General features: G+C 41.6%; 2 protein-coding genes across 4 annotated transcripts; one reads left to right on the top strand and one right to left on the bottom strand.

Annotated features, from left to right (window-relative positions):
* Window positions 1-6,984: 6,984 nt before the first annotated feature.
* On the bottom strand, window positions 6,985-32,361 carry WRNIP1 (WRN helicase interacting protein 1). The gene is made up of 7 exons (XM_063326016.1): window positions 31,775-32,361; window positions 22,046-22,237; window positions 20,891-21,135; window positions 13,883-14,112; window positions 9,176-9,331; window positions 8,245-8,324; window positions 6,985-7,765 (listed from the first exon to the last, which is right to left on the bottom strand). Exons 1-7 carry the CDS (start codon window positions 32,312-32,314, stop codon window positions 7,490-7,492), a joined length of 1,719 nt encoding a protein of 572 aa, XP_063182086.1. The 5' UTR covers window positions 32,315-32,361; the 3' UTR covers window positions 6,985-7,489.
* Window positions 32,362-32,797: 436 nt separating this feature from the next.
* On the top strand, window positions 32,798-106,933 carry MYLK4 (myosin light chain kinase family member 4). Of its 3 annotated transcripts, none has more exons than XM_063326013.1 (15): window positions 32,798-32,913; window positions 36,181-36,439; window positions 85,439-85,502; window positions 85,998-86,460; window positions 87,298-87,317; window positions 90,129-90,234; window positions 90,882-90,975; window positions 92,115-92,224; window positions 93,343-93,484; window positions 95,896-95,966; window positions 96,711-96,839; window positions 97,336-97,488; window positions 97,838-97,910; window positions 99,477-99,547; window positions 101,841-106,933. In XM_063326013.1, exons 2-14 carry the CDS (start codon window positions 36,275-36,277, stop codon window positions 99,519-99,521), a joined length of 1,635 nt encoding a protein of 544 aa, XP_063182083.1. In that variant the 5' UTR covers window positions 32,798-32,913; window positions 36,181-36,274; the 3' UTR covers window positions 99,522-99,547; window positions 101,841-106,933. The 3 variants fall into 3 exon arrangements, with proteins under 3 accessions (XP_063182083.1, XP_063182082.1, XP_063182084.1); XM_063326012.1 differs by having other exon boundaries at window positions 99,474-99,547; XM_063326014.1 differs by lacking the exons at window positions 97,838-97,910; window positions 101,841-106,933 and having other exon boundaries at window positions 99,474-99,547.
* Window positions 106,934-124,648: the final 17,715 nt, after the last annotated feature.

The raw sequence follows: 124,648 nt of genomic DNA, 5'->3' as shown, positions 1-124,648 counted from the left end.
TGTATACTGTGTGTTAGCCACCCCACGAGCTCTTAGTGAAATCCCTTTAGCACTTTGTCTCTTGTCCTGTAACGTGGCAGAAAACCTACCTGGGCGAGACCAGGGAGAGACCAGGGCCTGCTGGGGAGTTCATCTGCATGATGAATAAAACTGACATAGGTTCCTAGCCAGATGATTTTTGCCACTGGAAAATTAGTAACGAAGTCTCCATAGTAAGGTCAGCAGGTTCTACTTATTATTTTTTTTATTTTTCTTTTGGTGGGGAAAAATGGGAAAGAGTACAAAGAACCATGGGAAATGCCATATACACGGGAAAAGCAATTGTGACCAATGCAAGAGCAGCTTGAACAAACCTCTTTCCCCTCTTATCAACGCTTATAAATACTTAAAGGGTGGGTGTCAGGAGGATGGGGCCAGGCTCTTTTCAGTGGTGCCCGGGGACAGGACAAGAGGCAATGGGCACAAACTGGAACATAGGAAGTTCCACCTAAACATGAGGAGGAACTTCTTTACCCTGAGGGTGGCAGAGCACTGGAACAGGCTGCCCAGAGAGGTGGTGGAGTCTCCAACTCTGGAGACATTCAAAACCCACCTGGACGTGTTCCTGTGTAACCTGCTCTAGGTGACCCTGCTCTGGCAGGGGGGTTGGACTAGATGATCTCCAGAGGTCCCTTCCAACCCTATGATTCTATGATTCTATGATTCTCTTCCACATCAAATACACAACACACAGTATATGGAAGCCCAGGACTCTGTCTCACACCGTGCTACACCTACTCAGCTCCCTTCCTGCAGGCTGAACTCGTCTCAGCAGCAGGCCTGGGGATCAGGGAGGGAGGACTCACCACTGCTGTTCTGCTCCAGTTCTGAAAGAGCTGCTCGGTGGGGACCCATCCCAAAGCTCCTGTCCCAATTCTGTGATTTCAGCCTCACGTCCGGTGCTGGTCACAGCAGTCCTGGCTGCTGGGATGATTCTGAACCAGTGTTTCAGGGGTGCCTCCTCACTCCATTATTCCTCTGTGTAGATTCAGCTACATTTGTGCAATTGGGAGTCCTCCACCCCTACTTCCACCTCAACCCACGTGTTCCTCCACACAGGGCTCAAAAGCTCCCAAGTGAACACCAGACAAGATCCCTGGCTCAGATCTACAGGTTATGAAAACTTTTCCTAACCTGGACCTGTACAGAATCAAAGTCCATTAACTTTTCAGTTTTCAGACCCTATCATGACCACATCTTGCCTTATTCCTCCATATGCCTTTCAGATGACTAGCAGGATAAAAATACTAACCTAAATAATTCAAGCAATGAGAAGGTTCCAATGAAACAACAAAACCAGGTGGATTACGGGTTAAAAAGAAAAACATGCAAATTTACGTAATTGAAGCTTGTCAAAAGACTTGCTTGTCTTTAGAAAGACACTTTGCTCGAAGCTTTCAAAAACTGTCGGTATTATCAGCTTCTGGGCCTCATCAGATGCCGTGGAGAGATACCAAGCCTACTGCTAGTTTATAACCCACTGTTTAGACAAGACAGGGCAGCTGTTGATCAAAACCTTTGGAGATGTGTGTCCAACCCCAGAAGAGAATAGTTGTGACATATTTTACAGCTGAATTGTCTTGGTAGTTTTGATTTCTTGCAATACATAAAAGCTAACATTACCAAGAATAAGAGTCTGAAATGTCTCGCTAGTAATTCTAAACCAGTCTTCATGCTTTGCTGGTATTCTTCATCACTAAATCCCCTGCCTAGCATACTCCATAAGCATGCACCAGGCATGTCCTCTAATATCTGACCCAAATAGCAACACTTTATGTCCTCCAAATACTAGCCCAGCAAAGCAAAACTCACGCTTTTGTTACAGTTTTCAGTGTTAGCAAGTAAATCTTGAGTTAAACTGGTCTTGAAAAAATAATTGTTGCCTACTAATGGGTTATAACTAACCAATATATCCTCGGTTCTAGGTGATGACTTCTCGTAAGCATGCCACAGAATGTAAATGATAATATCTAAGCCCTCATAGGTATGGAAAGCCTTACTTCTTGCATTAGTAAGTGTATGGCCCTGGTCAGTCACTTTGCATTTAATCTCAGAGCTCCATGAGTAACCATCTTCTGCCTATCATACACTATATCATTGTGGAAAAGTTTTACAAAGTGTGAGAAATTCTTCCCCTTCAAGTACAATTTTTGGTGTCCTGTATTTTATGATTCTAGTACCACCCTGAAGGTCCTCATCTGCTTTTTTTCAAAAGTCAGTTAATCTTTATTATAGGACTGACACTGTAATTATTAATTAAATAAAAAATAAAAAAATCAGTCATATTACGACTTCAGCCATCTCAGTTGTTTTTTACCAGATAAAACAGTTTATAGTTTACAGTTATAGTATTTTCTCTGTAATATGAGAAATAAGGAATGATCCTTTGTGGGTACTTAATATAACAACCTTCTACAACTTCCATTGTTGCATAACCAGCTTGTAAAATTACAGGAAAGACAATGCCTACATCTCCACGTACCCATTTAAGTCATACCTTATCTATTAGTATAGAATATTTAATTTATTAACTTCAGGATATATCTGACATACATAAACATTTTTTTCCTGCAGTTCTTAGAGAATTTGCAATATGGCCCATGAACAGGTATAGTCTCATCATCAGTAGTGTGGAGAATAGATCCCTTACCCTTTTTCCTTAACATCACAGTACATTCTAAAATAATAATTACGTATCATGTCACAGGTTGTAGACGGAGGTGTGAGTTGGTAGATGAGGAAAAGGCCCAGGCTCTGCACGAGGCTCTGGGTCTTTGTCTCCTTCCAAATTAACAGGAGGAGGACTGCCAAGTCGGAGAAAATTTGCAGTGTAGCGTTGTATGGATAATGCACAAGTACTTGGAGGCCTGTGGTGGGAGAACGGAGCACGGACTAAATATTTACAAAGGGGGAACCCACAGTCTATTCAGACAAGGGCAGAAAGATTTGTATTTGCTTGAACCAAAATTCATATCGATTACAGAGAACGCAGAAGTATCACCCCTACGCTGTCTTCCACTGGAAATCCATAGTATTTGTTGCACAGACTATACAGCAGCGTTGTTGCAGTTTCCTGTCACCTCCAGCTCTTGCTTCTACTGACGCAGAAATTTTTTGGCCACATTTAAGGGGACAAACAGCTACAGTCAATAACTATTTTTAAATTAATTTTTCTTACCTGCCGGCTTTCTTAGTGCCTCACTTTCACTCTCTCCATGCATCAGCGTGTGTTAATTTTCTTCATATCAGCCACAAGCTCAGCAATGCCAGTTTTCTTCCTCTGTGCTTTCCTTGCAGGACAGAGGCAGGACCATCACGGGAGCACTAAGAACACAGGAGAGACTGTCTCTGTTTGCAATTCTGCAGTGGCCTGCAAGCAACTCAGAGGAGAATCTGGAGAGAAAACAATAATCTCTGCGCAGCTGGACTGGCTGTAGCCTCTACAGCCACAGACTTTTTTGGCTGATAGAGACTCTATCAGCTAAACTCCACCAAGTCTTTGCTGAGTGCACCACAGATGATCTTCATCAAGTCCACGTTGAACACACCAAGTCGCTCCAGAACAGGGGGCACTTAGAGAGGCATGCGGGGCAAAACACATGATTACCCTCTCTGCAAAACTTCTGTGCAACTTCTGCTGTAACATCTGGGGCACAATTTGTTGTAACAAGCGAAGTTTGATCAAGTCCTATCTAACTAAAAGAAGAGCTGTAAATAGTTAATGCTTCAAGTAAAGGTTTCTGTCAACCGCAGGCAAGAAACTACAGTCTGGGATTTCCCTTGGGTAAAACTTTATAGTGAATTACAGAATCACAGAATCTTAGTGGTTGGAAGGGACCTTTGAGATCATCGAGTCCAACCACATAAAAAAAAAAAAAAAAAAAGCACCCACCAACTAAACTCCACACCCACAACCCCACACACAACACCCCACCACAAACCAATAATCTTGGGCACTAGAGCATGCCCTGAAGAGCCATGTCTACACATTTCTTAAATACCTCCAGGGATGGTGACTCCACCACCTCCCTGGGCAGGTTGTTCCAGTGCCTGACCACTCTTTCAGTAAAGTAATTCTTCCTAATATCTAATCTAAATCTCCCTTGCCACAGCTTCATACCATTTCCTCTGGTCCTTTCGTTATTCCCTTGGGAGAAGAGGCCAACACCCACCTCTCTACACCCTCCTTTCAGGTAGTTGTAGAGGGCAATGAGGTCTCCCCTCAGCCTCCTCTTCTCCAAACTAAACATGCCCAGTTCCCTCAGCCTCTCCTCATAGGACTTGTTCTCCAGACCCCTCACCAGCTTGGTGGCTCTCCTCTGGACACGCTCCAGCACTTCTACGTCCCTCTTGTACAGAGGGGCCCAAAACTGAACACAGTACTCGAGGTGAGGCCTCACCAGTGCCGAGTGCAGAGGCACGATGACTTCCCTGCTCCTGCTGGCCATGCTATTCCTGATACAAGCCAGGATGCTATTGGCCTTCTTGGCCACCTGGGTACACTGCTGGCTCATGTTAAGCCAGCTGTCCACTAACACTCCCAGGTCCTTTTCTGCCGGGCAGCTTTCCAGCCACTCAGCCACTCAAATTAGTTTTCAGCACTACTAGGTACTAGTAAAATTAAGAAAATCTGGTGAGGTTATCCCATTCTTTCTGCTAATAGAAGGAAATAATAGAAAAATACCTCTGACTGCATTAGCCCAACACTTCTAACTGCCAGTTGCGTCAAAGGGAAGCACATCAACCCTTCCTACACCTGTAAGAGAGAAAAACATCTTTAAATTTACCAATCTATTGATTTGATTTACTTTTCAAGCTGGGGTCAGCTTGCAAATCATGGTCCATTTAAAGAAATATTTACATCAACTCTAGCTGAAGAATTAAAACGAACATTGGTTCATTGGCACAAGTAATCCAAAATACTCCAGGCAAGATTAATATAATCCATGTTTTTGTCTCTGTTCCCATCTTTCTACGTATCTTGAAAGTGCAGACACAAACTCAGAGAAGCAGCTCCTACCCGGCTAAACCATCCTGCCGTGAAGAACAGGGCTACTTGTTTGAGGAAGGAGAACACATAGAAAGGTTTAAAGAATCTGACTCAAACCCTGTAGCAGTATGCAGTCATGCAGTCAGTTTAATTTCTGAAACATTTCAGTTACACCACGATCCTTGGCTTAAGTCCTACATTTTTGTCACGCAGAAGAACTTAATATGAAGACAACCAAGCCGGAAGCCTTCCAACAAAATTAATCTCTAATACAAATACCCTTTGGTCAAGGGAAGACAGTAATCAAAAACTTTCTGCAGGGACAGTTAGAACAGATTTTGCAGGTTGTATGCTGAAAACCTTCGATCAAGACCAAGGTCCAGCAGCGTATCTCGAAACATAAAGAGTAATCAGCTGAATTTCCTGCTGCAGGCAAGTCAAGTTGGCTTCCTGACTTGGAACCACATCCCCAGACCACAGACCTCCTGGCCTGCGGAACTTGCTCTGAACAAACTCTGGATGCGCAGTTGAAGCAGCCCCCCTGAACTAAGCTCCCGACAGTACCAAAAACCTCTGCCGTCAAGAAACACCTGCCTGCAATTAGTGCAAACCAGCCGGCTGACCAGCAGGTGGCTGGGTTGTACCACACGCACAGCTCCAGAGAGGTGCTAAGAGCTCGGTAGGGCTCCAACGCAGAAGAGTTTTCTTCCTTTGCCCGAAAATTAAATATTTATTCACAAATTGAATTAGGTAGCTGAATGCAAGTTTGTTTGTTTTGCTTTTCTTTTTGAAGTTAAATTCAATACTGTAACTGCAAAGCAAAGCACCAGTTATTTTTCAGCCAATGCAACACATCAGTAAAAAAAACAAATTATTCAGTATTATAAAAAATCCAACCCAAGAACACAATCTGTGGTACGCAGTCCTTTTGGAGGAGTTAGCAACCTTTTGACACCTCTCAGGGGAGTCAGCAGAGCCACCTCCTCCTTTTGGCAGGGATGTGGCATTCTTAGTCAAACAGCAAAAGATCAGAAGCCGTGCAGAAAGCATTGTAAGCTTTGATCTCATCACACGTCGTGAACTAAGCAGGATCAGGACAGGAATCCTTGAAGTCAGTCCATCGGGTAACCGGTAACAAAGGTATACGGGGTACGTAGCGAGCAAATCCTGAGTAGTTACCGAGCAAATCCAGCTATAACTGCACTGCGCTACCATGTAGGTGGTAATTTTCAGCTAAGACACACATCCTCATCACTGGTAGCCAGTTTACTCCACAGCACTTTGACGAGTGTGGACGGTTGCCCCAGTGCCTCCTCAGTATTTTGGTAATGGAAATCTTCTTCACGAATTGTCTGCTGTAATTCTAGCCAAACACGGCCCTCTTCTGCTACCCAACTGCTAGTTAGCACAGTCATCTGCTGTTTTAGCAGTTGCTGGCTTTTCAGCACACCGGACCACTGCACACTTAAGGAGGATTGAAGAGAAGAAAAATAATCAGCGCTTAAGTGAAGGAATGTTGTCAACATCACGGACACTGCCATGACCGTACGTTCCACTTACTGAAACGTTCAGTCAACAGCAACCTTGGACGTGGATATGTTTTCAGTAGGAAGAGGAAGCCAAACTCTCTATTATAACAGCAGGAAGTCAATTTGTGTCTCTCTGCTTTCCAATTCAAAGCTACTGGAATTCCTGAAGCACAACTGGAAATACATGAGCGTGTTTCACTACCAGGAATCTCCTTTCCAAAAGCACTTCCCAGAATGTCACCACACAATTAAAAAAAATTTAAGTGATACAACTTAAAAAACTAGCATAATTCAGCTATTTTCATGCCTATTCTACTTCCAAAATCTACTCTTGCTCTGGAAAGCAGGGCTGATAAAGTTAAAGGAACCTCAAACTTTCAAAACCACACTGCTGTCATAAGAATATTTAAACAAATGCATAGACACTATTTTTAACAACTTTATTGGTTTAATAAATGCTGTTGTACAAAATTAGTCTCTGGAACATCGAAAAAGCATGAATTACACTGTAATTATATTTTATTTACCATATTTTAGCAGAGGGTGTACGATTTACTATTTTTCCAGAAAATAAACATTCTCAAAATCTGAAATAAATACTGATTTTAAAAATCACCACAATAATATTCCTTGTCTCACAGCAAGAGCCAGAAATGTGTCTCTCGTTTTTCCTCCATTTCATTTGAACCAGAGGGTAACAGCACTGTACTGATAAAGCTTATTTTTGCATTTCTACACTGCCTAGCTGCAATTCCTGACAAAACACCTTCAGAATAACAGCAGCTAAACCAGAAGGATAAGAAAGTATCTGAAAGGCTCAGTGGCTTAATACTTTCAACCACAGTAACAGATGGCTGAAACAGTAAGGGGAATTTGCACCCCAGTACAATGTACGAGTCATAAAATCAAAACCCCATTCCGAGCAAGGCGGTCACGTTTCTCGTTCCTTGAAGAAGTCCGTTCCTTTCAACTCTTCTGGTAGATAGTCCTGCTCTACAGGCTCCTTGTACATGGGGTTATACTTATAGCCTTTACCGTAGCCCAGGTTCTTCATGAGCCTTGTTGGGGCATTTCTCAGGTGCAGCGGCACAGGCGGCAGAGGTCCCGTGTGCATTCTCAGACATTCTTTGACGTTGCTATACGCCCTGTACACCTCTATAGACTTTGGTGCTCTGGCAAAGTACACTACACATTGTGCTAGAATGACCTGGAAACAAGAAAAGGGAAAATGTTAAATGACTTCGTTTAAGCTTTTTGGGAAAAGGTCTGTTATTCAGGTTGTTTGTGTAGCGTGACAGGGATTATGTTTTTAAACTGACCTCTGCCTGCTACTATAGTACAAATATTATTAAACAAGCACACAGCTCTTTGCAATTTTCACTACTAATAAGGAATTGCTACTTTATAATATCAGAATATTTTAACAGAGAGAAAAAAAATGGACAGAGCAAAATGACGTTAGTTCACATACCACATCTTAACAATAAATATGCAGTGAATTTTATTTCAAACTACCACATCTATTTTAAGAGCTACGATGCTCTCTTACTTGTCAAAGAAAGGGCGTGCTGAATGAACAAGTAACTAAATTTTCCTTGTCCTTGCAATCTCTGTTTCTTTTTATAATTACAGATGGGTTTTACAGTTTGCGTTGCTTTCACATCAGTGAATTAATGAAGCCTTTACCTCACATTCCGGCATTCCAATAAAGTGACAGCCTTGATAAGCAGCAACTGCTTGTGTTAAAGCCAAAGGGTCTGCCAGCCCTACAAAAAGGGACCAGATAAAAGCAGGTTAGTCAGTTTACTTTAGTTACCATGTCTTCCCCCACTCCTGTAAGATAGAAGGTTATCCATGCGCATTTCAAAGTTGCTTTCTTAGATGTTGGAACCTCTGGTACAATACTTCGCAGTACATAAGAAATACTGCCTCCATCCACAGCCTTCCTTCTTCTGCCTCCCCCCAAAAAGAAAGGTCTAAATTGTGGGTATGATTTACAGACTAAATCTGTTGCCACATGGTGGCAGCCTGAGCAGCAGCCGCCCATGTATGATTCACTTACTTTTCGAACTGAGAAAGAAATGGGGAAATATTGCTATATAGACATAGCTTCCCCAGATCTCATAACTCTTCACCCATCACATACGTGCCTGAAGTGTTGCTGCAGCTGTTACTGTGGATAAGTCAATCAAGATGCCTTACAGCCAGGGAGTCAGCTATCAAATCTGAGGTTTGCAAGTCAGGCTAGGCATTCACCTTCCAGAGTCACTAAAAAAGCAGACATCCCTGAAATGCACATTCTCTGTTACACAAGTTTACTAGTGACCTACAGTCACCAGAGTTTAAAAGAATCCATATTAATACACTGCCAAAACCTGACCCAAAAATATATGTTTCTCCTGCAGTAGGTAATCATCACAATGCCACGGCACATAGGTCTCTGTCTGTGTATACAAAGTTTTTGTGGGATGTGGAGCATTTCAGTGTTTTGTACCTATTCTGCATACAGCTGTTTTGGGGTCGTTTTTTTTCCTCCAATGCCAGTTTTTGGAAACCTGAAGCCTGGCAGATCTTCACTCAACATAATATTCCAACAAGAAATACTGCAAATACTGACCTATATCTTCACTTGCAAACCTCACCAGCCTCCTTGCCACATAGAGTGGGTCTTCACCACCTTCAAGCATTCGAGCAAGCCAGTAAAGGGAAGCGTTTTCATCTGAGCCTCTCATAGACTTATGCAGGGCAGAGATGCAATTGTAATGTTCTTCTCCTATTTAGAATGGGGAAGAAGAGATACACAAAGCTGTTAGGAGGAAAAAAAGTGAAATGCATTTAAGGGAACAGAATATATTTTACTAGATCACAGCAGGTAAACATAACCTGCTTTTTCAAGTTCTTTTTATGTGTATGTTACTATGGTGTTCATTAAAATGTTTTCAACGTCGTCTTCATGCTTTTCCACATGGTTCATTCCACTAAGTACGTAAGCCAAACAGAGTAACTGCAGATGAAAAGGAGGGTGTTTTTTTAAACACTGCACAGCAAACAATTTGGTTTTGGTACCCTAATGAACTTCCCTTCAAAACAAAAAACATACAGATATTTTAAGCAGTTAGGAAGAACACCCTATATAAATATCTCCTAATTGACAATGAGTAAAGTATGACCACATACAATCCACTGACCATTGCTTTTGGACACACACAGAGCTCTGAGAAGACAAGAGAAGATTCAGAGAAATCCAGTACTATACACTAGTGATGATTTAGAAGAAGAAATTTCACATCAACTAAAACCAGAAAATAAAGCGTGCAGTAAAGGACACACAAGTTTGCTGTACTATGTAGGGAAAAAAAGGAAACATTGCTGCGGATATATAATGATGGCACATTATACAATCTGGAGGAAACTGTATCACAGCACACAACCCTGGCAAATTCCTAAGAAATGTCAAGTTCAGTTGTGAGCACCTGCACTACTGGAAGGGTCCTGAAAACTGTAAGCCGCTGAAACAAAAAACCCATAAACAAAACCTGAAATGCCAGACTGCTAAAGAAGGAGTGGGAAGATGGAATGAATTACCAGGTAATTTTTTTTAACATTAAAGTTTAACATAAGATTAGATATGGACTCCAAGGAGAAACAAAGCCATTCCACACATCTTTTCAGGGCTACAGATAAAACAGAGGGTCAACATTACACACACTGAATGAGACCCTTCCTGCTTGCAATTTTTCTCTGTGCAGCTGGTTTTGATTCTTATGCATTTCTTTTAATCAAACTCGTAAGAGTATTTTGCTGCAATATTGTTGTTAAACTTTCAACATAATCTGCCTTTTTTATTTTTTAAAGTGCCTGGCATTCCTTGGCTCACAGCGAAGTGTGTATTATAAAGACAACTGGCTGCATGCACAGCCATCTGTTAATACTTCTCTTCTTCCTACGGCTAAAAGGATTTACAGCTCAAGGGCCGTATCAGAAGACATCACCATCATTTGTAGCCCCTGCCAAATAAAAGGCCGCATGCATGAGTTAGAAAACCAAAGCTCCCATACAGCTGCAATTTATCCTTTCATAGCCAGCAAGATCTTTACCTCCCAGGTCAGAAACTAGGTCCATCCTCCTGCAACGCTGTACACGCTGCAGTATGGTTCTGTGGGGAATTCAACACACGCGCTGCTGGCGTACACAAGGCAGCAGACAGCTATTTTTGCGAGGACTCCACACAAAGAGCCCTGTGGTATGCAGGCATTACTCGTGCCAACACAAACAGCGTGTCCATGCTCTGTCATAACACTTGAGTGAGTGAGTTAGTAGCAATAAACCCAAGCAGCTGAACTTGCACTGTCCTCTTGGAAGAGGCGTCTCTTGGTCTCTTAAAAGTAAGGAAGACAGTCTTTAAATATCTGCAGAAGCTGGACTCATCCGGTTTTTTTTTTTCCTGGAGTGCTTTTATACACTGTTTGGGTTACTGTAAAGTGTCATACTTGGGGATAGCAGCTGGAGAGGCAGAAGGAATCCAGGAGATAGGTTGGGACTAGAGATACATACCTGTAGGGGACTTCAGAGTATGCAGGCTGAGAAAGGGGACAGTTTTCTCCCTTTATCTCCTTCCTCACAAAGTTAATGTTGGTGACTGAGTCATCAAAATGATGACAATACTTATACACCAGACTTGGACTTCTTCAGTTGTATTTTAAATGCAATTTCAATTAACGGCAAAATACATGGAGCAACGAAGTTTTATGTTTCTTTTTAAAAAATGCAGTTTCTATATATTCTATGTAAGTTACCAGAAGCACTTTAAAAAAAATGAAAAAATTTAAAAAAAAATAATTAAAGAACTTTTTACAGACCATTACAGACCTTTATTTATTAGCTCTGTCTCTCAGGCTGGTTAGCCAACACACAGATTTTGGCCATATCAATTCAGTGGAGACAGACACATGCCAACTTATCTATCGCTGCTGTTCTGCATCCTGGATGCCTCTTGAAATCAAAAGTCTAAAGAGTTTTTGGAATCAAAACACATTTGCTCTATGCAGTTCCCACAAAGGTAAGTACCTTTCCATTGAGAAACAAGATACTGCACAAGAAGCTTTGGGGAGGACGGAATTTTCTAGTGTCTAATGTATACAGATGCATAAATCTCTTTTGATTTATGCCACTAAATTGCTTTATGTGCTCATGAAGAGTCTTCCAGTTAATTTAATATGACGATTTATCTAAAGCCTTATTGGTAGAAGACAGGGAAAAGACCTCAGTTTCACTGACCATAATTAATATCTGGACTTCTTCAGCAATCCCTATTTATAAGGTAGTGGGCAGAAGTAAAATCACAGTTCCCATCTCACAATATTTTCTGTCTTAGCCAAAAGTAAATATCAACTGCCCATCCATAAAGGACAGAAGAAGACTTTTGAAAGCATAGATTATCTGCACAAAGATCAGAACAATAGCCTAATGACTGCATTATGAATCATTTCCTTCCTAGACTTCTTGGTGAAAGTACATAAAGGAATGTCCAACTACATATATTTGTCAAATTTTGCAAAAGGTGACCAAAAATAAATAACGATGTAAAATCAAAATTCCAAATTGACACAACTCTGACTGAACACTAATCAATTATTTAGTGCTTTCTACATGAACACACTACATGTCCCTCCACTTTATAAGGCTGAAGCACTTTATATTAGCAGATTGTAGATTCCACCACCACAACGGTGATTCAAAAAGTATTAGCCAAAACTTGCTACAAAAATTCTCTATTTATACAGCAGCCTCTATCCAGAAGCCCTTTGTATATAAAAAGACAAACAGCTATCTCCACTATGGACAAAAGTGGTCAACCGAGACACAGACTACTTCACAGAAGAGAGGAATTTTGTAAAGGCACGTACTCGAGCAACCTGCTATTGTGACAGTATCTGTTGTCAGGCTCCTTGGCATTCGTACAGTCAAGAAAACCAGAATTTTCACTGCTCTCACCACTCTCTGAAAATCTCTGACAGAAAGAAAAACCCTATACAGAGCTCGAAGGATTTCTGTCATGCAGAAGGGGCTGACACATGCTACCTAGACTTGATGCAAGCCTCAGGAAGGGACACTCTGTGCCATCTCTAAGAGCAAATAGGCTTAGGAAGGCTGGGAGCAATAGACACAGCCAAGAGTTCTGCATGACAGTGGCCACAAGGCGACAGCAAACACACAAGGGACCTACACAGCACAAGAAACTCACACCAGTAAACTGGTCAGATTTTCCGTTTCCTCCTAATCATGACTTCTTCCTGCCACAGACCCCATAAAATTTTTCTTCTCCCTCCCCCTGTCTACCCTCGACTTAGCTGCCATCATATCAATATCTGCCCAGCTGACTTTCTCTTGACAATGAGCCATCGTTTCCTCTGTGTAACAAGAAGGCTGCAAACAGACATATACATTATGGAATCACGGCATTTTTCAGAGTTGGAAGGGCTTACAACCAACCTCGAAAAATCCATTATCACAGGTTTTGAGTAGCAACAGTTAATTAAGCATATCAGATACAGCGGCAAAACAAAAACCAATCAATCCTCCAAATACTGCTTGGCATAATCATTTGATACTATACTGCACAGTAATTCAAGTATTGCCGAAGAACTAGCATATGAGTTCAAAGGGATTCATCTAATCTCTAACATTCACTCTCTGATTTTTAACCTTCTCACATAAAATGGTATAGTGGCCAACTACTGTGATGCCTAACATTGCCAAGTCACAAATTTAGCAAGAGTGGTTATCACATTAGGAAGCCTTAAATGCAATTAGATTTATGTGACCTGCCCTAAGCAAGCTACAAAATTCATTACCTTAAAAAGCAATTCTAAAAATAAATCCAACTGCTCAGGTTTTCACCTATATTGTTGTGAATGTGAGCACGTCCAAGACTTTCAAAGGAGTAGAAGCGCAATGGAAGATTTCCAACCCTCCAAGAACAAATCTCCTCATCAAATTACTTCTCCCTCTCTACATTGCAATCCCCTTAGAAGACAATATTCTAATAACCTTAAAGAACACATAATTTCACCGTGGAACTGTTGGCAGGGATGCAAATACGTCTTTCAACTACCCTACACTTCTTAAGTGGTCAGAGGAAACCCTGTTTGGAAGGAATTTCTGGGTGAGCCTGCTAGACTGTAAAGTAAAAGTAATTTTTAGGCCAAATTTCAGTACAACCACTGATTCACCATCTGGTACGAAAGGGGGAGAAGAAACAGAAATTATAGAGACTACCAGCTCTTGAGAAGACTGCTTCTCAGAGACTATGTCAGGAACTCACCTGCTCGGTCATACAGGATGTGAGATCGCTGTAGCCCTTCCTTTACATGCTCTTCTGTTATCACAATGCCATCTGCAGAACCACCTTTGCTAATATTTAAAGGGGTGGTCTTCCCCGCTGCTAATCTGGCCTGAACTGCTAACTGGAGTCCATTTAGTCCGGTCCTTGCATCACCATCGCAAAGGTAGGCTAGGGTATTTAGAGCTTTCTCCTCGATGTACACCGGGAATCTGCAACAGAATAACCATACAGTTAGCCCTGATCCATGCTCCTCTCCTTTCGTATTTAAGCTAGAGATGGCATTTCTTTACAAAGTTTGTTGAGAGGCAAAGGCAAGGTTTGTTGGGTTTAAGTTTTGTTATTAACTCATTCTGTCATGATTAAGCATTGCAGAGTGTGGGGGAACACTGTGGGACCCAACCCCTCTTCCTCCTGCCCCAATGCAAGTTAAATACAATTGCACATGAAAAAGGTAGGGCAGGAGCTCTCATCTATTTAACCCCCTTATTTTTCCTCATGTCATCAAGCTCAACAGAAAGTAGGGCTAGCGTTTTGCCAGAGCACAATTCTAGCACAAGCAACTGAACTTTACAAGGTTTTACTCCATCAGCATTTCATAGGTAGCACTTCGAATTCCTTGTTGGAAGGAGAATGAAAAGGTAGGAAGCTATCCACGTGTAGGTGAGAGAGTACACTGAAGTATAAAGTAATTAGCATAAGGTTTTGAACTAACTACCACCAGCAAGAGAGGCTATCAGGTGTTCTTTAAAAAGCAGCAACTGGAAGGATTGTTTACATTGTAAAGCATCTGGGTGCCCTGCATTCTTTTTTTTTTAAATGTTAAGAGCTATTACATCTTAGTCATTGGGGTACAAAAAATATCTTACTAGAAAGAAAAGGCATCCCAGTGCATGCACTGTTCTTGCCATCTACTACTCCAAGTGTGCCAGACTATACAAACACATAAAAAAGCAAATTCCAGTGAACACACAATCTAAATGAACAAGACAGGAAGAGTTGAGAAATGCAGCAGCAGGTAAAGATCTCCTGAGATCTCATAGCGGGTCAGTGAAAAATCTGGGAAAGTCCTCAGGCTCTTTCTCCAGGTTTTCATCTGCTGGGCTGCAATCACCACTGTCAGGGCACATGCAAACCAACTCGCCTCTGCACATCTCACATGCATACTGTTGAGGATTTGACCCTCAAACTTCAGTTATGTAGACAAGATAATGGCTAAGGTGTTTGCCGGGCAGAGGGTACAACTGATTTTATTTGGAAAGAGCAGCTAGTGGAATTAAAGCATGACATTAAGTAACGGTCCAAACTTAGCCATTTTTAGTAACTGGACTGAAAATCAAGAGTGACATGTATCAGCATAGATTAACGCACAGAGCTGGCACGAGAGGCAATTTCTTATGAAGTCCTTGTGTGCCAAATAATTAAGGATTCACAACAGCCCTGCACCTCATTCATCATAAAGATTTATTACTGTTACTAGAAGTGGTGAATGAAAAGGCAACGCCAGGGTTCCCAGACACATGTATCCACTAATTTTTATTACTTGCCTCCTCTTCCTCCTTGCAAATCCACTTTGCACTTGTCACACAAAAGAAAAAAACAGTAGATGCTGGAAAAACTCCAACAGACAGTATTTGTGCCCCCTCATGTCCACATATAAGAGAGAAAAACTTTTAGAGCTACAATCTTAATTCCACACCACTGCAAGTGAAGACTGACAAATGTCTTCTAGGGCCATAACCCATGTTGCAGAGATTAGGCAGCAGTAATCACATCCTGTGGGAAAAATAAATCTATCTATATACACATATGCATCTCATCATATTTTTATTTCCATCTTCTTCATTCTCATGTATTTGATAAAGCTAAAAAAACCCCAAAACACACACACACAGTGTGGCACTACAAAACAACTACACTTTCTCCTATGTGTTTCAAACACCATCTTCATGTTTGAACTGTAAAGAAGAACAATGTAACAGGGACTTATTCAGTCAAGTATCTCATGCATCAAACTCCTTGAAAATCAGGGAGCTCCATTCACCCCTTAGCACTACAGATAGGCACCAGATTTTTCTACGTGCAATGAAAGAAGCCAGGAAAGAAAGCAAAGACATTTTAAAAAACCCAGCAGGCACTACAAACAGGCATCCTGCTGCTAATACTTCCATCAACAGGGAACAAAACCAAATATGCCGCACACTGAGCAAACACTTGGTATACACCAACAGGGCAGACTGAAGAGAAGGTTTCACCTGCAAGGGCTAAGCTCTGCCTCCTGTTTGCAGAGAAGACCATGTGCTTGAGGCTTCCTCACATCGATACCCACAGCTGCGCTCAACGAGTGCAAGTGGAGGTGAAGCTTTCAGAGCCCTAAAAGGCAGATACTACACTTGCAAGAAGCTGAGACGTCTGTCCCAAACAAAGTTGAGGCCTCAGAGCACTTTTGCCATTTATTTGCTAATTAGAAGCTGGGCAAGAAAGCCGAGTTGTATTCCTCTCTCTTCAATTTCACTGTAGGTCTCTAAGTGCCCTGCTGACTCAACACAAGCAATTAGTATCACAGGAATTGAAAAAAACATGCACAAGGAAGTTAGGAAAATCTGGTTACAAGCAAAGGCCTTGTCCACTTCCATGGTGAAATCCAAGTTACAACATACTGGTAACAGAAATTCCACTCCAAATAATGTATTATATATTAGGCTGATCCAGTCCATGTCTACAACAATAGCATGACATACAGGGCATAAAAAGAACAAAACCAAATGGAGAAAATTGCCACATACAAGCTATTTGCACAGCATATTGCTGAGAATTACTGATTGGAAACAACATAATGCTTCCCTGTTCCATAATCTCAGCTCCATTCATGCTCAGTATTTGGAAACAGTAACATTTTATACTCAGAATAACTGAATTCAGTTATTTTTTCTGATGAATTGAAATCTTAAGTTCCATTTTTTTTGATGGTTTAACTTCACTAGGCAGGAGCCTTATTTCAAAACCAGGATGACAATTATTTCATTACCTTGGCTTTCAAGAGACCCTTGCTGTATTTTACATTTTTAAGCCCACCCTGTCTTCAGAAGCCCAAGTGCCCTACACCCTTACACTTTACCCGACTTCTGTACACCCTGGAACTGCAAGGCAGAATAACTCCCATGCTTTCTGACCTCTTCCCAAGCTCCGGATCCTCTTGCAGATGGGCAAGCTCATATTTTTTTCAATCTCCAAAATTAACACTGAACACCCACTGCATGCCAATGCTTAATGTTGGTACCTTGTAACTGATGATACTTGGAGACAAAAACATAAACAAGCCAAAAGGGATGCCCCAGGATCCATCACTCACTGAGCTGAAGGTGATATATTAGCTTAAGAAATGGAAAACTACCACTACAGGATAATAAATCCTTCTTCCCATTCCTCCTTATCTCCATACCCTCAAGACAGTTTGTGCCAAGAACCAACATGAAACATATGATGATCTACCCACAAAACCTGTACAACAGCGCAGCATTTGATACAATGAGAAGAGGGCGTAAGAAATATCAGAGAGTAAATACAAGGTAGTCCAGGCCAGGAGAACCTGTATGATGAAAGATTTAAAAATAATTGAGCAGAACATGAGATGAAAGTACCCACTGCTTCTTTCACATATAAGTCAGTACTTTCTTACTTTCTCAGTGCAATATTCTCACTACACTCGCTCCTTGACAAACTGCAACACTCTTACAGGCAAATACGGCTCTTCATCTGAAATACTGCAGTATGATAATGTATTGCTCACTGCCTTAACAGCATTGTCTTTGAATGTTGCCTCTCATGCTGGCAACTCTATTTCCTGCAAGGAAATTGGATGGATGTTCCAAAAAGGGAATGATTTTCAAAAAGGCATTGAACACTAAAGACCCAAAGGAAGACCATCTTCAATGCTGTGATTTACAAACCAGTGAATTCAAAACCTGTCAGTACTTGTAATACAGCCACTAACAAGCTGAACTGCATGATGTCTGGGCTTGCCAAAAGGAAACTGGGGATTCTTTCGTTTCCCTCAGCTGTGCACCTTCTGTGCTATCTAACTTCAAATACATTAATCCACCATCCAGATTACTGTCTGACTTCAATTAGAGATACCACTCTGAAGGCAGCACTTGAATGATAAAAATAAAAAGCCAAGAAAAGACGAATTTTATTTCCTCCATCACTGACACGTGTAAGTGTAGCATATCAGTGTACACCCGGAACAGTTTGCGCTACAACTGAGACAGAGTCAACTGCAGAAAGCACAGGCAAAGTTTCAGTAATATAAAGCATCTTTAACATTGACTTCTCCTTACTTTTCTTCTTCATTAGTATGTTTCTTCCTTTTATATTCCTCTGACTTTCAGCTTAATTTACCGCAGGCTTTAAGAGGCACACTTTGATGGCAGTAAAGTTCATGAAAATACAACGTAAAGCACATCTTATCCTAAAGAAATCCAGTAACTAATAAATATAAAAACTGTCAAAGAAGCTTTATGAGCGTGATGATATAGCAAAGAAAAAGATACCACAGTAGGTAACACCTCCTGCTAGCTCTATTTCAGCTTTACAGCAAGAAAAGGCCACAGTGGGGTGAAGCGAAGCCAGGTGACATAACCTCATCAGAAACCTGCAGCAATGGTGGAAGCAAGATAAGAAAAAGCCACCAGGAAAACTTAAGGAAACGGATTCATGTAGAACACACTTTCCTTTTGATAACTGCTGTACATGCATGGAGTGCAGAGACAGTGAAACATATTGAATCACTGAGCGATGGCTGTGTTCTTGCTGAGCACAGAAGATGCCTGTAAAGACTAAGGAAGATTCACTCTCATCTTATTCTTCAAGGGAATGGGAGAGACCACAAAGAATCATCCTCTTCTTCAAAATGTCATCTAGGTCAGACATCATGTTAGGCAAGTAATGTGATACCAAGACCGTCTGATAAACTGAGGCCAAGCAGCACATGCAGTACTTCATACTACACTTCTGTGGTTTGGTAAGGAAGACTCACATGGGAAATGAAATACAAAATTCAATATACACATCTCTTGTGCCTTCTGGACAGATCTCTGCAGCATTTTCAAAGTGGGCATGCCCCACATTTGGGGACATGCTGCCTTATAGCTCCTTTTCCAAGTCTGGAGCAAAGGTGAGCACAGTGAACAACCAATTCAACTAGAATTGGTGACTTTAATTTATTCCTCAGGACAGCATGAACACTGCTACCTGCCTGCATCTAACGACAGCCCTGCTTCATAGAGGCAGGGAGGTGAAGAGGTAAAAGGCGAGACACATCTGCTCCTGTAGACTAGTAGATGGAGAAGAAATGAAGAAGCAGAAATGGTATGGACAGTGAAGCAAGGAGGAGGAAATGGTATGGACAGTGAAGCAAGGAGGAGGAAATGGTATGGACAGTGAAGCAAGGAGGAGGACAAAAACCAGAACCACAGTGAGGGACAGAATGGCTTATAAAACACCAAACTCATCAGCAACAGTATGTATCAACTACAGACCTGAACCAGATAGCAGCAGGAGAGACAGGAAAGACTTAATGCACAACTACCAATGCTCCTAGATTCTGAACCCCATTTTAATTTTCAAATGCTTGACTCCTACGTTAGCCATTGGAGTAGGGCCCTCTCTCTTTTCATAGATTTCTGAAACTGTGCTAGTCTGACAATCTACCTGACAGACTTCGTTCAGTTTGATGAAGCACCACACCATGCTGTTTAAATCATCCATAGCTAACGGAAGGTTACAGATACGGAGAGTCTAGCGAAACCCAAACCCAAACAACTGCAGCTGAAACTATGCCTTGTACTTTAATCCCATACAGAAAGGAAAGTCTCTGAACCCCAGTCAGGGTGTAGTCACAACCACAGCTGTGCCATTACATTAAAGCTGACATGCAGTACTGCCCCCTCTTCTAAAATTCACATTACTACAATATGTTAAAGCTACAAATGAGTAAGCCATGGGGCAGGGTATCCTAAAAATAAAATGGGAATAGCTTTCCTTTTCCCTGCCCTGACCTCAGCATTCAGGTGAGTGATTCTTAGTGCTTACGTTCTGTGACAAACCTAAAGGACAAAGTGGACTCCCCCTCATTAATTTTATACAGAGTGCTGCCCAATTACCACCATGTCAATAGACTGTTAATTACTAGGAGTACAGACAAGAATTAACATGAAGGAACTGTAACAACTTGCATAAAAGTAGTACAATACCAAGCACTATTCTTATATGCCAGCTAGTCATTTCAGAAGGCAGATAACATCCCTTATGGACAAATCTGGACCTCGGTTTTTCCAAAACTCCTCCAAATGTTTAATGTGATTCTATCTGTCTTGGACAACAAGGAGCAGAGAAAAACAAAGTCTATCTTAAAACAATCTATTAACACCTCACAGCGACAGCCCCCCCTCCCCACAGCATACCATAAAATATACAACAGCACTTATCTTGCATAGTATCCTCCCTGATCTTATTAGAAAAAAATTATCAGAAAATAACAAGCTTTTGTTGGCCCCTTCCAAATTAGTTTAAGAGCGGATGCCCCATCCACCACTTAATGGTAACATGATGCTTTTACAACCAGTAGCAAGAAGTAACACACATTAGGACATGACAAAGACCCAGTTACAGGCTTCCATAGCAAATCCTCAGCAGCAGAACAGATTTAAATATCCTGGGAGGGTGAGTCAGGAGCTACAGATCCAAGTATAAAACCCTCTCTCCTAATCCAGACGGTGAGATTATGTTTTGGATGGAGAGAGACAGTGCTTTGAATTCTCTCTCTCCTATCACCCCCCACCCCTGCCATATGCTGCTACTTCTTTTCTTTACTATTAGAAGTGGCTAGGGTTTCTCTTCCCACCCCCCAACTGCTTCATTCTCTCCCTGGCAGGCAGTCAATTCCTCGGGCTGTATGCGTTAACACCCTGCAGCCCATAAAGTACTCACTCCAAGCTCTCACTGCTGCTGCCAGTCGCAGTGTTGCCGTGCTGGCTGCCCTGGCCCAAAACCTGGAGCCCTAAAGACCTGACGGCCCGCATCAGAATCGCCTCCATCGCTTCAACCGAGAGCTTCTCCAGTACAATCACCCGGCATCGGCTCAGAAGAGCAGCGTTGACTTGGAAGGAAGGATTTTCTGTGGTTGCCCCTATCAGGGTCACCGTTCCACACTCGACGTGAGGAAGGAAAGTGTCCTGAGGATGGGAGGGAAACAGAAAAAGCTGATCGCAATCAATGACAACCTGAAACATTCCATGTGAGTAGGCTATGTTTTTTGTGTCTTGTGAGTCTTTGGGTTCCCTGTTGATATGACAAATAACCTCACTGACAAGGCAGCTCATCTGCTCAGCTACCTAAATGATTTAATTTCACACACACAGCACGTTATGGGCTGTTCACCTTAGTAACTCCTGCTTGCACCAAGAATGACCCTACCAGCTGAAAAGAAACAGTGTCAAAAATCTGTGAATTTTTAGTTTATTTATGTGACCTCAGTTTATTACTTGGCAAATGTAAGATATCATGAAATTGCCGTATCAAGTATAACAAATAGTGAGGTTACTTCTAAATACTCTTGGAACCAATCTTTAGGGCTACAGTTCCCTGCATAATTCTGTAGGATGGCTCAGAAAATGATAGGAAGATCAGAGTACAGTTTGCTAGAGAAACTGCAACTGTATTGCAGAATTCAAGCTTTCCATGGTATGACTATGGTCTCTTTTCTCACAGAGAAGAGGGGACAACATTAAACCAAACACCCTAGGCACATCCGCATTCCAGACCTTTTTAAAGGTAATGCAGAATGCTACCCTTGTGGAGGAGGCTGAAATGAAGATATGTACAGCAAACATTACTAACATGACTTTGCAGAAACAAAAGTCAAGTATAGCTCAGACATTTATTTAAATCTTTGAATCACAATAATTAAACATTGATCAGAACTTAGCTATGAAATTTAATTTTTATGTTTTTCCCGAATTAATCTCCTAAAAACATTAACATTATAATCAAAAGCCTGAAGTAAGCTATCATCTTAAGGCAAAGTGGGAACTTTTACAGAAGTACTGACAAAGGCTTTTTCCAAAAAGTGGCGTAGTACAGTACCTGTTGAGATTTATTGAAACGATGGATCTCGTCAATAAAGAGGATGGTTTTTCTCTTGAAGAGTCTTTTTTCATTCTGGGCTTGACTGATGACATCTCGAACATCATTTGTCTTGGCACTTGTGGCCGACAGTGTCACAAACCTCGTGCCATTCTTTTTGCTGCTGTTGGCTATGATGTGTGCCAGTGTAGTCTGAAAGAGCAATAGGAGAAAGCTTTGTAAAAATCGTTTTGGACACAGACAGTACTCATTTGAAGGAAATATGTAAAGAACAAAGCTAAATGTTCTGGACAAAGGGACCGTGTTGACAGTTTACAGAGTAAGGTATTTTACTTTATGCTATTCTAGCACACAGAAGATTTAAAAACTTCCTGCAAGAGGCAGCTGCCAATTCCACTGCTGCATTTCTAATGCCTGCACTTTTACGTACCAGACCTACTCAGTCGCAATACTGAAAAGGACAGCAATGACAGCTGTCTCCTTTACCACAGAAGAACTCTTCACCAAATACATTTGTCACATAAGACGGGCTGACTGCAATTTGCCGTTCAATTATTTTGTAGAGTATATTAATGGATAAAGAGCTGGACTACCCTGAGACACCTGCAGGAGAGTTTACGGTGCAACCACGTTTAAGAAATAAAAAGCTACAGTACTAGAAACTGTAGGTATACTTAAGAAAATGTAACTCTTTAAATCTAAATAGTCAACAGCAATCAAATGCTGGCCTAGGGAAGTAAAAGACAGCTGACTGAAGAAACTGTTGTCTGGTTTGAGCAGCTACATTGTTTTTCTTTCCTTATAGACAATTCCTTCAAATCAGAATTTATTTATAGGGAATTTCACTTGAGCCTAACAAAGCACAAGCAACCTCTGGTACTACTAGGCAGATTTACTACACCCAAAAACATCACAGGCATTATTTTCAGACTTTTCTTCACAACCCCTAGTAAAGGCAGGTGTATCTGGATGTCCCAAGCAGAGTGGATCTCCACTTGAAAGTGCTGCTGCCGAAAAAACAGGTGATTCTTCCACCAAGCTCACTTTTCTATTAAAGGAGGAGCCCAAGGAGACTGAAGACAGGAAAGCCTCAGCAGATGAGGAGTGGGACAGGTGCTGACAAAACCGCGTCAGAAGATATTCCAAGTACTGAGGTTAAAGCAGCAGGTGCTGCCAACCTGATCCTCTTGCACGGAAGCTGCAGAAGCAACCACCTACCACACGGCTACCAGTGGTGTTGGCAGGACCTCATTCACTGCCCTAACAGCGCTGCTCTTTTTAATGGATCTCCTTGTCCCTGAAATGGCAACCAGCCCAAGATGGGAAAGGGGAGGCTAAGGGGGAGGATGTATCGCTATTTATTCTTGCTTTAGTTTTAGTAAGGGCTTCCTGAATGTCTTCAGCAGAGGTGTCATTTCATGTCCTAATACAAGACTCACATCCTGTGTCAGATCCTCTCTCAATCCTGCAGCTGAAGCACCAGCCTCTCCCCTCCTTGTATCACTGCAGAAGACAAGACTGGAAAGACGCTGGAGTGCTTGCAGCAAAGCCTACAGAAATCAGGAAGAACTGGGAAATCAAAAACCAAAAAGTGAAACTATCTTTGAAACTAAGCTGACAAGATAAAACCAAAGTTGGTGTTTCCTTACAAAAGGGCCTTGATTCAGAATGTACCTTCAGAGCATGTACTCATGCTTTAAAAATCACTGAAAGAATGGAAACCCCCAATACATCAAATTTGAGGATGAAAAAGGAAAAATGTACCTCTTCCTTCTCTAAAAGTGGCAGCAGGGAGGGAGGGGGGGATAAAAAGAAAAAATATCAAGTGGCTATTCTTCTTGTAGCTCCACTTGAACTGGTAGCTCGAACTGCATCCTGGCCTTCATTCATGAGGTCATAGATAGTTTTGTTGTTCAGAAAAAAAAACGCAATGAGGATTTGTTTTTAAGCACATGCACAGAGTCCATATTTCTACCCCTAATTTGGAAAAAAAATTACAAAGAGATTTGTTTGAAAGTTACTGTTAGATCAAGAATCTGCTTGAAAACTGCTGCACGGCTCTCAGCCAGCATGTACCTCTCCACTCTGCCAACCTCTGGGTCAACAAAGGTTGTAATAAGAATAACAAACATTGCCTTTCGAAAGCAGTGCTTGACATGGACAGGCATGCCCATGGCTTCTTCTTTCTGTTCTGCACAATCATTCATTTAGTAAGTTAAACTGCCCATCACAATGAAACTTTCCCTATTCCTCTGAAAGCCTATTATTCCCAGCGAGCTCAATTTTTTTATGCTACTTTTTCTCCTACCATCTGCAGTGAAACTCAGTAACATGCTACACTGTTTTCCCCCTCTTTGTTACTATCAGGTTACAACCTAGGGAACATATAACCCAGTGGAGACTTTACGTTAAGCAGGATGGTCTAAGTATGGAAGGCACTAGCACAGAACTGCAACTAATATGCCAAACCTCTAGTTTCTCTCACTAAATTCAGGGGCAATGTATTTGAGGGATAAGAAGAAAATGAAAAACCCAATACAGAATAAGGCAGAAGAAAACACACTGACTATCTTTCATTGTCTGAAATAAATTTTGTAGTAGGTTTGATTCTTACATTAGGAAAAAAGTCTTTTAAAATAGTGACGCTGATGTTGCAATTTAATATGAATGAGATTTCCATATCAGAATGAGCATAACAAGCAGGAAGTGGAAATCTAAACAAGTTGATATTCTGCTCTGTTTATTATATGGGTGTTTCTTCTTTAGATCATGTTTTTTTTCCTTTTGGGGAGGAGCAGAAGTATTGTTTCCCATAAGTAAAGTGGTATTTATATCAATGAGAACAGGACTGATCCTATGCCTTTTGCTAACTTCACTAAAAATTACACCTTACACCAAGCTCACAGTGTAATATCCTTGCCCCTTTCAGAAATCCCGTCCTCTTCCGTGACCCCACCAAACTGTCCAAACTCATCTCAAGTTTTATGCTGAAAACTGCAAGACTTTAGTGACTTACCTGTTTAGACAGCCTGAAGAAGTGCCATCATAAGGAGCCATTCTGAAACATGGAAACATATCCACCAGGAATTTCATGAACCATTACTCACCCATGAATAACATTTTCAACTTGAGCCTGTGGTCCCTTATTTCCAGATTCATTACAAACAGAACAAACATTTAACTACTGAAACTCTCCTCCACCATCCTGCAAATTTCTTCATGCCAGCCCAAAGGGGAATATCCTTTCCCAAAGGCTGCAATTACCCGAGATTTACAAAAACCCACCAACCAAACAAAAAAATTGCCAAACAGGCCCACTCCCAGCAACTATGCTACCAGTTCCTCCAGGATTAGATAAGAGTTACGGATGAAATAAAAGTAACCCACAAAGTGTGCTTGGCTATACGCATCTCTTGCTGTCAGAGCAGATAAGTCAATCAGATTTGCTGTTTTGGTTAGCTGTATGTCTGTACTAGCAGACAAGAAATTTCTGTATATCCACAAGTTTTCTTGACTGGGCAACTCTCTTTGGCGTAACCTATTTCCCTATTTTCTGCACTGCCCCTAGTCAATGCAGCCTCACACCCATGGCTGGAAGAAAACAAAAAAAAGCAAGTACAAATTAAGCATGTCCTATTAATGCTGATGTTCAATGCCTAACATTACCCGCTTAGAAGCAAGGTGGTCTTTTAATTTTTGCACCTCTTTACCAGGCCATTAAACTATGCCCGCTGCATTAGCTCATCAAAGCCAGGAATAAAGAGTGGTACTGCCTTGCTCTCTTCAGAAAGCAGAATTGAAAAAATTGGGAAGAGATTACTGTATATGGTCAGATCATAGTCAAGACGACTCCAGTCAAGAGCTGACTGAAATCTAAGGTCACTCTTGTGGAAGATCAGCTAGGCCTTGTTTAGGGATCTGCCTACAGTTGCCTGTTGATGGAGACTTTCCTTATTCATTCTTAAATTGCATAACTTTAGCAAAAAAGTCACTGTAGGTGTCAGTCACAGAAAACACATGGTCTCTCAGGTTATGTCTATACTGTGTTCAGCAGTCATGTCAGAGAGCTCCTGCAAGGTGTGCAGAACAGCTCACAGTTGTTCTGTTCTGTTCCAGCCTCACAGCCCTTTTCACCTCTCACATCCTTCTCATGAAGAGCTGCCACTCGTACTACACTTTATGGGACCACACTGGTGCAAGAGCTCTCCTTGTACATAGATGGGGTCTTCCAACATACATGCTTCTCCCATCAAGTCTGGAAGGTTGCACAGTCTGCTAGGCCATGTTTGGGTGACCAAAGCAGATCTGGCACAGATCTGCATTAGAGTATAGACTGCAGTGCAGCATGGATTTTTCCTGAGCAGGGATAATCTAGTTGGCATTTAGGCTTCCCCACCAAGTGACTTTGCTGGTTTGTTCCAGAGCAAACCACAGTGTGAATTATGTTTGCAGCAGGAATGACAAAAGACTGACAGCCTAGTGCAAAAGCCCAACAGGCTAGCTACACCTATAGACTTGTAGGGTCTAAACTATGTTATCAGAGTTCTGAACTGGCATCCTGCTTTTTTTATGCTGCTCTCTGACCGTGACTTTCCTCGTATTTTTGCCTCTTCCTTTATTCTGGCCAGGATTTCCATATCTTTGCTTACACGGCGTTGCCATCAACAGCCTATCCTCACCCTCAACCCTCCCTTTGAGGGCAGCAGGGCCATACTGTGGTTGACAAGCAGTCAGGAAAGGCCACAGTCTGTTTCACTGCCCTGAGCGTGACACCAACAGTGCCAGCATCCTTGGATGCCAGCCAGGGGAGCAGTTCCCTAGGATGCAGCTTAAAAAGCTGGGGTCTGTCCTACCCAACACTGCTGAGCTCACCCCAAGCCACCGCACTGTGTCACAGGAGATGAGCCGGACTGCGTCTAAAGGAAATTGGCAGGATAGCAGATGAACATGGCTCAGGGACACTGCCTATAGAGATAAACGCAATCAAAAGTGGCAGCAGTTGGCATTTATATAAGGGCAGATGCTATTCTTACCCATCTTGTTTGGTTCCTCACACCCCAAATAGCCCACTGTGAGACTACTGGAGGAGTAAGGTGTCACTGAACAACAGCCACAGCATGTGGTTTACAGCACTTCCAGAATCCAAGTCCGACCAAGCATAAACAGAGGCAAGGTCATTGCATAATGTTTACTGAAATGGAGCTGTGCCTCCATTTGGTGCATCCAGATTTGTCTCCTTGTATTCCATCTGCTTTACAAATACAATTGTATTTTCTCTTCCAGTTTTCTCTTCCTAGAGAGCTACCCTAAATTATTCCAGATTTAGACTAGCATAAGCAAAATCAAGCACACTGTATTCGAAGACTTCTCCCAAGCAATGGCAGAGACAAACTCATTTTTCAGAGGTGTTCTCGACTTTCACTCTATGCTACTGTAAAAGACAGTATTTTCAGTTAGAAATCTCATGGTAATCAATCAAAAGAACTCATTACTTCAAATGGTTCAAATCAGGCCCCAAACCGTACAAACAAGAGAAGATGAAATACACTCAAGTAATCAAATAGCCATTTAGATAATCACTTGAATTAGCAAAATAGAAAACGCTAGAGGAAAGGGACAATAAATATGCGGGGAGCAAAATACATAAGTTGGACTTGCTGCTTGTGTTTCAATGTGTCACATAGCAAAGTCTTGAATAAAAAACAAAGAAAAGAAATACAAGAAAATCCCAGAAACAAAATATATACTCAGTGGAGATTTGATACAAACTTCAAAGACCACTTTGGTGGTCTTTGAAAGGGGTTTTTAATGCTTTGCGCTCATATCAACACGGCATATTTCACCTTAGTACCAGATTGCAGATATGGACCCCAGAAAATCACGCATGAATGTTCGTCTTATCTTTTTTAGCAAGCAGGTTCCAGACACTTGCTGCCTACATTTTGTCTTGCTAAACAGCAAACATAGAGGGAATGTTTACCGTATTTAAATACAGAATGTTCAGGTTTACAAGGCTTAGCCGTATCTGTGGCAGGAAAATTATTCAGTGCTCAAGTTACGCTGTGTCCCCCAGCTAACTCTTTACTAAAATTGGTGCCCCATGGCAGACAAGCAAAAATCTAAATCCCTGCATTAAGGTGTCATAAATCACAGAACGGCTTACTCGGATTACACTAGGATTCATACAGGCTTTTAAAAATTTGCATAGTCAGGATGAACAAGCTAACTGTTCCTAAGTTAATAACCACGGCATCTCTTTGAGGCGGTGTTTCTTCTTCTGGCCTGCATCTGGCCAGCTTCTTAAAAGCAGAAAATACATTCTTGTGTTCAACACTTAATAGTGACAAAAGTAAAAAAAACCAAAGAGTCAAAGCCTTTTCACCTAGAGCACCTTGGCTTCCTAAGAAATCAGGATGACAAATTAAAAGCACAAAGATCACGGTCCCTTAAAATAAGAAAACTCAATAAATACAGGTGGAAACTCAAAAGAAGATAAACTCATAAGAGAAGTACCCTGATTTTGTCTTTTCCAATTTTGATTGTGATTCCTTGAATAGTCAAGTGCAGCTGAGGCTGAAGTCAACTTGGGCAGAGCAGTACAAAACACAGGTATTTCTCCTCAGGTATCTAGCTTTATTACAATCATGATAAAAATTCTCCAAGAGTACTCTTGACCTACAATATGAAATACTGCATTTATAGCGGTTTAATAGCCAAGATCATTCTCTTCTTGCGTAGAAGAGGACAGAAAAAGACCGATGAACTACTACTCCTCATAAAGGTCCAGATTGATAAATAATATGTAAATTAATTTGAAATTTGGCCCAAGGATTAATTCCATCTCCAGTTATTTTATTTTTTTTACATAGTTCTGCTCTACCCTTTTCAAAAGTATTGGTTAGCGCAGCATTTAGCTGTAGAAATGGAAGAAAGCATAGATGGGCGGCAATAATCAGATTCCACGGGTAGCAGAAGTGTGAAGAGGTTTAAGGGGTCTATGACCATCTTACACAGCACTTCTGAATTTAGACCAACATATCTAATTATACTCCTATTTTAGCAACTACTCTCCAGTGCAAGGCTATTTTCTTTGACGAGCAGAGCTCAGCACATGGGCTTGTTACATTTGAAGCTACATAACATGCCATTATTTCTTAATATTTTCCCACTGAAAAAGACTGTATTTAACAGAAGTTTTTGATTATCAGTCAACCAGGTCCAGAGGCAGCGAGAATACTTATTTCTCTTTCACAAGATCTTTCAAGTTTCAGGCACTAAGTTATGTGATTCTTCACATAAAAAGAGATATAGGTTTCCCTTTCATCTGTCCATCCTCCACTTGTTTCAGGTTACTTCCTCATGAAATGTGTTCTTACACATTATATACATACAACCCAAACAGTAACTGAATAAGGCAGGCAGGCAACCACAGACTTCTTTTTCCCTCTTTAGGGGGACTATTTTGCCTTGCATATTAAATCTGCAAGGACAGGAATTTAATATCCAAGTAAAGGATAGAACTTTAAGCCATTTACCTGAGACAGACAATATGATTCATGGGAAAGAAGGCCTGAGATAAAATTATATTCTAGCACTATCCTAGAGACATTGATACGCATGGGTGAAGGGAGAAGTTCAACTTTTTGCAGTAGGCATTTCTGATTCAGCCAGGAATGGATGGTCTGAGCATGCAGCCTCAAAACTTATTTGTTGAGGAATAACCTAGGAAGGAGATGAGCTACCCAACAGCTTAAATACTTGGAATGAGAAAATATAACGGGTAAATTGTGGAACCGCTCCTTGATGGGGCAAAAGGCACAGTCTTTGAAGCAGGTCAGATGACTCATGAGCAGTAGAATTTAAACTCTATGAGAAGCAAGCTTAGTAAATACAACTCTGCACAAGGCATATGGGTGAGGAAGACAGGTCATGGGAAAGAAGAGTGAAAGCTGCATTATTACATGCATGAAACAAGTCACCCCTATTCGAAACGAGCCTTAGTACCACAGAAGGCTCCTAAAAAAAAGACCTGAAACACAAGTGTAAGCTGTCACAAGCTCTTGAAAAAGCATTTCCATAGCCAAAAAAACAGTGGATTCATCCGACCACAACCCAAAGGCCAGTGGATTCAGTTCCAGTTTCCAGAGACTCTATGCAGCCTTTGCTTTGTTACCACTATATATGTAACAGCATTATCTTCTAAGGAAAAAAAGGGCTTCAAGAAAGAGCAAGCAGATGCTGTTGACACAGATAAGAAACCAAAGGCAGAAGAGTATGAATAAATACAGACGCAAGCCCCTGAAGACATTCCTCCTTCAATAAGGTGGACTCCTATTTATTAAAGAATTCGATTCTACTTCTGTCTCTGGCCATTTTGCTTGGCGAGCCACCTCACCCTTGACAAGTTTTTAGAAACAGCCCTTCTTTACCTCTTGTCCTCAGATCTCTCTCTTTCTGGTATTACCCAGTTATTTTAAAGAAAGGGGCAATAATTTAAGCTCATCAGCTAGTTCTTTTCAGTTGTGTGTTATCTAGCCTGAACAACTTGTTGCATCATTGCTAACAGTATTAATCTATCAATTGTTCTCACACCTGCTCCTTATTAACTTACATTATTATTCAAATACCATACATATCAAGCCTCTTTTTATCTTCAGGTAAGTGTGCTGAGCAGAGCAAGCTGCTGCTCTGTCCTTAACTTCTGTGCTAGCATTAATTCATCAGTTATCATTTTCCTTATCCAAAATTTCCCACAAATACTCTCAGGCAGAACCAAGATATCTAACCACATATAATATGCAAAACTTAGTGCTGTGCACACATTAGACTGACAGAAATAACCATATATTTTGCTTGCTTAGCTTCACCCCCAACCCCCAAAATCTACAATACAGAGAAAAAGGACAAAATGCGGGTGAGATCTTTTGAGATCTCCCTCCTGACCACACCTGAGGCATTCATTTGGTCCTTCCCTCACTACAGCTGTGGATCCCTTCACTGCTGCGCTGTAATTATAGTGCCTTTTGGGATTCACCATGGTCAGCCCCTGGTATCTTAAAAGAGGCAGAACAAGAGACTCCCTCAGCCAGATCCTGCAAAAACTTATCAGTTTCAGGTGGATTATTTTATAGGTTTATAGGTGGATGGGTGGCTGGCCATGATGTTAGCTCCCTTCCACACCTGTGCTGCCTTCTGTCAGGGGGCTGGAATTTGTGAGCTAAAGCAAACCCTACACTAGTAATCTTGCCAGTATTTCACTCAATTTCCTACACATCTTTACTGATTCCGTTTTGTTGCTGTTTTTAAGCTTCTCACCTTCTGCATTTTAGTTAACAGCTTTGGAGTTTACCAAATCTAGATTATGTGAAACTGACAAGGCCGTGCGTAACCAAAGTGCAAGCTGCAGGGAGTGGGGCTGGTGGGGTTGAGCCACTTCTGTCTTATTCAGGCGGCAGGTGGTGCTTTTGTAATCTAAGTGAAGACTTCTGGGCAGCAGCCCACATAAAGAGATCACAAAAGAAGCCAATAAGGCAAGAAAAAAGGGTGAGTTCAGAAAAATAAACCGCTCCCACTCTTTAAGTTCATTAGCCTCGAAAGCCACACGAGACAGAGAAGGGCCTGGGCACCTAACCCGAGCTGCGCGGGGTGAACCTGTGCCCGGGGCCTCACCGCTGGACCCGCGGCCAGGCCGTGGCAGGAGCGGCGGCGGGGCCCGGCGGCGCCACTCACCTTGCCGCAGCCCGGTGGCCCCCAGAGGATGAGGGAGGGGATTTCGTGGGTCTCCAGCAGGGACCGCAGCAGGGTCTGGGCTCCCAGCACCCGCTCCTGCCCCACGTAATCCCCTAACGTGTCCGGCCGCAGCCGCTCGGCCAGGGGCTGCCCTTCCAGCTTCTGCGCCAGGCTCGACCCGCTGCCCGCCGGCGCTGCGGAGCCTCCCTCCTCCGGCTTCACGGCGGCCTCCTCCCGCCCCGCTTCGCTCCTCCTGCCAGCGGCTCCCGGGCTCTGCCCACCGCCCCGGCCCTTGTGGAAGAGGGAGAAGACGCGGGGGGGTCCGGCGGCCGGGCGGGCCTCCTCCGGCTCCCCCTGCGCATGGCTCCCCGGCGGGGCGGCAGCGAGGCGCGGCCGCTTGGAGGGGGGCGAGGAGCCCGGCTCGGCCTCAGCCCCCCGGTCCTGCAAGCACCGGTCCAGGTGCGAGTTGATGTGCGCGCCCGGCAGCTCCCGCAGGCAGACGGGGCACTGCACCCGCACCTCCTCGTCGGTGCCCTCCATCGGCTCCCGCCACCGCCGGCCCTTGAGGTGAGGCCGGGGCAGGAAGCGAGGCCGCCGGCCCTCGGCGCCCGCAGCCCTTCGGGAGCTGTAGTCCGCCCGGCTCCGCTCCCCGCCCCTAGCAGCGAGGGAAGGCGGATGCCGTTTTCCCGCCCTGCAGGGAACCTCGCTGGCTTCGAGGGGAGGAAGGGGACAACGGTGCCTTCAGCGCCCACCGCGCCGTGGCGGCTTCCCGCAGGAGCGGAAAGGCCCCTGAGCTCAGAGACCACTATGGCGCCCTGAGGGGAGCCTGCCCTCAGCCCCTGTACTCCCAGTGCACCGTGAGGCCAATTCCTCAGAGGTAGGGGCCCGTCTGCCCCGAGTTATGCCTGTAACCCGTGCTACTGTTTTTCCACCTTGACAGAAAATGTTGAAAAATCTATCTGGGATGTGCAGTGATCCTTCAGGTTGTGATTCTTGGGGCAGCATAGAGTTGTCACTGCCAGCTTCGTGGTGCGCAGGTTTCCAGTCAGCGCGCTGCCTCAGAGGGGCTGTGCAAATGTGCAAATGGCCTGAAGGACTGTGGAGCTGCTTCTGGCTCATGCCGATCAATAATCGTCAAGGTCTGTGTATTTTGGGGGTCCACCTGGTTGGTTGTTGAAATGTGTGAAGGCTTTGTTCTCAGTTGCGGAGCTACCAATAATTTTTATTTTAATAATAAAGAAAATACAGCTCTTGTATTACATAGAATGCAGGGCAGGTTGTATTTGAAAGAAAGGCAGAGTAAGCAGTACCATTTGCACCCTAATTTACCACCTCAACTTGACCCGCTGGTAATTCTTTCCACGTTACATCTTGTTTTCTTTCTTAAATTATATATTTAGGTATAATTATATACTGTTACGTAATCGTTCCCAGCTTGTAAAATTCAGGTCAGTCTAATGTCAAGATGTACTGGGAGGTAAACAAGTCTGGCTATTGGCTAACAGTGCCTGTCCCTAGGCTTAAATTTTGAAAATGGCTGATTTGCAAGTGGCCAACGGGTCAGAAATAAAGTTTTTAGTTGAACTGAAGATGGGCGCCAAAGGACTGAGTTTCGAGTGAGGTGCTTTATGGCCCGTCTTGGAAACCTAGTTCTGGACAAAGGGGTTACAATCTAAAAACAGATGGTGAAAGAAAAAGGGGTCTTTTTGTGGGTTCTTCTTTTTGGCTAATACCTATTTGCCTGCCCATTTCTATTTCTAACCAGTTTTATAAACATCTACTGTATTGGTTATATTTTTGTTGTGCAAATTGATTTAATTTCTGCTATTGAGCAGAAAAAGCAGTAGGACTGTAGGTATATAACCCTTGTGCATACAGAAAGGCAAGTTTCGTTGTTTTTATGACGTGTGTGGTTTCTCAGCATGTAAGTGAAGATGTGTTCATGATGCAAGCTATTTTGCTTAAAGTGAGAGATTGGCTTGCTGAAGACAACCCAGAATAAAGAATCCTCCAGGCCTAAGATGGGGAATGTAAATGATGGGAGGAAGGTTTTCATCCTCCTTTGGAGGAAATGGAGCTGAACACCCATGTGAACATTTTTTTTTTCTTTTTGATTTTTATTAAAAAAGCACCTTTTTATTAAAAAAAGCACCTTATTAGGTGGAAGGCTGTAGCTTCCTATTGCTCAGTGGCACATGACCAGGGTGGGATTGCTTCTGTGGGACTGTGGAGAAGGCACTTGCAAACAAATTTTGCTGTGTGTACCTCAGAAACCTTCAATTGTTTAGCTTATTGTTTCAGGGATATATTAAGGTAATAACGGGGGAGAGGACAATCATGTTTGGACTCAATCGTAGTCTCTGCTTGGTAAGAGAGCCCAGTAATACCTTCGGGCTTACCATCCCATTAATATTTTCCCCAGATAACTGACCCATTGGTCAGCTTGAAGGAACAACGTGTCCTTTCAGTAGGACATGTCATTCTCATTAGATCAATGGCCACGTTTGGTGGTCATAACCTAGAAGATGATGTGCTCTTTGAAGAGCTATGGAGAGCCTGAATCAGCTTTCCTTGCTTGCAGTAATGTCAGGCCAGAAGTCATGTTCACAGCCAGGTGGCTTTAAGACACTGGGATTTGAGTAGCTGGAGGCATGGAAGCAGTGGGAGGGCATCTGGAAATATTACCTGTTTTTTCTGACAGCTTTGGAGTATGTTGCATCACGCCTTGGGGTGGAGTAGATGAGAGGATCTGTGGAATAATGGCTCAAAGGTTAGACTGAGCCCTTGTGGTATGTCACCTGCAATTTTAAGTGCGTTTAGGAAAACTCAAGAACCTGCTCTTGAGAAATGGGAAGAAAATCTTGTAAAGTGTCCTTTCACCTGAAGGGGATGGAAAGAGACATGACAGCTGGTGACAGAGGCTAGAAACAGCAGACCTGGCATTTTTACATACCAGGTGCATGACTTCTTCAGTTGATGAGTGTTTTACAGTCCTATGCTGGTGTCCCTGCATCTCTCACATTAGCGGCGCACTCTAGGGCTGCATTAATGTGGCAGTAGGAATCTCTTCTGGAAGGCACTGTCTTTTGCTGTCCATCATCTATAAATGTCGCCACTACCAAGCCACCTCCTGTGTCACACACGATAGCATGTGGCATCTCTCGCGTCTGGGAAGAATTTGGAGGGATAACTATGGGCGGTGCAGTTAGTTCATGTAGCAGTACGCATAATCTATTGCATGTGCACAGATGTGGAGTCAAAACACAGGAACATTTTCTGTTGGAAGGTGTTCAGGTAAAAATAACTGATTTAATTGGGTCTCTGGTTGTACACTGAAGGCTGTTTCTCTGTGCTGCTAATGACTGTAAGGTTGTATATACGTTCTTAATTAGGCCATATAGTTTATGGCATTTATGCAAGTTAAAATGGAAACCATCAGCCGTGTAATGAGACGGACCAGATTCAGCTTGCTAGAGCTAAAGCATTAGTGCTGTTGTTTGGTATCTGGGTTTCCAGTACAGTGAACGTACAGTCACAGTGTTTTTGTCCTTTATTTCCTGGGTCTACACAGAGTTGCTAAGTGAAATTTTGGAGTAGTTTCTCGTACTCATCTAAAATTAGTTGTGCAAAAGGACATATTTTCCAAGTGTAACCAAGTGATTACTTGCAGGGGGGAGGGACAGATGATGACACCCACCACCTTGCTGTGAAATAAAAGCCCTTCTACAGAGAATTCATCCAAACTAACAGCTTGACTTGCAATAACTTTCCATCCATTCTTACTATTAGACAAGCCTTGATGATCCTGTAAGTACTAGGCACAGAATGAGGGCCTACAGTGGGAAGGAACCCAGCTGAGGACTGTGCTCTTCTGCAGCCTTCAACAGAGGGCCCAAAATCACCACTATTTTGGCAGTTACCTATTTCCGTGGTATAGGGTAGTGGGAAGAGAGGCAAGGACTGTGTTCAGGCCTACACCACTTTGTTTAATATCTAAAATCGTAATGGACTTAATAAGAGAGTCCTTGCCTGTCGACTTGCTGGAACTGCAACAGAGAGAAGGAGAACACATTGAAAAACAGGGAACCACTGAAGTGGTTAAAAAGTGGGGAGTGATCCATAAACAAGGTCTGCAAGCAACAGCAATGTGTATTGATTTGATTGAGCTAAATAGTTTCTATGAATAAATTAAATTACATTGTAGCCTGCTTGAATTGTCTGGTGTTGAATGTAGATGAGTAGGTAGAACGGCATCTGTGAACAGCTAGTGCTGTTAACTCTGTTTTGGTTCAGAAAGTAAGAGTTTGGTTCAGAGTTGAAATATAAAATACTGCAACAATGGCAGTTTTCTAAGCTAAAATGCATGAGTAACACTGATCCTTCTTATTTGTCTTTCCTTTGTGCAGCCAAGAAGTAGGAGAAATCAGAAGTTACGAGTGTTCACTGGTTTACGAATCTAAGGTGGAAAAGAAAACAGACAGTAAATTAACTGGGCATAGTATGAAGCTACTAAAGATTAATAGGCTGGAAGAGTTCCATACACGATACAACAGCAACAGACTGGAAAAAACAGCCTTTTTTCAGAGGATGGAAAAAAGGGAGAGGACTAGAAGCTTTCAGGAAGAAAAATTCAGTGAATCAGATGCTGGAACAGAAGATGAAAAGGTAACTAACTAACTGCATAATTAATTTTGTCTTCTCAAAGCTCTATCCCTTTCTTTCAGGCAGTTAAAGAGTTTACTCTGTGTGTTCCCAGTAGAGTTGAATTTTTCATTATCAACTGTAAAAATGTATTGCAGCTGTGAAAGACTGGTCAGCATGTTTGAATCTTTCGGATTCATAGAAACAAGCATGTGTGGTTTTATTCTGGGGCTTATTTACAGCTGGACTTGTATACAGAAATTGTAAAGAAGTTGTGTGGTTCTGCAGCTCTTCAAAATCAGAAGGTAAACATGAATTTTGTTTGATTCATTTTATTTAAAGCATTTGTCCTATCTAACAGTTCTTGAGTTATTGGGGACTGAATGAACCCCGTAGAAAGCGCAGTTTCCCCAGAGGAAGTTAGGCAGCTTTGTCATTTGCTCCCCATTAATGCTGGGGGAGCAGAGCATGGTTCCATGCTGTGTGCCAGGCTTGCAGACCAGTGTTGTCTGGTGTATCTCTGTGCTGCACCTGTCTCCAGCAAGAACGGTGCTGGGCATCATAGTATGGGGTGTCTGGCAGGAAAATGACCCTGTGATCAACCAAAATGTGTTTAGAAATAGCAACACACTTACATTATGGTTTTTCTATGAGAGTCTAGAGGAACCAGTATTTTTATTGACATGTCCTTTAGACAAGAACTAAGAAAATGTGCTTGCAATAGGGCAATGAGAAATTAATTTTACACACCAGCTTGTGAAAAGACGTGAAAAATTGTACTGTGGCTGTTTGTGTGCTGGTTGAGCTGATGTGGTAGAGCAGTTTTTCAAGTATTCCGAATACTTTTTTTGTTCGTATCATCCTTTGGAGCATTGGTGTAAAGTAAATTTCATGATGTTTTCATTTGTATTCACAACTCAAGAAGTTTAATTTTTTGTATTTTTTAATCTGCTGGGTCACTTCTGTACAGAATTATTCCAGTCTTCACTAAGGTACTACAATTTTTACTTTGTAGAGACAGAAAATGATTTGTATGTTAAGACAAACAAAGCCTGTCTCATCTAAGCAGGATGTGTTTATTTTAGAGAGCCTCATTTAGTGTTACAGTGAAAATCAGAATTAAAAAAAAAATATCTGTGTGGTTGGGGTATGGAGGATGTTGTTAGCTCTTTTAAGAAGGGTTTCTTCCAGTATGAAAATCGCAACTTTTGCAGGTAAGAAAGTAAAAACGGCTGTTGCTGCCACGGAGTTCTTCCTTTGAGTTTTGTCCTGTTAGAGTTAAGAAAAAGGCTACACAATCTGCTTTGCTTATGTTAATGTATCTTAGTTTGATGACAAATTGCAGATAGTAGCTAAGGTAGGGGGATTTTCCATCACTCTCTGCTGCAAAAACTCTTAATGTTTTCTCCTTCAATCTAATGGTTGGAACTCGCTCTTTTTTAGGAGCACTGTAAGAAAAGGCAGGGAGGGTTTGGAGGTGCAGTAGTGGAGAAAGGAATAGGTTTAAAAGATGAACAGCTGGTGGCTAGTTGCAAGCTGGAGAAATAGCTCTGTATTCCCATTTTAGCTCATCAGTCTCCTGGGGACAAGACTTCAAAGGTGAAAGGCAGTCCAGCTGAACTCTGGTAATATACCTTACTGGTGTGAGGTTTCGAGATACATAAACATTAGTTATATTTGTCCTAAGCTTTTACAAGCTTAGAAGTTAATTGCAAAACTTAACTTTCACACTAATTTTTTAGGAATTTCTCAATGGGATACAGAATTGGGCCCTAGCTGTGCCATTAATGTTGATGAAAGAAAAGCCAAGAGCTTCCTTTGAAAGGTCTTAGCTTGCTCTGCTTGCCCGATGAATAGGTTTATTGATTGGGAAAGGAAGGAAAGAAGATTGTGCTGGCAGGAAATACAGTAAACTTTGCTCAGATGTATGCACTTATATGTGTATGCTTGTGGGCATATGCATGTAATTTCTGTGGATGAAGTCCTGCTCACTTTGAAAGCAGTGACAAAACATCTATTCACTGCAATGGGAGTGGGTTGCAACTCAGGAGACCATCTAGAAGAGACTGATCAAACGGTGTATTTGCTGGAAAAAATGATTATTCTGAGACTAACTGATTATAATTACAGAAGAAAATGATCCCCTTCCTCAAGCCTGCTATTTTTCTAGATATGTTTTTTAAAAAATAAGCAAACACAGTTCTCATCTTTCAGTACAATATATTCTTGCAACCCCCATCCCCCCAGTCTAAAAAAGAAAGGGACTTGCCAGAGCCATTAAAATACAACTACGGGAAGCAAACCCAGCAATTGTTGAACATCAATTATGAATAATGACTTTACAGTGTAATGTACGTCTTGGTGCTGCGAACAAGCTGTGGTGTTGCAGTCCTCTAGATGGCACCCTTTGCCACAGCAGCTCTCCACCAGGACCATTTGCTCTTGGAGAGGGTGACTCAAAAAAAGTCGTGGCAAAACCGCTCTTTATCTTGTTTTACATGTGTTTTGTTCAGAATGTCCTCTTGCCCCCAGTTTGTACAGTTGGCAGCATCTGGCTTTGTATCTCGGCTAGGTTTTGTCTTCACGAATGAACACAAAGTTTTGCTTCAGGTGATATGTTATCAAGTGAGAGACACTTTGTTTTATAGGAACAGTTTTCATGTGTGAGAACCAGATTTAAAAAAAGACTGAAAATCCAGATCTGTCCTTGACGCATTGCACTGGACAGCCGCACCAAGGGGTTGTGCTGGTCCAAGGGAGGAGGTGGCACAAGGTAGGAACAACTGTGGAAAGGTAAACCCACCTCTTTTGACAATAGCACCAGCTTACACAAAGGTAAATTGATTGTGAAACTATTGCACAAATTATCCAGCTGCATTAGCTCCTTGTGGTCTCCACATACCCCAACTAGACTGCTTCTGATGGCCCAGCCAAAGCTGCAAGCTGGTGGTCAGCAAATCTGCAGTCTTTTCCTTCTGGCTCTGTCCTTGTAAATTATGGGTGTGAGAATACAATTCAGTTTGATTTTGAATTGCTACCTGAAATTAGGGCACGAACTCCCTCTCCCCAATAACCGTTCAGTTTTAAGTACTGTAAAGTGATCTTCTTCAGGCTTAGGGACTTGTTTTTAAACTGTGTCTCCATGATTCAGATGTATGAAGCTTCACTCTTTTCTACTAGCAGTAGAAAAGCAATGGAAGTAACATTAGTAACATACTTCAGAAGCTCCTAGGCTGGTATTTACCAAGTTAATAACAAAAGTAACCCAGCCACATTGTATAATAATTACATGACCACTTTTTCAGGAGAACAATGTTAAATAAACATTCAACAAAAGCTAAATCTAGCTGTAAGTGAAGCTTCAAAGCTTTCTGAACTCTGGCAGACCACCCAGGGAACGAGATTGGAAATTCAGGGTCTCTCTGCAAGCATAATGCCACTGCTCTTAAAGTTTTTGCAACCTAGAGAGCTATAGCTACAGCTGCAGTTCCTGTGGTTGAGCTATTACTAGTTGACAGTGTAATAGTAGGGTTTCTGGATCTTCTCAACTTGCATCTGCAAGGATTGGCCATTACCTTGACTTACCATCCATCTCTTTTACTTATTTGCTATGTGGTGCCAATACATTCATTCATGAGGGTAATATGCTGTGACAGGAGAGATGCTCCCTGTGCATGGACATCAGCAAGCTTTCCTTTGGAGGTGTAAGCATTGTGAAGGACCTTTAGCTAGAGCTCAGATACAGCTGAACTAGTCTGGGTAGTGCATTGCTTGCTGTCCACCAAGCAGTGGTGACTGATTGCTTGCACACTTACAGTCTGCTGTAAAATGGAAAGAAAAGGCATTGGTAAAACTCATTGATTTAAATGTTTCTTTTACTATGATTGAACCTTACATTTGCAGAGTTGTACTCTAGTCATTTACTGCAGCTCAGTTCATAAGATAAGATGTATAACATTACTTAAACTGCAGTTTTATGTACCAGAATAGAATTTCTCCCATTATTAGTAAACATAAATGCGAATCCTAACATCTGCTAAAAAAATGTGACTTTGTCATTTGCAACCTACTGTTGTATAAGAAATAACCTCTAGTAGCTCTACTGCCCTTGCTGTCCTCTTTGAAACAACAGAATTGGCAAGAAGCAAAGCTGCTCTTTCCTTACTGCCGTATTTCAGAGCTTCTTAGTCCTGCTCTTAAAAGGAAACCATAGTGTAATATGGATTAAACCTCCCACTAGCTAGTTTTATTTTAATAGATAGTTGCAATGCCAGTTCATTTTGAATTTCTGGAGATGTTTGGAGTACTTTGAGTTCAGGACACAGATGTTTATTTTCTTGTTTGTTTTTGGTTTTGTTTTTTTTTTAACAAAGGTGGAAAAAATACTTCTCATTAGTACTTTGTTTCTTGAGTTGGCAATACAATTTTCCATGCAAAAGTATCTCTTTGATGATATTCTGAAAACAGTTTAAGGACAAACTTTTAAATATTTAGCCAGCTGGAACTGTTGGATATACTCAATGTGTTCAGTTAAGCTAGGCCTGGGGATGGCCAATTGTCCTCTAATTCCTTGTCTCCAGCCAGAATGGGATCAGCCTTATCTCCTTTGAGTCCTCTTTCTCCCTCTTGACCACTGCCACAATTTCTCTAGCAGCCTTTCTCTGCAGCCTCTGTGTTGGAAATGACAGTGGTTATGGCATCTTTGCAAGTTGCTTTCTCCAGGCCAGGCCAGAGTCATGGCAGTATTTTGAACAGGGAACAAAATGATCACGGTTGCATAATTTAAGCCAAAATAACTTTCCTCTGCCCCCAAACACTGTTCAAGATATTGATCTAAAGATTGATCAAGATATTGATCTAAATATTTTGACAGAAACCTATTTCTTGTTTTAAAATTTGAATCAAGAATGACTCTTTTAACAAAATCCTGCAAGGGGCTCCGTACATTTGCAGTGGGACTTCTTAACTAACGAAGAGATCAAAACCCTCAAGGCTTTCTTCAGCCTTGAAATTAAAGCACCACGTCTAAAGCTTGGCTTGGTATGGTCAGAAAAGTGTAAGTGGACTTCAGCCAAGTTTGGGCCCAGTTTTTTTTACCAACCTCCTTTCCAGCTTGCTTGAAATGCTGTCAACAGGCATCATGTTGCCAGCCTCAGCCTGGCACAGCTTTACAGAATATCCCTTCTGTGGTGCACTCTACAGGTCCCAAATTTATGGCACTCTGTTGTTGTGTGGCAATGTGTGTAATTCCATGATTTCAGGCAGCTTTGTTTTACTTAATGCTCCCAGTTCCCATACCTGTGAGAATATATATCTGTCTGTCCCAGAAAGAAAGAGAGGAGTACCAAGGTTTCCCGACTGAAAAAAAAACCAAACCCACAACTAAACCCACCCTCCCCAACATAACAACTACATAATAACTCAAAATGTGACTTGAGAGTGCTCTGAAGTCTCAGAAGCCAGAAATTGACTAAGGAAAGGACAACAGTCATCATAATTTTTTTAATCTCTTGAATTTTTTTAAATAATGCCATGATTTTTGTGGTTTGATTTGTGAAGTTTTAGTACTTGAGATTTCCGGTACTCGTATTTCTCCACACCCAGAGGGAGTGTTTTAAATTCTTTGCTTTTTCACCTCCAATAAGATAAATACATAAGCAGAGAAGAAATGGCAGCGTTTCTTCTTACTGCTTCATCTTCCACCCTGTTAGTGCTCTGTAATTATGGGCACCTGTTGCACAGAAGATGTATAATCCTTATATATAAGGATTATAAGGATATATATATAAAAGGAGATATATATATGTAAGGATTTCTTCTTTATATATAGACCGAAGACCTTATGTAATCGTCCTTCACAATCCTTATATATATATCCTCATATATAAGACAATAAACCATGACACGCTTTCTTCCTCAGATTTTTAGTTTTCTATCTTTAGAAGTAAACCAGCTTCCCTGGGTTTATAATGAAGCTGGTAGCAGGACTTTTTATTGAAGTTGCTTACCATTTCCAGTTTTAAGATCCTGTTTTCAGTTGTTAAAAAATTTCCCGGGTTTTGGCTGCTCAAGCCAAAATTTTCCATGCAGAATTTGCATCACATTGAATTACTTGGAAAAATTCAGCAAAATCAGTCTATCTGTTTCTGGAAATTTTTGGGGAAAGAAGTTACCTTGATGATATTGAAAGTTTCACATCCCTGTGGTTGAAATGATTGTGCATGTCCATCCTTTAGATTAAGGACTTGATGGGTGGCAGGTGAGCAGATGCTGGATGTGAGATGGAGGGACAGCTAGGATACACTTTCTGCATGGTGGTGGTTGTGATATGGGAGCAATGTAGGCAGACTGCAAGCATGGGAGCAAAAGGGACTGCAGACAATAAAGCCATGGCATTTCAAACTGACCTTCCTATGCGTGTGCACCATGATGCATTTTAAGTGATTGTCTTGAATATGGCTATTTGGGTATTTTTTCCCCATTTCTTGTCTATTTAGAGGGAAAAAAAATGACCAGTGGCCTGAATCGCTAACTGCAAAGGGATTGCACTAACAGTTTGCTTTCATTTGAGAAGTTCTGGGATGTCAGAGTAATTGCCTTTCAAGTCCGTGCAATACACATCTCATGTGTAGATCCCTGCACCTGTTTCTCGCTTGTCAGTAGGCCATCACTTCTTTTCCTTATAGGTTCAGGGAATGTGTTGAAGTGTGAGATGGGATCCTGCTGTGTGTCTGAGCCTTGTCTAGCTAGGTGGTACTTAACAGAGCTGGGGAAGGTTTTGAGGGTGCCTGCCAAATAGCATCTGCTAGAGCAGGAGAACCAAGTTAATCAGTTGATTGAAAATAAAGGCATGGATCTACCCCTGCAAAGAAATGCTGCCTGGATTGCAGGTAGTTTCTGCCTTTTGGCTTCGTATCTCTGGCACACCTTGTGGACTGTGTTAAGCTGTGGAAGAAAGAAAGGGATCCCTGCATCTGGAAATACACAGGTAGTAGATATACTTTTAATAAGTTAGATATATTTCACTGATCAGCACTGATATTGTTTAACTAGATGAATGCTGCTTGTGTTCAGATGTAGCCAGTTAAACCTATCTGTTCTTTCACAGAGCAGCACATATTCCTTTCTTTTCTGAGGGTCCCTCTATCAGTAAATCCTAGACAGCTGATGTGCTTTTCAGGAACGTGCATCTCTTCCCTTGGTGTCGGGGTGGTTTATTTTGCCATTAAAACATGATGCATCCTCTAGTGACCTCTACTGGGTGCAGTACAAGGGACTGCCTCAGGGTTACCCACTTTCACCACGGTGGGAGCCAGGTTGCCAGCCCTTCTTGTTGTGGGACTCTGAGATCCCACTAATGCTCATGCCTGTTGTTTTCCTGTTGTTGTCAGGTGAATGTAGCATTATCTCCCCAAAGAAGTAGTATCACTAGTTATTACATCACTAGATGTTGCAGTCAAAGATAGTATGTATGTTTGCTGTGGTTAGACAGAAGGTAATACAGTGCTGTGATGACTCATTGTGTTTCAACTCAAGAGCTATTAGAAGAATTCTTAAAAGGAAGCATTGCTTAAACAAAAGAAATATATGAATTTAGAAAGGCAGAAAGGAGGGCACTTGTTCTAAAGCAGGTCAAAGGATGAAGATTGCCAGAATGCTTAGGATTTTAATTAGTTTGCTGTAAATTAAATTTTTCTTCCTTCCTGTGAAGGCATCCACCTGCAGAATCTCAAAACTGATTTCATGTCAAAGGTTTGAGATCTGAAAAATCTGCGACCTCACACTTGCATATTCTTCTAGTACTATTGGCCAAAAGAGACATGACCTAGTGTGAACATATAACGGAATTTTTCACACATTGTGTGAGAAGCTTGAAGGACAGTGATAAGGAGAACTGGAATATTACTACACATATAAGCACTCAAGATTAATAAGATTCATAAAGAAATCGAAGAAAGAACACACACACACACACACACACACAAGTGTAGAATTCTTTGTATACTCTACCTAAGTTTGATGACCTAAAAACTCATTGTATGAAGGTCCTTTAATCCATCAGAAAAATTGTTCTTTCAGAAATCTGTACTAGTATTTTTCTGAGTAAAAGCAAACCAGCCAGGTTTTATTAAGGTTTTTTTGATACTGTTTCCATTTATACTGTTTCTGCTTCTATGACATATATGCATGGATAACTAGAAAGAAAGGAAAAACTAAGGCGACACTCAGAAAGTAAAAACATGTTAGAAATGTTTGTATGCATGTTGCTAATTAATTTGGTAGTTTCAGTTACGGAATGATTTTTTTTTTTTTTAGAAGTTCCCTTTAAGTAAAGATCTTTAAGTCCATTCTTCAGCCAACTTGATAGAAGATGAAGAGCTAGCTGTTCAGTACCATACTGTTGAGGAGAGTACAGCTCTGTTGAATGCAAAGTTCAGTCACATTCAATTATTGAAACTGCTAATAGTGTATAATTGTGAATTTCATGCAAGTTAGTCAAACAAGAGTGGTAAAGAGAAGATAATTAATAGACACACTAGTACTCTGTTCTTTATAGAAAGTAGTTTCTGTAGATTCAATGGCAAATAAAAAAAAAATCAGTCTGTGGTTGGTAGTTTGCATTTTGCCTCTGATGCAGTCTGAGGCTGTTACAGCACTCACAGATGAGCTTGAAAAAAGATGTACTTTTTTGTTTATGCCTAGCTCACGAAGATTTTGCATTTTTTCTTGAGGGAATTATAATTTGTAAGGAAAAAGAAGTTCATTTCATTCCACTGTCCTTTTTTTTTTTTTTTTTGCACTTCTACTGTTTTGCTACTGTCAACTTATTTTCCAGTTTTTAAGAGCTAAAGCCAGTGCATTAAATGGTACTTGTTAGCAAGAGATCTATATCCATTGCACTGCGAAGAAAACAGATTTTAAAATGCCCTGTGTTAAGACTAACAAAGGTTGCTTTCTAGTCCTTATCTGCACTAAAGTATTTTTTTAATGAATTTTGCATAAGTTGGTGACTGTCAGAGCTCTTTGCCGGTTTTGTTGCACACATTGTGAACCCACTTGAAATTCAGAGTTGTAACATCTGTCAGACGTTTCGGTTTTGGTTGTTCTGCATGTAAGTTACATACTTTCTTTTGAGTTAAAAGGTCTGTCGTGAAGTGCAAGTTTCTAAGGCTCTTTCCTAAGTCTTCATGCATAGAAAAGCGGCATGAACTCACAAGTATTTCAAGAGTGGGGCAAGCGTCCTTGCCAGGGACTGGCAGTAGGGCTGTGCTTGTGCATGGACTCCTGGATAATCTGAATCCTTAGCTTTGGGAGGAAATGAGCCAATAGCAGCCTGAGACCAAGACTGCTGTGTTATCCCAGGACCCTATGGCATGTTCATTCCATGTTCATCCTTCCCCCTCTCTGTCTAGAGGAGTATTGTTATTAACTGCAAGTAAACTGTTCCTAGAGCTCCCTTGTTCCTGTGCATGCTGATATGTGTCCTGTGGCTCTCAAACCTGTGAAGGTTTGGACACATGGCTGGTGTGATCAGAAAGGCTGGTGATCTCTACCAGAGTTCATATTTGAGAATGGTAATTCCTTGAACTCCCGAAGTGAGGAGAGAAGGGGAATGGGATCTAAAGAGCTCTATGGGTCTTGCTGACTTTTCTGTGGTTCTGGGGACAATGTGAGTTTGGCTTCCTAATGGAGCGTGAGGGAACAGTGCTGCCCTTTGGTCATGATGGTCCTTCCTCAAAGCTGCGTTAATCGAGAAATAAAATGTAGAGCTATAACAACTAACTTTCAGTAAATCCGTTTTCTCTCTGCATGTGATAGTACAGCAGAATACTACTGCCAGTGGCAGGTACTTGTGGTAAGCCTGTATCTGTTCAGTTGATTGTAAAGGCCTTTGGTAATAATTATGTGTGTTATTATGAGCAAGGAGAGACCCTAACTGAGATTGTGTGCGGCACAGTACAGGTCAAATCCACTCCACAGAACTCATTGTCTGAACAGCTGGCTAAGGGAGAGGTAAAATAAGAAACAGGGACAGAGCGTGGATGAATAGTCTCTTCAGGTCACGCTCTCAGTCAGTGACATCCATATAGAGACATCTGTAAAATAGAAATGAAATTGCTGACTCTCTGTCTAGTATGCTCTTTACATAGCTATATGCTGAGGTCTGAGGGGAAGCATGCCTCTGAACCCTCAGCCTACTGGATCCCAGCCATTTCCTGAATGTTGGTTCCTTTGTGAAGGTCCTGCACACCATTTCATCCAGGATCTAAAATTTCAAAAATCTGTAGCAGCTTCTAGGTGTTTTCTTTATTTTTCTGGTGTTCATTTACATGCAGTTCACTCCTTCCTTCCCCAGTTTATTCTCCTTGGTTTTTATTTAGATCCTATGAATATTGTGGTGAGAGGTTTATCACAACCGTTGGAATGTGTGACTGTTAAAACATACGAAAATGAGATGAGTTTTGAAACAGCAAAGGCATAGATATTTATTTCAGTGTAAAAAATGTTGAATCTCATTTGTCTTCCCTTAAAAACTCCTCTTTGACCTTAGATGCATGGTTTAGCAAAGAATTCATTTAGCCATGATCATTCAAAAGTGTCTTGTTACAGGTTACCTACCCAGCCAATTTGTAATATACACGGAGGTGCAGGGAGGTACATCCAGACCATCCCTGTGACCTTTCTGTTCTGGCACCTGGTGCAATGTCCAGTGGACACATTTAGCAGAAGTCACGGTGCAGTAGAAGTGACTTTCCAATGCTGGGCACAGTGTGAGGATTCCAAACAAGGGCCCTTGCATAGGAGAGGTCACATTTCTGTCACCTCGAACGGAAACCTCATGTGTAATGAGCACTTGGAGGAGTTGAGTAGCTTCATTTTTCCCCATATATGGACAATCCAATGTTAATTCCTGGTGTTTAGTCCTTCTGTGTTTGCTGAAAATGGTTTCTTTTTCACTCCTGAGTTAAACAAATTGCTTAATTGCTTATATTGAAAACATAACTGTTTGTTAGGCATTGTATAGTATATAAGGGAGGATTTTTTAAGTACTAAGTAGTCAGATACTTTTAAGTGGTTGATCAACATTTACAAAGGAAATTCCTGACAGAAATAAAAATGTGTCTCTATAATATGACCTTATGCTAAAGAAAGCACACAGGATGTTTTTATAATACACATAAAGGAATTTGTTATTGATACTAAAAAAGAGGAGAGAGAGTGTTTTTCCATAGTTCCCTCTCTTCAAGGCTAATGAAGCAGACAAAATACACATGATACACGAAATATCCCTAACTCCAAGCCTGGACTAAACAGTGATGGAGCAGATACGTGGGCAGATAGGTTTAATTTCAGCTATGACCCTATCTAGTTATGAGCCTGTCTAGTTGACCTCTATCTTAAATAGCAACTGTAGTTGGAGGCGATAGGAGAAAATTACAGCCTTTTATCTTTATCTTAACACTTCCTGCTGCCTTTCTGAAATTCGTGGTAGACCCATTTTTGGTAGTTCTAAATCTGGAGAAATCGCTTTAAGCCTCTTGGTTCTGTATGTTTTAGGCCATTCAGCGGCATCCTAGGTCTCCTGTTTATACCTACTCTATGTATTTCTTCCAACTCATATGTCAACAGGGCTTTATTGTGGTTTAATAAGAAACCTATTCTATTCTATAAGAAGAGAAGTGTACAGTACGGAAATGTAGCTTGCTGGTGAGGGCATCTAAAGAGTTGGAGGGTGTGAACCTAAGTCCATATAGTACCACTAAAATAGAAGAATGAACAAAATTAAGAAGATTAGGACAAATTAATCAGACCAATTGACTAAAACTATTAACTTACATTTCTATAAAGAGATATTTTTATTTTGGTCACTTCTAATCCTCTAAGCTGTCCTTCTTTCAAGATAATATTCTAGTCACTAAAAGGCAGATCTGTCTCCCTGTTGCAGCTTTCCAGCACGACATCCAAGATCTATATCTTTAAACTCTGTTGTGTATGTGCTTCATTTTTAGTTGTAGAATAACTCACTGTCTTAAAATAGAGACATGTGCAAAGATATGGATTTGTCCAAATACTTAAATTTCCCAGGTTTTTGAAGGCATTTTCTCTTCATTGTCCTGATTCCACATGCAACTACTGCCTGTCCTGTCATGTTAGTTACTGGATTCATTAAACACAGTATTTACAGTGCTTTCCTTGCTGTAAGGAGAACACCTTGTATACATAATGCTACATGATAAAATATGTATTTCAAATCTTTATTATAAAGTTGTACAACAAATACAAGTTGTAAATTTAACTGTGAGTCACTGCTACTCCAGAGAACAAGCATGAACATCTTTAGCTAGGAATTCGTGGTTGTAATTCCTAAGAAGTCAAACAGATTTTATTTAATGATCTTCTTAAAGAATCCCTATGAAATATTTTCTGCCACCAATTGCTATCAGATTGGTTCAAACTGTGAGGGTTAGTATGGGACTTGTAAAGAAAGCTTGCGTGATGCCTCTTTGCACTATTGCTGGTTCATGCCTGTGCTGTGCATGGTCCCCGTGCTTCATTAGCAGTAATTTCATGTGTGGTTAGATAGTTCAGGAGGCCAGCTCAGGATGAGCATTTGCTCGTTATGTCCTTAGGCAACACAAAGTTTCACTGCATTAGGGATTATTTATGGACGCTGTACGTAAGTGACAGTTGTCACATCAGAGGCTTGACAGTCGTAAGTAGGCAGGCCGTTACAGAACTTTATGGAGAGGCAGGGGCTCAGGGGGATGGAAAGAAGCACCCAAGGTCACCCAGCAGATCTGACCGAAGCAGGGCTATAAGCCAGATTTTCTGACTTCCAGGCTGGGTCCTGAGGCATACTGCTACTGCAGCGTGACCCCCTTGCAAGGAAGGAAATGTCTTCCTTATCACACCTGTTTCTTATGTCTGGATTTGTATTCTCTGGCACACATTATATGAAAGCCTTCGTGTTATTAGCTAGCATTTGCCAAGTGTGTGGGAGATTATTTTTTTTTTCCCCACAAATTCTTCAGTCATCTCCATTTCAGCATCATGTGACTTGTGGTAGAGAAAATTGGCTTCTTGGTGATCTCTGGGTTCCAAAATCAGTGGAATGCTTAATTGAAAGAATATGGGTGCGTAATAATGATTTAAGCTCTATTTCCAGATCTGCCAAGTTGCCCATAGTTCCCAGGATCTCCTACATCTGGAATTATACCCTTAATGTATGCAGAATCTGGAACTATGAACAGTTTTCCAAAATCTTCAGCAGACACCAAAGAAAAAAATAGACTCTTAAAAATACACACCCCCCCCCCATTATCTTTCACTTACATTTGATTTTAGAAACTGCATTTTGTGTTTTAGCTTGGAAATCATAATTTATAGGGACCCATCAATGCAAGGAAGGTCAAGAAGAAAAGTGCATGTCTGTAGTGTTAGATAGGCAGTTTATCAGCATGAATTTGGAATGGGAATTAATTTGAGTGTCAAATGAAATGCTGAGGTTTATGCCAAATAAACATTTTCTAGAAAAAAAACCCCAAAACATTGCTTTGGAGCATCTGTTTATCCATTGTTCGGTATCTGTCTTGCTTTTTTTCTTCTCAGCTTATAAAGCCATGCTTCCTTTGGTTTTTGTGGTACTCCACTGTAGTCCAAAAGAGTCGTTCAGTATTAGAAAGAACTAGATGAAACTGAAGTGTAGCTTTCCGAACTACATAAGACATTTAAAGTACTGCTATCTGTTGGTCAATTATAATTGCAAACAAGCAAGTACTGTTTGGTTTAGTGAAAACCTAAGATTTTTCTACCTTCCAGTAAACTAAAATGACACGCTAAGGGATATGGTTGGAAATGTTTCACCATGTGGTGGTCATGGATTACACATTATTTACAGTGAGCCTATTCACATGCTTGAAGTTAAGCATGTGCTGAAATGCTTTGTTAAATCAGGGTTGTTAGGTATTATGAATTTATTTGCACTGAAGTTGAGCATACATCCAGTAAAAAGGCAATTACTCTTTCAAGGAGCTCATATTCTATGTGTAAATAAAAAAAAAATGGAGAATGACGCAATAAAGCAATGAAGTTGTTCAATGAATTTGTCGCTAGCCTCTGCTTAACAGATAGAATGTTTTAATCATGTCAGAGGATTTTTTTCAAACTTCATTCTGCAGTGTTTGGTTTCTGTTAGGATTTTGGTGTAGTGTGGATTGTGTGATAAGCCTTCTGTTGCTTATTCCTTGAATTAGGTTAAAGTGCGAAAGAATAAAGGGAAAGCTAAAAGATGAATTGGGGGAGCAAAGAAAAGCTGGCCCCTTTTTATTTTCTTTTTAAATTGTCAGAGAGCCAGATAGCTTTTCTTTTACACAAGTTCTCCATTTGGATCAAACCAGGCCAAACTCCTGTGGACTTATTCTGGTTGACACAAGCCAAAAATTGGTCTGCTGTGTTTCACTGAGCAGAAAATAAAGAAACCTGCATTAGGAGGATTCCCCCTCCCCACCAAAAAGTGGAATTTCAGTACATAAAATGTTCGTTTCAGATAAAACTTGCCCAGCTGCCACTGATTCATTGTCAGAATTGTGGTCAAGTGGGAGTTTTGGTTGTATCCCTGAAATGTAAATTCTTTGGTTTATGAAGCTGGATTATTTTTTTTAAACCATTAGGAACTAGCTGGGGACATTTCTCTTTATTCTTTTCCAGTGCTTCCATACTTATTTTCCCTGAAAGTGAACCCCTACAATATGGGAGACAGGAACTTGGACTAACATCCCTTTACTGTCGGAGCATCAGTTTAAAATCTGTAATGTATATAGTATATATGACTGCTATCTGATTTGAATGGGGTGGGCTAGGAATCGCTTGAAAGATTGTTCACAGTAATGGTCATTGAATGCAATGAAAAGAGAGAAGAAAACTGCGTTCAGATGAACTGTGATCTATGGATTACATAGGATGTAAACCTTCAACCCTAGCAGGCTTATGTTTTTATTGGGAACTGTTGCCAAACGTTTGTCATTTTTAGAGATCCTAACGCAGATAATCCTGCATTTGTTTTCTAAAAAACCTCCCGTGATTTTTATGAGCTGCAATTGTAGGTCTCCCATTGTTTCCCTATCACCTTATCCGTTGTTAGCTTGCTGGTGTTCAGGAAGTGTCTGCAAGACCGGTAAGAGAAGCAGCCTGACAGATGCAAAACGGGTCCCTGTGCCTATGCAGGCACATGTCTAAACTCTCAGCAGTCTGCCAATTGCTCTGCTTGGAATAAGTTGGAACAAGAATAAGCCTGTCCCCAGCAAAGAGAAGTCTTCACCGTTTAGCTAAAAGTATTTTTCAAATACTCTGCAAGTGATATTTCAGTTCTGTCTCACCCCAAAATGTGGATCCTACACACAGTGTATTTTTTTTTTTTCTTTTGAGGAGCTGATGAAGAGCAACTACAGTTTACAGTGACCTCCAGTGGTGAAAAATCCTTCTGAAAGAATGACATAGCTAATACCCCAGTGTTGTCTGAAAGTCATTCCTCAGAGTGTTTAGGTGGTGCGGATTTCAGTCCTATAAAGCATATTACATTCGGATTTATTTATCATGTTTTGAGACTCGTTTCTGTTGTTAATTTAAAAAAAAAATCTTGGCTTTGTCTTCTTTCTGCTCTTTCTCTGAGAATCTTCTTGATTTTTGGATTGACAATAGTTGACATACTGGAGCCATACTGTATATGAGCTTTATGAGGCTTTGCTGATTATGTGTTTCGTGGTATGATAGTGTGAAATCAATTCTGGTCTTCCTACCCCCAGAAATCTCATTTTCTGTAGCCCTCTCAAAGCTTACAGTTTCTTCCAGCTCCTTCCACATCTGCCTCTCTGGCTTTCCCACGTATTTACAAAGTCTCTCATATGTTGTTCATTGAGCACTTCTTCCATTTCACTTAATCTGGCTTCTTTACTGTTCTATGTTAAGGGTTGATTCTGCAATGGTTTAGCCATCTGGCTAGCCCAGACCCCACAAGTAGTATGAAAGAGTAGATTTTTGGAATTGTTGATGCTGGAATATAGCATTCGGACTGAAGAGAAGGTATTTCCATGTTCTATAAGGCAGAATATACCTTTATGCTTTAGAGTCATTCATAGTAATTTTGTATTAGAAGAATACTTGTCTTTGCCTACGTTGACTTCTGTATTGTGGGCAGCAGAGATTAGCCTGATGCTGTCAAGTGGTTGTCATTCTTTACTTCCATTTCTTAGCATTACTGACCTTTCCCTGTAGAAAAGAGAGAGCTATCTTCAGGAATGAAAATGGAGCTGAATTCTACAAAGAGCAGTCAAGATGTCAGGTCATTTGTGGTTTTATAGGGGTGGGGAGGAAATTTTTTGGGGTTAATATGATACAGGAATCACTTGCCTTTCCCAGATGATTTTCATTCTTTTACACATCATATACCAAGTAAATGTGCTCTGTGGTAGACATGCAAGGGATCAGAAATCATCAGACTTCAGCCAGCTGCTGTGAATGTAAATTCACTTGTGCGTGCCTTGAGTGGACATATTCTGAGTTGCCAATGAGCTTATAATGGGGAGTTGTCTTTTCATGGGAATATCTAGATAGAGAAACAGAAAAAACAGGTATGAAGATCATGTTTCAGAATTTGCAGAAGTCTTGTTTGCTGACTTTCTGAACCAGGTTGTGCTGATTATAATGGGTCTGTAATTCTCGTGGACTTTATTTGTGATGATATTAGAGACTGTTGGAATGGAGTACCTTGTCTTGCTTGACATGGGCTAAAATTTGGAAAACAAACTAAGCAATTAAACAACACAGCAGAGCAGCCCACTGAAAGATAAAGCATAGAACATTCTTCTGCAAACTGTGCTTGGGCTGAGTCTGTCATAAATCCTTCCCAAAGTGATCAGTTGGGTGCTGTTGAATTTCATTTAGAGAGGCTTTTCCGTACCTTTGGCATGACCACAGTGCCTGGGAGTGAAAGATCTTGTCCTTGTAAAAGAAAAGAAGGTGTTGCCCTTCTTGACTGAATTTCTGCTTTCCATACTCTGCTGCAAGGGGGCAACTATGCTTGTAAATGGGAGGATTCAAGTCCTAAGAGACAGGGAGCTTGGGTGCCTTGCTGGCAAGGCACTAGTTAACTTCCTGGGAATCTCTCAGTAGCCTGCTCCTTGTGAACTCTGCAAATGCCTGGAAATTGAGTACATATTTCTAATAGCCGTGGAATAAACATGTATAAGAATAGCCCATTCGTTTGATTTTCCAGACTGACAGAAAAACAGGGCTCACATTGGAGTTGAGGTGAAGAACTGGTGATGGACGTAGCCTGGCTGGTTCTGCCATGACAGGCATGTGCTGCTCACCCTGAAAGGTTTTGCCAGTAATCTCTGGGCAGTGGAAATCAGACATCAGGTTTCATGCCCTCTGAGAGGCTGTGGACCTCTGAAGAGATGCTGATGGTGTCAGACCAGCTTGAAAAGTTAGAAGACTGTAGTTGTCAGCAGCACAGCAGGTGTTGGAGTGACAAAGGTTCAGACCTGTGACACAAATGTAATAGTGCAACGGCTGTAGCTGGCTCCTCTGTTCTGGTTTATAAACCATCTATATCAAAGCTATCTGGGAACTGAAGTACCTGCAGATGGTGATGAGTCTTGTGGGCTTAGGAGACTTTCTGAACATGGTGTTCAGTGATATGAATGTTAACTATAACACGTCCAGCTCTTTCCAATTGTTTCTGTTCCTTAAATGGCTCCAGGCATATTCCTTTATCCCCGCTAATAATAGATGGGATTTACAGATGGCTCATATACCAAGGACTTAATACCAAGCACTATCAAAATGTGTCATAGCGTCAAACCATAGTTTTGGATGTTCTACGTGAACTTACTTGTGTCAGTACTTTCCAGGAGTGCTTCCTAAGGACAATGGTGTTTCCTTTTTTGGTTCAGCAATGATAGGCATCATGACAGTGAGCTGTTTTCTAAGGAATTCTTGAGAATCACAAGATAATCTTTAGGAACTAATGCAAGCTAACTAGAATACCTGATTATAAACTGCTCATCCTATCCTAAAATCTACAGATTTGTGACCGTGTATTAACATAAAAAAAAAATGAAGCTGCTTGCATCCACCAACCTTATTTCCCAGCTCAAGATGAAGCAGGGCAGAAACAAGATTTGTGCCTCCAGATGATCAGTGTCTAGATAAGGAGTGAACAGTATCACTGTACAAGGCACTTCTGATGCCTTCCTTGGAGACTTTCATCTATCGCACCTTGGATGAAGGAAAGCCGGGATGCAAGCCACTGAAACACTTTCCAATTTAAAGGCATTTGCAGGGTTTCATGTTTTGAGTGATTATTATAACTACCTATAGATTGGGGAGGTAAGGTGGGAAGAGAGGGGAGGGTGGAAGAACTGAATGTATTTATTATTTATTTTTCTTTCAATCTACTTGTCTCTTTCTCCTTGTATCTTGTTGGCTCAGATTCTTCTGTTGAGTACTTTAAAAATGAACTGAGTTTTAAAACAATTGTACTCAAATAGTCTGTCGTGAGCTTAAGCAGACAAATTTATAGTGCTGTGAGGGGGACTGCAGCACTAATGAAGCAGACTGAAACCTTTTACTTTGCAATCAGGTTTAACTCTGTCTCTGCAATTTCTAATGAGCCATGAAAGCCCAAGAAACCTCAAAAAAGCAAATTGCATTGCTTATTCATATTAAAGCCCACTTCTAAGTGTCTATTTGGGACACATAAATTATTGTACACCACAATGGAGTAAGGTATTCAAGGTTCATTTAAATTGTTTGTGTGTGTAATGCTCCCTCACTGTCCTCTGTCCAGTGAAATTTTTCCTTGATTGGGATTAGTCTGTTCAAGCAGGTGAATGCATATTAGTGTGCTGAAATGGTATGAATTTAGAGTTTACCAGCAGCTTCCTACTTAATCTTCACATATACAGTATTAGCACAGGGATTAAGTCAACGAGACTTCTTTGAATGTTTCTTCATACTTCGAGGGCCTAAGAGGTGCTGTGTGTGGAGTGAGTGTGAAGCAGGGAGCATGCTGCCTGTGGGCATTCTGTCACATCTAAATACCCAGGTTACAAGAATCAGCAGCTTTGCACGAAATGCTTCTGAACAGTGACCTGAGCACAGTGATAATGTGTTCAAGAGGAGCAGACGGCTAACAGGTCCTCAATATTCAAGTTGGACCATTTCAAGAAATCATGTCCCTTCAGCTGTTACTCATGGCTTTGCCCCTGTGAGTCATTTTTCCTATAGCAATCGTGAGCACTCCTTCAGAAAGTGGAAAGGTTAAAATAGATTGCTTACTTTAACTATCATTACTCAAAAGAGGCATAATTTTTCTGTTGCTTAGTGTGATGCGTATCTGCTCCACTCCAGCTCTGAATATGTCCGTGACAGTTACAGATGCTCCTGTGGATAGCTTTCGGCATACCAGTTCTTTGCATTTTCATGGCCTGATGTCTCCTTCCAATCTCGAAGCTCTCAAAACATCTTATGACTCCTCTGCATGATACTGCTGTATTGTTATCCTTGTTTGAAAAATGGAGAAACTGAGTCAGAAAAGTATTATGCAATTAGTTTATGGGGATGCACAGAAAATAGATACCGAGCAGAGATTTGCCCTTAGTTCCCTGATATTTTTCCCTTGCGCTCAAAAACCTGAATTGTGAACTAAATGAGAAGAAATCTTTTAATTTATTTTGAGTATTCTTTTCTTCATGTTCCATTCAGTTCCCAGTTTCAGCTAAGTCTGAAAGCACTGGACATAGTGATAATGTGTTCAAGAGGAGGAGAGGGCAACAACAGGTCCTTGAGATTCAAATTAGACCATTTTAAGAAATAATGCCCCTTCAGCTCCCTTCAGGAGCACTGCTATGCAAGTTTGGGATGTTCGCTTGTCACTACATGCATTCAGGGCATGTTCCTTAAACGTTTAAGTATTTATATACTGAGCAACAAATCAATGCGTGACTAGCAGTGTCTAAAAAGATTCACTGCACATGCAGTATTGCAGGTGCTGCTTGCCCAGAGATGTCAGTATGACCAAAGCCGTGTTTGACAAAGAGGCATTGGGCTCACTTAAGAGAACAATCATTTAACCACCTTTGCCTTTGCTGTGTTAGTCCTCAGTGCCCAGTGGTGAAGCTACAGAGACACAGTCCCCCCAGCTGAGGTCCAGGGCAGTATCTGCTCCCCACTCTCCCACATGTGATGCTTCGTTCCTTGCAGTTACAGTCCTGATCCATGACACTTGATTCTGGATGGTGGCAATGCAGACATCTGATCCTTCGTGCTTGATCTGTGATACTGGATCTCCGTTAGGAAAATTACTGGTACCTGATCTGCCTAATCATAGCTACTTGATATATGGTGATGTTCCCCATTGTGGCATGTTTACCACTGAAAGTAAATTTGAAACAGCTAGTACAGCAAAAACAAAGAATTGAAGGATTTGTCTGTACTCTGCAGATACTGTGGCTGAAACATGATGTTAAAAAAAAACGTATCTTTTAAGGAAAATCGCAAGAAGCAGTAGTGCAGGGGTAAAAGGAGAAAGGAAAGAAGAAATATTAAAAAAAATATGTGCAGATCCCAACAGTTGTATATGTTGTCAGAGCTTCATGCTCTGTCTTAACTCTGTATGTTCTGCCTTAACACAGACTAGCATTTAAAAGAAAAACAAATATATTCCAAGGTTCCGTAAAATTGTCTTTTTATGTCAAATTTAGTTGATTTTGGTTCACAATAAGTATACTTTAGTTCACTCAGTAGGTTTCCAGAAGCTAACAGAGCCTTTGACTAAGCAAGCTGGTTGAAATTAGCTTGCAAAGAAATTTATAATCTGCCTCATTTCATAAGGTTTTCAGTTTCATTGTAATCATTTTGTACTACTGAAGAGAGGGTTGTAATAAGCAAAACTGCACTGAAATGAAAAATAGACATGCTTCATTCCAGTAGGGTTGCAAGCATTGCTTTGCTTTCTTTACCAGTTAATTTTATTTGGAAGTAGCGCATCCTCATGTGTCCATCAAAGTCTTATGTTTTCATGAGCCATCATTTTCCAACACATTCCAGTGTTTTGTTTCAAAACTCTTTGGTTAGCTCCAGTGACAACTATTTTTAATTCTCGCACTGGATCATATGAATTGGTCAGGGAATAGAGACTTGTGCTCCTGGTAATCACAATTCACTTTCCATAGTGTCAGATGAAAAATTTAGGTAAAAAAAAAAAAAATGCAGCAGTCACGAAATTGAATCCCACAGGCAGAAAGGCGAGTGAGGTCACAGCAAGGCTTCCAAATGTTTCCAGATGCAAGCAGGATGGGAAGAGAAGCCAAATAGCCTGAAATATTCCATGCTGTTAGGTTGGACAGACCTAGAAGTAATTAATAGAAAGGATTACAAACAATTAAGCAGGGGTTTTCATATGTATAGTCTGGATTTAGAGGTTGACCGGCATCCCAGCTTCAGGTAACTAGTAGCAGTACCTAAAATCGGGGAACATGAGGTGATATTCTTCACCTGTGAGACCTTCTTAGCTCCAGACAGTGAGACAGCAGCCCACGGCCAGAAGTTACATCTTCACTATCGCAGCTGATGAGGCTATCTTTTGTAATTTTGTCCAGTACCTTTTTTATCTGTCCATTTACCCCATTGCCCCCACAATATCCGGTGGCAGTAAGCTCCACAACAATTAGTGTGAGAATCTGTTGTTCCTCATTTGAAATTGGAGCGCAATACTTGTGTTGTGTGTCTCTTGCACTGGGAGAAATGGCAGTCAGTTGTTCCCCATTCATCTTGTCACAGCAATCATGATTTTCTAGAGCCGTGATAGTACTTACAGGTATATGTATGATTCTTCAGTGAGTACTGAGATTAAGGCAAAAGCATTAGTTAGAAACAGCATATTTCTTAAAAAAAAAAAAAAAATACAAAAAGAAAAAAGAGAGCAAGTGAGACCGAGAGGGGAATGAACTGTTTTATGAAACCATAAAACCATCTGAGCAGACTAACAAGAAATGGAATACTATGGCCTAATTGCAAAGTGAGGTTGCTGTGTGAAATCGCTCTGCCTTTCCAAAGAGCATGGATTTTTTCCAACTTGTGAAAATTGCCTTTCTGAAGAGTGAAAGTCAGATATTTTGAGAGGAATAATCCCTTTTGCAATGCTCATTGGTGTTGTGTAGGCAGACAGAGGAAATAATTTGTGATTTCTGATCAGTGCTCATATATTTCATACCCTCAGGACAAGATCTAATCCATGATTCTTGCTGATGCCATGTCTCCAAACAACATTAGAGGTACATTGATAGGAATCATGAAGAAAATACCATCTGCCATGTCTTCTCACAAAATCCAACACCCACTACTTAATGTTTTGAGACAAGAATAGGCTGTTTTATTGTTCTCTCATTAGAGCATACCCCAATGGTACAGAAGGAGTGGGGTTACAGGACTGGCTCTTGCTGAGGACAAGGGCAGATATAATTTAAACAATGCTGAAAGCTGTAATTCAAGTTTCTGTGATGATGATGGACTGTTTTCTAAGCATAGTTGTAACCATTTTTGAAGTGGGTGAGAAAGGTGAGATTAGTCTTCTCTGCCCATAGCCCTTGAAAAGTTAGGTGTCTAATGGAAGCTGGTCTCCTCCTTTAGTCAGGAGGGAGAGCAGTACCACCAGGGACACATCTTCCATTTGTTCTCCATTATAGCATGGGGTTGAACTGTCCTGTAAGACATTGCTCACTTCTCTCCCTTGACTGTAGAGGATGCCTGCCTTAAGCTAAACATCTTTTAGGTGACTAGGTTTAGATTTATCGGTTTTAGAGGTTCTGTACCTTCATTTTCCTTGTGTTTATGTCCAGCTTTAACCACTGTAATAGTACTAATTGCTGGCTATCCTGCTGAAGAGGAGAGGAAAGACAGACAGGAGTATCAGTAGGGCTTTATCTACCTATGCCTTCCCTTCAAATAGGAAAGAGAAAAATTGTATGACTTGTATCTGTGATCCCAAAGATATTACAGAGTTTAAAATAAAATAAAAAAAGCGCCCATAACATAAGCTTCCACCGTCTGCATGAAGTGAGAAGGGACCATTTTGATCCTCCGCTCTGCCCTTCCACAGGGCAGAGGCCATGGAAAGCGGCCAGACAGTTTCTGTATGGAGCCCAAAAACTTGTGATCAAATTAGAGCGAGTAACGTTAATGGAGTTCTGTAAATAGAAGAAGTGAGCAGATGAGGATAGGTCAGGGGAAGAGAGGAGAGGGCCTTTGAGGTAAGAGGAGAGTTTGTTTCATAACAAGACTGCTCTTCTCGTGTTTCCCTGTCCCAGAAGCAAAGTCACTAGACACTCAGGAATCCCAAACTCATCTTTCATTAATATAAATGTAACAAACTGATTTTAAGCAATGTTATGTTTACTTTTTTTAATACTGAAAAAAGGTAACAGTTTAGCCTGAAAACACATCTAGAAATGCAAAAGATCTGGCTCCTAGAGAATGTTAGTTTTCTTACATTGCATAGCTGTGTTTCTTTACCCTGATGTTTTTTTCAAGACAGTGTTTTCTGTTTTTGAGGGGTTATTAAATGTTATAGTACTGCATAATGCAGGATGAGCACAGTGATCAGCTGTACAATGCAGCAAGTCATACATTTCTGTTCTCTGTCTCTTTGCATTTTAACAATGCTAAGTTAGAGATAGCCTGTAGTCCCCCTTATGCAGAAGCACAGGAAAGTTACAGGTGCAAGCAGACCCTGCTGGCTAAGTATCGTCACCCCTTTTTCTTTTCTCAGATAGAATAAGAAAAACAATTAGTGATTGGACCAACTACATGGGGTGAGTGGGAAAGGTAAGAGTACAAACTTTTCCCCCCATCTTCCTTTTTTCTGGACAGGTTTCTAGGAGAACACTGAGGCTCTCCTGAGGGCAGTGCTTCCTCTGACCACCTGCTTCATTAAGAAGCTAGGCCTGTTTACCAGCACACACAGCTGGCGTCCTGCATGAGTTGTTCAGAGGATGACTGTTTTTCTCTTCAGCTTCTGAAGGGTTCCCGCTCCAATACCATAGCGGTGCAGTTGTTTTCACCTGAACATTCAAGCAGGCCCTTCAGACGTTCACAAGTAAATGCAAACAGCAGGCAAAACTTTTCCTTAAAGGCTTTTCAAAGACCAGTCAGAAATGCTTCTGGATGCACATAATGATATCAGGTGGTGAAGCACACTGAAACATGATTACTTTCAGCAAAGGTTGCCTTGCATCTGTTCTTGCCGCCTGTGTGGAAGTTCCTTCCTAAATGCATCATACTTCAGTTCTGGTGTCTTTAGCTTAAAATCCTCCTCATAAAACTAACGTTGAATCCTGCAGTATGGACTTACCAAAGACTTAAAGCCTCCACTTCAGTAGCCTGCAGGTGTGCACTGTAACTGAATTTTAATTTGGAGCAGGTGACAACAGAAAAGCACAATGTGTGCATTTTGGCAAAGAAGTGATACAACTGTTGAGCTCCAGTAGGCAAATTGAGTCCATTGGTTTGCTGCTTTTGTACTCACTGCGAAAAAATACCTGGCTTGAGACACTTGTGAGCTAGTTTAAGCTATTCTTAAGCCACTCTGTTAACACAGGGCTTTCATTCTGGACTCTAGTTTAATAATGTTGACTACTGGCGTTCTTCAAAGTCTAATGAAAGACTGTCTCGCATTTTCTGTAAGGCAAAAAAAAAAGAAAACTCTGGTAGTTGCATGAAATCAGGGGTTTAAGTGGTAGGACTGCAATCGTGTAAATGATACGACGTAGGGAGGTGAGGCTTCTCAGCAGGCAGCATAGCATTAATAAAATATTTTTTCCTAAAAGGGAAAAAAACCAGTAATTCCTCAGCATTTACAGCCTGAAACACACTGTTTAAGCAGTGGAATATTAATGAATCAGTAATGCCAGACTCTGTTTTATTTAGCCAACTTCTGTAACACTGGTGTACTTTATTGTTTATTCAAACTGGAGACTTATCCAGCATTACATGTTGATAAAATTTCTATGAAAAGAAACTTCTGTCTGGGAAAAGCTACAGCTGGCCAAAGGAAGCGCTCTTTTTGCTTAGCCAGTTGGCCCAAAGGCTGAGCACTTTAAATGTTACATGACTTTACTTAGCCTGCACATTAAGGTAGGTAAATAGTGTTTCAGTTGTAGGTGCTATAATCCAGCTGTGTGTCTTTTGGGTCATTGTGCTCATCAGATGGCCAAACTGACCTCTGAAAGCAGTTTCCCTGCAGTGTTTCTATGAAATAAAAACTTAGCTCACCTTCTTTACTGAATGATGCAGCTATTATTTTACTCCTGGCCTGCCTTAAGGGACACTGCTTCCCAAGAAAAGCACTGACAACTTGAAAAATGGCAAATATACTGCCTCAGAGTTTCTCCCGCAATTCTTATGGACTGTCCTGACATCTGGTCACATACTATTTTTTTGGGGACCCTCCTGGATGATAAACAGGAGGCTGTTCACAACAACTTGATTCTCAGGACTTTTGTTTCTTCCCATTGAGTACATCCTTCCTTGTGTTACTGACTCCACTCCATTTAAACAGGTTCTTCACCGATTCTAAACTGCCTGCAGGGTGTCACAGAAAGAAGCGAAAGCACAGGAGAAAAGATGTCAGTGTGCAGGGGTACATCTGCCAGTGCCACTGCACGCTCTTGAGGGTGAGAGAAGCATCTACAAGGTAAATCCTGCCCTGACTCCCTGTATCTGCAAAGAAAGTCTTCACTGTACCCAATGGCCACCAAGAAAGTGATCTCCATGCAGCTTGCATGTGGCTATGAAAAGACTCTATGAAATCTCTGGCATAAGAGCCTTAGAAGTTAGTGAGATCTGAGCATTCTTTTATTCAGTTAGCAAAGGCAAGTAATTATCAGCAAGAGTCCTCTCTGCAGCTTTTGTCTAAGAGGTGATAACAATATATTTAGCACACACAAAATGTCTTTAAGTTTCTTTTTTTCTTGGAAATGATTTAATTTGAAATTTCTTACAACATAAGGGCCAAGACTGATGTTAATTTTTGGAAGATTCAAGCTGAACTATTAAAGCTTGACAAATTAAAACAAAAAGGCTTTATTATAGAAGATATTTGGTGAATCTCAGCTTGTCTGATATATTAGTGTCTAGCCAGCTACCATATCTAAGGTCTTGCCACCTTTTAGATTTCATCAGGTAATTGAAAATTGAAGAAGTGCCATATAGGATCTTTGTAATGGCAGTTGATATTGTTCATTTCCCAAATGTCATCGGTTGGGCACTGAATGTGGCTAATCTTTACAGCCGGGTGGCTGGGCATCTGTAATGATCATTTAGTTGGAATATGTGGGGGTTAAAGGAGACAAAAAAGGTAGTGATTGTGATAGCTTTCAAAGTCTAGCTATAAGGCTGAGACCTTGCCAAGTTTCATCTTGGAATGAATGCTCTTGGTGGAAGAAAATGGCTGCAAGAGAAGACATGTAGCTAAAAGGCATTTCTGTCACTGAGAATATCAACCAATGCAAAATGGTATTAGCACGTGCACCCTGGGCAGGACAGGAAGATGGGGTGGAAGACTTCTGTGACCTTTATTTACCTCCTGTTCATTCATTCTGTCATAGGAAATTGAGCAGAATGGGCTATTTGTATTGGTATAAAACAAACAGATCAAAGGGGAGAAAAATGTAATACTTCCTGGATTTTAGGGCTTTTTACTATAGCTCAAAAGTTAAATTTTATGTAACACCCTTCCTTTGAGTTCTTCTTCCCCAAAACTTAAAGGTATGGTATGGAAATGTGCCAGGCCCCAGTTACAATCTATTGAATTATCAACAAATACTCACCAGAATTTGCAAACCCTGCAAATAAAATCAGCTCAAATTACCCCTTCCCTAAAAACACTGGTCTCCAGTAAATGCATTTCAGGATGCTTTACCACCTTCTACAGTCCTGGATTCTGACATTCATGCTCAATATGAATGTGCCATTTATTTAACTTTTTTTGACACTTGACTTTCAAGAAGAAGAAGAGATGAGTCAAGGCATTTTTTACATGCAGCTTCTTGTGCTGATTTACTTAGTTAAAGTCTGTTAAATTCCAACTCTGGTTGCAGTCATACTAGTAAAAAAAATGTTTGCTTCAGCAGAGCCTGCCTGGATAAATAGCCAATGCCCTGGCTCACCTACAAAATGAGTGGATTCCTGATTTTGGTGCAGTGCCTTAGCAGTGGAGCAGGATAAAATAATTTCTTAGTGAGTACCTGATGCAGAAATAGGCTAATAGTAGTTGTGGAGAGTGTTTACTGGTATTTTAAAAAAAACAAACAAGCAAAAATCCCCAAACCCTTTTGACCACTTCTTCACTCCCATAGCTGGTCTCACAGCAGAAGGCAGCAGAGAACAAACCACCACAGGTGAAAATGAATGAGTAGTAATTGAGCAGAAAAGCACTACATTCCCCTCATTGCCACGCTGGGACCTTCCCTAGGCTGGATATTGTTATCTTTGCAGTGTTCTTTCAGCAGGGAAAATAGGTTAACTCATAATGATTTTGGAGATAATTGCCTTTGCTTTTTTAAATGATAGTTTCATAAAGCTGTCTGATCGCAGAGTGACAGCCCGAGACACAAATGGATCTCAACTGCTCTTTCTGTTGATGCTGCCTGTTGGACGGGCAGCTGCCATGGAGGATGTCCACTGTTGCTGACCAGGGCTCTGATATCGTGGGCTGGACAGTAGGTAAGTTTTGTGGCTTGAAGGAAGCTAAGCTGTCAGTATCTTCCTTCTGGAGAAGATAATACATCCTTTGTAAAACTTCTACCTTACAACAGGCCAGGCAGCTTTGGGGCTCTTGTCCACAACTCTTTTAACGATCTTTTAATCAATACAGTTTCCCTTTCTCACTGAAATTACATTTTCTGTATTTTTAGTATGTTCTGACGGAGCAAAAGGTGTTACTTACATCCAATTTTCCATATAACCACTTCTGATGACTGTCCCTTTCAAGTCTTTTCAGCCTATCCATCCTGAATTAACTTTTTTGTAAGAAAAGGCCTTTCGTGGTTTATAAATTTTAATACAGGATGCTAGCTGCCAGAAAGTTTTGGATTGCAACCAAAGATTTTAACCAGTCTACCCAGCAGATGAAATGAGGTACAGCTCCTGCTGCACCTGGAGACAGTACTTCTTTCATTGCTCTGTTTCAGAGTTATGACACCTCTGCTTTAGCCTCAGAAAGTCAGGAATTTTCCTTTAAACAGGCTTCCTGGAAATAGAGTTTTAGGCTATTAATGGGTAATTTATCACATAGTATTTTTCAGCCTTAAGAAACTGGGTTTTGAGGTTTGTTTTGTTTTTAGTATAGTTAAATGGGGACAGCTAAGCAGAGGTGAGACTCTGGATATGATATCTTGACAGCAGATGATGATAGTGGAGACCAACCCTCAGTGAAAGAACATCGTGCACTTTGATGGTGAAGTGCTTTGACTTCAGCTTCAGCTGTTAAGCAGACAGATGCTGATTATGGTGGCTTTTCTATGTCCTGTGCAGATCTTATTCAACCAAGAATCCCATTAACAGTGGGACGCCATGTGTGAATGAGTTGTGCTTGATCTGGATAAATGCTGCACTGTGCAACTTGCAGTGGCTTACCTCTCCTGTGCAAATGCTTTACCACATGAGAGAGATCTGTGGAGCTCCAGTGTACGAGGGGTATTACCCCCAGAACATGGGTAGTCTTGAAAGATCTAGGTATTTTCTACAGAGAGAGATACAGCTCAATTAACGTGGGTTTTTTTTCCTGCCAAGAGTGGTCAGTCATATGAATGCTTACAGAGAGGCTAAAAATCTGAAGGTCGTAGTATATTTTAAAGGCCATCTGCAGATTGATCACTGAACTGTAACCAGGATCTCCCTGCAGTTTGTTTCAGGGACTTGCTCTCGTGATTTATCACAAAGGTATCTCCAGGATACTTAGTTACCAGGGTCATTATAGTAAAGGAAGTCAGAATTCATAATTAATTAACAGGTCGTAGAATAGTTGTATGCAGAGTGCCCTGTGGAGCAGTAAATTCCCTAGTCCTACCTCATGAAGTTCAGTGCCAGACTTTTCTTGCTCTATGCTTCTGCCCTGTATAAAGCTGTTTCCTTTTCTGACCTTAAGCAGAGTTCCAGACTAATGTTTTGGGCAGACCCCAGGGGAACCATAAAGGTATATCACTTATGACACAGTATGTCGCTTAATCTTAGACATACAGTTATTTCAGCCCCACAGTGAAAGAGTCCAACGTGACTGCTGATTGTAGAAATGTATCATTTTGGATGAATTCCCCAATCCATGTTGATGTATCTTTTTTGGGTGAGAGGGAGGAGGGTAGGGGGAAGAGAATGGTTTTCCTGTTCTACCAGCACAGACATCTGTGAACTTTCAGTAAACAGCATGACTTTCTGAATCTGGTTCATAGCTTTCATGCTTGCTTTATAATTTGTTTCAGAGCTGAGCAGCTGTAAGCTTATATTGTTTCTCGGGGAGCTGTTGTTGTGTACTAGAGAAAGAGCAGGCATGCTTTAGCTCTCACTTGTGCACTACGTATACACTACTTTTTCTGCTTTGTGACTAGGGTATGGCAATCCTTGAATACTTTAGATAGTGGCTCTGCTGTTCCCCAAAGTCTAAAGTTTTTTCTTCTTTGAGGCTTATTGAGATTTGAATCTTACTGAGATTTCTACAGAAATATTCTTTAAATGATATAAAGGTGGTCTTCAAAACACTTATGATTAAAAGAGGTAGCCACCTTTTCTAAGGATGTCTACAGTTTATAACCACTATCACAATGGTGAAAAATACAAAGACATAATTTATCTGTAAAACACAATTCATGATTTAGGTATAACAGATATTGGAACTTCTCTGCTAGGTCCTACGGCCAGTCCAGCCACAAAATGTGCATCTCTATGGCCAATCAGAGAACAAAATCTGCATCTCCCTTGATCAGACTTTCAGAAAAAGATTATTTTTTTGCTAATTTGATACAGCATTAGAATGATGAATTTGAACTAGAATTTTATAACAGTAGGCTAACAAATATTCCCTGCCTTTTCTTAGTTTATGAGTTTTCATTAAGAGGATGAATAAAGATCAACTGTAGGATAAAAGCTGAAGACAAGAAAGTGGTCAAGATTGCTGAAGAGAATTAATTTTTAAGGAAAGAAGAGGAACTTAGAAGTTCCAGATATATAGGGCAGGGATATATAAGGCACAAAATAGATACTGAAACGAATGAAAATAAATAAAAAGTCAGCAGAAAAGTAAGAGTAATAGATAAGGATAACCTTACAAAGGTCTTAATTTAAGTAATTAAAATATCAAACAGTAGATAATAATTTTATTATCTGTGTTTCTGAAAAGTTGACTCCTGCTGTATGTTTGTGAATTGGTGTTTTTCTTTTATCTGTCCTGAGATTTTATTTTAGGGATTTGAGAATTTTTTTACTAAAAGAGGAAATCAATATGTTCAAAGGGAAGCCAAATCTTACGTTGTTTTGGGAGATACAGCATAATATGTTGACTTGTACCATTTTAACAAAGGAATTTATAATAAGTCCATAGACACACACAGAGTATCTTCAATTTCTTTCCATATAGGAAGGCAAATTCTTCAGAAAATTATTAAAGAAAAATTTTCCCCTTTTTTTCTCAATACTGATAGAAAATTGTAATATATTTTTGTGTGCAATATAACGATACTTGAGAGAATACTGAGGAGGAGATGCAACAATAAACTTCAAATACATAAAAGATATCTGCAAAGGAGAAGAGAATAAACTGTTCTTGCCATCTATGGATAGGACAAGAAGTCAACTTCAGTCGCACCAGTGGAAATTTAGATTATGCTTTAGGAAAATCCTCTAACAGATGAAAATTGTCAGCACTGCACCAGGTTGCTTAGAGAAGTTATGGAAGCTCCAGCACTGAGAGTTCTTAAGAATAAACTAAATGTATAAGACAAACTTTCGTACAAGTTAAGAACTTTATTTGCTCCACGTTGTCTTTTAGCTGCATAAAGACAGCTGACTTTCCTCCAGATATTCCCACTACTTTAGTAATAAATATTCAGGAAGATTCAGTATGGATATAACTTGAAATACATCATGCCCTATCCACTCTCACCTAGATTGCATAAAATTTCTATAATGTACTTCTGAGTGATCGAGGGAGGTTGTTTTATAATGTCTTTTTCCCTGAAGGTCAAAGTCACAGTTGCCCAGTCTAAATTACCATTTGTAAATCAGAGCTAATTTTTCATGCTTACTCCCCCTGCCCTTCATATATACCCTATGCAAACCTGATCCTTGCCAGGACGTAGGTACAGAAATGTCAGGAGAACATATGCTGCTTACAGGTATGAGTGAGCAATGGCTGGAATGTGGAGCGTGCGTCATACACGTGCTGCAAACTCAAGCATGGCAAGTGTCCCCATGTTATTTCTAGGGGAAAAACACCCCAACCCTCCACAGCAGTAAAATATTAAACTGGACTTGGGATTTTTGGAGCTATCTGGTCTAGAACAGCTTGAGATTGATAAACATGGTACTGTGATCTCCAGATAAGGTTCCGTGATAGCAGTCTTCCACGAAATAGAGCATATCCTGGTACAGGACTTAGTGCCCAAGAAAGTTGGAATAAGACTCTACAACTCCAACATTTCCACTTGTGCTCTTGTTTATAATGTTTGATGCCAGCAGCCATAAATTTACAAGGTGCTCTGTCTGGGCCTTTAATGGTTAGGAAATATGAAGAACTGAACTGAACTAAATTGAAAAGACTCAAGCTAAAAAAGTGGGGAGGAGGAGGAGGAAAACTTTTAATGTGGGTCCAGTGGAAGAAGATAAGGTAAGGCAGGGTAGTTAACATCTCAGCAGTATGATGAGAGGACCAAGAGCTGGTGAAGAATGAGTGAGCAACTTATTTAAACAGAAAGCAGGCTTTCTTTGCGCTGATAACTTGTCACGTGAAATTAAAAAAAAAATAAATCAAGAGCAAGTATTACCTCTTTTCACTGATGAGAGATTGTTTGGATGTTTTGGGCTATGATGATTTTTTTAAAGATGTTGTTTTTCTGTAGTACCTATGAGCCTGATATCCAAGTGCTGTGGAACTTGAGGTCCTCCTGTCCTTCACAGGCTTTGGGTCAAAGTGTGCTAAAAGCTTAATCTGGGCACCTCTGAACTGGAGGCTAGCTGTTCAGAAGCAGACAGCTAACAAAGCTGGGGTAGCAAACAGACTTGTCTGTGATAATTTCCTAATGCTAGCCAGCTTTCCGTATTTGTGTATGCAGAGAAAATAACCCTGACCACAGTTTGAGATCAGGAGAGAAAGCAAAAGGAAGACTTTACTTCTCTAGCCTGTCCAATCTTCACCTTTAGCCCCTTTATATCTATACAAAGTATGAAGTTTTACCACATCTCTTACTGACTCATTGTATCATGTCTGCAGACATGTTAAAAACGTGAAGGTTGTAGTAGCAGCAACTTCTATCTTTTCCAAATTTTAGATGCCTCTATACTTTGAAAATTACACATATGGCTTTAAGGCCTTTTTCAACTGAACTTGAAATAAAAAGGAAATACGGGTTAATATTGTATGTAAAAGTCACCTAAAAGAATTCAACATCATCAGAACAGCAATTGTATGGAAGAAATAAGACTCTTTTGGCAGATTATTAAATAGCATCCATTTTCACAGTTGATTAGCACTATATTATATAGTGCAGGTGTGTGCAAAAATTCCCAGGGTTTCATGTCAGCCTTTGGACCGATACTGTCACTGCCATGGTGCGGTGGCCTAGTGTTAATATTCTGAAATGTAATATTAGGCAATGTTAGGCATATAGGGAATTGTGTCATCTCTAAAACTAGTGGAATTGCTTTCTTTCTTACAGTATTTTGGTTGGTTGTGTTTCTTTGTTTTCCATTCATGAAGGGTAACCATTGCTGCAGCTCATGCCCTTAATCTCCAACAGAGATATTTTTTTGTATTTTTGGTGCTGGACAAATCCAATGTCCAGTCATCAGTAAAATTTATGAGATGAAAATTAGGAAGGTATTATGTGGGCTTATTTTGTGCGTTAACGATAGGTACAGTGGCTAAAAGATTCTTTCAGTGACAGGAAAAGTGCGTTCAGGTATTTGGTTATTAAAAATATCTCAAATTATTTACATATAATATTACCGAATTTCATAAAGTAGCTGTGGTAATAATCCACTGCACAAAGAAAAAAAGGTTCAGATACTTTAAATAATACTTTGACAGAAGACTTTCCCCTAAGTAATTAATTCTCACTGAACTCTTGAAAGGTATTTGAATATCTAAGATTATTTCCAGTTTACAGAGCAAGAGGCAGGGATCTCAGATTCCCAGCTGTGAAGAAGTTACTGGCAAGAGCTTTCTGGGCGCAGAAAGCTCTTGCTTTCATTTATTCCTCTTTTCTAGCCACTACACAGCAGTTTTCTCTTCCAGTTCAGCTTCAGACAGAACTGCTAACACATACTGATGAGTTTTTAATGAACCATTTTTATAGTTTTCTTTCTACATTTTAAAAGTGTCTGGCATTTTTGTATGTCATGGCATAATATTAAATCAATAGGACTTTACAGATGATACTTGATAATAGGATCTTACCTCACAGAGCTTAACATTTTTATTAGTGTTTATAGTATTGGTTTGAGGTATTTCACATAACATTTCCCTGGGCAACTGTTAGGAGAGATTTAAATGTTTAACACATGTGGCTGTGCACACTAATATAACACATGATTTTACCATTACTATCTGTATGTCCTTTTTTTTTTTTTTTAATCATTTCCTTGCTCATACAAAATAATGTTCCTTTTGGAGAGGATCCTTGTAGCTGACACGCTTTGCCTATGAAGTCCCCCAAGTAGGAGTTCCTAACTGGATGGGTGGCAAGGTCTAATAAACCTTTAATTTTTTTTATTTTTTTTTTATTTTTTTTTTTGTGCAGAGGATGTAGGAGACAAAGGGGAAGCTCACCGTGAGCTCCTCCAGGGATGTTTAATCCAAGATGAATGGCTCTTCAAACCTGGCCATTTTACAGGCATGCAGCCACCTCTCCTGGAAGTTTGTGTCTAACAGGAGCTTCTGCAGATTGGAAGCTGTTAGGAGGGTTTAGTTTATGTTTCTAACAGAGATGAGCAGAAGGCGGCAAAGGGATTCAAACGTATCTGCTCTCTGCTGGAACTGACATGATGTTCTTTACATTAGTATTCTTTTCTTTTTTTAACTGCTGTCCTGTATATTATTTTTTCTGTGAAATAGGGATCACTAAACTCCTCATCTTTTTTTTTTTCTTTTTTTTTTTTTAGCTATCCTGTTTCCTATTTTAAAATCATTTAACCTTCTCAGTCTGCTCAGTGAATATGCTATGCACAATAAAACATGATGATCACCTCTTGGTAATGTCTGTTACCTAAAGAAGAGATAGAGGAGACTTCAATCCATGTTTTAGGGCCATACATGGACACAGTTCACCTTTCACTCACAGTAACCTGCTGCTCTCAGAAGGTGACAAATGTACCTAGGAACTTTTTTCCTTTATTAACCTGTGTTAACTGGAGAACAAGCTCCTGAATTAGCTTATCAACACTGACTATGTGTTGTTTCATAAATGACTGTGGGAGAATGCCTTTGGAAACTTTTAAAACTTCAGTTGTGGTTGACTCTAAAAGACATCTTTGGCACCTAAAAGTAAAGACAGGACCTCTCATATTCTTCATTTAGTGAACAGATGCAATTTTGAAAGGCTATTTAGTGTGTTAGATATTTGGAACTTGCTATGTGCTCTGCGTAATTATCACTCACGCTCCCCATTTAAAGGGTGGAGAAACTGAGGTTGGCAAAAGAAATAATTCCCCAGGAGCACAAAAGAAACTCTTGATCCTTTGAGTAGGGCAGCAGTCTGGCTGTTTTCCAACCAGCTGGCTGACTTTAGATGTTTATTTCTATAAGAGGTACGGCACAAGTGCAGACTGACCTATGTGTGGTTAATCTACGACAGTCATTTGTCCAAGGTAGCCTTTTCTTTGTATTTCAGAGGCAGCCTTTCTCCATCAAGGTGATCCATACTGATTTGCTTCTTGCTCATGTGGAATCTAGTTGACTTCAGATGAGTAGTTCTGGTTTTATTATTTCTTTTTAATTCTGTTTTTCATTTTCTAACCAACACGAAAAATGTTCAACAATTCAAACCTATGCCTAGGGGAATCCTGTTCCCAGTCATGAAGTTTCTTCTTTGTCCAATCTTGTCTTTCTGAAAGAAATGAAGGTCTTTTGCAAAAGCAAAACATAAACAAACTGTTTGAGTTATGAATGCTAATCACTGGTTTTGAGACATTTACTGTCAGGCAAACAGAGCAAAGAATTGAGTCTCTCTATCAAACTTTGTCTTTTGGAATTTGCCTGAACAGATCATAGTAAAACATAAAAGCCTCTTCATTTGTGGCAAATTACTACAGTCTCGTTAAATACAGAAGTAAATTAAGGTACCGTCTATTGAGAGAACTGCTTGTGTATTAAAGAGCTAGCTAGGGGGTAGCTGAAATACAGGGTAGAGAAAGGGGTTCTGATTTTTTCAAATATCTGCATGTCCTCCTTTGTTTACTTTCTTTAATGTGTTTTCTTTTTAACAACTCTATTGACTTCCTGCCTGATGTAACAGGCTTTTCAAGCAGTAGAGGTTTTCATCTGAAAAACTCACCTTAAGACAGTAATTTCAAGCAGCCACATTTAAGGTCCCTGTAAGGACCTTTATTCTTTTCAGAGCAGGGATCACGTTACATACTAGACTTTTGAAAAGCAACAGCACCACTGCCAAACTACCCGTAGAGACTTCTCAGGTATCGCGTAGCCTTTTTGCTGTCAAATTCCATTGGAGTGCAAATAGTTCTAGTCCCTGCTAGGGCTGATGTCACTGAGCTGAGTGCATTTAGGATGCGCATCTCTATATTCACTTCATTTGTAAACAGATATATATATATATATAAAGAATGGATCAAAGGCGTTTTTGTCCCTAAATAATTTGGGTGCCTCTTTCCTCTGTTTTAGTCAAATATATGAGAGTAGTTTATAAAATTAGTTGAGCTGGAGTTGCCAAACTTGGCTGTATATCTGAGCAGTCTGGATAGGAAGCCTTTGCAACTGATATTGTCCTCAAGCAGCTGATCATCAGAGCATTTCCTTCCCCTGTCCATACCAGCAAAATGACCACATCCAGCAGGCAGAGCTCTTCAACGTCTATGGTCAACAACTTGGCCAAAATATTCGATCCAAACGCTTTGCAAAACCAAGGGCCTGATAATGGAATGGACCCCCCCAAAATTCTTCATGTTGCAAGCAGTGATGACAGCACATCTGAAAGCTTTAACATCACGGATATGAAGTTTGCCTCCCTTGAACAGAAAATGGATAAGCTGTTGACTCTGCAAGACAATGTCCTTAAGAAGCTTAACAGCATTTCCCAAGAAATCTGTTGCATTGAAAAAGACATTGAGATTGTAAAGGCAGAAAGGTCTGGAACTGGACCAAGGATGGAAAGAAACAAAAATCTGAGAAGTAATGAAATGAAGAGGCTTTGCCTTAAAATGCAAAAATCACTTTCTGATATAAACAGGAATGCAGAGCGGCAGGTTAAAAGACTAGATGGACTGGAACAAAGTGTTTTTGGATTACAGAAGTTTGTAGGGCCTCTGGTTGAGAAGGTTAAAACATTAGTAATTCATAATTCAAGTGTAAAACACCATGGTCAAAAATGTAAACTTTGCAAGGCAGGTGATTATACAAAAGAAGCTGGACATCTTTTTAGGATGCACGTTTTCTCGGAGACAACAGCTGCTGCCCTGCTCAAGAAGAAGAGTGAGAAGGTGAGCCCAGGTTTGTGTTTCCTCTTGTCAGGAATCATTGCAAGCTACAGATATGTTCTGCTATACACGTAGCTTTTTCATTTCATTAACTTTTAAGAGAGAACACCAATATGCTCTAAAAATGAAAAGTATTAGAACAAACTGAGCAAGCTTCAGTGGAAAAGATATAGAAAATCTACTGAGAGATAAATACCTTTTTTTTTTTTAATTATTTCTTTATGGTTGTAAAACATAACTAGGGGTCACTGGCATTGACACAGACTTCAGGAGGCTTGGGTCCTGGCCATACATTTTACTATAATCTTCTCTGGGTTTATAATTATTGGTGGGAATCAAGTTGCAGCAGTCATGTTATATGGAGTGGGATCTAGAGCTTAGTGAAACTGGTAAAAATCTTTCTTGGGTCAGGGCATGTACATATGTACGTCCTTTATTTCAAAAAACAACTTAAGTGTGCTGTTCCAATCTGGTATTTCTGCTGACATTGGGGGTGGGGGGGGTGGGGGACGACTTCTAAACTGGGATCTGAGGTAGGGTTACCGTAACTGGAGCTGTGGCTTGTGTAAACTTCCTCGGGGCAAAAAATGCCTGTGTCACCGTAATGGGAGTTTCATCGTGTTCTTTACAGGTCAGATTAAAAGACCACAAAAATCTCTTGAAAGACTCCATTGATTATAGTAGGCTCTTGTAAGGTAGTTTAACTAGTCTTTGCTTGATAAAGAAGCCCAATAGAATTAGAAAATTAATGAATTTCTTCTGACAAAGTGTGTTGCTATTTAATTAACCTACAGTGAACCAAAAAGATTGCCTTTCATATTCTTTTCTGCTTTTCTTTTCCCCTCAAAAAAAGTCACATACAGGCTTTACTTTTTGATACATTTTAAGAGTAGTTCTTGAGTTTGTTTTTCTAAAGTTTTTGAGCAGGAAAAACATTGTGTGAAGGTATTATTGGAAATTACATTCCTTGAAAAAAGAAGCACCCAATATTACTCAGACTGGTCTGGTCAGCAAACCAGGTGCTTTTCAGCTTGGTTACTCAGAGGCAGCCCCGCTTCTCAGGTAGACAAGTCATCGTAGGAAACTATAAAAATAGCCGTCAGTGCTGAGTAGCAGCAGAGGAGCATCTTGTAAAGCTCTGTCAGCTGAACCGGCTGATTTGCCTCTATGTAAGGATATAAAATGTGCAGCCTTGTTTCCAGAGCATCATTAACTGAAGGGAAAAGTTGCGGCCCTGCCAAAGGACACCACCAACAAAAGTGGTTTTTACAGGCCCTTCTTGAACGCTAGATTGGACTCGTTTCAGAGTTTTAACAAAAGTGAAGTTTTCGTCTTTTATACCGTTACTTTGGTGGGAAAATGTTACTTATTTTGAGCATCTGAGTTTAGGGCTTCTTTTACTTTTCAAACCATCAGTGAAAACATCTGTTGTAAAAGCCTCATCATAGTGAGACCCGCAGGTCATCTCTGCAATGCTGCGATCACTGCAGTTTGTGGCAGAGCTCTACTTGTCTCGGTGAAATTACATATTCATCTAAACTATTTATAAATATTAACTGAATCAGGCCTGGGATATTAATGAACTGGCAGCTCCTGAAGGCCCGAGTAGGTGCAAGGGTCTCTGCGCTAGAAATGCAGGGTAAGAGAAAGGAGGGGACTGCACGGGCTTTGTTGGTGAGTTTATGGGAGCCAGTGGGTGTAGTGGAAGGGGCAGGTCAGAGGAAGAGGTCGTACCCTCGACACCCAGAGGGGAGCCATGGTAGCAGCAACAAAGGTGCCCAGTGAAGAGTTCAGAGGTATGAAGGGCCTGGAAGAGAAAGGTAGAGGGCTTGAAGGTGATGGAAACAGAGGCAGCCTACTGACAAAGACCCAAAGAGGGGAAGACTGAGTGGAGTCTGTCTTTTTGCAACAGCAGCTCCATTTGTAAAACCCTCACTGAGTCATTTTTGTTCAGGCAGACTCTCGGCAATGTTGAGTGGACTTAGTAGGAGCTTGTGTAGCAGGAGGGCTTAGGGAAAGCAGCACAAGCATATCTGTAATCACGCTGGTGATATTACTTTGTTAATATTTTGTTTGTTTTATGAGATAGCATACATATGTTAGCTTGTCATTACCTTCCTCTCTGTGCTTCTGATTTATTAGTAAAGCACCGTCATAAAATTATCAAGCTATCCTGTGAACAACAGCTGGCTTTAGTAAACACTTAGTCATCTTGGGTTTAAGTAAAAACAGACTTGAATTCAGTCCTGCATTAAGAATAATAGCACATGGTATGATATCCTTCAGCAGAGGCCGCTGAGCTTGGCTGTCAGTTTAGTAGGAGCCAGTATTTACCAGTATTCAGAGCAGACTCTCTTCTGCCTGAGGGGGTAGGAACAGCATCTCTGAGCAAATTAGTGAAAAGACTGGTCCATGAGACACTGTGAAGTTGGTTGCATGTGCCTCTGCCTGTCATGTTCAAACTGGATTTACAAGTGAGGTTTTAAATTGTTGAGATAAAAGCAAAGGAATAGAGAAATAGGGGATGTCGTCCTTGCAGTTTTACACCTGAAATGTACTACTGGTACCTGGTGGCATAACAATGAACAAACCTACCTGCTTATGCAGAAATCAATCTTTGCTTCTTTAAACACAGTCCTTATCACTGGCTCTAGTCCCCACTTGATGACAATTTTGAACAATGCTGATGCTGCAGAAGTGCTGGCTGCCAGGCAGTCCTAGGTGAACTTTATATGGCAACACTGAGCAACCATGCAATCACTTTAGACATAGACAGTCCTATTCTGTTTCCTTATGGCTGTGAGCAAGGTGATCCATTCACTACAATGTGGTCACATTCAGCTAATTTGGAAGGACAGTACCCGCCTTTGTGCACTGCTGGAGATGGTCAGGTATTTTTGGATTATGTCCCTGTTTATCATTCACCCTGCCCTAGCTATGAGCAAATGCTGCCTCTTAGTTCTAAGGGCTGAGCTGTCTAACAACAAATACTTGTCTGTCCCCAGCCTCATTCTGCAAAATAATCTGATCATTCTTAGTTGCTAGTAGGTGGTGCAATAGGTGGCCATGGATGCATCTGAATATGTGTTTACATAGTGCTTAATCACCTGCCTTACCATTCTTCCCTCTTTAGAGAGAATCATAAAATGTGTTGGGTTGGAAGGGACCTCTAAAGGTCATCTAGTCCAACCCCCCTGCAGAAAGGAGGGACATCTTCAACTAGATCAGGTTGCTCAGGGCCTCATCCAGCCTGGCCTTGAATGTCTCCAGGGATGGGGCCTCCACCACCTCTCTGGGCAACTGTTCCAGTGTCTCACCACCCTCATTGTAAAGAACTTCTTCCTAATGTCTAATCTAAACCTACCCTGCTCTAGTTTAAAACCATTGCCCCTCGTCCTGTCGCTGCATGCCCTTGCAAACAGCCCCTCCCCAGCTTTCCTGTAGGCCCCCTTCAGGTACTGGAAGGCTGCTATAAGGTCTCCCCGGAGCCTTCTCTTCTCCAGGCTGAACAACCCCAACTCTCTCAGCCCGTCTTCATAGGAGAGGTGCTCCAGCCCTTTGATCATCTTTGTGGCCCTCCTCTGGACCTGTTCCAACAGGTCCATGTCCTTCTTGTGCTGGGGGCACAAGAGGTGCTGCTCTTTCCTTTATTAATTGTAGGATTGTTTTTTAATTTTTCCTAACTAGCTCACTTTACAGACCTGGATTAAGTAGAGAGCAGTGGAAAAGACAGAACAATGAGGACAGAAGTGGGGGACTGGGAGAGAGGTACAGGGGGGATGATAAGCAGCTGGGTGTGTAATCTCTCTTCCGTCTTTAGCAGCAGCTGGAACAGTTTCCAGATCATAGGCTCCACAGGGACTTTTTGTGCTCTGCAAAATACAGGGATCCTTCTCCTGTGAAGCAAAATTTCTGCTTTCCTGCCTTTTACTGCCATCCTGAAATACCTCCACTGCCTCATACAGGAGGTTAGTTTATTTCTGTTTTGGGTTGGAGTTATAATATTGTGTAGCCTGCAGACACTTCATGCTTTGTCAGTGCTGCCAAATGTCTCCCAGCCATTTTCCACCGAGTGCAGCGTGACCCTATCACCACATGGCTGAGAGGAGTAGCATGTATTACTTGTCGTTTTAAGTTATTTTCTCACTACTAGCGCCAAGGGAAATCAGCAGTTCTACAGTAAGGGTCTTTAAAAGTCTTGAGGTTTTCCTCAAATTCACCTTTTTAAGTAGTCCGTGATAATCCTGTTGCGAAATGACTCTGTAACTCCATTTTCAGTCTTATTCCTTCCACTTACAAAGAAAGGGAGTAAAATAATACTTCACTTATTTCCTCCAAATTAAACAGTTTAGAGATTCTATACTATTAACCTGTGAATACTCACCTGGAGAGTCAGAAAATCCCTTTTGTTGCCATCGTAAAGCGGTGTTGAACTTTCTGCAGTTGCCTGCAGGTTGCTGTAATTTCAGTCTCTTGCCATTTTTGCAGGCTTTGCCATAGGACTAATAACTTGTGAGCAGTTTGAGGCTGTTTCCCGCACTAAAAACACCCCAACAGTGGGAGCTGTACTTTCTGTTCGAACCCTCTGTCCCTCCCATGCAGGTATCATGCTGCAATCACAACTTACTGGCTGCGTTACTAGGAGTCTGCAATGAAACTGCGGTTTGCTACACTGTGTTTTAAGATCCATTCAGCCTCAGTCTATAACTGTTCTTCTGATTCCTTCATTTCGCCTACAAATACTAACGGGTCTCTTATGTATTATTTAAATTCTCTCCAGATTGGCCATGTTCTGTGAATTTTTCATATTCCAGTCAAGTAGGCAGGAATTGTTTCATTTTCTTTTTTTCATCTGTCTGCAAGAGTTTCTTCTATCCTTGGTGGTTTTGAGGGTACAATCTCAGCAGATGGGTTGTCTGCTGCTTGGGCAGTGCAGCTAGTCAGTGCCTTCGTCTGCTGTTATACTTGGGAATGCCCTTCTTCCCCTCAAGACTGATGCCTTTACCTAAATATGTTCTTGGTAGAGGTATTCAAGTTTTTGAGTGAGCTATAATGTATTAGAATTATAATTCTCTCTCTGTCTATAAAACCAATATGTTTTCTCTAGGAAAGATATTTTCATCTTATTTTGCCCCATTTTCTCCCTTACTGACAGCCATAGGAGGTGTTTCATGGCCTTCCAATTCAGAATGCTGTTTAATTTTGTTTTCATTTAGCCTCTGAAGTTGCTGTCTGCTCTGCAGTCCCTGGGTAGGATCCTGCCTTGGGCACTGTTGTTGTGGTTTTGCTCTCTCTACAACTCTGAGGAATGTGTGGAATCAAAGCAGGGATAGCTGATTTCTAAATACCTGCACGCCACCTCAGATGGCTTATGGGCATGACATTAATGCCTGTGTGTTACAGCGACTAGGAATCCATTAGGAATCCATTACAATTCCTTTGCAAAACTAGAGAGACCTCATGATGAAGATGAAAAGATAACTGGTAAGTGCAGGAGAGCAAGACAAAGCAGGTCATCAGAGGGCAGTCCTTTAAAAGCAGAAGGTTCCTTGAAATGGTGAGACAGTGGTAGGAAGGATTTGCTCGGGCAAGAGGTCTTTGTCTACTCCAGTCATCTAAAATCCACCTTCTGTCATCAGAAATGGTAGCCATGTAGTCAGTTTTCGGGTGAGGACTCCTCTCAGCCCCGATCAGAAGTTGGATACCTCTGCCAGTAGAAAGGGTACCATGCTTGAGTGCCTGCTCTGCTAGGAGAGTGCCATTGCAGCTAAATGCAGGGTCTCCACCACACTGGCTTTTGATGACAAGGGTAGCCACTCTGGAACGTGATTAATTTGGTGCCATCCTGGCAGCACCCTGGGTTTTGCGCACATGTGCATCAGTGAAGAGGAGTGGTGATGGGTGGCTGGGCAGCAGCCCCAGCAGAGCCTGTGAAGAGTCCCACCACATTCTGTTTGCTGGGTGCTGCCTGCATGGTGAGGTGCCACGGGAGAAGGTCTGTCTTTAAAGGGGAAATAAAGACATTCGAAGTCCTTCCCCTCCGCCCAATCCCCCTTTTTGTTAAGTGAAGGGCGTTATTAGGAAACCTGCGTTTCTGGACTCCAATTCAAAGTGAGTCATCAAAGCTGTAGGGGACGGTTTCTGAAATTCGTAACCCTTTGGAAGTCTCCCAAAATGTTGATTTCCCAAAAGCAACTGAGGAAGGGTGGTTCAAGAATTCTGAAGATATTTGCCGTTTATATTATTGCATGCTTAGCTCAGATACATTACGAAAGCGGAGGAATACTCTCTTAGCAATGAAGCTACTTAACTGATATTGCAGCAAAAATTAGCCGGAGTAGTTTGACAGATGGGTGGATTATGCCTGCAGTTAAAAAAAAAATCTGCCACTAATTTGGCTTCAAATTAGATTTTTTTCCTCCTGTCTCACACTGTGTCAATAGCAGAGCCCACTTTAGAGGACAAGCCATTTTACAGAATCACGGAATTGTTCAGGATGGAAGGGACCGTAAAGAACATCGAGTTCCAACCCCCCTGCCCTGGTCAGGGACACATCCCACTAGACCAGGCTGCTCAAAGCCTCATCCAGCCTGGCCTTGAACTCTTCCAGGGATGGGGCATCCACAACTTCCCAGGGCGACCTGTTCCAGTGCCTTACCACCCTCACAGTAAAGAGTTTCTTCCTAATATCCAATCTAAATCTACCTTCTTTCAGTTTGAGGCTGTTACCCTGTTGTCATATCATTACACTCCCTGATAAAGAGTCCCTCCCCATCCTTCCTGTAGGGCCCCCTTTAGGTACTGGAAGGCCGCTATAAGGTCTCCCTGGAGCCTTGTCTTCTCCAGGCTGAACAGCCCCAACTCTCTCAGCCTGTCCTCATAGCAGAGGTGCTCCAGCCCTTTGATCATCTTCGTGGCCCTCCTCTGGACCCGCTCCAATAGGTCCATGTCCTTCTTGTGCTGAGGATCTAGAGCTGGACGCAGTACTCCAGGAGGGGTCTCACCAGAGCAGAGGGGCAGAATCACCTCCCTTGACCTGCTGGCCCCACTTCTTTTGATGCAGCCCAGGATGTATTTCTTTTTTTAGTGGTAATGGTGAAAATTATGGAGAAGAGCACCTAGAAAATTTTGGGGTTATGGCACAGGTGCATATGAAGGACATGGGACCTTGTCAGTCATCACACATGTGAGGGCATTGAGCAGTATAGAGAAGAGGTAGATATGAGGCTGTCCAATATGTTGGTAAGACAAGCAGCCAGAGTCTCCAGTGGTTGTGCTTGCCTGATGTTGTTTTGCTGCTGCCCTGATTTGTTCAGGTGAGAAACCCAAAAGTGATAGTAACAGGGTGATTTGATTTCCCAGATGCAGTGTGTGAAAGCCAGGTAATGCTGAATGCTCTGGTCTTAGGAGGTGGATTGATTGCCTCAGATTTGCTGGTCATTATTACAGGCCTCTGTGTATTCCAGGGACATTAAAATTATATCAATCAAATTGGAGTTAAAACATCTACCTCCAAAGCTGCTCTTAACACCTGATGATGACTGTTAAATGACAGTGACTAGACCTCAAGGCAAAAGTAAGGATGCTTAAAAGCAACCTGTTAATGTTAGTGCAATATGCTGTGTGTTCGCCATAGCAGATGGCACGTTCAAGGCCATGAGCTCTGTCAGGAGCCTGGTTGCATGAAAGCCTCTTCTGCTCTTCACTGTAAGACTCCTGTTTTGAGAAGAATGGCCTGGCAGGAGGAAGCATCCATTTGAAACAGGACAGCCACCGCTTCTCCAGTGCAGCGGGTGGGAAGTTGGAAAACTGAAGTGGGGAATGGACAAGGCTTTGGCTTCGCTGATCTTCAGCTTCTCGCATAGGATGGTGTTATTCCAAGGGATTTTTCAGTATTTAGTATGTGCCTTCATGCAGAGGTTGTTACCTCATTATCGATGTATTTTCAAGGCAGCAGGTCACATAGAAATTCTCTTGTATTTCCTAGTGGGGGAATCATGATTCTTATGGCTCGGGTTATTTTTGTGTGGGATTAAAAGGTACTTGTGAATTGAGTTTGGTTTATACAGAAGACTGATTTCCCTATCTAGTTCAAGGAGCTCTATACAGATTGTGGAAGAGTCAAAATCTTTGGCTGAAGGTGCCAGCAGTTTGTGTAGTGTAGCAAAAAATAATGACATGGAAGCAGATGTACCACCTACCAGTAAAAGCAGAATTGCCATGTGTACGTTTTATATCGTTTATAAGTTTGTATCAGAAATATGTTCACTGACTATTTTACATTGCTGGGGGAAAAAAAAAGGTGTGTATTGAAGAGGAACACAAAAGGGAAGGAGGGAATGGACTCCAGCTTTGGGCAATAGCACAGGAGGCATCACCATGCATGCTGTTGCCCCAGGATCTCTGTCGCGTGTGATGCATTCTCCCGGGTACTGGTGTGGGGATACTGGGAGCGTCCACAGTAGTGTGCTCAGGTGGCAAAGCCAATGGCTGATTTCTGGCTGTTAGTGAGATGGATTCATCACAAAGCCCTTAATTTAAGCCCTTAAAACTTAATCATATTGATAAATGGATGGAACAAAACCAGGCTATCTTGCTGTAATAAAGCTCTGACAAGTATCTAAAGAACACGAGCAAGAAACACCGAGTAAGAAATGTGGTTTAGGCACATGCAAAGTTTTGTGTCTCGGTATCTGCTGATTGAAGTTGAGAATAGTGTCTTGACATCAAATGAAATGTGACAGGGTGATAAAGGACCTTTAACTAAAAGGTTGGGGCTGCTTCATGAGGCCATTCATTACAAAAATTTTTGCAGTAGGAAAAAAAAGTCAAAGAGTTTTATTAGGTGAATAAAAAGAATTTGAAAGTTAGCTAAGAAAACATTCCAAGGGTAGGACTGCTGCAGTATAAAGAAGGAATTTAACTAAGTACAGCTCATTAAAAAGGAGTCAGATGTCTATAAAAAACATTAATTTCTCACTGCATTTGAAATTTCTGTTAAAATATGTAATATTTATATATATAATTGCTCATTTTCTGCAGATTTCTAAAGTAATTTTAAATAATTTCTGAAGGTGGTTTTTTTCCATTGGTCTATACTGAAGTTTCAGTCTCTGGAGTATCTCCTGTTATTCTGTTATCATCAAGTGGGCTTTTATTCTTTCTCTATTACTTAGAGTCTATCAATACTCTGTATGAAAGAATACATTTAAGTCTGGAAAATGTTTTTTTAAAGACACAATACCAACTTGTGTAGGTAGACGCCTTTTTGCTTTGGTATATTTTGCAGGGTCACGATGCAACCTTTTGTATTTAACCTTTTGTGGAATTAAAATGAAAACTTCATTGAAAGCTTTTGGCTTGTATGAGTCAGGAAAATGACTGTACTCCCATTAACCTCATTGTGCATATTCAAGTCCTTAAAGAAAGGGTAAAAACAAGGTGGAGACATAATTTCTAGTATGAAATATTATTCTTGTAATTTTAGAAACTACAGACTGGAAAAAGTCACATGTCACCAAAGTTCAGGAAGAATAATACATAAATTAATAAATAAAATCCCATTAGGAATCAAGTTAAACAGACCCTTAAGAAAGCACTGCTAAGAGACTGAAGGAAGAGGAATGTTATGAAGAGTACTTGAGTGGGATGGATGTCATTAACAAACCACCACACCATTTGGACAAGATTTTCAGAAGAGCGTGATTGCCTTGGGTACTCACAACCTGTGGGCTCTCGGAGCAGCTGGCTCGACCACCTGGGGTCGGACATTGCGGGGGCGTGTACCCCCAACAAACTACAGGGAGGTCTTCGTGCCTCCCGTGGCATGCAGCCGGCCAGGAGGGATGTGGCAACTACAGTCAGCTCCAGAGAACCTGTTGCAATCCCACCCTTCACAGGGAAGAAATCACGAGCAAAAGTTTGTGTTTTTATTTGACAGGTCAAAAATTGATAAGTTGAAGTCACATATTTCTAAAAATAGCAAAACCTGGAGAAAATGGGGATGCTCATGTATAGATGACTCATGTGTCTACAAATAGTCCAATATCTAGTCCTTATATTTGGATTTCTTATTCTAGTGCACTACTGACCCTATATTTGTTGCAAATAGCTGCATTTATTGATTCCGAAGGATACCAGTAAATGTTTCATTTCTATTTTCTTTTTTTTTTTTCATTTAAATTAGTACAAGCTCCTCATCTGCTGTTAAAATGTAAGAGATCAGAAATGATGCTTGAATAAACATTGTAGTAATTTATGTAACACCCTGGCAGTTTCAGATATTTAGCATCGTCCAGTGTTCCACCAGATTTTCAAAAGCTGGCTTCTGTATTTCACACCTGCAAACTACAGCAATATTTAGTAGGAAGCACTGTGTGCCTGCAATTAATTCTGAATGCAGAAGTGAAATCTGGCCCCATGCATCAAAGAGCTTGGAGGCCGTTTCTCTGCTTATTTGCTCAGCTGACTGTATTTGATCAGAGCTGGTGTCCTCAGCTGTATGGTGAGGTTGACATACTTACAGGAATCCGATTGCATTACTAATTGCAGAATGAATAAGTCTAAGGCTTTTCCCTACTTCTTTTAGTGCTTTTCACCATTAAAAAAAAACAGAATAAGCATTGGTTGATGCCCTGTGATTCATCTGGAATCGTGACATTTATATTTAAGTTCTGTGTGAACAAGGCTCCAATTTATATTTCAAGGGTACTTATCTACTTGTATTTAGCCCTTTTCCATTTTGTGGCCTGCAACTTCCTGGGACCAACTGCATCCCAGAAAAGTTGTCAGTCTCAGTTCTTATGCTCATATTACAGTTGCTTCATCCCTTGCAGATCAAGATTTTCTGAACAAGTCCTCCTGAAATCCTTTCATGCAGTTTCATCCCATTTTTCTCAACTATTTTTGTTTCTCTCCTTTCCCTTGAACCCTGTTTATAGCGGATACGCGTTGCTTTAAGTTCATGCCTATTTTCTATAAAGCCTAATGAAATTAAAACAAAAAAAAAATAAAGCATAAAAAATGCAGAGGGCTTACCAGAACAAATGTTTAGTAATAGAATTGATTCACGCTCAGAGTACAATATGAGTAAGCCGTGGGACTGCTTGCATGATTAAGACACTCAGAATTAAGTGCCTGGCCCTGTATATTTTGTTGAAATATGTATCACACTGCTTCAAGATCAAAGACCAAATATTTGGAGATATCTGCATTTTTCACACCCTGTGGATCTATTAGTAATAATGATAGCGCCAGTTTCATAGCACTGTGAGAGGAAGAAGGCAGGTGGAAAAGGAGAACCGAGTAACAGCAGACACCATGGTTTACTGTGGTCACCATCCTACTACGGTCTAGGAGTGGCCAATGAAAAAACACACTGAGCAAATGGCACAGGAATATGGGTAAATAGCCGTAAAGCTCACAGTAATAGCAGAATTTTTATGAGGAGCTAGCTTGGTAAAAAGCACCTCTAGATGTCACTGCAACATTGTAAAATGTAGATAAAAGAAAACTACCAAGCTGACATTATGGTTTATACGCTCTGATTCCTGGTAACTGTTTTGGTCAGCCTGTAATAAATTATTGGATCATTAAAAACGCTGTTACCAGATGTTGATTAATAGCAAAAACTTTTTGAAATATGTCAGTAAGACTGTTACTGAACATTTTACTAGAATATTAAATATTACTAGCTTTGGTTTAACTAACCTAGTTTTTAACAGCAAAAGCTAGTGCAGAACAACAGCTCATTTCTGGATGTTTTTTTCTTTCGGTCCCTGAGGCTCCATCCTGATCTTTTCTGGGCTGTATTTATGCCAACACTGATGTTGATTACAACTGAGATAATTTCTTTTGCTTTACAGTGGTACCAATCTGATCAGCTCGGTAGTGATTAAAACAAGGACCATAATTTATAGGAAAAGCGTGAGTTAGAGCACGGAGTACTTGCATTTGACCAAGAAAAATCAGGCTGCAATTTCATGAGGAACAATGCAATGTGAACGCTGTATACACTGACTAATAAATCAATTGCTTTCTCCACAGCTCATCAAAGAAAAGTTACATTTGAATGAGACGGGAACAAAAGAGAAGCCACCAGATTCAACAGGTTAGAATATTTTTTTCTGATTGGTTTCTTTTTCCTAAGGGTATAACTGCACAGAAATAGCCACGACTCTCCTGAGCAGCTCCAGTCAAGTTGGTTCGGTTACATGTGTACTCATCGGCATAAGTGAGAATTGTCCAAGCAACGTCAACCTACTTATCACATGCCTGTGCACATGATGGCAAACTGCACAAAAAAGTGCTGTGCATGAGGAGTTTATTAACCTTGACTTGGCTTGGTCAATAAATTTGAGTGAGAAAAATGTTTTCCAGTGCTGTGTCTGAAAGGAAGAGTTTGTGACCCATGATATCCCAGTTTTAAAGGAGGAGTCTGTTCTTGCCTTGGAGACGTTTACTCTTACCTTGAAAGTGGGAGAGGAAACAAGTGCTTAGTTCAAAACACAACAGAAGTTATGCTAAGTGTGCAAGCCTACTTTAATATTGTTACTAACTATCAGAGAATTACTGACATATTCCTTAGTAACCTATTTACTTACAGAGGGGGCCATCCAGAAGAGCCAGTCGTGCTCTCAGGGAGAAGTTGTTGATAAGCTCAACAAGGAAAATGCTGACACAGAAAGCTCTGTTCTGCTTCAAATGGATCCTCCCAAATTTCATACTGAAGGGTCAGAGAAGAAAGGAGAAAGTTTGGCTTTTGAAAGCTGCTGCAAATACAGGAGAAGCTCTGTTCAGAAATCCTTCACTACAGAAAAGCAGGAAGAAGATGCTGTTGGTGATGCTTGTCAAAGGATAGCTGGTCGGGAGATAGAGAGTGAGTCCCCAGGAGATGGGGAGAGGAAGGAGGAACAGCAGGTGTCTGGAGATGAAAGCCAAGAAAAGAGGGAGAATGAAGGGGAGGGAAATGCTGATAAGAGTGAAAAAGAAGTTGAGGAACCACCAGCTCCTTTCCAAAATGAAGATGAGGCAGGACAAAGCCACGATGAAGAGGCATCAGAGGGAAGGTAAGGTCTGAAGCTCAGACTGCACATTCATAAGAGACTCAAGCTTTAGGAAAAGGTGTAGTTCAAGTTTCAAGTCAAAGTGGCTGGTTAATACAAATATTGGTGAAAATCCAGCCCAATACAAAAGTGTAAAATGGGTTTATCTCTCTGACCTGAGCTCTAAGCTGAAATTATACCCTTAAAAAAGACGGGCAAACAATCTACCATACATGGTACTAGCAGTGTGCTTTGGTTGTTTGCTTGGTAAATAGGTTAGAAACATGGGAATTATGTTAGGCTATTATTCGTCTCTGAGGAGAACTTCCCCATTGTTATGTTTATATACTGCAGCATCATACAACCTATGAGCAAAGTAAGGTTAGATTAGGCCATGTACCAATTAGGAATTAAGTTCCTGCAAAATGTAATAACTTAAGTGATAACATAAAACTGTGAAACTTTGCCCAGGCAATTAAACCGATAAATTTGTTTACTGTAATTCTTTCTTTGCTGCATTGATATATAGCCCTTCGGGATAAACCAGTTTAAGCTCTCAGGAACAGAGTGAAATCCCAATGCTCTGCCATTGCTTTAAAGGTGAGACTGATAGCCAAATGTTAAATTTAGAAGAACTCAGGCAAGGATTTCAGTCATGGAGAAACATTTTGCTGTCACGATTAACTTAGAGGTCGTTTTTATTTCTCAAAGTGAATATTAAAACAGTTTATTTTACACCATGAAGCCAAATAACCTAATGTTATTTGAATGCAATATATTTGTAGGCATTTTTCACCTGTGTTTCTAAATTTGCTCTGCTTTAAGTGTACTCTGCTCTAATTCCATGTTTTGTCCTTGCAGGTGTAAAGGCTGCGAAAAAGGTACAGGAAATTATAGTTCAGTCACTGAGCAGACCTGCCAACTTGAGCATAGTGGTAGCAGTAAGCATCGAGTGAATGACGAAGGCCTAATCAAAGATGACAATAAAAAGAGCAGGCTAGATGCAGAAAGTGCTGATGGCATACATAAAACTGAAAAAAGCTCTTACAGGAAGTATTTCTAAAGGCAAAGCATTTGATTCCACTGGTATTACAATGACGATCAGAAAGAGAAATCTACAGAAGAGAATAATTTCATTATTGTAATTAGTAGGGGGAAAAGGTGTGCATGGTAGCTGTGATGGGAAGCAGTTGTTCATGGGCCACATCCTGATTCCAGCTGATGAGAAATAATGCGGTTCTGTTTGCTTCCATCTTAGAGGCTTCTGTTCTGGCAGAAATTAGTCACAACTAATTTGCTTCTGCCACGACTGCTCCACTAATACTATCCTCTTTCCCTCTTGTTTTAACCACAGAGCTAAAACTCCTAAGTATAGAGTGGTGGGAGAAATTATATCATGTGTGGCAAAATTGGTTGACCTGTGGAAGTGCTGAGAACATGTGTTAACACAGGATCTGCAATGCTCTGGATGTAGTTTGCAAAACCAGCTTGCTCATATTCGTACCATTGCAATCTGAAGTGAGAACAACTGCAGCCCATAAAATAAATATGGATTTTTGTGTGGAAGCCTCACTGATGCTGTTGAACAGTCAGATAAATGCTGCTGAGGCACCGAACTCTGAAGCAGTGCTCACTGGGGTGAAGCAGAGATTTCTCATATTAGACCTCCAGCTTGAGAATTTCAGTGCCTATCCATCCCTGTATATCAAGTGATGGCATGTGAGAGGATGGCCTGAAGGATTTGAAGATATATGTGTGTGCGTGTGCATGCATAGGACTCAGTATGAATTTATTTGCATTGGGAGTGGCGGGAGAGTGGAAAAGGAAAACATTTATTAAATGTTTGTGCTAGTCTCTTGTAGCAAGAAACAGGAGGTAGTGTACTAAAACTTTAAATTCCATAACCTGTCCTGAGCTCTGGCAGATTGTTGGGGATGACATTATGGTTAGAGTGTCTCTCTTGGAGCATCTTTGATCTGCAATGGGAGGTCATTCTTGAATAGGGAGAAATCCCCTCTGGTGTGCAGGGAAAGAAAAATAGAGGGTCTGTCACTGGGAAAATCTTGAAGGCTAAAACTGTAGCATAGTTTTAAAGAGGCACTCAAGTCTCTTTAAAAGAACCCTTCTTGCTCAAAGTTTGGTAACATTTGGGAGCTGAACTTTCAGAAAGACATTTTCTTCTGTCACATACATGCTGGGGCCCCTGGAGTTTGTGTTGTTAGAGTCAAATTCTGCCTTTAGGATAGAGGTTTTCTTGGTATTTTGTAGGTTGTGGTAACATACAAAGGCCCATACTTAAGGACGTGCAATTCAAATGCTGCAGAATCCCAAGTAGGTGGCAAACTTCCAGAAGCCCCAGCTTTTCACAATTCCTTGACCGTGAACTAACTTCCTGACCATGTAAGTTATTAACACTGTCAAAAAAAATCTAGGTACACAGCTGGTGTCCTGGAAAAATGGACATTTGCTGTGAATAAGGACAATCTACTGCTACATTAATGACCAAAGTGTTCCTGCCAGCTACATGCTGTCATGGGGTTTTTTTGTTTGTGTTTTTAATCATTTTCACTGGATTAATGAACGGTTTTAAAATTGCTCAACAAGCCTCACACAAAAGGGAGCCGGCATTCCAAACCAGAGAGCTCATGTTGAAATGCTGGGGCTCTAGGCCTCCCAACCAGTTGAAGAAGTATTTGTCACCTTGGTCAGCCAAAGGTCACTCTCGGGAATATCAATCAAATGAAAAACAACGTGGGTATGAAATTGAAGTCGCAACACCCTGCGAAAAATCCAAAGAGAAATTAGGCATGCAGGGCTGGTCTCCAGCAGGGATTTTGACATCAGGATGGCAGAATGGTCCAGCATGCGGAGGTCTGGGCAATAATATCAGAGAGCTGCATTTGTGCTGAAACTCCATAGCTGCTGCAGTGTGATGTTGGGAACCCATCCCTTCTCTGTGCCCCTCTTTACCTCTTATCTGCTGTCTTTTTTTAAGGACAGAAATTCTTTAGAGCAGCACATCACAGTTACCGTGTGTCCTACCACACCGGGTCCTGAGCCATAGTGGAAATCCCAGGTGCTGCCTGCCAGGGTGAAACTCCCTCATGTGCAAAAGCTCTAACTGTGATCGTTAAAGGTGATGACCACACTGTGGAGGATGACAAGTTGTGTCAATCAGTAGACAAGGGGATTCTTCACTATAAGCAAAAGCTGGGAAACAGCCTCTTTTAGGTGGGCCTATAGGAGAGCTTGGTATCTCTTCCTACACCACTGGAGAGTTACAGTACATACTCACCTAGTAACAGTCCCTGAGGGAAGAAAAGCAAAAAAATCGGAGAAAAAGCTGAATTCCTTCCAGACAAATTGCTGAGGCCCTTTGTGGGCATGAAGCTACGTTGGCTTAGTCTAGCAGTGTTCACTTTGCCTCTTGCAACTGTTACACAGAAGATGCTAACTTAATAAAGGAGTCCTTGTCTTAGTAGTGTAGCTCCCCAGCAACACCCTGTTTTCTGAGCCAGAGTTCCTGGAATAAAACCCTTCTTAAATAACAGAGAAAGGCCTATCTATAACTTACAGTAGGTGTATTCAGTTCTTAAATGAGTTTATCTGGGGAAAAGAGTGACTAAAATACAAGATAGACAAGCACTGCACGTGACCACTCACATGCTATCTGTCTTTTTTGTCTTTTATAGATGGTAGTCCTACTCCACCAGCACCATTTGATCACCGGATTGTCTCAGCCAAAAGGGTGGGGATCAGCAGTTATTATAATGTCAGCGAGAATGAAATCTTGGGAGGGTAAGTCAGATGAACCCAATCAACGTGGAAAGCAAGGCACAAATTTACAGCCAAGCACCCCAGGAGGTGAATGGAAGCAACATGCCTCACTAGAGTCAAAGTCATGAAAGCCTAAGCTCTAACAATGCTTTAGAGAGGGATGAAAACAGGAGACTGATTTTACTGTGTGAGTGAATTTTGGCAAAAGGTTTGGCACCAGCAGACGTGGCTTGGATTTGGTATTGTTCTAGGTCAGCCAGCTGCCCTTTAGGCTTTATGACAGGGCTCTTAGGATGCTGTAATACTTTACCTCACATTGCAGCCAGCAGGACATAGATACATGTTGTAGCCTTCTTTCTCTCAGTAGGTCCCATCCCTGAAAACACATGCATGTTTTCAGATAGATCAGCAGGCTAATCTGACAGGCCATGTAGTTACTTGATCTCTCATGCTGACATTGTTTAGGAGAGAGTGTTACTGTCATTTTTGACGGCAGCATGGTCTTGGGTAAGGCTTTGTTTCATCATGAAATCACAAATAGCAGCAATAGAGCAATTGAAATGGAACCCAGTAGGGAGAGGATAATTTCTGTTGTTTGTAATCTAGTTTACACTCAGGGCTGACACCAGTACCTCTGGATGAAATTTTTTTTCTCTTTTTTTCCCTAGAGGGCGATTTGGTCAAGTGCACAAATGTGAAGAGAAAGCAACAGGTCTCAAGCTAGCAGCCAAAATTATAAAAGCGAAAGGTCCTAAACAGAAGGTTGGTAGAGTGTCATATTAGTCTTTTGTTCTGCAATGGATCCTGCACTGTTCTTCATCTACACAACAGACCATGGCCAAGTGGCCCACAAGCCATCACACTCGTAGGACCTGCTGAATTAACATTGTCTTTAGTTCTATTTCCCTTTCTATATCCCTCCAGAATTTCTAGTAACTCATCAAAGTCCTCTTTTTGGGTTTTCTCTTTTTTAAAAAAAATAATCTTAATTTTTCCAACCTTTCATCTCTTTGTGTTTCTTTGTCTTACCTTTTTTTTATTTTTCTTTCTGCTGTTAATTGTATTAGCATTTTCTTGAATGGTAAAAACATTTGTCAGTCCTGTAACAGAGCATATTCCCTCCCGAGCACACCGTAGCCTTTGCTGCAGTGAGTTGATGTCACTCTGAGGGATGCTGATAACAGGCATGATCTGGGCTCCTGATACCAACACGAATACAGATGAGGAGAATTAGTTTGGTGCGTTTTGCAAACCTCGTGGCCATCTGGGGCTTGCTTTCACAGGAAAGACATGCATAGCATCCTTTGTGTGACAGCAGTGGCATTAATGGCATTCAAAGGTGGGATTTGTCTCTGCTAACTCGGGTTACTATGGTATAACTGTGTCCTAGCTGATCACCAAGATGCCCCTTATAGTCAACGGAGAGAGACTGGCACCACCAGAGAATGATTCAGCCCATCCTAAACTGCACATCTGAAATAGCTGGGCTGAATGGAGGTACCAGTCTCTCTCCCCTGACTGCAAAGGGAGATTTTGAGGACTGTCCTGGACTTTTCTTACACGGTTTAATTTTCTATACCCACAGCTAGTTGAACCAAGTCCTATTCTGCTTCTCTCTTTTCTTTACATCCCTGTGAACCCACCACTTGTTCATGTGGGCTCTCCCCTTCCTTTTCCCCCCAAATAGCTTATTACTAAAGCAGTCCCCCACTCAAGCCCTGAGTTCAGTCTAGTAGCTCCTATAGCCTTGACATCTACCACTGCAGGAGCAATCAAGGAAAACCCTGAGTTTGGTTTTGAGTGAAAACATGAAGATAACGTAGATGTCTGGTTCAAACTATATCCTGTTTGACATAGCTTTCTTAGAGGAAAGGCATCTGAAACAGTATGAATCTTTACAGGATGAAGTGAAGAATGAAATCAATGTCATGAACCAGCTGAATCATGTGAACCTTATCCAGTTATATGATGCCTTTGAATCAAAAAATGACATTGTCCTAGTCATGGAATAGTAAGTGTGTTCTTTTCTTTCCCTTTCTGTCTTTACCACTTTTGCTGGAATTGTCCGTTTCCTTCTTACTTTCTCCTGAAATTAGAAATAGAGCTATTACAGGTGGAAAGGACAAATGAAAGATGTTCTCAGGAATAAAATAAAATGGAATTTAAGAGAAAAGTTTTCTCTTGCAACCACTTATGCATTTTTTCCAGTGATGTGCCACATTCCTGGTGTTGTAAAGCCACCGCTCCGTTTGACGATAGAGCTGTGTTATATATCTTCTCTTTAACTTCAAATTTTCATTTGTGTCAGCTAAGAAACAGACCTCTCAGAATATCTCCAGCTCTGTGAGGCAGATGAGAAGACATTTTACACCGAAGAGGAGCCAGCCGTAGGTGTTGTGCCTAATCCTTATACTGTGTGCCTGAATGGCTGAACCTGTTTTTTATGCTGGGTTATCAGGATAATTACACACAAAATAGCTGCCTTAAAGTCAAGTTAAACAGATGTTGCCTTAAGGAAGCCAAAAAGGGTGTAACTAAAACATTGAAAGGTATGGCAGAAGGTTCAAAGTTACATGAGTTTGGGTATTCTGGACATTCTCAGTCCTCTGAATTTGGCCTACATGATTAGCGTATCACAAAAGGTGAATGTCTGTGTAGCTATAAATGGGTAAGCTGAAGACATTCTGAAATCTGATGAGACATTAAGAAGTCATTTTTGTTGACTTTAGACAGTTTCAAATCAAAATTTTGGACCACGTTTCTCTGAGAGGCGAGACCGCAGATTTAAATGCAGATTCTCCAGCACGTTGTCTTGATTTTCCATGTGACTCTGTTAATTTCACTGGTACAAAATGATGACTCAAGACAGCATAAGGTTCAAATTTCAAGACTACTTACTTGTCAATGGATGGGAGACTGGACTCTCAGAACCTGGAAAAGTTTAGGCCGGTATGCATCAGAACCTAGTTCTTGGGAAGCAGATCAGAGTGCAAGCTCATAGTGTAGACCCACCTTACTGAACTTGACTGTGAATGATTAAAATAGTCGATAGTATAAATTCTGTATTACTCTAACTGCATGGGATTGCATTTGGGCTTGGTCATCACTTTGTTGTCTTTCTCTCATCAGTGTGGAAGGAGGAGAGTTATTCGACCGAATTATTGATGAAAACTGCAATTTGACAGAGATGGATACTATCTTGTTCATAAAACATATCTGCGAGGGAATTCAGTACATGCACCAAATGTACATTCTTCATTTGGATCTCAAGGTAGAGAATTGAGATGCATGTTTTGTGCAATGACAGCTGCGGAAATTCTTATTCTTAATGGAAGGCCATCAGCTTAGCAGATTCCCATGGCAGAAACAACAAAGGACCTTATTCTGCTTTTCTTATACCAATGTGTATTTACTTTAACCACATTGAGAGCAGTTAAATTACTACAGGGGTAAGTAAATTAGATGAGAATTGTGGTCATATGTCATCAAGCCTCATAGCGCTTGAATTTTCCACAGACTGATTTTACAGAAAGCCAGGAGCTGACTACAAATATCTTGCTATTTTCAATTTTGATATTTGGATATTCTATGTGCAAATATTATTTAATTCAGGTGCACAAGATTTCTGTTTTACACATCAGACGTGGGGTAGCAATTATCCCCATTTTTTACCATGCAGAAACCAAGGCATGATGAGAGAGGGGAACTAAATTCAAGGGTCATTGAGGATTGGTGGAAACCCTGCATGTCTTTCTGACGACTATACTACACTGTCATGGTCATGGAAAGGTATCAATAGATAGCCAGCTTAAGGGAAAATACATTAAAATGTACTTGCTAAAATGAAAGAAATAAAAATAGTCGGTGGCTGATATAACAAATACAGTATGTCTGTGTTGGGTTAGGCAATAGCTGCTAGTGCAGCTGAAAGCCCAGAGAATGGTGGCAGATTCTCTGCCATGTACTTGCTTGGTTATCTGAGCTATTGAAGTTCAGATATATATACACAAAAAGTTTCCTCACTTCTTTTTAAAGACAAATACACCAATTGCACATTCTTACTCTGGTTGACTGCTGATGGTTAAGTGTCACCCCTTAGAAAACATTTGTTGTAAAGGTATTCTTCATTAGACTGTACATTTGAGCTGGCTCTTTCTCCCTTCACCTGTTTTTATCAATTAATAGACTTGTTTCTTACCTCTATTTAGTGCAGGAATAAAATGGGCTGATGTCTTTAGTTTTATGACTGGCTATAAAGCTTCCTAGTGATCCCTGAGCTGTGCAACAAAGCAAAAAGAAACAAAAAGTGCACAAGATGGTTTTCTCTTTGGTGAGGTTTTTATTATGGCTGCTGGTTTTGGCTTGTAATAACTGAGTTAATATAATACATCTTTGATGTTGTTAGCGTATATGTTGTTGCAGTGGTTAAGCAAATGAACAGATGCTTGTTGGGACCTCCTTCAGTTGCTAATCAATGACCAGACTCACTTTTCACTTTCTTTATAAACATCCAGTTACCTAGAAACCTATCAAGCAGAAGTTCGCACAGTTCTTTGGGACACATAAATTATATTCTTGGATATGGCAGAGTTTTAACATGAGGTCAGACTACTGACAAAAGATACATACGCAATCCAAGAAATTCTTCCCAGAGACCACTTTTCATGTGCTTGCCAGCTATGGCTCTCCCTTCTGTTTTGTTTGTTCATAGATTGCTGTCAGTAACAGATGAGTTTGGGGAAGAAAGCTTGAAATTGAAAGAAAATCATCCTGACCGTAATTGTCCAGGACCTCAGAAACTATGGACATACGGTGTTTAAAAGCCCTATGGTGTTTAGAAGTCCTACATGTAAAATGAATTAGTAATGGTGACAAAGGTTAACTAATGTTTTAAGTGTTGAGGGCTGTTTTGTTTCAAAGAGGACTCAATGAGCAACAAGACGGAGTAGCTATAAAACTGCTGGCAGTGGATATGAGACTCTATTTTAGGTATTTACATTTCAAAGATAATTGGCCAAATTCTGTTCTCAGTCCCTTCTGTATGAATTTGGAGTAATTCTAGGAAGTTAATGGATTCCTGCCAGGGAAGTGAAGAACAGCATTTGGCCCTATGAAAATCTGGAGGGAATTAAGCTGGGAATCCTACCTTTTGATAAAATATCTGAGAAAAGCATTAAGTTGATGTGACTAGCTTAATATATCAGTGTTCAATCAGACAGTTACTGACAGAACACTCATGAACTCAGAAACGTAAAGCTGTAACATAAACTTCAAAGTCCAACAAATTCTCTTTTTTTTTTTTTTTTTTTTTTTTGTAAAAAATCAGTGTCAGCTTATAAAGGTCTGTAAAATCACAGTGCCAGAATCCCGAAACCCCTCTTTGGAAGTCTGCATTCTCTGTCCCACTCCCTCTAATGAGTTCTTTATCTGAACTGCTGCCTTATGTCAAATTGAAAAGCCAAGGAGAAGAAAAAGCAGTTGCAAGGCACAGAACACACAACCCCAACTGCTTTGTGATAGCAGGAGGGGGTACCCATGTGGAGAAATCTGACCAAGGAGAAAAGCAAAAGGTGCTTATGAGATGTTTGCTATGTTTTTAGACTTTTTCTCTCTACAGTTTGTTAAAAGCCCAGTTTTTCATACTTGCTTCTCATTAAAGTGTTTTTTGGTTTCTTTTGGCAGCCTGAGAATATCCTGTGTGTGAACCGAGCAGCAAATCAAATAAAAATTATTGATTTTGGATTGGCAAGAAGGTACGTGCATGTGTTCTTGCTAATCGTAAATGAATTAGGAAACAATGAAAAAAAGTATTACATCTCTACAATGACATATTTGATACATAATGGTCTCCTACTGTTCTTAGGACAAATTGAACATGTCTCTTTTAAGCAGCAATATCTTTTAATAAGGAATGTTTGGAGCTGAGTAAAAAAGATTTATTCTGAAGCCTTTTTTCAGGTCCAAGGTTGAAAGAGGGTTGATTCTGACTAAGCAAGCACATAAGTATCTTGGAACAGCTGAAATGGACAAAACCAGGGGTATATCTTGTCTGGTCTTTTGTCTCCTATATTATGAGATTCTTTCAAAAAGAGTGTAAGAGACCACCAAGGGCTGTTATAATATATCCCATGCTATATCACTTTCTGGTTTAATTAGGTACTATAACCTCAGTGAAGGATTTACTGGTTAAAAATTCCATGCCTATGATGTGGAAAAGTCCCAAAAGATGATAACAGCTGCTCTGAGGGGTCCTTGAAACTTGAATGTCTTCCTTTGTATAGCAGTTGGGTTTTGTCCTCAAGTACGATCTAAAGCTTGCAAGCATTTTTCGATCTGTATATGGGTAGATTTATTTTTACTTTGTACCTCTGCCTGTCCTTGTTTTCCTACTGAATTTCCTGTGTGCTTCTGAAATCCCTCTAAGTGCTGGACAACTTATGATGCAACTTTAATTAGAGCTGTAATTGGTGTCCTCTGTTAATGTTTCCATTTCCTAGATATCAACCCAGAGAAAAACTCCGAGTTAACTTTGGGACTCCAGAATTTCTTGCTCCAGAAGTTGTGAATTATGAGTTTGTCTCCTTTCCTACAGATATGTGGAGTGTAGGAGTCATTGCTTATATGCTGTAAGTGGGATTCAGTATCTGCATTGTAAGCTGTTTCTAGGTTGAACTGTGTCAATCATCCAAATTTGTTGTTATACTGGAACATTGGCAAAATCTGTATCCAAAATAGAAAACGCAGGCATCTTTCCAAATGCCATATTCAGTAATCTCTCCTCTTTCCAATCACCATGAGCTTTTCTTCTTTGTTACATTGCACATCTCATGAGTTTTTGAGCATCACAATTCCAGAATACTGTAGGCTGCTTGGTAAGTTCCCAGTAGGTATGTGCAAGAGTGGTCAAAGGTATAGAAAATGTAACTACCATGAAAGACAGTAACGCTTGATTTCTTAGGGAAGAAAGGTGATCATGTAAATAGAAGAGAGAATGGAAATGTTCTGGAGATTTCTTAGACAATAATACATTTCAAGATAGGCCAGAATGACAGCACAGTCATAGAAGATCATGTACAGGAAGGGGAAAGGCAGGAGGATTGAACATATTTCTTTTTACTTTAGCCTCAGTGGATTGTCTCCTTTTTTGGGTGAAGATGACAATGAGACCCTCAACAATATCCTGTCCTGTAGCTGGGATTTTGAAGATGAGGAATTTCGAGGTGTTTCTGATCAGGCCAAAGATTTCATTTCAAAGCTTCTCATCAAGGAAAAATGGTATATAATCCCTGTATCTTTGAAATGTGTTTTCCATGCCGTCATATCACAGTTGTGTCACTTTTACTGCTCCATTGCAGAACTGTTGTGACTTATCTAAGTTTTTTGTGTCCACATAGAATACTATAATGCCACTTCATTGATGTTGTTCATTGTGTTCATAAACACTCTGAAATTACCTGAATGGATTTTTGCTGTGAAGCAAAATTTACATGGATTAGATGTCATCTGGCATGGTGTCCTGAAGTGACAGCATTGCATGATGGCAGAACACATGACCTGTAGGAAATAATTGTTGAATTTTCAGATTCTGGGAAAAACATTTAACAGCATTCTGGTTCTCCTCTAGCTGGAGGATAAGTGCAACTGCTGCCTTAAAACACCCATGGTTATCAGACCACAAGCTCCACTGCAGACTCCAGGTCCCTAAACTTAAATATCCGTGTGCATTGTAGAGCTGCTGTTGCCTTCTTGTGTTGCCACATCATTATTTGCTTTGACATTTTTCTTAACTGCTTTTGATTCTTCCTTGCTGCTGCATTTCTTGCTACTGAGAGCCTTGTGTGTCCCCTTGCTTGTTTTTTTTAGCTGTTATAATTTGCATGCTCACACTTGCTCATCAGTTCTTGCACATCTGGGAAGAAATATAAGATCATGCAATTGCTGTGTGTTGCTGGGTGGATCCATTTCTTAGCAAATGGAGACTATTTGCAAAATGAGCACTGAGTTACCATAGGAAAAGATTTTTCCAGCTGAGGATAATTCTTCCTGCTTTGAAAGCCCTTTCAGGCTCTCTTGAAGTCCCCCATGAGTGCTGTTAGGTTTCATCCTACTTCTTCCCGAGGGATACCTTTCCCAACAGAGCTTGGAACCTCACCCAATCCGTGTCTTTGTATTTAAGCACCTTCTTGCTGTTCAAGGTAGCCAGCGTAGTGGCCAACACAAAAGAAGCAATTGTTTGTTCACACAAACGATTCAGTTGAGCTGAGTGGATCATTTTGATTATTCCTCTGTTAAGTAGTCAATGAGTTTGAGAGATTCACACTGTTGATGAGCTTGCTGTTGGCTGATTCTAAGGGAGTCCACTCTGTCTTTCAGTTTATCCTTGGGGGATAATTTTAAGCGGGTTTCAGAATTTTTACACTTCCTCCTCTTCAGGCAAAGCACATCGATGTTAAATAAAATGATTGCTCTATTGCCTATCAAGCTGCCTTTTGAACTACAGGCATCATTAAGAATTAAGAGACCATATTATTAATTAACAAAATAATCCTATTAAAATAAGAATAAAGATTATGATGATAATAAAGCAGTAGTAGCTCTGCTGATGAGGTGGTGTGGGTTCTGGGCAGGATGGACTGAACAGTGTCTTGACAGCTCTGTCCTTGCGAGACGTTCCTGTTACACAGAGTAAGGATAACAAGAAGTAGTATAAATTGGGAAATAATAACAATCAAAGAAATTATTATAATTTTAATTGAAATTTAGTTTTTATTATAAACTCCCAGAACAGCAATGCCCATGAGATTATTAGAAGATTTATAAGTGTGCGTACACAGTAAAAATAAGAGTTAGTCATGGTTAAGTATCTCTTTATAGAGGGCTTCATAGGATAAAATTTGACTCCTTTAGTTGGGGTCCAGTGAAGCTCCGATTCCTGCAACCTGGGGAACAGGCTATCTTTTCCAAATGCTGCAAGAACACAGGGTCTTACCTGCTGTGCTGCTTTCTGTCACCAGTCTTCTTCTGGGGTAACCCTACCCTAAGAGAAACCTTACAACTCATGTCATCCTTTACAGTTCCCACCTCGGTATTTTTTGTTCATACTTTTTGTGGTTTGCAAAACAGCTTCACTAAACATGCTTATGTTGCAGTGTTCTGCCATTACCTTAACTAGAGATAAGATATGATTGATCTTCAATTAATGCTCCAATAATGGTATCTTTCTATTGTTTTTTGTTTGTTTGTTTTTCTTTTTCCCCTAGAAGAAGGCTAAAGGTGACAGTGTGTCCCAAGCACCCCCGGCTCAATAACCTCTGAAAGAGCTGCCAGACAGAAGGTTTGTTTCAGGTCCCAAGTCTTTCTTCAGACGCAAATACTGTAGCCCCGGCGGAAGAGATCAGTGGGCGGCCAAAAACCTTGCATAGTCCGAAGTGCTCAGTCCAAACTGTATTCACCACCACCATCCTCGCTGTTGTCTGGAAAGCATTCAAAATGTAAACTGGCCCTATCACTTACCCCAAGTCACAGCAATGTGCAAAAAGATCATATATGTGAAGCCATATGTGCTGCAAACCCTGGCTATTTTAGAGCGAATGGTTATGCTCCCACTGGCTCTCATGGGGCAGGATTTCACCCAATAATTTTTCAGTGTTGAAAGCTTTCAGGTTTTCATGCTGTGGTTAGGAGTATGGTTTAAAAAGGGTAGAAATATGAAAAGTAATTAGTTTTTAGCAGAGGCACGGGCCAGACGCTCAGGGCAGCTCCACTAACTGTAGAGAAATGAAAGCAAGGTGTCCCCTAAAAGAAGCTGCTCCACACTTTTGAGGACCCAGTTTTGACAGGGCACTTCTCTGCCCCCTGAGCCAGTAGCAACTCAAACAATTTTGACAGAGCGTCTCTGTCCTTTTTTTTCTGGCTCCCTGTCTTTGCCCTTTCATTAACAAACACTTCATTAGTGGTTCTCAGGCTGGCTTGGTTGCCTCCCCTGGGGATCAGGGAGACTCAAGTCTGCTCTCATGTTCTGTCTCTGGTCTTTGACCAAAGCATGCTCACTCAGCCACTGTGAAATAAAGCTACCTCAGGCGGCACAGTATCTCCATAAACTAGTAGACCAATTCCCACAGCCCCTTTTACCGACTACCACAGAAGTTGGTGCCTCTGTTGAAGGACCATGGGAACCACTCAAAGGTTCTGGGGGCATCTTTGGGCAAGACTCAGTGGAGGGTCAAGATGTGAATGAGGCTGAGAACACACACACTGTGTAAAACCACTTCCTTTTAGTCGTGCGTCACAAGTAACAAAATAATGGTTGCCAAAATAAAAGTAGTCCACTTTTCACCACAAGCAAATTTTTAATGCTGCCATTATCCATCATCTGCTTGGTCGGGCAAGTGATATCCTGGGTTTTATTTGCAACAGGTTTTGTCCAGAAACATGTAAAAAAGATAGTATTGTGAGAGGCTGAAATTTTTGTTCTGTTTTGACTAAGCAGGATTAGAACAGATTTTACACAATGTAGTGTAGTAACGCAGAAGTTAATGGTCTTTAAATGAGCTATCCTGGGGACTTGAAGCTGCCTTTCCATGCTACGCTGGAGGTCAGAGAGGGTAAGGTACCATTACGATATCCTACTTGCTCTCTGAAGCCACATAGCTTCCTGATACGGTAATGTCTGAACATCAGCCTCTGTAGTAGGAATCCAGTGGGAATGAATACCTCTTTGTGTTCCTCAGCATTCATCCCCACTCCACTGGTGCTGGGACAGGTTACATGGAGGTTTTGGTCCACTCGTGTGTGCTTCTACATAGTAGTTTTCTAAACGGGTTTTCCCCACCTGTTACAGGACTAGTGTTTTTATCTGTATTTCCCATTTCAAGCTGCTAACTGCACAACAACCAAATGGTGAAAATTCTCCCTCTCAAATGCAGGAAGCACTGTATTACACAATTTTCTATTACAACGAAAATCAACTTTGAGATAAATTGACTGTCTAACAGCAGTCAGAATTATTTTTAAATAAACTTTTTATAGCTTTGTAACATAGTAACCTACCCATGATCTAACCTGCAGGAAAACCTGGTTTTGGCTTTTGCAGTGTTATTTCCTCTGTGTGTGTTTTTCTTTTTGGAGTTTATTTGAGTTTACTTAATGAGTGGATCTAAAGTCATAGCAGTGCTTTGTTTTTAAAGAATCCCTTTAGCTATTTTTATCGGGCAAGTAGTATGGTTACCACATTTAACCCAAAATAATACACTCAAGTGCCAGTTGATTTAGACCTGGCATTATAAATGCTTGCAGTGGTAACACAAATAAATGGAGAGGTTTGCAGCGTGCCTTTTCATGCTGTGATCTGTATGACAAGAGAGGCAAAAAAGCAGAGTAGCTGCATTTCAAGAGAGACCTCCAGGACCATTTCTGCCCTTAACAAAGAGGCCTTGTCTTTCTAATATTGTATAAAACATCTCACAAATAAGGTGGCTGCAAGAATCCTTTGTAAGCAAGAAGATTCGGCATTGCTTTCTTTTCCTTATGCACAAAGAAACCACCATGTGGTTGTCCTAGAATGCTTAACCAAATAAAAAAAAGTATACTGCTGAATTAACTGGATTTTTGTTTTGTTTATTTTGCAGAAAAGCTGCTGTGTGGTTACTGCTGCTAAGAGATTTGAAAATAGTAGCAGTCTTGGTGCTTTATCCCCCTGACATGACCAAGACTTCTACTGAATGGACCAACAGCACTTTAGCTGCAGGACAAGTCCCAGCATCGCTGAGCTGCTTCTTCTCTATTCAGCTGTTGAAAGAAGGAAAGTATTTCTTCAGGTTGTGGGAAGGTGTTTCTTCTGGACGCCGTGTTCTTCATGTCTTGGAGTGCTACATTAGCTTGGATTCATAACGAACTTTTCTCTAACTTGTCTTATGTCCCATTTTACTCATCGAAGGCTCCTTAAGGTTAAAATTATTAGGTTAAATTGACTGTTTCTCATCTCAGCGCAGAAGGCAGTCTGTCACTGTCTGTAGACAAGGTTGATTTGACGCTAGAGTCAAATAATTAAAAAAAAAATTGCAGCCAATTTAAAGCTGCCTTATGTAGAAGATTTGAAGTTTGTTTTTCCTGTCACACTAAAATGAGCTAAGGATTAGCTCAACCAAAGTTAAAGCCGTGTTAATGTAACACCAGTGGAAGTGAGAAATGAGGCTTTCCTTGCACATATGTGAGTTTGCTGCAACCGTGATATGATGCATTTTAGGATTTTTTATCCTGATGAATTAGTTCAATTTAAATACATTTGGATTAATTAAAAAAGAAAGAAAACAAGGCACTATTCACTTGTACCCATGCAGACTGTTCTCCAATATGCAAGTATAATTCAGTTATTTTAACAGAGGGTGATTTCACACCAGCTAATTTGTTTAATGCTAGTAGGACTGATTAAGACCATTGGCAAAGAGGAGAGTCAGTCCTCTGCTCATTATAACCTCCGGGTACAGGCTCAAGTGCAAATCCTCTGTTTTTCTAAAGTTTTCTTTTCTTACCTTGCTCCCAAGCCTTTCTGATTCTTAACTAGATAGAAAACTGGGAGTCAGAACAGCTGAATTATTTACCTGAGGTTCTTTGACTATGGCTCATTGTTAAGTGAATCTGAGTGTTAATTGCCTAGGCTGTGAGGTTAAAATAATGAAACTTATTGCCTGCTGTGTATGGCTTTCTGACTGCTTGGTTTCAGAACTACATAAATGCAAAGTATAGTGACTATTTTATTCAGTGATGCTGACATATTATGGTGCCTTTAGATTTTCTTTGATTAATCCAGTTCTGATCAAACTACATATTAACATAGCTATCTCTATATATTTATCTATACATTTCATATGTATTTATATTTAAATTATGTCTTTTTTTTTTAAAGGGGATCAACATAAAGGCAAAACAGTATTATTCATCACCACCTAATGAATTGTTTTTCCTACCTTCGTCCTTTCTGGATAGCATTCATATTGAAATAGAAGGGGCCCATTAGTGGGACATCATGGCCATGACATTCTCTACAGCCAGTTTGATCCAATGTTTTAAAGCCATTGTAGTAGATCTCTTTAGGCTGCTCCTGTAAATTAATAGGGCTTGTTACAGCTATGAAATCGAAGAAATACTGATGTGTTGTACTAGTTGTTGCAAATACACGAGCCCCATTACTACTATCACACAATGACTCACCGTGCAACTGTGATACCATGTAGAGCACTGCCACCTTCAGATCCTTATCTGTAGTCTTAGCTGAAGTAAACTTTGACTAGCAGAAATGGAGGTTTCTTTGGGAAAAGACTAAGCAGTCTCAAAGCAAGAAAACGAGCATATGACTTTTAGATAGAAACTGGGCTGCTTATTTTTAGTCACCATTTATATTCACCTATGTAAAATAAATAGAAAAGCTACCTTTCTGTTAGGGCTGAAATTCCCACTCCTGTTCTGACTGCCTTCAAGATATTGTAGCTTTTTGTTCGGTAAACAACTCAATGATCAGACTAAAATGCAGCAGACCACTTTGGAATGGCAAGATCTCATTATGCACTTTAGTGACAGCATTGTAGGATTGGCTTGCGGGTTTTGTTTTTCCTGTGGTAGATTTTACATGGGTATGAATAAATTGCATGTCATTTTGAACCTTATTAACTATACTAAAGTAACAGTGCGACTACAGTCTTACCTGCTTTGTTGCTCAGTTGCATTAAGAGGATTTATCATTTGTGGATATATACATCTGAGTAGTAATTAAGAGCTTAGTGCCATAAAGATCAGCCCTGTGTTAGAGTGTCTTGCGCGGGGTCGGCCACAAAACCTCCAGGAGCTGTAGGAGAACATGGCCTCTGTTATGCACATCCACGGAGTTCATCCATACAGTGCTCTATCAGAAATACGCACACGTGATTTACTAGGGAGGCTGGAAGAGCTTGACATATTTCACTCCCCTTGAGAAGTCAGGCCCTTTTACAAGGCAGGGGTTGCGGAGGGGATACCTCGCCCCTCGCCAGCCCCTTGCTTGTGCTACTGGGCAATGTGCTAATATACTTAAGGGACTTAACTTTCATTCTTACTGACAAGGATAATGATGGTCACGCTCTTGAGTCTTACCTGTAGACTGCCCCGCTCTTTCATCCTTGGAACAGCTCCTGTAGTGGGGGATGAGGTTGAGGTGGGGACAGTTGGAGGAGGCTGGACTGAGCGAGGCTCTGCAGTGACTGAAGGTGCCATTTGGTGCCCAGTGTTAAGCACAAGCGTGGGCCTGCAGATGTCCAGCGGCGGAGGAAAAATTCCCAGGCGTACTTCTTGGCATGGCCCCATAGACTCTAGATCTGCAGCACCAAATCAAAAGGGAGCTGTATTATCAAGATCATTATCGTATTAAGGGCAAAAAAATTATATTGCTGTGTAATTGTCACCGCTATTTGTAGTGGTGTGCCTGAGAAAAATGTCTCCAGAGATGTTTGTTTCTATCTTTTCTGGCTGTTTTAATTTTAGTTAAATAATAACTTGACATAACTTCTTTTTAGTGGCTTTCTAATTCTGTCTCGTTGCACTTTGAGCAGCATGCTGTTTTGTGTGTGTGTGTGCAAGTTTGTTTTTGGTTCTGTTTTCCTTAAATATGTTCTTTAATGACTAATAGCTGTATTAAATTATTGTTTTGACACATCATTATTTATTTTCCACTAGGTAATAATAGTAAGTGGCTTAGTTTTTATAAGTCAACTGCATCTATGTGAGCTTGCTTATTATCATTTTTGTTGTGTATTGGTTTAAGCGATTGCATTTGGAAACTGTGAATTACTGTGCTTGGGAGCAGGTTTAAGTGTGAAAGGCACTGTACTAGCTGCCGTTACACCATTTAGCTGTATGCCCACAGACAGAGATGGCTGCAGGTGCTACGAGAGCGATATAGAAACATTAGTTGTGGTGGAGCGTCAAGATGCAGTATTTGGTCTGTGTAAAACATTGTGTTCTTCCTGACATGTAAAATTAAAGGCCATGTCATGGGAACATAGCGATTTATACCAGGTGATGATTTGACCTCCAGGTTTGCATACAGACTCCCTGCTGGACCGCAAAAAGGCAGAGGGCTTTCTGGTTGGAAAGGCAGCTTTAGCAGTAATGTTACATAGCGACTGTTCTGCAGGGACGACCTGTGGGAAGTCACTGGTAGTTGGAGGCACTCTGTAATTTTCCCAGGGCCTCAGATGTAACTGTACTCAGTAAAACACATCTTTATTTGTCAGGCACTGAAAGACAGTTATCACCTAGTGCTTAAAAGAATTAGGACGGTGTTATTCCCATTTCCATAGATGCAGCGGAGAGATTCAGCTAGAGAAAATCTCAGAGAGTTTTGCCCGAGATATGCTAGAGTAGTCTAACATTAGCATCAGGATTAGAAGCAAATTTATTTGGCTCAAGGTGGGGCACTAGTGGATTTCCAACTCTTGTTGCACGTGGAGCATCCTGGAGGCTATGAAATGTGTAAAAACCTTTACTGCAGGAAGATGTCCATACTATCGTATCCATGTTTGTGAGCACCTGCAGCCAGTTGCGCCCCTGAGTACCTTCACAGCATAAGCAGCTGGCAATCTGTGATAATCCACTCTGGAGATTACAACAGACGCTACTTCTTAATTTATTTTTCATATTCCTTCTTTCTTATGTCAAAAGCTGAATAAAGTTAAAGCCTAAGCTAAATTCTGCTGTAACTTGGTTCCAACCAGGAATAACAGTGCAGCTCCGCAGAATTAAATAAAGGAAGTGCTTGGTCCATCTTTTGTGGTGTGAGTAGCACAAGAACCCAGTTTAACACACACTCCCGCCAAAAAAAATCTGCTTTGCACCAGTCTTGACTAGTAAAAATAAAAAGAACCTTAATTTTTTAACAGTTAAGGAATCTTGGTCAAGATACTGTTTTTCTTCAGTGGTTAAAGTGCAGCAGTAAGAGTCAAGGTATCTTCAATTTAATGCTGATATTACAAATCACTGGCAGCTTCTTTCACAAAATGGCCCCCACCAGCAGGAGGTGTGAGAAAAGCAGGTGTTTGTCAGCTCTTTTCCGCTGATGGGGACCTGAAAACATCCCATCCCCTTCCCATGGTCGCACCAGTGAGCGGGGCAATTCTTAGCTTGTGGACACTTAATATGTGATAGCGATTGCAGTTTTGCTTAGTGTCAAACCCACAGCAGTGATGAACGAATGCCAATGCTCCAAACTCCTTGCAGGAGGACGCTGCATCTTCACATACTACTTTTATCGTCACCAGTAGATACTTGTCCTTGTATCTCGTGTGAATACAACTAAACACTGCATGAATCCGTTTAGGGACATTAGACTCTTTCACCTTCCATGAAGGCTTGGTCTTTGAACAACTAACTACCTGTTTCAAATCTTAGATGAAGACTGGCAGAGATAGTGCTTTGTAAATACGTTGTTTAGCTATGTCAGTAGAGCTAACAATCACATTTTGGTGCGGCAGAACTAATGTTTGTGTACCCCACAGCAGCTTCTCTTAAAGTTAGATGACAGGCATGTGAGAACTAAATTATGAAGCATGTGGATTTTCATGTCCCATATCACTTTGGCTTGCGTATCTGGTTTTTTAGATTAACTCGTGTATCTCTGGTATGTGTTCTTTTGTGGAAAACATAGAGCAGTCCTGTAAACAGATGACTGAGGAATAAATGCTGATTTTGTTTATTCCAGGGTTTTTGTTGGCTTTATTTTATGTGCCTGTCATTTATAATAGTAAGTAATGGAAAGAAACCGTGCCTTTTCTGCAGCTTGCTAGCTGTGAAGGTCTCTAGATACACAAAGATAAAAGAAGAGTCATTTCCAATGAAACAAATACAGATAGCTGTCGAAGGTCCGCTCACGTCTCGTACTCACATCTTGGAAGGAAGCCTCAGCGCTCTCTGCAAATAACTGGGGCCTGAGATGCTCTCGGCTGCAATCTTGCTGCAAGAACTTAGACCAGGTCACTAGGGAGGAAAGAAGAGTGAACTGAAATTTCTGGTGCTCGGTCACTCCAGGGAGCTGGTGTCACTCTTTTCTCCCTGAATCGTCACACTCAGACCGTTGGCTTGTTATTTGGTATTGCTGAACCTTACCCCATCTAGGAGCTCACTGACTAATAAGTCAGCCTGAAATCAGAAGGAATGTTTCCTGCAGGGTTAAATCAACCTTAAATTGGGCTGGCTAAGTGAAAAGAAAAAAAGAAGAGCAAGAGCAAAAATTGAGAAAAAAGCTACAGGATGAGAAAGCAGGAAGCAGCCTCTGCCTGGCACTGGCCTATACTCAGCAAGTAGCACTTTTTCTGGGTGGTTTGTCCACACCATGCTTGAGGAGCAACTTTGGCTTCTTACACTGGAAGGCTCCTATTTAATATCAGCCTGTATTTGACGAGCCTGAGCTTTGCAGGCGTGAGATCCAGGCATACAGCAAGACACCCTCCTGATTAAGCTGTAAGTTACATCAACCAAAGAGTCACACTCATCCCCCAGGGAGCTCAGCGCTCCTGGCCAACAGGGAGCAAAGCCATCGCAACCCGTCTGGCAGAGCTTGGGGGTTGCAGGAAGCAAAGAAGCCAGAGAACAGTTTTACAACAGCCCAGCGCAGGACACGGAGCTGCTGCCTCTTTACACCCGCTCAAGGCAGCCCCGAGACCACCAATCATTCCAACAGCGGGGTGCTGGTTAGCCCAGGCAAAGCCTCTTTCTTGGCGTCCTTCCTACGCAAGGAGGTGAGAGATTTCCCATCCAAGTTGGCGGGCTGCGTAGCCTTCACGCAGAGGCTTTGTTTCCCCTTTCTCCTGAAAAATGTCTTCTGGCGGGGTCCCAAATGTCATCAGCGGCCAGGAACATCGCGGTGCCCTCGCCACATCTGGAGCCCACACTCAGGCTCCCGCACAAGTTTGTGTGTCTGCACAGAGCCCTGATGGGTTCAGTAGGTGTCCAAAAAGCTTTTGGGATGAAACCCCATAGTTCCTATGCACGCCCAGGCCCTGTACATTTGCTCTTCACTTGCCTTTCTTGAAGCCAGCCACCGTGTTCTAGCTTTCACTGCCTTTGACCCTGAAAATATCAGCATCCGCGCTTTATAGCTGGTGCGGAGGCCTTTGCCGTAGTACCTCGGTCCTCTCAACAGCTCCTGCTAAATGCGTGCCACTGGCGAAAAGAAAATGAATGTGGATAAAATAACACTCAGCTCCCTGTATGTCTGTAAAGCAACTCCACACTTTTAAAATGTGTTCGCTAAGTTCATGTGGTTAAAAATATGTTGACTACAGGAAAAAAAATCCAACAAGGGACATTCATAATTCTTCATTAATTAATAGTCAACCCTTTTTCTCCCCCAATTATTTCAAACACCTGCTCACAGTAAATTTCCTTTGCAATTTTTTAATGCTTCTTTAATATTACCCAGAACTTGGAAACATACACTAAGCTTCTCTTATTTTTAATTATTTTCAAATTAATTTTAATTTTCTGAATATTTTCAGTGCTGCCCATTTGTTCAATAAAACTGAATTTTAATTTTAATTTTTTTTTTCTTAAAGGCCTCCTAAAGTTTCCAGAGACTGCTTTTATGGGCTGTTTTAATGAAAGCTTTTGGAAAGGGACTGGAGATTTCCAAATTCCGCCCTTGAAGCCTCCTCATCCAAACAAAAAAAGGGGGTTGGGGGGAAAAAAAATCACTTCATCGGGGGTGGCTCACATCTCTTGCATACGGCTGGTATTCACCCGGGAGCTAAGCCGTCCTGTACTGGAGGTGCCGGCTGGCGACGTATGTGGGGGCGAGGGACCAGACCCCCCTCGGCTCTGGGTGCCTGCAGCGGGAAGCGAGGGTGCCTGGCCGTGGGCAGGACCAAGCTCTCAGAGCTCCGGGCTGTGCCACTTGAGGTCCTGCTATAAAGCTTGCGGAAAGCGAGGAGCACCTTAACCCTCTTTGGACCACACAGACCCTAAATCAATGAAAAGCCTTAGCAGGGAGTGCAGTGCGCGGGGGTCTGCCCCCCCCACCAGTGATGGGACTGACTGGAGAGGGAGGCGGTGCTGGAAGGTTTGCTCCATGAGCCGGAGTTTTCAGGCTATTCTGGGTGCGGCAGCAGGGACACTGCCCCCGGCAACGCCGCTCCTGTGCTGAGCTGGCCGTGTCCGACATCAGGCTCTCAGCTCCCACAACAAACGTCTTCACTGCCACCAACAAATCGGACGTGAAGCTTTCTCCAGGCCGCAACATACTGTTGTCCATTGTGGACCCAGGGCCGTGATTGTAGCAGAGATGAGGGAGAGGAAGGGAAGGTGGAAGTCATCCTTTTCCAGAGCCATCCACTCCTCACCAGCTAATTTAAATGCACCTCCCCTCTTTTCTTTAGGTGTCCAGCCACTGTTTCATACACTCTTATCTTTGGCTCTCTCCATAACATATGCAGGGTGTGACATCTGACCACTGAAAACAGGCCATAAGGTCACTTTGAGGTGACCTTAGTCCTTCAGAAAGTCATATACTTTCAAGGAGAGGGTACCAAGACCCCCAGCTCTGAAGCAGAGACCGATCCATAGATGGATCAGTCCCATTTTGGACTGTGTGGTCTCAGGGGTTGGCAATGATTTAGAGACATGTGGTAGGGTCTTGCCTCGTTAAAATGTGATGGCCTCAATGTGGCAACTGAGGGTTCCTGCAGCAGCGCTGTGTCACCTGCCACTTGGTACCCCTCCGGTTCATCAGGGTGTTCATAACGGGTTTCTGATCCCTCACTGACAAAGCTCACTTCATGGGTAACACTTGAGTAACTACAACCACCAGGCTGCTGAAAGGAACTATTTAACTGGCACCGACATTTGCTAGGTTTCCTTGTTTTGCTTTTAGCTTTATTTTTTTTATGGTTCTCTTGTCCAGACTTAAGAAATATCCACTGCAAGGAGCTTTCATCTACTTTGTTCTTAATCTCTGCAGATGCCCATGTTTCGGGGGCTGGATGAAGCTTTCTAATTAAAGGAGGTCTTTTTTTTTTTTTTTTTCTTCTTTTTTTTTCTTTTTCTTTTCTTTTCTTTTTTTTTTTCTTTTTCCTTTCTTTTTTTTTTTTTTCTTTGGTGAAAGTGCTGTCTGAGAGCTAGTCAGAGGACCTGAAATGTTAGACTTAGTCCCACAGGCATCGGTAGGTAGAGAATAAAGCAAAGTGCAGAATTAAAAATGAGTTATGGCACATAAAGCTGCAGTTTGTTGTTTGAATGGCATCGCCACATATAAATGACCCATAAAATCTTCTGTAATGGATTTTACATCAACTCATGGCAGAATTTTATCTTGTTATAACCTGTTGTCCCAGCCGTTTTGTTTGTTAGTGCTGTTGCATTGTAACAGTATATTTGGCTTCAGCAGCACTTGGCCGTGCTCGGTGCTCCCAAATCAATCTCTTCCAGATAGGTCACTGTTCGGCAGGCAACAAAATGTGGGCAGCCAGCTTCATTTCCGTGCAATAGCAGCAAGTTGGGTCCTGGCCACGGTTTCCTTCCTGAGCTGGGGCCAAAATTAGCTGTCAGTAGCAGTGGGGTGGAGCTGGGAGCAATGGGAAGGTGATGCCCCCATTATGGGAAGCATAGCAGAGCCTGGTAGATGTGCACAGCTGATGCGTGGAGATGCCACCGGTGATACCTTGCTGCAACGGGCTAGGATGGCCACGAGAGGTCAGCATTGTTGTTTCTTATTTAATAAAATGGTCACTTCCATCTTTTTGTTGAGGGGCTGCTTTGGGAAGTCAGGTCCGCCAGCGCCGGCTGGGGTATGTAGTGCTGTGGCACTCCCAAACCCCAGTGAGGGACCACTTTGCCAGCCCATTCTCCCTTTAGCAATAGCACTGCTTTAGGTCCTCTGCAGAACACGAACAGAAAATCGACGTGATTTAGGATTTGCGTGTAAATCAGCTGACATGAGTAGCAAAGCATGAAGAAACTGGAACGCTCCGGTTGTAAATAGAAATCTCCCCATCGTATAGTTTGTATGTTGAGAAAGGGACTCTGTAGAAAGTTCAACACATCAAGTGAGATGACGAGTACTGTTCTTCTGGCTTGAATGGGATGCAAGGGCATTAGGCAACTACCAGAGTTGGTCCTTTGTGTACTAAAACATCTATTCTGTCTTTGCTCTGTGCACAGAAGTTCTGTTGCTGTCCTGAGAGAAAGGGTAAGAATGGACGTCTCAAGTTCCATATACTATCTCTTTCTCTATTTGTATGAAAGCTGAATGATTATTTGCAAAATAGAACCAGAAATTATACGGTCAGAGAAGACCGCTGTGATGGCCTTGTCTGATCTTCAGTGCATTAGATGACATAAGACCTCCCCCAATTAATTTCTTTTTGAACTACAGCACATTTAAAAAAATAATTTACTTCTTGTCTGATTTTGTTCACCTTCTAGCCATTGTCTCTTGCTTTATATTTGGCCAGGCTGAAGAAATCCCTACTAGCCAATGTCTCGTCCTTACTGAAGTACCTCCAGACTGACTGTCCAAGCCCCTCCTTGACCTCCTTTTTAAGATAAGCATGGTTGCTCTTTCCTGTCTTTCACCACAAAACATTTAGATCATTCTCATGAGTCTCTTTTGTATGTATGTGTTGGTTTTCCAAGGCCATTCTTATACTGTAAGCACTGTAATATAACACAGCATACCAGTAATCTGTCACCTCAGTGTCAGGTACAACAGGAGCATGGAGTCCTTCCTATTCGTTCCCCTGTTGCCTCTTTCCACACTTTTGGTCACCATTATCCTCACTGGTCATTAGGTCACTAACGTTAGCCTATGATCTGCAAGCCCCCAGTGCCTGGCTGTTGCCACTGTTGCCGGGAAAGAAGTTCCCAGTCCACGAGCAGGACCTGCGTTATTTGTTAACAACCTGGATATGTAGGGAGCAGTCACTAGGCTCCAGAAATAATGTCAGTTTTCTGTGGGTGGCCCTTCCCTCTCTCTGTGTACCAGCTGAAGAACCCACCTGACAACAGTGTCTCAGGTCAGTCCAAAGGTTTTCACCCCAGGCGCCAATAGCTGGAGCTATATATTCTTTCAATCAAAGCTTAGATTCCAACGAAACCAGCAGGGTCAGCGGAGGAGACATTTTAAGGAAATGTGGCATAAATCAAGAAAGGCCTTGTTCGTGAGGGCCAAGGGAAGGAAGACATCCACAGGTAGTATGGGAGCAAGGTAGAAATAATCCAGCCTTAAGAAAAGTGAGAAGTCTGGCTCACTGTAAGCACGTGATGGTGATGGGGGTGGGAGTGAGGAACTCCAGCAGCATCATATTTGCCAGTGAGGAAAAAAATACTCTTGAGAGTTTAACAGAATGTTTTAAAGCAAGGCCTAAAAGAACTGAGAGCAAATTCATCTGCTATCATTCATTTTGGTCTTCCAACCCACAGCTAAGAGAGAGCCCCTTGCCTGCATGGTTTACAATCCAAGCAGACAAGCGAGCCGAAGGCAGTAAGTAGAGCAGAGGTGCAAAGTGCCTTGACCGGAGCCCACTGCTGTTCCAGGCTTGGTCACACATCTCCTCTTGAGTCCTGCTGAAACAAGCCACATCCCCAGCTGCTGGCCACCACCCATCCATACTGCCATAACCCCCTGCCACCCAGGTGTGGGGCTTCAACCACGAATGTGAGCGTTCCCCAGCCTTTCCCAAGCGAAAACTGAGCTGAGGCGGTAGATCATTGCTAACCCAAGTCATGCTGACAGAGAGCAGCTAATAAACACTCGCAGAAGCAGCTCTGGCAGCAGCTCTGGCAGAGGGAAGACAACGAACAGCCAGGGGTGAGGTGAAGCTCCTCGTGTCCACAGCCAGCTCGGCTGCAGCCTGGTGGACCAGTCGGCACGTTCTGTGGAAGAGCTTCGTCTCGAACCTCTGGTGCTTATCCCAGCTGCAGCTCACGCTGCCTGCACAAGTCCCCGGCGCAGAAGGGGAATGTGGCTTGCTCACTTGAGAAAAGTTAATGTGAGCCCCAGCAGCCCCCTCTGCCAGTGACAAACGTGTTGCTGGTTTCGAGGATAAAATGGGGATAAAATGGGGGTGAAAGGCTGCAGAAAGCAGTTTGTAACAAATAGGCAAAAAGAGGTAGCAGAAGGTAGAGGACGCACACTCTGCTTCCTGCCATGGCGACCACCACTGCAGTTAACCAGAATGTTACTGGTGATTTCGTTAGACAGGGTCAGGGCCTTTGGTCGCGCTGGTTTGCAGGGAAGGATCTCACCCCAGGACAGTGAGAGATCAGCCATCGGCCTCATTCTCCTGTGAACCCCAACCATGTGTTCATGTGTTCCCTTTTAAAGAAGAAAAAAGCTCCACAGCGTACAGCATGTGCTGACACCAGCTTTCTTGTAAGCAGTGAGATGTCACGGGTGTCTAATTAGCAAAGGCACGAGGGATGGGCATTCTCAAAAGGCAGCGGAGGTGAGATGGGGCAACGTCTTCTCCCTTTGCCACCGCTTGAACCAAGAGAATAAGAAAGAAGCTGCAAGGGCTGATGAAGCAGACGGAGGGAGTCCTTACTCTTAGTTTGTTGAGCGAACTCGTGCATGGTGGCACACTCAATACAAAGGCAGCATTGTCAATTTTGTGCATCAAAGCATCACGCCTTCCAAAATCCTGAGAGTGGCTTAAAGATCCTGAGACTTCTTAAAAACAACAAATGTCAATTTCCTTTTATTTTCCTTTGGGTTTTGGAGCCTTTTGGGGAGAATTTGCTTCCTCTTTGTTGCAGAAGTAAAGGTTTACCTTTTGCTCTGAATGAATGTGAAGGGCCTTATGGACTCCCTTGATTCCAGCTTCTGGGTCTTTAAGGGAAACACCAAAAGTCATTAAGATGTGCAATTAAATCACGACCGTGGCTAACACAGCAAATATAAATGCAAACCCTGCCCTGGAGAACAAAGACCCATTCATTCTGCTTAAATTGGTCTTGAGACTTGATTGCTCCTCTCCTTCTTTTTTTTTCTTCTCCCCCCCCCCCCCCCGGCCTTATTTCTTCAGAAGGAGGGGAAACTTTCTTGGCTTATGCCACATCCTGGATAGTCAGAAAAGCCCGTGCTCAGCTGCCTGAGTCCGTGTTGCCTCCTGTCTGCCAACCCTCTAGAAATGTGAGGTTGCAGGCAAACACCAGCAGTGAGTGAGCAGAAATAAAGAGCCTTGATAACTGAGGTAAAGCGGCCCTTGTGCAACTATGATAGGGGTAGAAAAATAGGAGCCGGAAATGTCGAAAGGCAGCTGAGGTTGCATTCCTTATTGGAAGGAAGAGGTGAAGGAAGATCAGTCGGCGGCAAGCGCTCTTGCTCCATACATCGAGAGGGATTTGCCAGCAAAGGATATTAATGATCTGAGAGTGAACTGCAAGTCCACAAGGGAAATCTGAACTGAAAATGGAAAAGACAGAAAGCTAGGCAGGGGGATTTGTATCGGGTTAAAGTGTCAACATTTAGAGATGGATGGATCACTGGAGCTCAGACTAGGAGGAACAAAAAAACCCCAACATTCCCAACAAAGAAACCAAAGAAAACAGCAAAACATAACACCAGTGTCTCCCTTTATCCCAAAGTTACTGGGCTCTGCCAGACTGACCTTTTTCGCTTGGCCATATTTGTGCAACAGGACTGGCTGAGAGGTGAAAAGCAGTAGTCTGCAGAGGGGGGCAGATCGCCGGTGCCATCGTTCAAAAAATGGTTTTGTCCCCTCCCCGTTCTTTTTTTAACTATCAAAAGGCACCTCTGTCTGTCTGGTATTCAGTGAGGTTTACCTGACTGAATCTCTTTTACCAGATGAAGTGCATTCAGAAGCTAATCCATCTAAAGGGATTGCTGGCCAGGAAAGTGGAAAGGCCCATGGTGCAATATTTGGGGATTTGGATTTTTGGAGACCACAGTTTGTATTGGACTGCTCTGTTCTATAATCCTATCTCTGTTCCTGTCAAGAATATATTACAACATGTAATCTGTGAAAAACATCTCTTATATTTTTCGCTCAGCGGAAGACATCTTTTTAAACACGAGGACCACACATTTGAAATTTTAAGTTCTGTGCTAGTGCTGCAATTTACAGGATGGGCTAAGGGTTGATTTTATTTTTTTTTTTCCCTTCTTAGGAGTCAATTGAGTTCCAGGCATTTCCATGACTATTTATGCCCATTAATCCCTAGAAACTGGCTGAGAGCCTTGGATTTGTCTTCCTCTTTCTGAAATGAGGCATCGTCCACTCGGGCCCTGCAGCTTGCTAATGAAAAAAGTTGTGGGGAGTGAGGCAGGAGAGGGTCGGGGGCAAGATGGGGAGGTCTGTGCTCCCCTTTCCAATCTGTCCCGGCACAGGGCAGGTCACAGAAGAGCCTCTTCTGAAGAGACAATTAAGTGCCGATCCAAAGAACAACATAAAACTGGCACAGCATTCCTTTCTCTTTCAAACCACAGGATTTTTCAATCAAATATGGATTTTAGCAGTGAGATGTGAATTTTGGCTGCTCCTTTGGCTTAATTTATTAACAGTTTAATCCAAACTTTCAGGCAATTAGCCAGACTTGTTACTTTGCATGGCCAAACTAGAAACTGTTCCTTGTGTCGTCGGAGAAAGAGATTCCTTACAAGTTCCCCAGGATGTCTTGGTTTCGGATATCTGAGAAGCGCAGATCCACCAAAACCTATTTGCCCCCCCGGGTTTCACTCTCTCTTCTTGCACTTCTAAATGTAAGATATGCTGAAGTGTGTGAAAAACATTTACATGCATTTCCCACACTTTCCCAAAGCCCAGCCTGTATTCCAGGGGAACGTGTGAGCTAACTTTTTCCCAAAGCCATCCAGCCTCCGCTAAATGACATAAAAGAAGGAGTCAAGCTACTCGGGATCTCGCAACGTGGCATTATGATTATTATTATTCATATTATCTGGGAAATGGTCAAAACCTCCTTCATGTTACCTTTCTGGTGACACTTTCCCTTAAATCCTTAGCTGTCTCACAGAAGCATCGCCCCATGATTCTTTCCTGACAGCTTTTCTAAGGTTGCTAATTGCCTTACGGAGCTGGTCAAAAATTTTCAACAGCGTGAGGATTTTCAAACTGTTTAAAATAGAACTAAAAAGTTTATAGAAGCAGTAAAAGTGTTCTGAAATCCTCCTATATATTTTTGTTGCGTTTAAGCAAATAGGTCGATTAGATAAAGCACTTAACCCAGCTGGAAATGGAACATGCCCATTCTCTGGTTCTTACAAGAAAGGCTTAAGACATCAAGAAGTCAAATCTGTGATAAAGGCTCCCACCTTTCACCACGTAGCTCAGTGAATCGTCAATTAAATCTCCACGGACTGAAGCGACTGCCCGGCTCGCTTCTATTTTGTGGCAGAAAGTTAGCAGCCATGTGTTTTCCAGGATGCCTAGAGAAGCTGGCTGATTTCTGGAGCATTTCTTCCATCAGGACATGAGAAAGAACAGAATATTTGCAAAGGGTGGGATTCAAAAAAAAGGGGAATATATTTATTAGCTGGCAACCATAGCAGAAGGCCAGAGGAGTGAGCAGGGAAAGGTGTACGCTGTGAGGAAATTCCTCTCTCCAATATTGAGGTGGATATCTCTGCTGCTGCTCTTCTTTCACACCCCCCCCTTTTTTTTTTTTTTTTTTTTTATAATCTGGCTTGTAGAGAAGAATTGGATTTTCACTAGTCTAGGAACTGACAGCCACTAGTTGAAATACACCCTGGGTCAACAGAGAGCAAAGCCCAGATACACTCAGGCTTTTAGGCACCTCATTTGAGATGAAGTACCTGCGTACGCCTGCAGACCGGGCTTCCAGGCGGTGCAAACCAGGCACGGGAGCTGGGCCAGGGCTGCTGCTTCTCGCCCCAGGGGCCAGAAGTCTCCTGCCAAAAAGAGGAGCCACCCAGCTGGACTTCACAGCCACCGAGGAACCAGAGGAGGGCCGGGTAGGTAGACCCTGGAAAACCATGCTCCTACACCTGGAGTGAGAGGTATAAAGGCAGGAGGTCTCCCGAGGCACCTGGTGTGGAAGGGACAAGGGGGCTGTCACATCCAGCCGGGGCTGGCTCTTGACTTTTGGTGATGCCGGCTGAGTCACTGCTGGCAAGTGGTGTCCCAAGGAAGTCACCGAGACTGCCTCGTGTGAGTAATTGCTCTCTGGCGCAGACCTCCCAGCCCGTCTCTCCTGTGCTTTTGGCAATGGTGCTTAGAGTGAAAACAAATAAATACAACCAGAAAAACCTCCCTCAACCCCCCAGCTAGTGTTTTTCAACGTTTTAGAAGCCTTTAACAAAATATTTGGAACCTATTTTCAGAAAAAGTTCCAAAGGTTTCCCAAAGCCCAGATTTGTCTAGACTCTCCCATCCTCAGCGCAGGGAAACAGGGTGAATGGATAGGGTGTGATATGGATTTTTTTGAACGTTTGTTTGGATTTCAGGAAGTGAACAAGATAAGCCAAATGGCCCTTTCCTGCTTTTGCTCTTTTAATATTTTTTTTTCCTCAGTAAGTCCTGACAAGAAATGCTTAACTAAAGAAAACTCAGATGAGTTTGTTGAGTTCCCCCCCACCTCACCTCTCTGCTAAAAAAACACCCACACCTGTGACTGGGAGATAGCAACGAATCGGTCTTTACAATCTAAGCCCCTGGGTATGTATGAAAGCTGTTTCCTTTCTCACTTCTGTAACACAGAAAACTGGTCTCCTCCTTTTTCCATCTCATCCAAAACTTGTAGGGAGACAGCGGGAAATAATCCGCTGGGGACTTCAGGATGCACCAGCGGCATGGAGGGTCTGATCTGGATGGGAAGAAAAGAAATAATTCTTATTGCATTGAGTGGCAGGTGCTGATGTTTGAAGGAGCCCTTTGACGTCACACCAGCCTTGCTGCCAGAAAAGCCTGAGCAAAGATAAGCGGGAGAGGCAGGTCCCCAGCCACCCCCTGCCCAATGAAGATACGGCCAGAAATCACTTCTCCTCCCCATGGGTTTGCTCCTAAGCACACTTGTTTACTTGGCATAAGGTCTGGTGAAGGCAGCTTCATGATCCCTCCATTTTTACATAGTTTAATGTATCCATGGTTGTTCAGCTTGCCCATAGGTGCCTGACCTGAACACAGCTCTTCGTGTCCTAAGTTGGACAGACCTCTGAATTTTAGATGTAAGAAATTGGGATTTCATACTGATGCACCTATATCCACAAACTGCTTTCTGTGAGTGTCCCTTTCTAGAACACCACATTTGTAAGAAAGAGAAAATCAGGTGTCCCAATATAAATTAATTTTCTTCCCTCGCTACCCAACTCCAGTGCTACCATGTCACTCTCCTTTCTCCCAGCTCTCTGTCCTTGATCCTGTACAAAATACAAATATTTGCCAGCCTTGCTTTGTAGGAAGCAGAGTTTTAATATTTGATCAGAAAAGTCTGTGGAACCCTGAATATTATTGTAACCTTGAGGCTGGGGAAATAAATTCTGCTCCTCTACTGGAACATGCTGACCTTCCTCCCCTCTTGTTTATTTGTATGATCTGAATTAATTTCTTATTTGAAACCTACACCACCTAAAAGCATTTCCTAGAGCTATTTTTTTTAAAGCAGATTGCTAAACTGACTCTAGAAGTTGCTCAGGGGTTGTTGGTTATTTGAGGGTTATTTACTGTAGTAGAAAGTTTTCCACCAGCAGATGTTACTGTAGCATAAGAGAAGATGGGGAAAGACCACAATAGGCGAGATAACGCAACTAAATGTAAAGGGTTAATGCACCAGATGATAGCTTTTGAAAAGATACATGATAAATGCTCAAAATAATTTTAAATCTGTCGCAGCCAAGTGAGCAGCATGTCATACGGGATCTGTAATGACAAGACATTGTTCCAAAGCAGTGTTTCTCTTTGCAATATCAGAAAATCTGTCCCATTCTTGTAAGAGTTTCTTAAATACTTTTTTTTTTTTTTTTACAGGCTGCTAAGTCATTTGCAGATAGTTGGTGGTCCTTTCTTTGAAGATATATCTCTGTTGTGAAAAACTAAGTACTGCAAAAATCTTAATAAAGCACACACAGCAGTATAAACATCTGCCCTTCCAAGGGGCTCCATCTCAGCTTTGGAGATCTCTAAAATGAGGGAAGAGCAGTTTATTTTCCACATTTCTTAAGTCCTTAGCCTTTTTGATGAGGCTGTCAACAGTGAATGATGAAAGTTAGATGTTACCTAGGCTCCAAAAAGACTCAGGTTCTCTGTAGTTGCCTGAATACCTTTGCATATTTGTCCCTATCAACCCATCCCTTTTCTTCTAACCTGTCCCTGATTCACAAAGCTTAATGACTCTGGATCTCTTCATCTGTAAAACAGAACTAATTCTGTGCCGTAAGGGTGCCATAAATTCAAGAAACAGTGATATGACAGCATTCCGAGGCTTCCAGGTAAAACACACGCTAGCCACGGTGTTCCCAGAGTGCCAGGTAATGCCAGCCGTATTGCAGGATGTGTGTATGTGTGCCTGTTCATGTGTGTATGGTGCTGGTACTTCTTCACTAGGAGACGTCCCATGACAGAACTGCCGTCCCACCACGGAAAGCCGTGACCTTCCCAGCAGTCCAGTCCTTTGCAGACTTGAACTGCATCGCCATAAAGCCCTGCCCGACAGAGCATTTTTTAAAAACTACTATGTATGCTTCATCGCTCATTCTGCTGCAGCTGCTCCTTTTGCCTTTTCCCTCATTTTGTTTCTTTCAACTATTCATTTGTCTCCCTGGTGGGAAGAGAGATGAGACACTAATGTACGGAAACTGTAAACGGCCTCGCTTTTAGGATATCTGGAACAAAGACAGAGATGTTGTGATTGGGACAGACTGGGGTGGTCTAAAGAAAGAGAGTCCCAAAGAAATTTTCACCTAAGAGTCAAATGAAGGAAATGCTATTACTCCAGCTAGCTTATTATCATGTATTTTGGGCTACTCAATGGCTAGTAACATAAGTTTGGGTCAAAAATTCCAAAATTAAGTGCATAAAGTGTGCACACAAGACGCTGCAAAAACACCTTCCTTATACATTTACACATCTCGTTATAAGTGTCCGGGTTTGACCAGTACCTCTTGCAAATAGACTGCTTCTTTGAAGATTTGACTGCTCCAACTGTCCCTCAAACATCTGAGGAGCCAAGGACGCTCTTTTCAGTGTGGGTGGCTATGCAAAACCCAAACCCGTCTGGCAGGCAGTTAGACTGCTAGTCTCAATCTGTCATGCCTAATTTCACCATTTATGGCCGCAATACATTATGTTTGGAGAGGGAGTATCAGCAGCATGCCATGCATTAATCCGAAGGCTGAATTCCTTAATAGATTGAATAGCCTTCATCTCTGATAAGTGATTGCATTTCTGGTGCATGAATGGTGCTGCGAAGCACATAACGCTGTTAATAGCTGGGAAAGAATACAGCATGAGAAAGTCCCTTTCCAGACTCACTTCCTCAGGATGTCGTTTGGATTTAGAAATATCTGTGGGCTGCAAAGCTTCCACCCACATTTCTAACTTCAGTCTTTCCTGGATGCTTGAGTTCCCTTAGGACCAACATATCATGGTATACCAAAAAATATTATATATAGCTTTGCCCTCTAGATCAGCAGTGCCCTCTGGAAGAACCCTTTGCTTTACTGGCAGCGGCAAATACACACGTTATCCAAAGTTGCAAGATCAGCAGAACTGAGGAGCATTTCTCTGACAGCAGCTGTAGTTGTCTGGTCTGAAATACCTCGGGTTAGAAAGACAGTTTACCACAAAATATCCCCATCCTGCCAAAGGAGCTTGCCCAAAACATGCCCTTTCTCTCCTTACCTTCCAATCTTGGCAGCGTGCAAACGCTTCTTTTCCCAGTCTATCACATAAGAAGCTCTTAAGAAATGTTCCTTCCTCAGTCACTTCTGCTAACTCCGTAACAAAAGGTATTTATCTAGGGAACAGAGCAAATGGTGTTTCTACAACACAGAAGCAATAAAGAGTGGTCTATAACCAAAGGTCGAAGCCAATGCTGCTTTTAGATCTGAGATAATCACCAAAGAATTTAGCAGAACAGAATGCTATACTTTATGGCACGCTCTCCGCCTGAAAACTGTTACTTAATGGATTAGGGTGACAGTGAAAGAAAAGGCAAATTTCTAAGAATTTGGGCAGCACAATTACATGAAAAACATGAAAACTAAGACATGCCTTTGTACTCTGAAAACAGAAATAAATGCAGAATTAAATTTACTGTTTAACAAATAGAAAGACAATTTGCTCTAGCTTCACCATTGGATCTAAAAAATCAAACTAAGCTCTTGTGGCTTCTGAGGCTTTATTAATAATAAGGATTCTGAAAATCAAATTCTGCGCCCTGTTTTCTGTCACATCCTCCAGTTCCAGATATAACTGAAGGAGCAGTTTCTTTTCTCCTGAACTTAGAAATCCTGTTGGTGATGTAAGAACTGGAAGAGACCACAGTTCATCTGAGTGATGTCTCAGCAATATTATCAGGAATAGAAAGCAGTCACAAATTATTGATGAGACATTAGATTAACTCCCCTTGTCCGAGAAATTTAACATGCTGTTACTGCTCATCCACAACCTAACTTCACAGGGCTCTGACTATATTACTTGGCAACACTGTATATTAGGGTGCTGTTTTATATATGTATATATATATGTGTGTGACATAAGTACCCTCTTCAAGAATTGTGTACCTGTGTGAAGGCAGGGACAAAGACTCGGTTCCTTTTTTCCCTCCCACATCTTGCTGCAAAGGAGCCCACTTCCATCTGGAGACCGCAAATGTAGTCACCGGTACAACTGTGTCTTGTGACTTAATGCGTTGGCCCTGAAGGTCGCTCTCAATGTTTGCTTGATCCCTTTTTCCATTGACTGGAGCCTCTGGGGCCACGTTCCAGGGAGTCTTGCCTAAAAGTCAGTTCTTTAGGAGGTTGAGTAGGGGAAGGATGAGGGGAAAAAAATGAAGTCTCAGTTCTTCTCTTGCTGACACAGTCTTCTTGCTCTGAAGGCAACGTGGTTAAATTAGAAGAAAATAAAGGATTCTGAGGTTAAAACTCACAGCTGGTGGTTAGTCCTGGGAAGCCACGAACCTTTCCTGTTTGCTGTGAGCTACGTGGCTTACCAGAGGCAGTGAACACAGAAAACACAAAAGCTCTTTAGGAGCAACATTATATGTAAAACCCAAGCCTTTGGACCCTCTCAGGAGGTGCTGGCTGCTCACACAAAATGGATATAGGTAGATGTACCTACACGGGACACAACAAGCCTGTGTGAGGCCCTGTACCTCGACATGCCCAGCAGACCCACACTGTGGTAACAGTGACTCTGGCATCACACGTACAAAAGAGGAAAATTTGAAGAGGATCAGAAACGTGCAAGGCTGCACCTTTGTGCTTCATCATTCCGCTCCTCTAAGAAGACATTGCATAAATTGGTTTTGCCTCTCTTTTCCCGGCACACTCAAAGGATCCTCAAGAAGGTTTCCTTGCCATAGTGTTCAGGACAGTGGCGTTTACGCTTCATGCACTTTCAGAAAAGCACGTGCATCAGTTTGAGATTTGCAGCTCTGATCATAACCACCTAAGCCGGGCCTGTCTTACCTCTGGTAAGGGTGGCAGTCCCTACTTGCCTGCTGGGCAGTCAATAGCCAGTAAGTGCACTTGTCTGTAAGGTGCTAGGGCATTTGTTACAGGGCTTTTATGGGCATGCTTAACAGCAGAAATTGTGATGAAGTCTCCAGCCATGGCCTTGGGGTACAGACGATACCACTGAAAAGTACTCTGGGGTGTGTCAGATCTTAGCTTAATTCTTGCTTCTGTCTGAGGGGATCTGAATGCATATCTTCTTCTTCCAGTGAAGGTGCACCTGAGCCATGACCAGGCTGTATATGGTATTCCAGGCCTGGCCTTTCCCGCCCCTGAAGCTGTTTCGCTTTGTTGGTAATAACTCTTCACCAGACTCTCACCAGGTGAGGTCTAGAGGTCAGGGCATTTATGCGGGAATACGGAGATCTGCGTCATTCATCCCAAGGGGAGGCTTTGTGTGTGGCCTGTGACATTATCACTCACTTTCTCTCTGGCACACCGGCTATTTATGCAGGTTCAAATTACTGCAGAGAGAGGAAAGATCTGAACCAGGGTCTCCCAGATCCCCAGTGAGAGCTTTAACCTTTCAGCCTTTGGGGGAAGACGGCGAGGGGGACCACATTCTCTGGCTGTGGTTTCTGTAGGCAGCAATACAGTTAGAGTGTCCAGGATCAACTTCACAAGTGAAACGGGCAAGGGACAAGTTTTTTGTGGATCATGGCAAACCCCAGGTCTGGAGGACTTGCTTTTAGAGAACTAAACAATGTTGAGTCTATCTAAAAGCCTGAGCTTTAGGTGGCTAGAAGATGACAGCATTGGAAACACATGTGACAAGGGACTTTACAAGGGAGTAGCCGTGCAAGGGCTTTACGTACTCTTGAGTTATTTAAGCCTCTGGAGTCTTTTGAAATTGAGACCAGTGTGTTCTCCTCAGGCAGAGCCTTTGGAGAGTGAGTTCCAGGGCTTCACCAGGGGCCTTATCATCCAAAGGTAAATCCTCAGTGCCAGCTACAATTCCAGTAGTGTCCAAAATTAGCCTATCCTTGTCTCCAGTCCCACACATGCTCCCTTGGTGCTTGGTGTGCATTTGGAGGAACGGTGTTGCTGGCTACAATGCCAACCTTAACCAGAGTGAGAGAGGTTTCTGGCCATCTCTACTGCAAGTGGAAGGACAGGCTCCAGGCGATCCCATACCATAACGAACCTAAATCCCTGGATTAGCTTCCTCCGGCCCTGGCTTCAGTAGAGTCATTACATAAGTATGATAGCTATATAATATATAGGTCAGACAGAGATCTCATAAGACTGCATAGCAGGGAGCAGAGCTAGAAATGGTAAAGTATGTTTTTCCCTCTTGCTGGAAAAAGAGAGGCACGTTGGCTGAGGTCTGTCAGAAACAAATGGAGGTATTGAGACCCATGCTCTCCTGCAGAGCTCGGTGTTGGCTAAGTCATCTCTACTGGAGCCTGGCAAGGAGCGGTGCAAGTGAAGAGGCTGAAAGGGAGTGATTATTTAGCGCCAGCAGGTTTGTGAGTCCCCACGGCAGAGGGTTAACATGTGATATGCCAGCAAATCATGGCATAATGCTGACTCTGCCGCTTTGGATTCAGTGAATCTCAGTTGCGGGAGTTATGCAAGCACAGCTATAGTCAGAGCTCTGCTGTTACTATCTATAGAAGACCGAATTTGACAGGGAAGCCCTGAGAGTCCCAAGAACAGAAGTGTTGTTCCTTCTGAGTCAAAGGTCGTCTTCTTTTACTCAGAAGTGGACGGTGCAACCTACAGCAAGATAGGTGAGCCGTTACTCAC

This window comes from Chroicocephalus ridibundus, chromosome 2 (assembly GCF_963924245.1).
Source record: "Chroicocephalus ridibundus chromosome 2, bChrRid1.1, whole genome shotgun sequence".
Classification (NCBI taxonomy): Eukaryota; Metazoa; Chordata; class Aves; order Charadriiformes; family Laridae; genus Chroicocephalus; species Chroicocephalus ridibundus.
Note: the sequence above shows the minus strand (reverse complement) of the source record. Positions and strands in the feature narration are given on the sequence as shown.

What these genes read in the sequence shown, in the direction of transcription:
- WRNIP1 (XM_063326016.1), bottom strand. Translation starts at nt 32,314, where the DNA reads ATGGAGGGCACCGACGAGGAGGTGCGGGTGCAGTGCCCCGTCTGCCTG. An exon ending in GTTTCAATAAATCTCAACAG is followed by an intron (nt 21,136 to 22,045) that starts GTACTGTACTAC and finishes TCCCATCCTCAG; the next exon opens with GACACTTTCCTTCCTCACGT. An exon ending in CATCCTGTATGACCGAGCAG is followed by an intron (nt 9,332 to 13,882) that starts GTGAGTTCCTGA and finishes CATTCTAAATAG; the next exon opens with GAGAAGAACATTACAATTGC.
- MYLK4 (XM_063326012.1), top strand. Translation starts at nt 36,275, where the DNA reads ATGAAGCTACTAAAGATTAATAGGCTGGAAGAGTTCCATACACGATAC. An exon ending in GTGTAAAGGCTGCGAAAAAG is followed by an intron (nt 87,318 to 90,128) that starts GTACAGGAAATT and finishes TGTCTTTTATAG; the next exon opens with ATGGTAGTCCTACTCCACCA. An exon ending in CGAAAGGTCCTAAACAGAAG is followed by an intron (nt 90,976 to 92,114) that starts GTTGGTAGAGTG and finishes GAATCTTTACAG; the next exon opens with GATGAAGTGAAGAATGAAAT.